At 37.6% G+C, this 144,179-nt stretch overlaps 1 protein-coding gene across 2 annotated transcripts; it reads left to right on the forward strand.

Moving 5' to 3' along the window:
• Nucleotides 1-1,841: 1,841 nt before the first annotated feature.
• Pdcd6ip (programmed cell death 6 interacting protein) lies at nucleotides 1,842-79,164 on the forward strand. Of its 2 annotated transcripts, none has more exons than XM_026405278.2 (18): nucleotides 1,842-2,175; nucleotides 15,309-15,363; nucleotides 17,091-17,160; nucleotides 24,876-25,003; nucleotides 26,311-26,464; nucleotides 27,571-27,671; nucleotides 29,903-30,034; nucleotides 39,652-39,874; nucleotides 41,563-41,686; nucleotides 46,973-47,150; nucleotides 55,433-55,544; nucleotides 56,531-56,700; nucleotides 64,126-64,374; nucleotides 65,170-65,304; nucleotides 66,730-66,824; nucleotides 72,655-72,778; nucleotides 73,914-74,107; nucleotides 75,563-79,164. In XM_026405278.2, the coding sequence occupies exons 1-18, from the start codon at nucleotides 1,967-1,969 to the stop codon at nucleotides 75,735-75,737; spliced, it is 2,628 nt and encodes an 875-aa protein (XP_026261063.2). In that variant the 5' UTR covers nucleotides 1,842-1,966; the 3' UTR covers nucleotides 75,738-79,164. The 2 variants fall into 2 exon arrangements, with proteins under 2 accessions (XP_026261063.2, XP_026261069.2); XM_026405284.2 differs by having other exon boundaries at nucleotides 29,918-30,034.
• The last annotated feature ends 65,015 nt before the right edge of the window (nucleotides 79,165-144,179 follow it).

Raw genomic sequence — 144,179 nt, forward strand, 5'->3', positions numbered from 1 at the left:
CTGATGTGCTTTACTAAAAGCTTTCTCCTACTCAAACTATCCATGGTTCATTTCTATTGTGTACAAGAACCCTGACATACAGAGATATGTTTCTTCATCAACATCTAGGGAAATAGAGATGACTTTCAAAAATTCTCTCAAAACAGCAAAAAGGCGAGTTTGATATCTTGGGCAAACCTATTGGCTCAATAGCCAAAATAGTGCTGTTTTTTTTAGGGGCTGGGATTGTGGCTCAGCGGTAGAGTGCTCGCCTAGAATGTGCAGGGGCCCTGGGTTCGATCTTCAGCACCACATTAAAAAAAATAAATAAAATAAAGGTATTGTGCTCAACAACTAAAAAATAAATATTAAAAAATAAAACTACTTGGGCTTGAGAATGCATTACACAATGATCTAAGGTCTGAGCCACATCCTTATCTCTTCAGCCTTAAGATACAAAACAAAGAGAGTTGAGGATGACAAGGTGAAGATCAGGGAAGGGTGAATGGATGAAGGTACATGGGAGGTAGGAGGACTGTAACATTACTAGACATACGAACTTACATTAAATCCCTTAGTTTTACACCTAAACTTGCTCCTCACTTGTGTGGTTCTCTAATCATACAGCTGCTGGTCACAACTTGGAACCTCTGGATAGAGTTCCTAGCATGTAGCTTCTTCCCATGGGATCAGCAGAGGTGGTCATTCACATTCTTTGTTGTTCTGTTCCTTTACTTTCCCTTTAATGAGGATTGGCCAACAAAGAAAATTACAATGACTTTCTCCTTACTTTAATGGAAAAGTTCTCAAGAAAGTCAATCCTCATTGGTCTATCCCATTCCTTACTTCTCTCCCTTTATTCTTAGGCAGTGATATCTCTCCAACAATGCTTTCTTCTTACTTCTCAAGACAAGCCTTCATTCATTCTTTGGAACAATTTACCATTTCCAAATGGATCAGACTATAACCCCAGCAGTATATTTCTCAAAATTTGGAACTTGTTCATAACAGTATGCTTTTCAAGAGACCCTCACCCTTGGTATTGATGTTTTAGGCCAGATAAGCTTTGTTGTGGGGACTATCCTGTGCATTATAGGATGTTTAGTAGCATCTCTGGACTCTACCTGTTAGTTGCTAGTTGCAACTAAAAATGTCTCTAATTATTGCTAAATGTCCCTTCAAGTGCACAATCACTTGTCTGAGAACCACTGGGCTACACTACTACAATGGGGGAGGGTGGGCTTAAGAAGGGCAGTGGAATTCTTTCATATCCCAAGTTAGGGTGGGAACTTTGCAAGAGTCTTTTTAAAGTTCACCTTTGTAAAGAAAGCCTTTTTTCTCATTTAAGTCTGGTTCTTCCAAGGGACCACATATCCTAAATTTCAAGCTCCCGCAACCAACTACCCTTTTATCTTTATGATATTTTACCTTACAGTCAGTGTCCTTACCTGACTGTAAACTGCAAAAAAGCAGGAATCTTATTTACTCAGGTTCCCTGTACACTCAAGAATATGTACACAGCAGACCGTCAACAGTGGCTGAATGAAATATCATTGGTCAAAATAACCTGGAGGCTGCAAGGTCTTGGGCAGGTAATGGAAAAGCCTCGCAGCTGTAAGTACAGCAGGCGTACTTCACCAGGGAGTGGAACAGTAGTTATTCTTACATGAAAGTGTCCAGTCCACCCGTCCAGACAGTAAAGAAAAAGGGGAGACCTCCATAAGTTAAGAAAGCCAGGACCCCACCGCTCAGCGGGAACCAGGTGAGTGACGCCGCGGCAACTCCTTCACGTGACCGCGTGCGGCGCGCGCGTCTCTCTGAGTGCGCCTGCGCCGGAGCTCCCGGAAGTGGACAGACTCGGAGCGCCGGCCGACCGAACGTCCGTCAGCCCGTCGGTCCGCTCGTCCGCCGCCCGGTGCCCGGCGCGCCTCGGCCCTCATCACTGTCCCGCCGTCTTTTTGGCCCGAACGGCGGCCCGGTGGTCATTATGGCAACGTTCATCTCGGTGCAGCTGAAAAAGACCTCGGAGGTGGACTTGGCCAAGCCGCTGGTGAAGTTCATCCAGCAGATGTACCCGAGTGGCGGAGAGGAGCAGGCCCAGTACTGCCGCGCCGCGGAGGAGCTCAGCAAGCTGCGCCGAGCCGCCCTCGGCCGCCCGCTGGACAAGCACGAGGGAGCGCTGGAAACGCTCCTGAGGTGGGCGCGGGGCCGGGGGCGGGGGCGGGTGTTGAAGTCAGGTTTTGAGTGTAGCCGCCTCCTTCCTTCCTCACTCTCCGGAGCCGGTGGCCCAGGCCGAGCCGCCCCGCCCCGGCTTGGGCAGGAGCGTAGGTGTGGTCTGCATTCCTTCCTGGTGAGCTCCACCGGCCCCGCGGCCCGGAGGTAACCCTGCCCTTTGGTTGCCAAGGCTGGATACTTGGGAGGAATAGTCTGCCACGTACTGATTTCTCTTGTCACCTTTACTCAACTAGTTTTCACTTTTTTTTTTGATGTCTCAGACTGAAGACTTCCTTCTCCCCCTGTTTTCCTGTCACTGTCTTATGACTTTTTGATCCACATTTAGGTTTCATAATAGTAGTTGAGGGAAGTGGGGGAATCCGGACACTTGGAGCAAGTGTCTGTTTATTACTCATTACGTGGTTCACTTGAAATGGGCAGTCTTAAATTCAAAGTTATTAAACGACGGATGAATAATTCTAGAAGTTAGGAGCTACAGTTATTTGAAGTAAAACTTGAGTGACACAATGGAACATTCAAAGTATGTTTTAAAATCTGTTTACAAACAGGTATGCACAGTAATGGAATAAGTTGTTATTTTAGCAAATGCATATTGACCTCATTCTGTATTTAATAAAGGTTCTTTTTTTTTTTTTTGTATTTTACGTTAACCATGACAGCATTTTTGTGGCACTTTATGACCTCATTTCCTCTAACATTCTCGTTTCACAGGAGAAGAGGAAGTATATTAGGGTGCAAGTAGTAGAATAGCAGAAATCCAGGTTTAACCAGCCTAAGTTAAGAAAAGACTCTGGTAATTGAAATGTCTAAGTGTATTCATTATGTTTAGACATCACTGGAGATCATCTGTCTCCATGATGCTGTTTTCCTAGAGAGAGATGGCCCAGTAGCAGCTCTTATAGTAAATGTAATAATCATAACACTCAGTAGACTTTCTCCTAGCTCTGTTGAAAGTCCATGGAGGCCGTTTATTTGTTCTGTTTGTACCCCTTTTTGGGAAATAGGTGGTGGGAAATAGGCTAATTTAATGACTTTTGGGTTAAACAGCTGGTTTAACTTTTCCATCCCTCATAGATCAAAGCAAAAGTTTGGACAGAGGAAGGGTTGGTTCCTCAAAGGAGGAGATATTAAACAGATTGCTCAGAGACTACTTGCTGTCAATTTTAGAGCCAAGACTGTTGGACTGTAAGGATCATTAGTCTGATACTTAGCATAAACACATTTTTTTGTTATGGGGATTGAACCTAGGGATGCTTCACCACTGAGCCACATCCCCAGCCCTTTTTTTATATTTTATTTTGAGGCAGGAATTTTGCTACATTGCTTAGGGCCTCCCAAAGTTGCTGAGGCTGGCCTGTAACTTGCCATCCTACTACCTCAGCCTCCCCAGTTGCTGGGATTACAGGGTGCACCAACGCACACAGCAACTTAAACAATTTTAAAGTTAACCTAGGAATACTTGGGCCATTTTTCTAGAATTAACCTATTTTAAAAAATCTTCAAAGTTGTTTTTACATGTAGATTTAATGAGGATTTTCAATTAGTATTTTTTTTAAATATATATATTTTTAGTTGTAGTTGGACACATTACCTTTATTTTCTTTATTTTTATGTGGTGCTGAGGATGGAACCCAGTGCCTAGAACATGCTAGGTGAGCACTCTACCGTTGAGCTACAACTCCAGCCCCAACTAGTATTATTAATAAAGCATACTTGTGGTATAATGAACCTGTAAAAACCTTGTTGACTAGGTTTGGTTCCAGTGGTGAAGGAACTTGGTGTCTTCAGGGGCAGTTGGCACAGGATTTTAAGACTGACAAAGGAGGATATTGGATAATGCTTCAGATAGGATGCTGGTAGGAACTTTAAAGAAAACATTTGTTCATTCCTTTTTTGGTACTAGGGATTGAACCCAGGGGTGTTTAATCACTTAGCCCCATCTGCGGCCCTTTTTATTTTTTGAGACAGGGTCTTGCTAACTTACTTAGGGCCTCTCTGAGTTGCTGAGGCTATCTTTGAACTTGGGATCCTTTGTTTTCCAACCAGGCATGTATGTGGAAACTGTTCTTAGGTAGTGGAGCTATTGCAGAGACTTTTTCCTTGAAACTGTGTTTCTTTAGTTACCTTTGTATGGTCCTGTCCTACTGCAGCTATTAAGGTTTTTAACTTTTTTTTTTTTTTTTTTGCCCTTTTTGCCCTTTTTTATGGAATTAGGGTAAGTTGATAAACTTACTCCAGGCTGCTAAAATATTTAATGGAGATGTGTACAAAAATTCTATGGGTATATACACTATAAAATAAGATAGTTTTGAATCAAACAGTTGTGAGATATTCAAATTAAGCAGAATATCTCATTTTTATGATTATTTTTGATAGTTGTGTAAACTGAACATTTATTTTTTAGCCTAATGAACTTTTAAACTAATGAACTTTTAAACAGAAGTTTTAAACTAATTCCTAAAGAGTAGAAGATAGCTTAATAAGGGCTGGTACACAGCTCCACATACAAAACTCCAATGATATACTTGACCTGTAGATGCTGGATTAAATGTTGTAAGATAAACATTTATTTGTACACTATTAATGAGCATGCTTACTTAAAAATCATTTATATTAAAGGAACTTTATCCTTTATAAAATGATTTTTATTAAAAATTGAGTAGAACAGCCTTGAAAATGTTGAACTGTATGGTGATCACATGGGAATGCTGCTCTTTTGCTTTACTTTTATTTTGGAAGCTGCACATTTTAGCATGATGCTGCTGTTTTGTTTTACTTTTATTTTGGAAGCTGCACATTTCAGCATTTCACCACAAACTTTGTGGTGATAAGTTTCTTTAGAAAGAAAGCTTCCTGTTTCCTTCCATGAAAAATCTGCCATCAGCTTTCTAAAATTTGATCAGTGTGAATGGAGGTTGGGAATCTGCAAATGGCACCTGTATAAGGTTTAGGTTCAACTTTATGTGGGGGATCCCAAATTACCAGTGAATTAAATTAAGATTTTATTCTTTTTTTAAAACTTTTTTTTTAGTTGTAAGTGTACACAATAACTTTATTTGATTTATTTATATGTGGTGCTGAGGATCGATCCCAGTGCCTCAACGAGCTAGGTGATCACTCTACTGCTGAGCCGCAACTCCAGCCCTAAGATTTTATTCTTGTCTAAAAAGTTGGCAGGTAGGTAGTTGTGGTAGTCAACAGGTGGTAGTTCTGTGGAGTTCAGTGGAGCTCAGACTCCTTCCAGCTTTCGGCTCTGTAAAAGCTAGAGTATGGTTCTGGTTCTTATAGTCCAAGATGACAAGCATACCCAAGTTCCAGACAGTAGAATGGAAGAAGAGAGCATCTGGAACCTGCCTCACAACATTCTACTTATATGTTACTGGCCATTATGTGTGTTCACATCTCATAGAAGAAATGCTAGGAAAAGGAGTTTTTATTATGAATGGCTTTATCCCCAGCTAAAAAAATCAGAGGTTTTGTTAATAAGGAAGAAGGGGAGAATTGCTAATAATGTAGGTAATTTGTACTCTAGCCCCAGCCTCTCCATCCCCACAGTCCCCACTACACAGTACATGATATTCCTAACATTTTTCTGAGAGTTAACCTACCCTCAGAGTTGAGGATCTGGGCCTGAAGGTTTCTTTCAGGGATTTTCAACCACATCTTTATCTTTTCAGCCTCAGATTGTCTTTAGGGGTATCTCATGTTTCTTAATTCAGATCTTTTCTGACTTCTCTGAAATGATTTGGCTTGTTGGTTCCCTTGCTTATGCAGTTAGATTTTAGTTTTCTGCTTCTTTTTTTCACTTTTCACCTTTTTGAGCATTTTGTTGAAACCTCTTGTATGTTGCTGTGCCCTTTCCCATTCTCTTTTTCTTTGTTCATTTACTTTTATTTTGGTACTGGAAATTAAACCTAGGGCCTTACACAGGCTAAATAATTGCTTTATATCTGAGCTACACCAAATCCTTTTAGATTTTTAAGTTTTTTTTTTTTTTTTTTTTTTAAATTAGTGAGGTTTCAGGAGAGAGACTAGAAGGGTTTTTAAAGATCTCTTTGTTTAACAGGAAGAGGTGGGTATCTGATTTCAGCTCTCTACAGTGGTTATATCAATTTATATTCCCAGTAACTAGTATATATGTTTTTTATTCTTCTACATTCTTCCTGGTACTCACTGATGAAAAATTTAAATCATTACTTTTTGCCAAAATGATGGGTGTGGGATGGTATCTTGTTTTAGTATGCATTGCCTTTATTTTGCTGAGATTAAACATTTATGTTTATTAGTCACTTTGTTTCTTTTTCTATGATTTTTTGGGTCCCATTTTCTGTCAAGTTGTTCGCTTTTTTTTTTTTTTAAACTGATTTGAAGAAGTTACTTACATTTTTTGGTTATTTATCTTTTTTTCCATTATGTATGTCTTAAAATTGTCTGGTCTGTTTCTTTTTTTAGTTTTAACATTTACTACTAAACTTTGTATTTGTGGTATCTTTTGTTATATATAAGTCTTTGCAAAAATGTTTTAGTCTCCTCATTATTATAGTAACAATTTTTTTCTTATTAATGTTGTGCATTTGTTATGTGTGATTCCTGTCCTCACCTTCACCAGCATATTTGCTAAAGATTTGGGGCCACCTTTTTCTTTGTTAAAATCAAATATATATATATATATATATATATATATATATATATATATATATATTTTGCTTATTTGTTTAATTTCTTTTTGTTTTGAATGATTAGTTGTTCATCTTTTTTGTTTTTCTAATACATTTTATTTATTTATTTATTGGTAAATGGGATTGAACCCAGGAGTGCTTAACCACTGAGTCACATCCCCAGTTCTTTATTTTTATTTAAGTTGCTTAAAGCCAAGCTTAATTGCTGAGGCTGGCCTTGAACTTGAAATCCTCATGCCTCAGCCTCTGAAGTAGTTGAGATTATAGGCATGTGTCACCATGCCCTGCAATACTTTTATTTTAGAAATTTGTTTTTTTCTCAGTCTGCATTGGCTGTATTTTACTGACTTTGAAGTATTGATATTTATTTTTAAATAGTTGATAATTTGTTTGTTTTTTTAAATATTTATTTTTTAGTTTTAGGTGAACACAATATCTTTATTTTGTTTCTATGTGGTGCTGAGAATCAAACCCAGTGCCTCACGCATGCTAGGTGAGCACGCTACCACTTGAGCCACATCCCCAGCCCTTGTTTTCTTTCTTTCTTTTTTTAAAGAGAGGGGAGAGAGAGAGAGAGAGAATTTTAATATTTATTTTTTAGTTCTTGGCGGACACAACATCTTTGTTTGTATGTGGTGCTGAGGATCGAACCCGGGCCGCATTCATGCCAGGCAAGCACGCTACCGCTTGAGCCACATCCCCAGCCCTTGTTTTCTTTTTTTTTTTAGTTGTAGCTGGACATAATACCATTTATTTATTTATTTATTTATTTTTATGTGGTACTGAGGATCAAAATCAGGGCCTCGCACGTGCTAGGCTCTACTTTATAGATCAGGAAAGAAAATATTGTTGTTTTATTTTCTTTCACAACTCTTGCTCACATTCTGATTCTTGATTTGGGGTGAAGATATTGAGATATATTATACTAATGACATTGTAACAACTTCTTTATAAAATCTTAATGGAGAGTCCTACGTGAGCCACATTGCCAGAGATAGTGTAGAGGATATAAAGATGTATTGTACTTGATCCTAATCTCAAGGAATATCTGAGGTTGCTATACCTTAATTTGGCCCAGTAATTTATTTTGCATAGATGAATAAACATGAAATTTTGAAGAAAGTTTTAAGATTTAAAGTCTGATTGTATTTTTCCCCCTTGAAGTCTGATATGTGTGTTTAATGTTTTTCTGAAAGCTGGTAAATAAAGTAGCCTATCAGGACTATCTTATCATTGTGTATAACCCTTTGATTTATCCAAAAGGTTTAAACTCTTATATTGACTTTAAGGTGGAAGCTGGCTAAGGACCTGACTCTCTGTTTGCTTTCTACTCATATTCTGCTGCAGCAGTGCTTCATTAATGATTTTTCAGATGATAAATTGGGTGAAGAATGAAGTATGAAAATAAGATTCAGGAAGGTTCTGTAAACTCTAGTTCATAACTCCATCTTAGTTTCTCTGGTCTCTTGTTTCTCCCTCTAGTTGCTGGTCAGAAGTACATAGTCCTAATACAGAGGTGAGCTGTATAGAGTTATAGGAATTTGGCTAATGTGGATTGGTGTTTCTTAATCCTTATATCTTTCTCTTAAAACTTTTGTTAAAACTAGAACTTCTGATGGTAATTTCAACTATTTCCATTTTTGTTACTTTCAAAGAAATGTATTTATTTCCTAGTTTTCTCCCCCCATGAGGGTTTTTTTTTTTTTTTTTTTTTGTGTTTGTGTGTGTGTTGCTGGGATTGAACCTAAGGCTCTTCCCATGCTGAGCATTACCATTAAGCCACATCCCCAGCCCTCCCTATGAGATTTGTAAATTAAGCTGTGATACATTTGCTTTGAAATGCATGAGTTTTATAGAATAGTGGATTGCATATAAAACTACTTTTACATAGTTATAATAACTTATAGCTGCATTTATAACATACATATTATTTACCCAGGCACTATTTCAACATTTTGTTTGTATTATTTTATTTGTTCCTCACATATAAGGGAGGTATTAATTATCTTTACTTTAGAGAGGTTGAATAACTTGTTCATGGTCATACCTCTAAGAAATGGAATTAAAACTCATGGTTGGAATTCAAACTCAGGGTTGTCAAGACTTCAAGACTTGAAGACTTGAGTTCTGCATATTGTGGCATCATACCATTTGTTTAGGTTTTTAAATTTTAAATAAGTGTTTCAAATTAAATTATTTCTGGGGCTGGGGTTTTGGCTCAGAGGTAGAGTGCTCGTCTTTAGCCTGTGTGAGGCACTGGGTTCAATCCTAAGCACCACATAAAAGTATTGGCACCACAATAAAGGTATTGTGTCCACCTACAACTAAAAAATAAACATTTAAAAAATTTTAGTTATTTCTAAAGTAAACTATAAAGATAAAATTCTTAGCATTATTTATTATTATTATTTATATCACATTTTCAATTATGTATTTTATATATATATATATATATTTTTTTTTTTTTTCTTTTTCTTTTTTTTTTTTTTTTGGTCACCTTCCTGGTTTAGCATACTGGTTTTCCACCTTCCTACTTAGGGACAACCTACAGCCTAGGTCTACTTTGTGAGATATGTATTCTAGGCTGGTAGGGAAAAGCCCATTAAAATGATAAGGAAAAGGATGTGGTAGATTTCTCTGGGTTCCCTTTCTAGAGACTCTGATACCTGAGATGTAGGCTGAGCCATGATGGGTTGATATATAGAGGAATTATATCAAAGAAGTAGCTTATTGTATTTGTTTCTCTAGGAGCAGTGTTTTGCCTGTAATAACCGCAGGTAGCAACCACTGTTTTCTTTTGCAAAGCCTTAGTTGATCTCTTTTGTTTTGTTGGGGTTTGCTCCATACTGGCTAGACAGTGTTGATTTCCAATAACTGTCCTTTCTGTTTCCTTCTTCTACTTCTTTTTCTTTTTCCTCTTTCTTCTCTTCTTCGCAGAGCAAATATCTTCATTTTCTGCTACTTCCCTCCCTGCTTACTTTATAGTAGTGGTCAGCAAAATAAGGCGTTTCCAGCTAGGCAACTTTTGTTGGGTTCCACTCCAGTGGTCTAACACTGAAAGCCTTAGAGACCTAGCTGGGGTTTTTGCTTGTGCTTCATTCTGTCCTTGATTGCTACCAAGCATTGCTGTAGTGCCACCCACACATTGAGTGCTCTGTTTGGCAGTGGCGTGGCATTGAATAGTGGAATTCTTTTTTTTTTTTAAGAATTTTTATTATTATTTATTTTTTAGTTGTAGTTGAACACAATAACTTTTATTTATTTATTTTTATGTGGTGCTGAGGATTGATCCCAGGGCCTTGCACATGCGAGGCAAGCGTTCTACTGCTGAGCCACAATCCCAGCCCTGAATAGTGGAATCTTAATCTGGGAATTGATAACTCAGAAAATTACCTTGCCTCCAGCCAGCTGTGTCAGGTAGCCAAGTTAAAATGTCTGTCTCTCTTGGAGGAGAGAAGAGAATGCTCAAATTTGGGTGCTGTTGGAGCAGAGAATGAAACTGATCATGTTGGCCACTCCTTCCTTTCCTCATAGTTCCCCTCTAACAGACTGGGCACTTTTCCTTTGGAGAATGTCTCTAGCTGATGGCAGTTGAACAGCTGCGTACCTAGAACACTTAGCATCTGAGGTAGCCCAACATAGGTAAAAAAGGTACTGCGCGGATACTGTCTAAAGTAAAAAAAAAAAAAAAAAATTGATTTGCCAGACCTTACTCTGTAGTCATGTTGGTCTCTTTGCTCTGCCAGGCACATTGTTAGGTACTTTCTTGACTCAGTCCATTGTTACCTGCTATTCTTTTTTTATGGGCTTATACTTTGGTAGCTCTTGTTCATTCTCAAAACAGAGAATCTTAATCCTAGGTTTATTTTTTTCAGGGACTTTGCATTTTATTAATTCATTTGCTTGGGACTAGCAACAAAACTGAGCAAATGTACCTGGCATCTGCTCTCATGGAATTTAGAATTGTTCAAGAGAAAAGATATAATAGTAATCCCACATAAACATAATCTCACAAATAATATAAACTGTGAGAAATCTATGAAGGAAATGTTTAGGGTTTAAGAGATTATAAATGGAAGGGGTACTAATTTATTAATTTTGTTTTTGTTTTTGTGGAGCTGGAAATTGAACCCAGAGCCTCTTGCATGCTAGGCAAGAGTTGTACCATTGAGCCACATTCCCGGTCTGTGGGAACTAGTTTTAAAAAGGGATTAGGTTGTGGCTGGGGTTGTGGCTCAGAGGTAGAGTGCTCACCTATCACATCTGAGGCCCTGGGTTCAATCCTCAGCACCATATAAAATTAAATAAAGGTATTGTGTCCATCTACAACCAAAAATTAAATATTTAAAAAAAGGGGGTTAGATTGCCACCGCCATGTTTTAGCATCATTTCTTGATTGGGTAGCTGCAGTAGCTTACTATCTGACCTCTCTACTGCTTTTGCGTACTAGCAGTCAGATTTCTCCATAATAGTCATGTTGACTCTTATGAAAATAAACTTGATCATGCTACTCTTTTGTCCAAACCCTCTAATGGTTCATCCTCTTACTGCATATAGTAAAAGCTAAAAGTTTTACAGTTGTACTCCAAACATCATTACTTCTTTTGAGTTCATCTATTATTTTCTTCCGTGCTTGCTCTATGGTGGCCCTCTTGGCCTTTTTATCATGCCAGGTACATTCTCAGGCACATTCTTGTCCCAGGGTCTTGGATTTGCTTTTCCTTAGACTTACTTTCTTATTTTCTTGACTCACTGTATCACTTTCTTCAGGCCTTTATTCATGCTGTTTTTTTTTTTTTTAAGTTATGTAGTCAGATGACTACTTTCTTAAAACAGTAGCTTTTTCACCTCACTCCATTACATATACTTTATACCTCTGTTTTAGTCAATTTTTTTTTTTTGTTGTTGTTGTTGTTGCTGTGACTAAATGACCTGACAAGAACAATTTTATAGGAGGAAAGATTTATTTGGGACTCATGGTTTCAGATCATGGTGGCCTGGCTCCATTGCTCTGGGCCCTCGATGAGGGAGAACATCAGAGCAGATGGGTGTGGTGGAAGAAGACATTTCAGGACAGATCCTGGCACCCTAGAAGGAGGGAGAGGGAGGGAGGGTGTTGGGGGAGAGGGTTGGGGGAGGGGGAGAGAATGAGGGACTGGAGGAGAGAGAGAAGGAGCGTTAGCTCCATTCTACAAGTACAAAATACTCCAAAGGCATTCCCCAAGGACCTACCTCCTCCAGCCACACTTGCCTGTCTACAGTTACCACCCAGTTGATCCTTATCTGGGGATTAATACATTGATTATTTAAAACTCTCATAATCATTCACCCATAAACTTTCTTGCATTTCTCACACAGGCACTTTTGAGGGACATCTAATATCTAAACCATAACACCCTCTTACCTCTTTATCTCTCCATAGCACTTAGCACTATACCACATAGATACACACACGTATATGTATGTATGTGTATATATATTTAACATATTTATCTTGTCTTTCCCTTTAAAACTTTCACAGAGGCAAAGATTTTTAAAATGTTTATTGCTGAATTCTCATGTCCTAGATGTGTTAGATACATGGAATGAATGCACGAAGTCTTCTTTTGAAGGCACATTAATCTAGACAGAAAAAGTGGGAAATGGGAAGAAGAATGTTTTCAGGTACAGATGAAAAAGTGTGTGAAGGTCCTGAGACAGGAGGGTGTATGATTTAGTGACTTGAATATGAAGCAAATATCCTGAGATAAGGCATGATAAGCATGATGGGCAGATAATTCAAGACCTTGTCAGAAACTTTGAATGCACTTTTAAGTATAAGGGATTCCATTAAAGGGTTTCAGTACTTAAAACTTTGAAGTTTATTTCCTAAGTATAAGGATACTATCCTACGTAACATAACTCTTTGAACTTTCAAAATCAGGAAATTGGCACTAGTTCAATATTACTATTTAAACTACAAATTTCATTCACAATTTGCTGATTTTCCCATTTTTTTTTTTATAGATACGGGAGCTAATCTAGGGTAGTCTCCTTCAATCTGGAATAGTTTCTTAGTTTTGTCTTTCATGACCTTGACATTTTGAAGAATATAGTTTTGTTGCTTTAGAATGTCCACAATAGGGATATGATGTCCACAATAGGGTCTTATGTCATATTTCTCGATGATATGTGATGTTGTTGTGTCCTCTTGATGGTAGTATTAGTTTTTATCACTTCAATAGGATGGTGTTTGCCAGATTCATTGACTTTATAGTTAATAATTATACTGTAATTAATAAGTATTTTGTAGAGAGCTACTTTGAGACTATATGCTACCCTATTTCTCATGAAACTTTCATTATTTTTAGTATCCATTGATGAATCTTACCAGAATCAGATATTGCTCTGAAAGATGCCAAATGGTGATTTTTTTCCCCTTAACTCCATCATTTTTTCTAGATTTATTAGTTGGCATTATACAGTAAGGTAGACCTCTATTCTGTATTCATCTATTTATTTACTTCAGAATAGTTTTCTTATTTTTTCAGTGGATTATGATTTGTTACTGTTACTTATTTTATTTAAACTATTCTAAACTTGACTATTAGGAGTCCCTTAAAATTGTGTTTTTTGAAAGATGTCCCCATCATTTTGTGAGTAATTCAGCACTTTTTGGCATAGCAAGTTTAGTTTTTTGACTCTTGAATTTTCTCAGTCTATGCTCTGGAATCAGTTATTTCTTTAATGAGCAGTGGCTCCTTTTAATGTGGGATATTATTTGGGTACTAGATTATTGCTATTGGGAGGTATAATTGCTTCTAGGTCCTCAGCATATATATTTTGGAAATACATAGACATTTTTATATGTTCTTGTATCTCAGTGATATTAAAAAATAAGTTCAAGTGGCCCGGGCTGTAACTTGGTGGCAGAGCGCTTGCCTAGTGTGCGTGAGGCACTGGGTTTGATCCTCAGGAGCACCACATAAACATAAGTAAATAAAATAAAAGTATTCTGTCTATGTACAACCAAAAAAAAAAATTAAAAAAAAAAAAAGCTCACAGCTGGGCGTGGTGGTGCATGCCTGTAATCCTAGTGACTCAGTTGCTGAGGCAGGAGGATTACAAGTTTGAGGGCAGCCTCAGCTAATTTAGCAAGGGCCTCAGCAACTTAAGACTCTAAAAATAAATAATAAAAAGGGCTAGGTATGTAGCTCAGTACCACAAAAAAAAAAAAAAAAAATTCTCGTTGGTATCTCCAATCCAGTTCAAACCCACAGAATTAATTTTAGCCTTCTCTCTTCACATATTTATAATTTTTTTTCTGACAGAAAGAAACCTGGCTCCAATCTTTAAATGTTTTTACTTAATTGCCCATTTTTTCCTGTTTGTAATCTAACTTGTGGCCATGCTAATCAAAAGCTTTGTCTTAGACATGTTGCTTGCCTCTCCTACTTGCTTACCTCCTGAAAATTCACCCCGAGAAATAACCACTGGAAAGATTGTGTCCATGAAGGCATGGAAAGATAGAAGAGAATAAATGAAGGAAGAAAGATTAGAGGCCATTTAGAAAGCTTGGGTTTAACTCTCTTTCTCCTCAGACTTGTTGGCTAAAAGCTCACTCTGTCAAGGGGAGAAGACTGCTTTATGTTTATTTATCATTCTTGATGCTGGAATAGTTAGGAAAAAATGAGAAAGGAAATGGGAGTTGTCTAGGAAACTTCTAGATAAGTTTACCTGAAAGAGATGAACTGTGTGAACTTTGATGAGCTGTATGGTAGTGGTGACATAACCTAAAGAAATGGACATACCTAAAACATTTTGAGAGTTTGTAAACCTATTTTTAATCACTTTGCCAGAGACTGTAATTTGTCCAATGGGTATAAACTTAAGTATCTTAATAAAAAAAGAGTATTTTAAGAAATACATAGTTTCTTGGGAAGATGTTAGTTAATTTCTAGGCAATAGTAATAGATAAATATTGTCTGTGGTGGTGGGTATCTTTTTTTCTCAAAGTTTTTCATTTTGTATATTTTAGCTCCTGGTTTACACATTGAGAGGATGTTCATGAAACTTAAAATAACTGATTGAATTGAATTTGTGGGCTACTAAAATCAGCATGAATCTTTTTCTTTCTTTCTTTCTTTCTTTTTTTTTTTTTTTTTGGTGGTACTGAGGATAAAACTTAGGGGTGTTTTACCACTGAGCTATATCCCTATTCCTTTTTAAAATTTAGAAACAGTCTCACTAAGTTGCTGAAGCTAGCCTCAAGCTTGTGATCCTCCTGCCTCAGCCTCCCAAGTTGCTAGAATTACAAGTGTGAGCCATCACGCCTGGCATAAACATGAATTTTTGTATACTTTTAAATCACTTGTGTTTATATAAATGTATGTCATGTTTACCTCCGCTAATTATTAACTTTGCTCTATTTTTTAGATATTATGATCAGATTTGTTCCATTGAACCCAAATTCCCATTTTCTGAAAATCAGGTAAGCCATTAATTTTGTTTTAAAGTTGTGTGGTAATGGCAAATTACCCATTTCCTTCCACCTATGATATCATTTTATTGAGATCATTGATACCTCCTTACTATGTTTAGCTGGTTTTATATAAACTAGAAATATTTAGCTTTGTCTGATCTGAACATATGTGCTTCTCAAGACTCCTGAAATTTGATTCATGTAGTTCCCCCGTCACTTCTGAGGCTCATGTAGAACAGTGGAGTTCATTTTATATAAAAAGAAGAAATGTTTATTGATTGATTTAATATTCTGTGTCCCTCCCCTTTTACAGGATTAAGAAGTAAGCTATATAATTCAGAAAGTATTGGTCTCAGTTCCTGAAAAATTATTAGTCCAAATTACAATTGCATATAAAAGTTGCAATGGCTGTTACGATTGATATTACATTACAAACATGTCAGCTTTATTTTCTCTTAAAGACTAGTTGTTGGAAATTTAAAATGTTTGTAATTTCTTATAGTTTTATAAAAGTTTTAAACTTTGTGGTACTTTTTTTTTTTTTTTTTTTTGGTGGTGTTGGGAATTGAACCCAGGCATATATGCCAGGCAAGTGGTATACCACTGAGCTATATTTCCTGTCCCTTTGGGATATTTCTGAGTTTTAAAACAGTATAAGAAAAGTACTTTAAACGTCCTTGTACTTAAGTTTTTACAGGTGAAATAATTAGGTATTGAGATTTTGTTTTAAAATATTCCAGGAAGAAAAGTGTGTGTGAATGGGTGGTGGTGGTAGGAGGAGGAGTTAGGGAGGAGATGAACTAAAAAGAGTAAAAAGCTAAAGCTGTTGATGGGTACTTGCAAATTCATTATGTTATTCTTTTTATTTTTCTGTATGTTTGAAGGTTTACCTAATCCAGAGTTAACTTTTTTATTAGGTTGTAATAAATAATTTAAATGAGACTAAGTTCTTTTTAACCTTCATAAGTGTTACACTTAGTTTAGAAGCAGAGATAGATGTAGTTTTCCACTAAGTAAAATTTTAGGTGTAGTACTCTACAGAGAAGAGGATGAATCATATGTATAGTTTGAATTTCACAAAGTGTGCATGCTTATTTAACAACCACTCAGATCAGAAAGTAAAATATCATCCCATCCTCTTGAGAAACCATTTTCCTACTTTTGTAATAGTTGTGTTTAATTTTGTCTCCTGGAAAACCTGTAGTACTTACTTTATTGCCTTTGTTTATCTTTGCTTGTTTGACAAACATGTAGTGCTTGTTCTGTCAACTCATTGTGTGTTTATGAAGATGAATGATAGTGTTTATGATTACTGATATAGAATGACCATTTTGAAATAACCTAGTGCCAGTACTTTACTTTAAAGAAAATTATTGTCCAGAGGGGGAAAAGAAATTGGGTTGGTTATAAGGAGATAATGTTTTAGACAGGTCGAACTTTTGTCCTTTTCTTCATTGTGGCTTTTTCTTCAAAAGATACTTAAGAGCTAGGTGGATGGTGCACATCTCTAATTCCAGCAACTCAGGAGGCTAAGGCAGTAGGATTGCAAGTTCAAAACCAACCTCAGCAACCTACCAACGCCCTAAGCAACTTAGACCCTGTCCCCAAAACTAAAAAGGACTGGGAATGTGGCTCAGTGGCCTCTGGGTTCAATCTCTGGTACCAAAAAAAAGACTTAATATTTAATGAAATCCATGATGACAAAATAATTTTCTATCTTTTCCCATTCTGTCCAGATCTGTTTAACATTTACCTGGAAGGATGCTTTCGATAAAGGTTCACTTTTTGGAGGATCTGTAAAATTGGGTATGTAGTTTTAATAGAAATGATAGGAAACTTGTCCTAAATATTTTTGTATTGTTTTAGGCTTTTAAAATTGTCTCTTAATGACTCTTTGTTAAATACTAAAGTTTTTTACATGTCATTTTCTTCTAAACTTCAAGTGCAATTTCATAATATTTGTAGAGCCTTTGCCTTGCCAGGCACTGTCCTAGTTATGAAAATGAATAAGATAGTTGCATTCAGTCTGATTGGGAAGATAGTTGATCATTCTGTATGTACTACCAATATATAATGTATATTGCATAGTGATATTTTTGTCCACGAAAGACTGTATGTGTGATGGTAGTCCCATAAGATTATGCCACCTAGTGATGTTGTAGCTGTCTTAGTGGGTGTAAGTATGATGCTCATACAACAGTGAAATCATTTAATGAGTCATTTTTCAGAATGTATCCTGTTGTTAAATGAGAAATGACTGTTTATCATCCTGTGCACAAATTGGGACCATAGATGAGGAAGAAGTTAATTTTACCTATTTAAAGCAACAATGTTTAAATTAGATCCTAAAGGATGAATTTGTTTTTCCAGGTAAAAAATAATATTACAAGTACAACATCATAACCAAAGGTCAGAAGGTGAAAGCTTTTTGATCTGCCAGCTCAGGCAAGGTTTTGTCTCTGTGTCTTAATTTCCTCATCAGTGAAGTGAGGCTAATATTATTTATCTCATTGAGTTCTTATGTGGCTTAAAAGAATGAAAACATGCAGAACCTTTGGGACAGTGCTCAATAAATATTAGCTGCAATGTGTAATAAAAGATGTAACACGATACATGCACACATCACATAATGTTTATATATATTTTGTACCACTGAGCTATATCTTTAGCTTCATCCCCAGAAAATGATATTTATAACCAAATATATATACCTAACATGGCATATGTATTTAAAGTGCTTTGATATATACTCATTGTATAAGATATAGTAAATACTAAGTATCTTAAAAGATATTATTATATATGCTCATATATTTACATATTGGATATTATATAACTATCTTAATGTTAGGTATCTATAAGGCATATACTTATATAGGTGAGGAGATGGAAATATATAAAATAATATATATTATATATAATACATACTATAATAATTAAGGCTATTGCTTAAAACCATAAGGTGAATTGGGGATTATGAAGGGTGATAATATTGGAAAATAAATTATGAAGAATTGCAAACATTATAGTCCTGAATTGGTGGTACTTTACCCTATTGTTTATGTATTTATATATGTATGTATTATTATGTATTGTATATTGTATATATTATGTGTTGTTTACATTCATATGTATATTTTAATAACTTAATTTTACTTATTTTTTATGTGGTGCTGATGATAGAACCATGTGCCTCACACATGCTAGGCAAGTGCTCTACCACTGAGCCACACTCCCAGCCCTCCCCTATTGTATATTAATAGCTCATGTTTATTGAGCATTTACTATACCCAGGCATTGTTGGAGGGGCTTACTTTATTATCTTACTGAATTCCCCAATAGCTCAATGAGGAAAAGCACTATTATTGCCAATTTAGTAATTACAAAGATTGGCTTTCTAAAGTCTTACTTGGTTGATGCTGAGATTTATAATTTGGTTTCACATATTGGTATTTATTCCTTTTATTAGACAGGTTGAATTTGAATTTTCTGTTATTTCTGGGTAGAAATTTCTCTTGCATTTGTAAACAATAGATTTAAAGCTCAAAAAGAGATGTAGATTTGGGAACAGTTGTCATTAGGTGCTAATAATTTATCCCCTCTGGCAGATAATAGAAAAGTATGAAAGCCAGTGCTAGGGAATTTGGTCTTCAGGGGAAATAAAGGAAGAGGTTCTGGGAATGAGGTTGAGAAAAAACTTTCAGATATTGGAGGAACCAGTAAAGAACAGAGACAAGAAAGGGAATTCTAGAAGCATTTCAAAGGTGAAATAGTTCAGTTGTTCCCAAACCTGACTGCATATTAGAATTGCTGGGGAATGTTAAAGAAACAAGGATATCTTGAAAGATGAAGAAACAGATTGCCGGATGTGGTAGGAGATTTTAAGTTGGTGCACTGGAATTAGAGTTTTTGAATATATCTTGAGGTGACTCTGATCATCAAGGTTGAAGCATTAAGTTATTGTGGCAGAAGTAAACAGGATTGGAGAAGTTACTGAATTTGGCAGAGAGGTGGATAAGAGGTGAGGAAGTGAATACAGCAAATATGAGTTGCTCAGTTATGAAAAGTTGAAGGAAAGATCTAGGGACCAAGGGAGCATTATGCGGTAAGGGAGGCAAAGTGAAGAAAAGAAAGTTAGTGCTGTTGTGATTTAAGCAAATTGTTAGACTGAGAATAAGAGCAGATGACAGGAGACTAGGAGATTCTTGAGTAAGATAAGTTGAGTGATGAATCAAATTCCTAGAAGTGAAAAGCAAAAAAATTAAGAGCATAAATACAGCAGGAAGTGGTTAATTAAGGCATTTCTAGTGGCAAGAATTGAAAATTAAATGTCTTTCAGTAATGTCTTGTTACCTATTATTAAAATCTTACACAATTTTAGGACTGGGGTAGTAGCTCAGTGGTAGCGTGCTTGCCTAATGTGTGGGTTTGATTACTGGGTTTGATCCTCAGCACCACATAAGAAAATAAATAAAGTTATTGTGTCCATCTACAACTAAAAGTATTAAAAAACATTGTGCAGTTTTAGAAGACTAAACACAATAATGCAAATGTATATATTTGTTGACATTTAAAGCCATGGAATATTAAATAAAAAGCCTGTTACAGATCAGAGTTGGTGCTTTGCACAACCTTGGATCCTCTGAGTTGGGCTGCTTGAGACATACTTCATATAGAATCCAGTGTGATTCCTTCTCTTTGGACTTGTGCATTCCAGGCAATTCAAGTATGGTGTAGTATCCAGTTTGTGAAAAGTTGCATGTGAACGTATGTGTACCTGTTTGTGAAAATACTCTAAAATTAACTGGTTAACTCTAGGAGGTGGGGTTTTAAATTTATTTTAAACAAGTGTTTAAATGTTAGAATATTTATAGGTAAGTTACTCATTTTGAAAAACTTAGTGAAAAAGGAGCAATCACGTGAAAAATAAGAGTTGAATATTAAGAAAAAAATTGCTCTTTGAAGAAAGAAGTGCTAAATATTTACAAGAATACCTGGTTTAAGTTTAGATGTGATAGAAGAAATCATAAAGGAAAATATAATTATAATAAAAATATAATTATAAGAACCAAAAAGTTCTCAAAATCTCTCAGACATGAGAAATTGTTAAAAAAAAAAAAAGAATTCAGCCTGGGATAATATGGGAATGTAGTAGATTGGCATATATATCTATATAAATAGTTTACTTTTATCTGTTGCTTGGAACATATTTCATTTATTTTTGAAGCCCTCCGATTTTCTGTCACATAGTAGACCAACCAGTTGCTTTTTATTTAAATCATGACTTTCATTATTGCTCTGTGTGACACTCTCACTCTCTCTCTCTTTCTCTCTCTCTCAGACACACACACACACACACACACACACACACACACACACACGGAACCTAAGGGTGACTTAACCACTGAGTTACATCTCTCTTCTTATTTTTTGTTTTGAGACAGGGTCTTGCTAAGTTGCAGAGCTGTTCTTGAACTTGGTGATCCTCCTGCCTTGTAGGAGGATCCAGTGTGGCTGAGATTAACAGGTGTGCACCTTCTTGCTCAGCTGCTTTGTGTGTGTGTGTGTGTGTGTGTGTGTGTGTGTGTGTGTGTGTTTTAGAGGTTTTAATTGCTCTTCCACTGCCACACATTCTATGCTTTTATCATATTCCCCAAATTTTCCAAAAATGTCCTAATGCTTTTTCCTATTTCTCCAGAGTTCCCTTTTCTTAAGAGATTCTTTTCATGGTCTTTTGTGTTTTCTTGCTTGAATTTGGACAGTTGGTTCTCCAAAGATATTGCATAGTTGTCTTCCTGAACTGTCACTGCTCCCCTAGGTTAAAACCATTGTTTTCTGCATATTATGTCTTCCTCTTTTGCTTGGATATATTCCTAAGTAACTTTCCAAGAAAAGGTCAACTTTCTGAATCTCTTCTGGAAAATGTCTATATTCTGTCATTACATGAATTTGGTTTGAAATTCTGGCACTTAGACGCTTAGGTAAAAACAAGTCATCTTTGACTATGTTTCGCTTCATTCTTCACATCTAATTGATTCATCAGGAAAGGCTCAGATTTTACTTTAAAGTGTATTCAAATTCCAGTCACTTCTTACCATCTTTTTTCCCCCCAAACATTTATTTATTTATTTTTTAGTTGTAAGTGGACACAATACCTTTTATTTTATATTTCTCTGGTGCTGAGGATTGAACCTAGTGCTTCACATGCTAGGCAAGTGCTCTTCCTCTGAGCCCCAGCCCAAGCCCACCCTTCTCACTATTATTGTTGCTGTTCTGGCCTGAGCCTCCATCAGCTCTCAGCATTTTGCTGTAGCAGCTCTTCTCTAGTCTGTTGAATCCCTGTGGTCTATTTCCCACATGTGGGCTGAGTGATTCTGTTAGAAACTGTCAACCTTTCACCTCACTCAGTAAAAGCTAAAGGTTTTATAGCATGAGTTTGCTCTTTTTTTTATCTTTTTTATGTCTTTGCTTTACCAAGTTGTTCCTTGTTCTCTCCTTTCTACCCATACTGAGCACAATATAAAGTAGTCAAATTAATTTAAGTTATATTTCTTTAGAACTTGAAGGCATTGTTCCTTGCTTTTTGTTATCCAGAGTTGTTGTTGAAAAGTTTTATAGGTGACCCGTTTCTTTTCTTTTGGGAAGATTTTTACAGTTTTCCTTTTGTTCTTTGTGTTTAGAATCTCATTAAAGTTTTGAGTGTGGCACTTATTGTTGGCTCTTTTAGTTGAAATACTAGTATTTTTCTTAAGCTCTGTGAAATTTTCTTTGATCATTTTCCCTTTTATTCACCCACTTTTCTCTTTGGAATGCTTTATTAGTTGTATGTTGGTTGTTTGAGTTATTCACTCATAATTCTTATATTCTTAATTTCTTTAATTTCTACTTTTTTGGAAACTCACCAGATATTACTTTCTAATATTTTTGAAAACATTTAAGTAATCAAGTTTTTAATTTCTAGGCACCTTTTATTAGTCACTGACTTTTAAAAAATAAGATCTTGCCACTGTGGTGCACACCTGTAATCCCAGCAGTTTAGGAGGCTGAGGTAGGAGGATTACAAATTCAAAACCAGCCTCAGCAATTTAGTGAGGCCCTAAGGAACTTGAGGGGACCCTGTCTCTATGTTTTATATATAAAAGGGCTGAGGATATGGCTCAGTGGTTACACATCCCTGGGTTCAATCCCAGGTACCAAAAAAAAAAAAAAAATCTTGTTTTATGGAAATACTGTTCTTTGGAACTCTTTAAGGATGTTAATTGCAGTCTTTAGAATATTACCTTTTATTACTAGAATTATCTTTGTTTATGCTGGGCTCAGTTTTTCAGTTACTTTAGTCTTCTATTTCTCTGTAGGCTTTCATATGATTCTATAGTCATGTTATACTAGATTTTTCATGTACCTATTTATGAAAGTACGTTGGAGTAGTTGGTATGTATGACTGCCAAATTTTTCAGTGAGGAGGATAGAATTGGTTTAGAATCAAGTTGAAAACTGGCCATTATTAAATGAGAGATACTAAGAGATTGTAACAAGAAGGGATTTACTGATTTACTTTATGACAACACTCTGTAGCATAAAAAAAACAACTGTAGTGTTGTTTGTTTGGGTTCTTCTAGATGTTTTGTCTAGTGATTTTTATAAGATGCTTTCTGATTATTTTGCCTGGCAGTCAATGCCTGGCATGTGATGCAAGACCTTAAATATGCTGTTAATGAATTCTACAGGTCATAGAGAGCTATTGCAGATTCTTTTTCTAAAAATTATTTTTAATTATGATAAAATACACATAATGTACCATCTAAACCATTTAAATAGGTGTAGTTATATTAAGGATATTCGCATTATTTTGCACTATTACCACCACCTATTTCTAGAACTTTTTCATCTTATAAACTGAAACTCTGTACCCATTAAATAATAAATTCCCATTCTTCCCTCCCAACTAGCCCCTGGTAATCACTATTCTGCTTTCTTCCTTTGTATTTTAGTACTGTAGGTACCTTTTAAAAGTAAAACCAAATGAAATTTATTATGCTGATCATTAAGTGTACAGTTCAGTAGTGTTAGATGTAGCCACATTGTTGTGAAACAGATCTTCAGAACCTTTTTATCTTGCAAATCTGAAATGCTGCACACATTTAAACAACAGCCTCCTATCCCCTCCCTGGTAACTACATCTGCTTTCTGTTTCTGTGCATTGACTACTCTGAGAACTTCATGTAAGTGGAGTTGTACAATATTTGTCTTTTTGTGAATGACTGATTTTACTTAGCATAATATAATGTCTTCCAGAGTCATCCATTTTGTGGTATTTGATTTCCTTATTTTAAAGGAATAATATTTAATTGCATGTGTATACTGCATTTTGTTCATTTGTCAGTCAGTGTACACTTGGGTTTCTTTTACTTTTTGACTTTGAACAAGGTTGTGCAAATATGTGTTTGAGACTCTGCTTTCAGTTCGTTTGAGCATGTACCTAAAAATGGAATTTCTGGATCAAATGGTAGTTCTATTAAGATTTTTTTTTTCTTTTTCTGGTATTTACAATTGAACCTAGGGGTATTTTACCACTGAGCTACATCCTCAACACTTTTTATTTTTCATTTTGAGACGGGTTTTACTAAATTGCCAAGGTTGACTTTCATTTTGTGATCATCCTCCTGCCTCAATTTCTGAATAGCGGGATTACAGGCATGCTTTAATCTGTCTGGCTTTAATTTTTTGAGGTCCCACCATACTGTTTTTCACAATAGCTACAGCATTTTGCATTCCCACCAGCAGTGTACAAGAGTTCCAATTTCTGTACCCGTAGCACTTGTTATTTTCTTTTTTTCTTTCTTTTTTTTTTCAAATAGCAGCTATGCTAATGGATAGGAGGTATATGGGTTCTTGATCAGAGTTGTATTTCAGCCAAAGGAATCTGCTAACCCTCTGAGAAATGTATTGACATAAAAGAGTGAGGAATGGAAGGCCAGCTAGGAGGTGCTTGCATTGACTCCACTTTGTAGGAATGAAGAACTGGTTTAAATGTGGTGGGAGGATATAATTTTGTGAGAGGATGGAAAAATGGAAGAAGCGGTTTGGATTTAAAAAGTTAGGTGAGAATTAGCATTGAGAATGATTCTTACATTTTGAACCTGACTATAATAAAAATGTGGAAGTAAAAGGAAGGAAAGAATAATTTATTGATCTTTTGATTTTTTTTTAATATTTATTTTTTAGTTGTAGGTAGACACAACCCCTTTATTTTTATGTGGTGCTGAGGATCGAACCCATGCCTCATGCATGCTAGGCTCTACCTCTGAGCCACAACCCCAGCCCACCTTTTGAGTTTTTGATGATGGGCGTATTTTTGTGGAAATAAGTGCTTAGCAGGTCAGCTTGAAATAGGTTAGAAAACAGGTCTGGAATTTTTTTCTTCTAGAGCTACTGGAATAGAGGTAATAGTATTTTGCTTTGAAACATTTATTTCCTTTAGAAAAAAAACTGATACATTTTTCTTTCTTAATTTTTTACAGCTCTTGCAAGCTTAGGATATGAAAAGAGCTGTGTGTTGTTCAATTGTGCAGCCTTAGCTAGCCAGATTGCAGCAGAACAGAACCTGGATAATGATGAAGGATTGAAAATCGCTGCTAAGCATTACCAGGTATGCAGAAAAGTAGTTACTACATAAAAGTTGCATTAAATTGAAAATAATTTACATTTAAATTTATAGATGCTTCTTTGTAAACAGATGTTTTCTTGAAAAGTACTGCACTTTTTAAATGATTTGATTCTTGTTATTGAAATTGTTAGTTAAAACATTATAGCCCAGTTTTATTTTTCCCCACCATTGTGTACCCAGGACCTAGCACAGTGCCTGGCACGTAATAGAGGCTCAGTAAATATTGACTGAACAGAAATGATTAAGTGTATGGAATGAAATCCATTAAATAAGTGACTTCATTTAAAACATTTGTACGTTAGTTTTGTATGTTTTCTTAGAGTGAAACACCTACATTTTCACTGGTGTCATGATAATTAGTTTTTGGCAAGAAAATAGAAGTTTAATTTTGAGACTTGTGGAGAGGTTATATTTAAATGTGGTCAGACATGGAATGGCTATACCTATATTTTAGGTTATAATCAATGATGGAAAAAGAACTTAGCTCCTTGTCTAGGCCACTTGCTAGCCAGAAGCCATTATGTGCCTGTAGGAGAGCTCTTTCACTATTCTAGACCTCTAGTTCCATAGAATGTGATTCTGTTGGTTTACTAAATAAGGCCAGCTGATTAATCCTTGTAGATATTCAATTTTTATAACACTTTATGACTAACTATAATGTGATATTCATTTTAATACAGTTAACTTTGAGTTATCTTTGGGAAGCCTACATATCTAACTTACTTTTAAATTCTAGACTGACTGGTTTCTTTTTCTCAGTATAATTTATTTTAGTATCAACCTCAACAAGATAGAATCAGGATAAAAATTTAAAAGGGGAACACCTCACTAGGGAGCTCTGAAGGCCAAACAAAGATGATTGATAGTGGATAGTAAAGCTATTCCTTATAGGACTAGACGTACGTGCTGGTTCTTACTTGAAAGATGAATTTGGGACCAAGAGAAGAGCATTACAATTCTGAAACATTTTAATAATGTTGTAGTCCCTCCTTCTTTTCTTAGGTTGTTTCAAAGAACTATATCTAAAAGTAAGCCTAATCAGTTTTTGTCAGTAATTTATTTTTTTCCTTGGAATTTACTTTTATTTTTTGTTAAATTATTTGTTACTCTAGAGTTTTGGAAATACATCTGTGTTGTCTTTGAGTCAGAAGTTTTAGATTAGTCTTGCACAGTATAGTAACTGTTCACTGAGTTAACATTTGGAATATGTTTTGTGTATCACAGTAGAAAATTACAGCTTGTTGATTTCCTATGGATTTGAAAGAAATTTGTTTTCCTTCCTTATCTAGTTTGCTAGTGGTGCCTTTTTACATATTAAAGAGACGGTTTTATCTGCCTTAAATCGAGAGCCCACCGTGGACATATCTCCAGATACTGTTGGGACCCTTAGCCTTATTATGCTGGCACAAGCCCAAGAAGTTTTTTTTTTAAAAGCTACAAGAGGTAATTGCAAATTTTCTTTCATTTTGTTGGCATGTGAAAAGAAGTGATAGGCTTTTAAATTTATAAGGTGATTAGAAGATGTTCTGTATAGGCTTTCTTTTTTTGAACTTGGTGCATGGATTATTAAAATTTTCATCTCTTCCTCCTTTGAACCTTTACTACAAGAGTGTAGGCAGCGTTTGAAGGCTATTATTTTAAAACACTAAATTTTGGAGTAATACATATGTTTATTTGTAATATGTCAAACATTCAAATGTTTTTTGGGTACTTGTTGTGTGCCATCATTGTCCTAATCTCTAGATTATTAGCAGACAAATAAGGCTTCTTTTTGTAAGAATCTTACATTTTAGTGTGTGGGGAGATAATAAGAAATTAAGTAGTCAAGGTAATTTCGGAGGAAATAAGAGTGGATGATGTGATAGTGGCACGTGGCCTGACTCTGTGATAGGGACGTAAAGGCAAGTCATGCTAATTTTAGATCTCTTCATCAAGAAGGGTGTCTTTGAGGAGGTCCTGTTTAAATTAGACTTAAGTGACAAGAAAAAGCCATCTAGGCAAAGTCCTTTGTGAATAAAAGAATAATTCTTGTAAGACATATGTATTTGGTATGAGAGATTGGTTCAATATTTAAGTGTAGAGAAATTGAAAATGAGAGCAATTATCATGTGGAAGAGATATGAACTAGAATAATTTTCTTTTTAGTAAAAGCTTATTCTGAGATAGAATTCATATATTCCAAACTCACCCTTTTGAGCTTTACAGTTCATTGTTTTTTAGTATATTCAAAGATTACTGAAACTTTGACACTATTTTACTTTAGATTATTATCACCCAAAAAAGAAACACTTCTTTTTCCCTTTGTTCCAGTTGTTGGCAATCATTAAACTGTTTTCAGTCTTTGGATTTGCCTATAGAATAATTAAGTTTCATGCAGAAGTCGTAATTTCATCAATGAGGATATATATATATATATATATATATATATAATATATATATATATATTATATATATATAATATGTATATATGTATAAACTAGGCACTGAGTCATCTATCAGATTCTCTCATTTATTGTAATTATAACTGTCAGTTTAATATTTTATTCCAGATAAAATGAAAGATGCCATCATAGCTAAATTGGCTAATCAGGCTGCAGATTATTTTGGTGATGCTTTCAAACAGTGTCAGTACAAAGATACTCTCCCTAAGGTCAGTTACTGTTTTTATAATCACTTGGTTATTTTGCATGTGGAAATAATTTTGTGTACAAGGAGCAAGTTGAAAATTACGTATTATAAAGAAATGAGAAATTTTAATAGGAGCATTTGAAGACTGTATTTATAGAAAAATTTTTTTTAAATTTAAGATGCATGAATAATTTTGTATTTAGGGGGTGCCTTTGTCTTTATTTTTTACTAAACTTGTTTTTCCAAGCTAAAACTCTTTCTGGAAAACTTTGACCATCTATCTTCAGTGATTTTTATCAACTCAAGGCATCGTGTCATTATGAATCATTGGTAATTTGGTGCTAGCATGAATACTTGAGCATGTTGATTATTCACATTTTTAATTATTGTCCTGTTTTCTTAGAGATGAGTCTTAAAGCGCAAAAACAGACATAAAGAAAAAAAAGGAAAAGAAAACATAACAAATTCATCTGATACTTTGATTAGAATTAAGTTTTGCCAGCAGGTATAGAAAATTGGGCTGCTAATGGACAGCTAAAGAAAAGCAACCATCTAAACCACATAACACAGGAAGTATTATGTTTTAATGTAAACTTTTTTGAAATGGCAGTTTAAAAGACTGTTCAGAGATGATCATTTGTAAATGATAAAGCTGATAATTAGAGTGTTAACAAAGTGTTGGAATAGTTAATTCACTCAATTTTTAAGTTTTCTTTTTTATGTTTCAACTACTTCATAAATATTCAAGGATTAGTTTCATCTCTGTGGTAGCAGATGATATTTGTTAATGAATTTTTAAGTCATATTCAGTATCTTAGTAAATTATATTAGAGAGCTTTGGGGTAAGCTTAAAATTCACATAAGTGTATCAACAGTACCCAGTAGTCAGAGAACAAGTAATAAGGAATTAAGATGAATATTCCTGGGAATTTAAAATACACCAAGAGCCTAGTAGAAATTTGCCCAGGACTCTTGGGTATTAGTAGATTAACTCTTAAAAGAGAATTGGGATCTCCTCTCACCTTCTTTTCATCTGAAAGACCTCATGTTCAGCTGCACAGTGTACCGTTACATCCTGTTGGGCCATTAGTTCAGTCCTGTCACGGAGAGAAGAATGTCACCTACAAAGACTTGGAAACTACTTCTGCAGCATTCCTGGTATTCCTTGAAAATCTCCTGTTTAAGTACCAAGTTTTACTCCAGCCTTACCTTGAGTACTGACTGGCATGAATACACTTTGAGATTTAGATGTCTTTAATTTTCACTTTTTCTAATAAAGCTCATAAGGTATTTTCATATTCTAGTTATAAAACTGGAATATCTGCAAGTAGTGATCCAGGAAGCTAGGAAATTATTCACTGGGAGACAGGAAAACATTCAAGGTAGTAATTCAGTTTTTGATTCTCTTATATTTTTGTCTAGACAGTGATTGTCTAGTATATTTCTTGGATTTTTTTATATCATGTACTTCCTAAAAGCAATATACAAGTTAGGATTTGGTTGTTTGGAGGAGCCTCTACCAATATCATGGCTTTTCTGGGTCATGTCTTTAGATTTTTTAAAATTGATTTTGACTGGAATTACTTTAAAAACAAGGGCAAAGTAACACCACTTTATCATTAGTCATTAACTTAGTGTATTTGTATGTCTGTGATGTGTTTTTTATATGGTACTGATATGTGTTTGTGTACCACTAAATCATTTTATATGTCTAAAATAATCTATTAAGAAGTCTCTTAGCATATGAATTTAAGTAAGAACTTACTTTACTGTCTTTTGTCTTTTAAACATGATGAAACAGTCAGCTATAGAGCAGTTTCATTAGTATATGTGAGTAATGGTGATTTAGTCAACTCCAAGGGCTGGGTAAGGGCTTATAAAAAAGCTTCTAAAGCCCTGTGCTTGGTATTCTTCTGTGACTATACATGCTACTTCTTTTTCTAATGCATGCTCTCCTTTCTTCCTTGTAAACACAATGCTGTCTTCATGGCTCAAAGAGAATTGTAAAAACCTAAATTGGCTTTGGTTAACACTTAAAATAAAGAACCAACAGTAATTTTAATTGGAAGAAAAAATTGAATTTATAGCCTTCAGTCCTTGCAAATTCATGTGGTCTTCTCTGTTTATACCTAATGACTAACCTATCTCTAAACCATTAATGGGGTGATGCTAATTTCTGTCTCCTTTTCCTTTTTCTTCCTGCATCCCATGTTGTCTGTGATGGTTTGTTTGGTTGGACTTTCCCCTGGTCAGTATTTTTATTTCCAGGAGGTGTTCCCTGTCTTGGCTGCAAAGCACTGTATCATGCAGGCCAATGCTGAGTACCACCAGTCTATCTTGGCGAAACAGCAGAAGAAATTTGGGGAAGAGATTGCAAGGTTACAGGTGAGTTTCTTGGTGATAGATAAAACTCCATTGTCCTTTTTTTTTTTTCCTAGTGAGACCCCCAGGTTTACTTATTAAACTTTCCCATTCATTGCCTCTATCAGCCGAGATAAGTGATTGTTTCTGTTGTCAGGCTTTACCTACTGCATGTTTTTTGATGTGGTCAGAATGTTTTTTGCATGTCATATTTTGCCCAAAAAATTCATATGAAATTTACCTTCAATTCTTTTATTTACCCATATTTCTTTCTTTCTTTCTTTCTTTTTTTTTTTTTTGAGAGAGAGAGAGAGAGAGAGAGAGAGGGAGGGAGGGAGGGAGGGAGGGAGGGAAATTTTTAAATATTTATTTAGTTATTGGTGGACACAACATCTTTGTTTTTGTATGTGGTGCTGAGGATTGAACCTGGGTCGCACGCATGCCAGGCGAGCGCGCTACCGCTAGAGCCACATCCCCAGCCCCTACCCATATTTCTTTTTTTTTTAAATTTTTTTTATTGGTTGTTCACAACATTACAAAGCTCTTGACATATCAATATTTCTTAATTATTTTTAAAAATATATGTATTTTGTCGATGGACCTTTAATTAATTAATATGCAGTGCTGAGAATTGAACTCATACCTCACACATACTAAGTGAGCACTTTACCATTGAGCCACAACCCTAGTCCCGCATGTTTATTTCAATGCAAAAATAGTCTAAATTGATTATAGTGCTTCAGGAAGATGTGTAGGACATAACTTGTGGCCTAGCCTTGGTCTAAACTGGAGCATGTAATTCCATAGCTTGAGAACAGTGTTATGCACACATATACAAATCTTGTAAACAGCAGAGTACCTTCATGGCAATTGTATCCATAGTGTTGGCATTAGAGTTGCCAGAAACTTGCAGTGACATCTGGGGCAACTTTGTAGCAGGGGCAAGAGCTATATAAATGAATTGTTTATGTTTCGTGTTTTTGTAAATGGAAAATATAGGATTGTTAGGGGAATTCTAATATTGATTGGATATTAGAAGATACTGTGGAACTGATGTTTAGATTACTCTTTTCGTAAGAAGATAAGCCCATACTGATAAAACCGATAAACCCAAATTTTTAAATGTGTCTGATTTGTTTAGGGATTCACTCTTATTATAATATAATTTATTATTATATAATTTCTTACATAAAACAGCTTCTGAGCAAAGAATTTCTGTTGGAAGGATTCCCCCAAAGGCTAGCATATTTAAGTTATTAGAAGTTTAATTTCTTTTTTTCCCTGAGAATTCTAGGATTATTAAATTTAAAGGGTTGAGGTTCTATAAACTAGTCAGAGAAGATGTGTTTTGAAATGTTAACCTAATTTTTAAATACTGTAAAAATGAAAATGTCAAATTTGTACAGTGAAATAAAATGAAGATATTTCTTGGTTGTAGATACAGAGTTTATAACTTAAGTTTTACAGCTTTAGTTATAGGTCAAATGTTAACACAGACTGTTAACACCAGTCCCTGGCAGTTCCTTATTCTACTAGGCATAGAATATTTAAAAAATCAATTTGAGGGCTGGGGTTGTGGCTCAGCGGTAGGGTACTCACCTACAACGTGGTAGGCCCTGAGTTCGATCCTCAGCACCACATAAAAATAAACAAAAGTATTGTGTCCAAGTACAACTAAAAATAAAATATTAAAAATAAATCAATTTGAACTCACAAATACGCAAACGGAACAAAGAAAGTTGAGCAACAAAACATATTTTTTGTATCTTCTTACTTTGTGGAGTACTGAATGATCCTGAGAGATTATTAGATGGTTAAACCATTAAACCAAGTTTCTAGTCATTGCTACTAACAAAGGGGAGTAACCTATTCATTGTGTACAAGCCAGAAACAAAAACAAAGCCACAGCCAGGAAAATCAAAATAATAAGTAAAGTGGTAGTAAAGGTAAAATTGCTGTTTTGAATTACTTCTTGAACCCAGAATGGTTGTATCTGGGCTTAATACAGCTCATGAATTGTACCCCTTAGATAATGCAGTTTATTTGGCATTATTTGAAGGTTCTCTTTCTTGGTAGAATTTTCAAACTACCAATGTATAATTTTCAAAAAGATATAAAAACATATAAAGATATATAAACAAGATTCCTTAAGATTATTTATATGTCGGATTTATTTAAGTCATTAATGAGGGATTTAGCAAGATGACAAATCTGATTTCATATAGATAATACTTTTTTATTAGTTAAAATAATAAACTACAGATATTAAGGAGATCTAGGCTGAGGTGTTTCGGGATGAGGGGTCATGACATCTGAACTTTAGTTTCATATGACTCTGCAGAAAAAGAAAAAAGTTCATGAATATGCACTTACATATGGGAAAGTAAGAGATAAGACAAATATGGCAAAATGGTAACAATATCTGAATCTAGATAAAGGACATATTGTTATTTGTTATTCTGTTCTTTAAATTTTTTATGGGCTTGACATTGTTTAAAATCAAAATTGAGAAAAACTAGGTATATACAAAGGCATCCACTTCAACCGTAGCCCTTTTCCTTTGTCCTGTTCCCTTTTTTACCACTACCCCGTGGGTAATTTTCATTAGTTTCTTATTTAATCTTTTCAGTATTTTTTGTTTGAAATAGAAGCAAATATTTCTGGCATCTCTTCTATATGAATTAGTATCCCATATGAAGGTCCCACTCTAATGACCTCATTTAGTTATAGCTCAAAGGCCCCATTTACAAATAGTGTACGTTAAAGATGGGACTTTTGATATAGGAATTTTGGGTCATGTAGTTCAGTCTATAGCAGCAGGTATATGTTAAATTCCTAGGAACAGGATTGCTGATATCAAAGTACAAATGCATCTGTAATATATATATTATGTTTGAATCATTGATTCACTGATGTTTATCCTCATGTATGATATATGAATTCAGTTTTTCTCTTTTTTATTAATGGCTACCTAATTGTCCTCAAACCATTTGTTATAATGACTTCCTTCACCTCATTGATTTTGAGATTCTCACTTTATCACATATTAAACCTACCACATATATTTAGATTTATTTCTGAATTTTTCATTCTGTTTCATTGACTCAGATTCATACCATTTTAGTTATTTATACTTATGTATAAATAGTATACATAAAATACTTAGGTATTTTCATCTTTCATTTTTTAAAATTTCCTGTTTTTGTTGCCTGAGTTTTTTGGAATTATTTTACCTTTTTATGTAAATTATTTATTGTGGGAAATTTCAAGCATATAAATATAAACCATTAAATATCCATTACATAGCTTCAATAACTGTCGGTATTTGCTGTTTTGTGTTTCATCTATTTCATCTCCCCACTCTTATTTTTTTGTGATATTTTATAGCTATGTCACATACATTTTACCTGTAAGCACCTTAATATGTATCTGTAATAGCTGAAGATCAAAAAAATTGAAACCACAGTACAATGCCATTTTCTAGCAAAATTAATGATGTCATGGAAGAAGAGGTGTTTCTGAAGTGGGGTCCCTGAATTCTCTGAGAGAAGGGGGAACTTGACATCAGGATTCTTGGCATTTAATTCAGCATTAAAGAATTTCAGCATGTGCCCATCAAAGGCATAGACAGAATTTTATTTAGGAAGTGAATACATATTCAAGGAAGAATGGAGGCAGTTTTAAGAGAGAAGTACTGGGCTGTGGTTGTGGCTCAGAGGTAGAGCACTCCCCTAGCATATGGGAGGCACTGGATTCGATCCTTAGCACCACATAAAAATAAAATGAAGATATTGTGTCCACCTAACTAAAGTAAATAAATAAATATTAAAAAAAGAGAGACGTACCATTAGGGATAAAGCAAGGAATATGTATTCAAGGGGAATGTAGGCCATCTTGAGAGTGAGAGACATGGTTTGGGGGTTCCTGGCTCTTCTTTTAAAGGAAACTTGGTGAGGGGTAGATAGGAAGGTATGTAGGAATGGTATCAGTCCAGTGATCTCAAGATAGTCTGTTTAATCTATCCTTATGCTTATATGGTCTTCTTCATCTGATCAGTAGATGGTGCTGGGAAATCCCTTAGATAATAAGTTCCTGAAGATATCATCTCTCTCTTTGCTTAATTTATTTATTTGGGAGTTAATTAACATTGTGCAGGTAGATTTACAGATTTTCCAGGAATCTTAGGAGTACTAGGCCTACAAAGGAGACTGGCTTAGGGAGTGACATGCTTGGAAAGGTATGTGAAACTTTTGAATTAAAATCTTATTTACTTTTCCTTCTTTTATGTCTTCTTTTTACCTATTTTTATTCTGTCCTACTTCAATGTTAATATATTAATTATATTCACAATTCGATATTATTCCAATCTAGTTTAGTGTTCCTTGATTGTTTTTTTTATGGGGTCTTGGCTTATTCAAATCAGGATTCATACAGAAGCCTCAGATTGCGTTTAATTGATACATCTCTTAGATCTAATTTGTAGTAGCCTTCTCTCAACTGCATGTTGATTTTTTTTTTTTTTTTTGTACTAGTGATTGAACTTGGGGCATTTACCACCTAGCCACATCCCCAGCCCTATTTTATCTGTCGATCTATCTGTGGTACTGGGGATTGAACCCAGGGATGCTTAACCACTAAGCCACATCCTTAGTCCCTTTTTATATTTTATTTAGAGACAGGGCCTCACTGAGTTGCTTGGGGCCTAAGTTGCTGAGGCTGACTTTGAACTCGCAATCCTCCTGCCTTTATCTCCTGAGGTGCTCGGGTGCCTGGCTTTATTTTTTATTTTGAGACAGGATCTCACTAAGTTGCTTAGTACCTGGCTAAGTTGCTGGGGGCTGGCTTCATATATTGGATCCTTCTGCCTCAGTCTCCGAAACTGCTGGGATTACAGGCATGTGCTTATGTATTTCTTATTATGATTTTTGTGATGTCTCTTCTGCCTTTTGCTCCTTATGTAAATGTTTTCAGTCTTTCTTTCTTTAAGGAATTTGTATTTTTGTTCACTTTCTTCCCTGATTTCTGTCAGTTCCCATTTCACATTTTCTTACTATCCATCACGCACTGTTGTCAGGGCCATATGGTCCTCTGTTCATACTTTGTGTTCTTTTAGTACTGTGATTGCATCCTTAAGTCCTTAAGCCTATTTTAGTTTTTTAGCATGCTGTTTTCATCTACTTTGTGGCAATGTTTGGTGAGTTTTCATTATGTATTTGAAAATTATGCTTTTCATGTTCATTCTTTTCTGTGGTTGGTTTTTGTGTTCAGGTAGATGAGTTAGTTACCTTTGTGTTTAAAGGATATTGATTTAGAGGAGGTTCCTGGGTTGGGAATGGACCTGAGTATTTTTTCAGGCATCATTGTGGAAAGGCTCTCTCTGTAGTCCTGCTTCTCTGGTCCTAAAAACCTGGCCTTTTACGTACCTGTGCTTCCTACTGCTTTTCAGTTTGATGCATCTACTTTTTTTTTTTTTTAAAGAGAGAGTGAGGGGGGGGGAGAGAGAGAGAGAGAGAGAGAGAGAGAGAGAGAGAGAGAGAGAGAGAGAGAGAGAATTTTCCAACATTTATTTTCTAGTTCTCGGCGGACACAACATCTTTGTTGGTATGTGGTGCTGAGGATCGAACCCGGGCCGCACGCACGCCAGGCGAGCGCACTACCGCTTGAGCCACATCCCCAGCCCTGTATCTACTTTTAAGTTTGTATTTTGCTGGCATTTTCTCAGTGCTCACTGCCTTTTCTTCTCCCTTCTTTGCTTTTCAGTCTTTTCTATTTTCTACTTTCCCTAGCAATCCTGTTCTTTTGATTAATCTGCCTTTTGCTCCTAGTAACTCTCTTGGCTTGATGTCCCTCAGCATCCCATTTTTTCCGTGACCTCCTGGTTGCTTTTCATAAGCTGGCAGTTGTTTTTTTATCTTCTCATTGTTTTCAGATTTGGTTAAAGTAATTTGTTCTTAGGTAGTGCAGATTTATAATATGATTTAAGTTTGTGCAATTTCCTATTTTTCAGTTACACTGATGATATAGATTTTATTTTGTTTATCTTTATTTCTTTACAGTTTCATATTGATCTTACATATGTCCAAAATTTGTTATTGTATATTTTGTATTTTTGTTGCTAGTGGCAGTGGATCTATTTCTTCTGCTACCTATTCAATTGATGATTATTTATGTGTATTTGTTATATTGATTTTAAAATATTTTTGTTTTCTTTTTTAGTTGTAGATGGAAACAATACATTTATTTATTTATTTGTTTATTTGTTTGTGTGTGTGTGTGTGTGTGTGTGTGTGTGTGTGTGGTGCTGGGGATTAAACCTAGTGCTTCACACATGATAGGCAAGTGCTCTACTACTGAACCACAACCCCAGCCCTGTTATATTAATTTTGTATCTAAGCTAACTTCCTCATTATTTAGAATTCAGTTGATTTTTAAAAGTTTTTTTTGTATATAAATATGTCACTTGTAAATAATATATTTTTTCATGTTCTAAATTATATACCTCTGATCACACTGTTGTTTTGACATGTTTGTGGTTGTAATGATACTGATAATCTTCATTTGCTCTAGGGATGTTATATTTTTCTACCAAGCATGATATCAACTTTGGGGTTAAGATTTTTATTATATTAAGGAACTGTATATTTCTATTTTACTGAGATTAAAAAATAATAAGGATATAGTGCTAGTCAGCTTTCTGTTAAAATATGTGAGAGAATCAGCTTTATAAACAGAAAAGTTTTACTTTGGCTTACAGTTTTGGAGGTTTCAGCATATGATTGGTGGGCCCTGTTGCAGCATATGAGGCAGCATATGGTGACAGCACACGGCAAAACCTTTGATTGGGATGTGAGTAGAGGAAGATAAAGGGGTCTGCATTCCATTATTCCCTTCAAAGACATGCTCCTAATGACTAGAAGATCTCCCGCTTTACCTCTTAAAGTTTCTACTACTTCCCAGTAGGATTATGGGCTGGGGATCAAGCCTTAACCCATGGGGACACTTATCCAAATTATAACAAATATTGAATATATGCAAACACTTTTTTCAACATCCTATGGAGATATTTGATTTTTAATTTAAGTTCATTGCTCTAGAGAATGGAATAAGTAGATTGCTAGTATGAAATCTGCTAGCCCATTTTTGTATTCTTGTGATTTTGGCATTTTAGATTTGCTCTGTCTCCTTTCTGATTGTTTTACGTAGCTGGTTTTTTTTTTAAAATGTGTTAAAGTATTATATATTCTCTGATTGTGGAGCCCAAGGTACTTCATGTCTGCAAAATCAAACTCATTAATTGTGTTGTTCAACTCTTGTATGATCTTAAATATTTTTTATGTACTTGGTCCAGCTGTTGTTGAGAAAGGAGTTTAGAATTTTACTTTGACATGGATAGATCTAGCAATGTCTTGTTATAATTACTAATGTAGTGCTGGGTGCTGTAGTGCATATGTGTAATCCCAGCAACCTGGGAGGCTGAGATAGGAGGATTGTAAGTTTGAGGTCAGCCTCAAAACAGACAAACAAAAAGCAAAGTAAAAAATGGAAAGGGCTGTTGTGAATTGTGCTGCTATAAACATTGATGTGGCTGTGTCCCTGTTGTATGCTGTTTTTAAGTCCTTTGGGTATAGACTGAGGAGAGGGACAGCTGGGTCCCATGGTGTTTCCATTCCCAATTTTCCAAGAAATCTCCATACTGCTTTCCATATTGGCTGCACCAATTTGCAGTCTCACCAACAGTGTATGAGTGTACCTTTTTCCTTACATCCTCACCAATACTTATTGTTTGTATGCATAGTAGCTGCTATTCTGACTGGAGTGAGATGAAATCATAGAGTGGTTTTAATTTGCATTTCTCTAATTGCTAGAGATGATGAACATTTTTTCATGTATTTGTTGATTGATTGTACATCATCTGAGAAATGTCTCTTCAGGTCCTTGGCCCATTTATTGATTGGGTTACTTATTTTTTTGGTGTTTAGCTTTTTGAGTTCTTTATATACCCTAGAGATTATTGCTCTGTCTCAGGTGTGAGGGATAAAGATTTGCTCCAAAAATGTGGGCTTTCTATTCACCTCACAGATTGTTTCTTTTGCTGAGAAGAAACCAACCTAGATGCCCTTCAATAGATGAATGGATATAAAAATGTGGCATATATACACAATGGAATATTACTCAGCAGTAAAAGAGAATAAAATCATATGATTTGTAGGTAAATGGATGGAGTTAGAGAAGATAATGCTAAGTGAAGTTAGCCAGTCCCAAAAAACCAAATGCTCAGCGTTTTCTTTGATATAAAGAGGCTGATTCATAGTGGTATAGGGAGAGGAATAGATGAACTCTAGATAGGGCAGAGAGGTTGGAAGGGAAGGGGCATGGGGCAATTAATGATGGTGGAATGTGATGATCATTATTATCCAAAGTACAGGTATGAAGAGACAAATTGGTATGAATATACTATGTATACAACCAGAGATATGAAAATTTGTGTTCTATATATGTAATAAGAATTGTAATGCATTCTGTTATCATATATAAATAAAAAAATAGAAAGGGCTGGTTATGTAGCTCAGTGGTAAAGCTTAAATCCCCTGTTACCCCCACCCTTAAAAAAATTGCTTATATAGTGAGAGGTTTTTACATGCAAAATATAAGAAGTTTTGTTTAAAACAATTGCTTATATAGTGAGAGGTCTTTACATGCAAAATTTAAGAAGTTTTGTATCTGTCTGGCAAATTGGCAAATATTAAAACATGTGCTGAATTTATCTCTTTGTGTTTTTGGCTTTACTGTCTATTTTACCTGACATTGCTGTATTTTTGCCACCTAAATAATATAATTTGAGCCTTAAATTTGTGTGAGACATTTATTCATCTTAAAAAGAAAAGGCCAAACCTTTTTTATTAAAAATATTTTTTATTGTATTTACTTATTTTTTTATGTGGTGTTGAGTATTGAATTCAGTTGCCTCATGTATGCAAGGCAAGCGCTGTACCACTGAGCTACAACCCCAACCCAAGGCCAAACCTTTTTTAAAAATTTTTTTCTTATTGATGTTGAAATGACAATAGTATTTTTCTGTGTTTCTGTTTAATTTTTTCCTAATTTCTCCTTTTACTGAGAGTTCCTTCCTTCATGTGAGGGGCTGTGATGGAGGTGAATCTCACACTTGTATGGTTTCAAGATTCATGTCTTAGGTTTCTGTGAGGGGTATTAGTACAATTTATGTGTGAATTCTTTGGGTTCATAGACATAATTCAATACTCAGCCTTTCTCAATGTCAGTTTATCTTGATTGACCATTGGATTTCTTTTACTGTCTTGGTAATTTACCCATGTGTGTAAAGGGGATTTTTAGTATATATTATTCTTAAATTTTTGGGTATTTGATGATGGGAGAATTTCCAGGTTATTCTGTTACCCATAATGCTGGAAATGTAAAGCCCTCAAATTAAAGTTTTTATTTTAAACCAGTGCTAGGCATGGTAATGGTTCAATTATTATGTTGTGTGCATTTAAGAATATGTAACCATGAATCCCACTATTAAAGTACAGTTAAAATGAACCAATTAAGAAATGGAAAAAATAAATCAATGCTACGTAGAGAAAGAAAATGTTTCTTTTTTTGGTCATTTTTCTTTTTAGCATGCAGCGGAATTGATTAAGACAGTGGCATCTCGCTATGATGAATATGTCAACGTAAAGGATTTTTCTGACAAAATCAGCCGTGCCCTTACTGCAGCAAAGAAGGATAATGACTTCATTTATCATGATCGTGTTCCAGACCTTAAAGATCTAGATCCTATTGGCAAAGCCACACTTGTGAAATCTACCCCAGTCAATGTACCCATCAGCCAGAAGTTTACTGGTATGTTTGATACTCATGATCACATTAATCTTTCTCATCTTTTCTCCAGTTTATAATCTGTATTATTTTTAACTAAAAATCACATAATTGCTCTAGTATTTTGATATATTTGCATGCATATTGTTTGAAGTTAATGTGAGAATAAAAATTAAGTATTGTATCTTTAGTGTTTTTTTTTTTTTCCCCCAGGTGGTACTAGAGTCGAACCCAGGGGAGCTCTTCTTACACTGAGCTACATCCTCAGTGGGCCCCCCTGTCCTTTAAAAATATTTTCTTAGTTGTATATGGACACAATACTTTTATTTTATTTTTATTTGGTGCTGAGAATCAAACCCAGTGCCTTCCACAAGCGAGGCAAGCACTCTACCACTGAGCTACACCCCCAAAACCTTCCCACCCCAGCCCTTTGTATTTTTCATTTTGAAACAGGGTCTTGGTAAGTTTCTGAGGCTGGCCTCAAACTTGTGATTCTTCTGCTTCAACCTCCAGAGTAGCTGGGATTGCAGGGTATGCTCCACTGTGCCTAGCTTAAATGGCATTTTAAGATGGAAAATAAATGTTAAAGCATACATAAAATATACAACAGTCAGAAAGCTTGAAACTGTTTGAATGATTAAGGTTTTAAACAAGCACTTAAAAAGTAAACAGATAAAAATAAACATGTAATTTTTTTTTTTAATGGTACTGGGAATTGAATCCAGGGACTCACACATGCTAGGCAAATGCTGTACTATTAAATTGCATCCCCAGCAGACATAGTTATTTCTTAAAATGTAGATTTATGGAGTCATATTTGTGTTAGATAAATAAATGTTATAATATCTTTGTTTATCATTAATATATGTAATATGTATTTGATGGATCTAGCTAAGATCCCAGAGATAATATTCTAAGTTTCTGAGAAAGAGTTATTATTTTAGCAAATACAAAATATTTGCCCTATGCCAGGGACTCAAGGATTTTTTAAAGATTAGTTCATTTATTTCTCAGAATAGACCCATGAGATGGGTACTATTAATATCTCCATTTTACCAGTGAGGATACTGATGGACAGAGTTTTCATTTCCCCAAGGTCATATGGCGAGGAAGTGGTGGAGCTGGAATTGAACCTGGCACTGTGGCTTGCACAATTTAATCCATAAATGAGCAATGTTAACCAAAGATCTTTCTTACTCAATGACAATGCATCTCAAAAGTTAAATAAAATAGAGTTCAAGAAGGAAAGCTTTGTGGGTTAGGGATGTAGCTCAGCATGTGTGAGGCCTGGAGTTTGATCTCCAGCAACATTAAAAAAAAAAAGAAACTTTCATTATTGCCACCGATCTTGTATATAGTGATCTAAAAATTCTCATCATGGGGTTGGGGTTGTGGCTCAGTGGCAGAGCGCTTGCCTTGCATATGTGAGGCACTGGGTTCGATCCTCAGCACCACATAAAAATGAATAAACAAAATAAAGATATTGCATCCATCTGTAACTAAAAGATATTAAAAAAATTCTCATCATTATACTTCTAGTATTTATTTACTTATTTATTTAACCACTGAGCTACATCTGCAATCCATGATTTAGTTTTGACCTTTAAATGTTTCTAAACTGTGTGAATATAAGAAAGAAGTTATGACCAGTTATCTCTAAAGTTTGAATTTTTGTGCTAAAATTTTGTTGAAATGTCCATTTATAATTTTAGATCTGTTTGAGAAGATGGTTCCTGTGTCAGTGCAACAGTCTTTGGCTGCGTTTAATCAGAGGAAAGCTGATTTAGTTAATAGATCAATTGCTCAAATGAGAGAAGCCACCACCTTGGCAAATGGGTAGGTAGAGCTTAACTTTTATAAATTAGCCTCTAAAGTTTCCCATGGTGGTTCTTTGAATAAATAGTTTATGAACATTTAGTTTTTCTGAACTTGGAACAAAATGTCAAAGTCTATATGATTCAGCAGATGTAGATAAACACATACTTATATACACACACACTCTCTCTCTCACTCTCTCTAACACATACACACACACACACAATCTATAAGACTTCTTGCAGACATTGTTTTAAGCCCTAGCAAATAAATTATAGTTAGAAGAAATTTAATTATAGATATGAGGTGAGAACATTTGACTCCTTGCTTGCATTTTAAGAAAGATTTATTTGAGGGTAATGGAAAGTAGCAGTTAACTCTGTGATATATGGTACATTAAGTATTCTAAACCAATTGTTGTTTCTGGTGGATTAAAGACAAAATAATTCATTTATTAAAAAAAGTTTAGGTATAAAATCAAGAAGATAATATACCATGATTAAGTGGGTTTCATCCCAGGGATGCAAGGTTGATTCAGCATGTGCAAATCAATAAATGTTATTCACCTCTTAAATATATCTAAGGACAAGAATCATTTGACCATCTCAACAGATGGATAAAAGACTTTTGCTAAAATCCAGCATCCATTTTTGTTTAAAATGGTGGAGAAGCTAGGGATAAAAGGAAATTACCTCAACTTTATAAAGGCTATATATGACAAACCCAGAGACAACATCATACTGAATGGAGACAAACTGAAAGCATTTCTCTAAAATGAGGAACAAAACAAAGATGTCCCCTCTCACCATTCTATTCAATATAGTTCTTGAAACACTAGCTATAGCAATCAGGCAAGAGAAGGAAACTAAAAGGATACCAATAGGAAAAGAAGTCAGACTATCTTTGTTTCCTGATGACATGATCCTATATCTAGAAGATCCAAAAAGCTACTCCAGAAAACTTCTAGAGCTCATCCACAAATTCAACAAATAGCAGGATATAAGATCGTCATTCATAAGTCAATAACTTTCTTGTCCTCCATCAGTGATTCTGATGAGAAGGAAATTTTGAAAACCATTTCATTCACAGTAACCTAAAAAACAGAACAAAACAAAATAAAAACTTAAAAAACCAAAACCAACAAAATAATTGAAGTTGATCTAACCAAGGAGGTTAAAGTTCTCTTCAATGAAAATTATAGAACACTTAAGAAAGAAATTGAAGAACTTAGAAGATGGAAAGACCTCCCATATTGTTGGATAGGCAGAATTAGCATTGTCAAAATGATCATATACCAAAAGCAATATGTGGATTCACTGTAGTCCCCATCAGATTACCGATAACATTCTTCACAGAATTAGGAAAAACAGTGCTTAAATTCATTCAGAAGAATAAGAAGACTCAGAATAGCCAAAGCAATATTGAACAAGAGGAGCAATGCAGGAGGCATTACAATACTTAATCTCAAATTATGCTGCAGAACTACAGTCACAAACACAGCATGGTATTGGCATCAAAACAGACACGAAGATCAAAGGAATAGAATAGAAAACACATAGACAAACTGATATACCTACAGCCATCTGATTTTGACAAAGATGCCAAAAATATGTGTTGGAGAGAAGATTGTCTTTTTAACAAATGGTTCTAGGAAGACTGGATATCCATATTAGAAGAATGAAACTAGATCCTATTTCTTACACTACACAAAAGTAAAATCAAAATGGATCAAAGACTTAGGTATTAGACCAGAAATCTTGCAACTGCTGGAAGAAAACATAGGGCCAATTCATCATAATATTGGTGCTGGCACTGTCTTCCTTACTTAACAAGACCCCTAAAATCTCAAGAAACAAAACCAAGTATCGATAAGTGGATGCCATTACATCAAAAAGCTTCTGCACAGCAAAGGAAATAATTAAGAGTGTGAAGAGAGTCTATACAATGGCAAAAATCTTTGCTAGCTGCTCATCTGACAGGAGATTAATAACTAGAGCATGTAAAGAACTAAAAACAACAACAATAAACTAAATAACCTAGTCAATAAGTGGGCAAAAACCCCAAATAGATACTTCTCAAAAGAAACACAAATGGCTAACAAATAAATGAAAAAATGTTCAACATCTCTAGCAATATAGGAGATGGAAATCAAAATTACACAAAGATTTAATCTCATTACAGTTAGAATGGCAGTTTTCAAGAATACAAATAATTATAAATGCTGGCAAGAATGTGGGGAAAAGGTATACTTGTATGTTGTTGATGGGACTGCAGATTAGTATAACCACTCTAAAAAGCAGCATGAGATTCCTCAAAAAACAAAACAAAACAAAACAAAACAAAACAAAAACTAGGAATAAAACCACCATATGACCCAGCTATCTCATTCCTTGTATTTTTTTCCAAAAGAACTAAAATCAGTATACTATAGTGATATGGCCACCTCAATGTATGTAGCAGCACAGTTCACAGTAGCCAAATATGGAATCAGCTCAGTTACCCATCAGTAGGTGAATGGATACAGAACATGTGGTTTATACACAATGGAGTTTTTCTCAGCTTATATAAAAAAGAATGAAATTATGCATTCTGGTAAATGGATGGAAATGGAGTACATTACGCTAAGTGAGGTAAGCTAGTCTCAGAAAACCAAGGGTTGAATGTTTTCTCTCCTATGTATAAAACGTAGAGAAAAGTAAGGGAAAGAAGGAGTGGAGGACCAGGGATCATAAAGTTGGAACATCAGTGGAGTAAAAGACAAAAAAGGAGGAGGGTTGAGAAAGGGGAGAATGAATTTTATAAAATCATGTGCACATAGAAATATGCCATGACATTTTACCTTTATGTATAAGTAGGAAGAACCAATCAAAAATAACTAAGTGAGTGGAAGAAAGATAAGTAGAGGAAGAATAATAGGGAGAGGAAGGATGACGAATGAGAACTGAAATAAAATTTCATGCATATATGATTTTGTCAGAATGAGCCCAGCTACTATGTGTAACATAATGCTCTAAGAAAAAGTCAGGTATAATTTGTACATAATAAAATACACCTATTTTTAAGTGTTTAGTTAAGTTAGTTTTGGTAAACCTTTGTGTCCGTGTAACTACCCCTAAGATTGAGACTGGAAATATTTCTATTACCCTAAAATTCTCTTATGCCTCTTCCCTTCCATCCCGCTTCCCCTGGTCCTGGGTCACTGATCATGTGCTCCCTGTAACTATAGGTTTTACTCTTTTATTTTTTTTTGTTTTACTCTTTATATAGTTTAATATGAATATAATTCATTACATTATGCACAGTATAGTATTGCTACAGTTGTACAATATGTAGTACTTTCAGTATGTACAGTATATTCTCTACTTGACTTCTTTCGTTCAGTTTGCTATTGAGATTCGTCTGTATTTTCATGTGTATCAGTTTGATTTTTTTTGTCTGAATAGTATTTTATAGTCATATAGTAGTTTGTTAATTTTTTTTTAGTTAATTTTTGCCTGTTGATAAAACATTTCAGTTGCTTCGCATTCTTACACAAATCTTCATGTGGACATGTTTTAGTTTTCTTTTGTAAGTACTGAGTAGAAGACTCTCCTTCCTTCCTGCCTTCTTTCCAGTGCTAGGGATTGAACTCAGGGTCTTGCACATGCTAGGAAAGTGCTCTACCACTGACCTACATCCCTAGCCCTAGAAGTGACATTTGAGTTGGAGTTTTAAAATTTTTTTAGTTGTAGATGGATACAATATCTTTATTTATTTATTTTTATGTGATGCTGAGGATCAAACCCAATGCCTCACAATTAAAATTCAAGTGCTGTACCACTGAGTTTCAGCCCCAGCCCCTTGAGTTGGAGTTTTATAGTTTGAATTTGTTTAACTTTATATGAGATTGCCAGATTGTTTTCCAAAGGGGGTTTTTCATTTTACATTCTACCTGCACCATTGTGAAAAATGTAGTTGCTCTGCATCCTCACCAACACTTAAACTTTTTAATATTAGCCATTCTAGTGTACATGTAGCCATATCTCATTGGAGTTTAATTTGCATTCTCTAATTACCAATGATGTTAAGCAACTTTTCATGTGTTCAGTAGCTATTTATATATCTTTTATGAAGTGGTCAGTTGAAACATCAGATTCCTTTTTATTTTTATGATGCTGGAGATGGAACCTAGGCCTTGTGCATCTAGCTTAAGTGCTCTTCTACTGAGCTCCACACCAGTCATTTGGCTCCTTTTTTAAATTCAGTTTTTCCTTCTTAATTATCTTTAAAGAGTTCTTTATATATTTTGGAGACAAGGCCTTTGGTAGATATATGTGATGGAGAGCATATTATCCTAGACTTGACCTAGTCTTGATTTATCATTTTGATGAATGCATAGAATTTGACATCATTTTTCTTTCTCTAGCAAGAATGCAACAATAATTTCCTCTTCCATATGATTAAGAGGCACCCTGAGTTTATACAGAACTTGTTTTCTGAGCAGTTTATTACATTATATCATGTTATTTGCTTTTTGTCTTTATGAATAGTAGGAAGGGGTAAGTCCCCCATCCCTATCATGTAAAGGAAGTAAGTGAAAAATTGTTATTGTACCACAAAGCTGAGAACAGGTGAATTAATTAATACTGTAATTAATACTTAGCTTTCCTATTGTTCTATTGATATTTTGCTTAAATAATATCAAATTTAGCTATTATTATTTCTGGTTTGTTAGTGACAGTGTTACCATCAAAAGTGTCATAAAAGACTGCTTTTTTAAAGAAAAAAAAAATTTTTTTTTTTGGTAGGGGTACCAGGGATTGTACCCAGGGTGCTTAACTAATGAGCCACATCCCTAACCCTTTTTTAAAATTTTTCATTTTGAGACAGGGTCTCTTGCTCAGTTGCTTAGGGCCTCTAAATTGCCGAAGCTGGTCTTGAACTTGAAATTCTCCTGCCTCAGCTTTCTGAGTTGCTGGGATTATATGCAGGTGCTACTGAAACAGAAGGATCTTTTGACTTTTAATTACTTAGACTAAGAGAAGTTAAGTTTGAGCTACAGGCCAAAGATATCTAGTATATTTTAATGCTGTCATAATTTTTCTTCTTGGCTTATACTTGTGAACTATGAACTTAAATAACTTAATTTTGTAATGATTTTGTCTTAAAACATCTGTCCTTTCCTTTATCTTTGCTTTATTTTTCTGTTAGTTGGGATTATCTGCATTTTTTAGATGCTAACTTTATTGCCATTGATTTGGATATAGGCAATTAAGATTTTAAAAGTGGTTTAGACTTAAACATGACATAATATTTTATTTTTTTCAGCGTGTTAGCTTCCCTTAATCTTCCAGCAGCAATTGAAGATGTGTCTGGAGATACTGTACCTCAATCTATATTAACTAAGTCCACATCAGTAATTGAACAGGGTGGTATCCAGACTGTTGATCAGTTGATCAAAGAACTACCTGAACTACTACAAAGAAATAGAGAAATTTTAGATGAGGTATGTTTTAAAAGATTTACTTTTCAAATAAAAACTTGATCTCTTGGTGTTCAACAGAAATGAGGCCTGGAAGGTTTCACAGAATAATACTCATTATCTTGGCCCCAGAATTTACTGTGGTGCCAAGGCTTGCTCCTAACTCTCAAGGGGAATCCTGGTTGAATGAGTTCATTCTTACCTTAAGAGCAAATAAATGCATGTTAATAAAACTCATATGACTATTGTGTAGTGTTAGTATGCTGTACAAAATCATTATCACACAAACTGAAGTCTTTGTAATTAATTATTTCATTTCTATGTAGGCAGATCAGGTTTCTTGAGGAATATGGAGTCAGACAAAGGAAGTTAGGCCATCAAATGTTTTATAAAACTTCTATGTTTATTTACCAGTAAAGATGGAATTTTATTAACAGGAATGAAACATTTTGTAAAGTTTTTTTTTAAACTAAAGCCTACTGTTTACCAATGTAAATTTTTTATGGTACCTTCATCTTTTTCCCTAATTGATACATTTTCTTTCTTTAGCTCTAGATACTTTGAAACTAATTATAAGGTCTGGCCAGTTTTGGAGTCCTCTCTTTAGGTGACCTCTCTTATCAGTTCTTGATATTTTGATTTTTTCATTTAACTTTCAGAGGATATTACATTTACATAATTTCCAAGTACATTGGGAGAGAGGCAGAGCATTTAAATACTTACGATACTTATAATAACAGTATGGATCTTGTAGATGAGACTATTTACCTCCCAGGATTACCTAAAAGATAAAATTAAAATGGTGAAATGCCTGCCCTCAGGGACACATAGAATGTGCTTAATAAATTATAGTTGTTATTACTATTCTGATGATAGTATTGCATTTATAACTGTTGATGGTAGTGACGGTTGTTATTCATTTTTCCAGTGCAAATCAACTTTTGAAAAAGCTTAGGATGGAAACTTACTGCATTATCAACTCTGGAAGGCTGCTATTCATGAGGGATTCTACATTAATTATTAAGTCATCACCCACCTTATCTATGTAGACAGAGTTAGTAATCTGAAAAACTCAAGTAAATTGAGTGTTTACATATTTTAGTATTAGATCATTGCTGTGTTGAGCTTGTTAGAAATATAGAATCTCAGGCCTCACTCCAGATTTACTGAATCAAAATCTTAATCAGGTTTCCAGTCATTTACATGTCCATTAAAAGAGGTTATAGACTTTATAATCATAATACCTTATAGTCCTTTCAGTACTGCTGATTTGTGGGCCAAGCAAGCTGTCATCTTGTGTTGCAGTTGAATGGACACTAGAAATAGCAGGTAGGCATAGGGAAAAGAAAGTGAAGAGTTGTTAGAAATCACATGTAAGTGATGGCATCAAGAAAAATTATTAGACTGTGTGTGGGGCAGACAAACCCTGAAAAATAGCAGACATGATGAGTCAAATAGAAAGCATTCCAGGAGCATTTAGTAAAGTTATAAGAATAAATTTTTATTTGATACTTCATAATTTACACATAGTTCAGTCAGTGGTTAAAGTCTTAGTGTGGAATTATATTTGGATTTGATTCTTACATCTAGCTGTGACTCTGGGCAAAGTGTTTAACATCTTCATGTATCAGCTGACTCACCCAGAAAATAGTAATAATAATAGTGTTTATTTAGCCTGTAGAGTTGTAAAGTGGGATAACACACATGTCTGCTACTTAGTAATTATATAAATATTAAATACTATTGTATTTCCTTGATTTTGAGATGTCATTTATTGGAAGATGTGTTTGATTCTGTAACAAGTTTTTTTTTTTTTTTAATAAGGACATTGCCTGATGAAATATATATTAGTTGTGAGAAGCATCTCCTTAAAAAATACTGTGTGAAAAAAAGTTTATCTTATACAGACATTGGTGTATATTGTATGTCTGTTGTCTATAAAAATGAAGTGCTTTTATTTATCTTGACATTTCTAACAGCCTTATGACTTAGGGTTACTATTTGCCATTTGTACTCCTAGAGTCTCAGTAAGCTATAAGTTGTGAAGTAAGTTGTAAAGCTGGTACTTGATTTGAGTTGTTTTTGTCAGTGGTAGCTTTTAATCATTTTGTTTAATCTTAATTTCAAAAATTTGAAGTGTTTACCTATTTTTTCTTTTGTAAATAATATATCATGTTTGGGACCTGTTGGGTTCTTTACACATTAGATTCCTGTTTGGGGGTTCTACTTCTTTAGATTCCTTTTTTCCCATCCCTTCCATTATTTCCTTATGAGTTCCTGGTAGACTGATGGTGATGGTTCTGGACCTTACTGTATATTTTATTTTTTCTCTTTGTGTTGTTCTTTCAGAGAGACTATCTCAGGTCATTCTTCTAATTCATTAAGGGACAAATCAGCTGTGTTTTTTGGTTCTTTAGCCATTGTCTTTGTGTGTGTGTGTGTGTGTTTATGTATGTGTTTGATTTATTTGATCTTTTATTTCCAAGATGCCTTATTGGTTCTGTTTAAAAAAAAAAAGCCTCTATTTTACATCCATATTCGTTTTTCTGTTTTACTTTTTAGTTTAAATTCATATAACATAAAATTCACTATTAAACTCTTTTAAAGTGTACAATTGAGTGGCTTTTAGTACATTCACAATGTTCTGTGAAAATTGATACCTAATTCCAGAACATTTTTCTTCCTCCCAGAGAATTTGCAGTCACCTCTCTTTTTCCCTTTCTCTCTGCCTTTGGCAAGCACACTAATTCCATTTCTGCCTGTGGATTTGCCTGTTTTGGACATTTCATATAAATGGAATCCTACAATATTTGGCCCTTTTTTTGAGTTTTGCTCTTTTTTACTTAGCATAATGTTTTCAAGGTTCATCCACATTATAGCATGTGTTAATATTTCATTTCTTTTTATGGCCTTATAATATTCCATTATGTGGATATACCATATTTTGTTAGTCCATTCCTCAATTGATGAATGTTTAAATTGTTGCCACTTTTTTATCTATTTTGAATAGTACTGTTATATGAAGATACGTTTTTATCTAACCACTACTTTTCATTTCTCTTGGGTATATATACCTGGGAGCAGAGTAGCTGCGTCATATGGTCTCATTTTTTGAGGAACTGCCAAACACTCTCCCAAATAGCTGCACCATTTTACATTTTTACCAGCAGTACGTAAAGGTTCCAGTTTGTCCACATCCTTGCCAATCATAATTTTCTTAAGAAAAAAAATTATAGTTGACCTAATGTGTATGAAGTATCTCATTGTGGCTTTTTTTAAAAATTATTTTTTAAAATTTGTTTTAATTAGTTACACATGACAGTACAATGACCTTGACATATCATACATTGAATCAGATGGGATATAATTTCTCATTTTTCTGAGTATACAGTATACAGGTTGCACAATCACATTGGTCATGCTTTCACATATTCATTGTGGCTTTGATTTGTGTTTTCCTAATGGCTAATGATATTGGTCATCTTTCCCTGTGATTATTTGCCCTTTGTATATCTTTGGAAAAATGTCTATTCACCTTTGACCTTTTTAAAAAATTGGGTTGTCTTTTTGTTGAATTGTAAGAATTCTTTAACATACTTTTAAATGTACTAAAAGCCACTCAATCATATACTTTATAGAAGTTAATAGTGAATTTTATATCCACATGTTTGGATGCTAGACCTTATCAGCTGTATGATTAACAGGTACCTTCTTTTATTCTGTGGATTGTCTTTTCTGTCTTTGGGTACTGTTCTTTGATGCGGAAAAGTTTTCAGTTTTGGTGAAGTACAGTTTATCTAGTGTCCCTTTGTTCCTTGTGTTTTTGGTGTCATATTTAGGATTCCATTGAAAAAAATTGAAGGTCATGAAGACTTACCATTAATGTGTCTTCTAAGAGTCTCATGGTTTTAGCTTTTCTGTTTAGGTGTTTGCTCAGTTTTGAAATAAATCTTGAATGGTGACGTGAGGTAAATGTCCAACATCATATTTTGCATATAGTTATTCTGTTCTAGCATCATTTATTGAAGAGAATGGCCTAGGCACCTTTGTGGAAAATCACTTGGTATGTCTAAGCCTGTGCCATATTGTTTTATTATTGTAGTTTTGTTGTATTTTTTGAAATGGGGGGAGAGAATCTTAAGTTGTACAACTTTGCTCTTTTTAAAGATTGTTTTCTCTATTTGGGTATTTCTGCAATTCCAAATGAATTTTAGGATCAGCTTGTTCTAAGGAAAATAAGATTGGAACTTTGATAAGGATTGCATTTAATCTTTTTATTTTATTTTTTGAACACAGGGGTGCTTAAATCGAGCCATGTTCTCATCTTTTTTTTTTTTTTTTTTTTTTTGAGACAGGGTCTTGCTGAGTTGCTTAGGGCCTTGCTGAGTTGCTGAGGCTGGCTTTGAACTTTGGATCCTCCTGCCTCAGCATTCTGAGTTGCTGGGATTACAGGTGTGTGCTATCACACCTGGCTGCATTGATTCTTTAAATCAATTTGGAGAGTAGTGCCAGTCTTAATATTAAATCTTGAAATTCATGAACATAGGATATTTTTCCATTTATAAAAATGTCGTTAATTTTTTCACCAGTGTTTTATAGTTTTCAGTGTACAAATGTTGCACCTCTTCGGTTAAATTTATTTCTAAATATTTTATTCCTTTTGATGTTATTAGTTTTAATTTCCTATTTTGATTGTTCATTGCTAGAAATACAAGAAATTTTCGTATGTGGAATTTATCTTTGAGTTTATTGGATTCATTTATTGTCTTTAATAATTATTTTGTGGAATCTTTGGGATTTTCTGTGTGTAAGGTTGAGTGAAGTGCAACTATAGAGTTTTACTTTTTTCTTAATAATTTGGATGCCTTTTATTTTTCTTGCCTAATTTCCCTGGCAAGTTATGAATATTGAGAATGAACATCCTGGTCTTGTTCCTGATCTTATGGGGAAAGCTTCTAGCGTTTGACTATTCAGTACAGTCATGTATCACTTTATATCAGGAATATGTTCTGAGAAATACTTGCTAGGTGAATCTGTTATCTTGCAAACATCATAGCATTTACTTACACAAACTTAAAATGGCTAGGACATCACTAGGTGAAATAACCTTCTGGTACTACCATTGTATATTGTAATTCTGTCATTGACCAAAATATGGGTATATGGAACATGACTGTGTGATGTTAGTTGTGGGTTTTTATCATAGATGGCCTTTATCAGGTTGAGAAAGTTCCTTTCTATTTGTAGTTTGTGGAATGTTTTTTTTATCATGAAAGAGTGATGGATTTTGTCAAATACTTTTTTCTGCATCTCTTAAGATGATCATAACGTTTTTGTCTTCATTCTACTAATATGATATATTACATTAATTGATTTTCAGATGTGAACCATCTTGCATTCCTGGGATATCCTTCTTGGTCATGGTATATAATCTTTGATGTGCTGCTGGATTTGGTTTGATAGTATATTGTTAAAGATTTTGCACTATATTGTGAGGGATGTTGGTCTTTAGTTTTTTTGTAGTGTCTTTGTCCGGCTTTTAACTTGTGTGTCCTTACACAGATTGAGTATCTCTTATCTGAAAGTGTTTTTATTTTTATTTTTTTTTTGGATTTAAGAATATTCACATATATAAAGAGATATTGTGGGGAGTGGACCAAAGTCTAAATGTGAAATTCATCTGTTTAATATGTAATGTGTACACATCCTGAAGGCAATTCAACACAATATTTTTAGTGTGACTGTGTTTTTATTTTGACCTGTCACATGAAATCAGCTATGGAATTTTCCATTTCTGGTATTATGTTGGTGCTCAAAAGTTTTGAATTTTGGAGCATTTCAGATTTGGGATTTTTGGATTAGGGATGCTCAACCTATAGTTATGTGTTTTGTAAATAGCACATAGCAGTATTTTTCTTTCTAATTTAGTTTTAAAATCTTTGTCTCTACCTGGAGGGTTAAGTCTATTTGTATTAACTGCTTATATCTATACATTCAGAATCATTCTACTATAGTTTGTATTTTATATTTGTCTCACTTAGAGTTCTGTGGTTTTCTTTGCTCTAGCCTCTTTTACCGTTCCATTCTCCTTTTTTTTTTTTTTTTGGTTTTATTGTTGCTCATTCCTTTTTTTTTTTTTAAGAGGCATTGAAGTTACACACTGTTATATCTTTTCTTTGAAATTTATTATAATGTGTCTGAGTTTCCTTTAAGTTGCTTGCTATTTCATTGGGTGCACTGAATTGAAGGAGTTATATCTTTTATCTATCCTGGAAAATGTTTAGTTTTAGTTTTCACTTCCTTGACTATTGCTTTTCCCCTATTCTCTCACTTTCTGGATCTCTGATTATTTGTATGTTGAATCTTTTCACTTAATTTTCCATATCTCTTAACCTCTCACTTTGTGCACTCTACTTCATTGTGCTTCTTTCATTCACAGTTGTTTTGGTCTAAGAATCTTCCAGTTGCTGCAGAGATATAACTGAAGAGAATGCATTTTTTAGGTACCCATTAATGTCCTAATTTTATTATGTTTTTCATCTCTAGAAATTCTATTTGGTTCTTTTTCAGTGTTTCCTAGTCTCTTTCTCCTATGTTATACCTTTATTTCTAATTTCTTAAAATATATTAAGTCTATTTTATGTTCTTTCATTTTATTATTCTAGTATCTCCAATCTTTATGAGTTTGACTCTGATTTGTTATTTTTTTTTAAATAGAGATTGTTTTCTCATTCAATTTCTTTTTGTCTATATTTTGTAATTTTAAAAACTATTTATTTTGTGATAGTGTTAGACTTACAGAAAAGTTAACAGATTTAGTGCAGAGTTCCTATATATTCTTCACCCAGTTCCTCCCACGTTAAAATCTTACGTAGTCATGGTACATTTGTTACAACTAATAAATTAAGCATTGGCATAATATTATTACTCAGATTTTACTGGGTTTTCACTGATGTTCTGTTCCATGATTCACTACAAAATACTACATTACATTTAGTGTTGAATGATTTTTATTTGTGAATTCACATTTGCTGTAACTGGTGGGAATTCTTTGAGGTCTGGGTTTAAAGTGAATTCTTTTAGATAGGATTTGTGTTTAATTTTGCTGTAAAAAAAAAAAGCAAAACACTGAAAAAGAGCCAAATAGAATTTCTAGAGATGAAAAACATAATAAAATTGGGACATTAATGGGTACCTAAAAGCTGCAGAGATATAACTGATATACCTGATTCCTCTTTAAACTTGTTTTTTTTGCCCCCTTCTTTCTGTGGCTAATGTTCTAATCAGAAGTTCCTATTAAGATGTGTGATTTCTAGTCTGATGGGCAGGTTTTTGATTAAGACTCTCAGGTGATATCACTTTTCTATTTAGAGCCAGAATCTGGTCAGTCAGGTTTCCTTCTGTTGGACTGTTTTGCTTTTTAGAAATTAATTTCCTGAGAGTTTAGAAGTGTCCTGATTTGATGGAGGAGAGTGCTTTTTATCTGACCTCTCACTTTTGTTGACTCCACCTATTCGTGTTTCTTCCTTTTGTGTTCAGTGCCTGTTTTACGTCGTGAAGAACTATATATCTGGCAAAGCATAGATCGTGGGCCAGTTTCGATTTTTGGCCCATTTTTGTTTGGTTCATTTTGATTTTATTTGGAGGATGATTTTTGCTGTTTTTCAGAGGATTGTAAAACAAGAATAAGTGACATATTGTATGTAACCTATGTAGTCCATAATATTTGCTTTCTGATGTGTGACAGAAAAGTTTGTTGTTCTCTGCCCTAAGCCATCAGGGATAGTGAGATACTACTGACTTTAGCATTTGTGTCCATTGATAAATTAGCACTTCCTTGTATTTCTTTTCAGCTAAACATTAAAAGAAAACTTTAAAAAATATGTTAAAAACACAGTGTTCAGTCTCTTATACTGGGATGGAAGTCTAAGTCTTTTATTTTCATGTAGTTAATCACTTTTCCCCTTTGCTTTATTTATGGCTTCTGAAATTGAAAGGTTTTTATTATGGCTTTGTTTCTTTATTTTAACCGTAAAACTTTCTTTAAAGTAGTCTTGTATTTGGATATAAATAATCTCTTGTTTTATTTTAATGAGAAAACGGCTAACAATCTTAAATTTTTGTTACTTTTTGTTAAACATATACCTTGGTTTTCTGCAACAACAAAAACTAGTTTATTTCTATTCAGAAGTATAGGAGTATTTCAGTCTCACTAAACTCATTTATAGTGGGGGTGATTATTTTAAAATTGCTTTAAAATTTCTATGCTGAAAATAATACCTTGATTTTTCCCCCCCTTTTTTAAGTCATTAAAATTTTTGGATGAAGAAGAAGCAACTGATAATGATTTAAGAGCAAAATTCACGGAACGCTGGCAAAGGACACCGTCTAATGAACTCTATAAGCCTTTAAGAGCAGGTAAAAATGGGTATAAATGACCTTTACTCAAACTCTGAATTTGGACCCACCTTTTTGCTTAAGTTAGACTCAGTTGCAAGCTCATATTTACTGACAGTTTGTAAAACCAGATTTTTTTTTCCCCTCAGTTTAGGATAAAGGTAAAAAGTAACAAATGTAATCCATGCCCACTGTTAAAAGGTTGGATTCTTTTTTTCTTTTTTTATAGTTATAGATGGACACAATATCTTTATTTTACTTATATGTGTTGCTGAGGATCAAACTCAGTGCCTCACACATGGTAGGCAAGCGCTCTACCACTGAGCTACAACCCCAGCCTATGTTCAGATTCTTAAGAAGGTATAAAGTGAAAATTAAAATGATCTATCAACTCTCCAAACTCTGTATCTTTTAAAATGGTGTGAACTCATATGTATGATGATTTTTTTTCCTCTTGGTAGTGAATCCTGGGTGCTGAAAAAATGAGTTTTAAGAATTACTTTGAAGTAAAAATTATACTTTATGAGACTTTGATTATTAAGATTTTGTGCTTGTTGAGTGGATGTCTTCATCCACTCAACAAGACTTGTTTTATTTCTCTCTGCAAAAGAGATGTTATATACTATTGAAATTTTTCCAAAAACGTGTTATTTTTTCTAGTCAGGTTGTTTCTTTGAGAGAATACTAGTTGAATAAGTTATACAAATATTTGGAGTGATTTGTTTTTGTTGATTTCTTTGTATGTTCTTGAGTTATATTTGGCAGACACTGATCACCAAATATATTTTAAAATGTAGCTGTGCCCTTGATTTTACAAATGATTTTGTCAGTTTTCCAAAGACAAAAATGCAAAGATTGATAGGAATTGAGTTTTTATTATCTAGTAAATTGGGGCCATAAAGGAGCATAAGTAAAGTTGAAGACCAGAACTAAAAGTACAGCCACCTCATAAACATTGCTGTTACAATCATTACTGAGCTCTGGAAATTTTTCCCCCTGCTTCCCAGAGGGAGCCAACTTCAGGACAGTTTTAGATAAAGCTGTGCAAGCAGATGGGCAAGTGAAAGAACGTTATCAGTCTCATCGTGACATCATTGCTCTTCTGTGTAAGCCGGAGCCTGAGCTGAATGCTGCCATCCCCTCTGCTAACCCAGCCAAGACCATGCAGGGCAGTGAGGTGAGAGGGTGCATTTTGTTGTGGGTGGTCATCTTCTTAAGAAAACTGTGTTTGAGCTATTATATACAATGAACTGATAATGTCTTATTGTCATAGTTTTAAAAATGCAGAAATTTGAGCTATAGCTCAGTGGCACAGTACTTGCTTAGCATAAATAAGGCCCTGGATTTGATTCCCAGCATCACAAAAAAAAAAAAAAAAAAAAAAAAAAAGAGAGACACACACAGAGGAGTTAGTTGGGGTCATTATATTTAAAGTTATACCCATATACACATTGTGTGACAGTTTATTGTTCTAATATTAATTTCCTGTAATATTTTTCATTTATCAAATGCCTTTTATAATCTAGGTACTGCATATGGTCACAGTATTTATTTCAGGTTTTATAAAAGGGAGAGACTTGGAAATATAGAAACGTGCCTGAAATGAAAACAAAATAAAAAAAAAAAAAAAAAACAAAAACAACTGAATTTGATTAGATACTTTTCTGACCAACAATTCTTTGTTTTTTGCATTATTTTATATTGTTTTATATCCTATTCCACTGGGATTAGCTCTGTGTGCATGTTAATAAGTGGATAACATTATCATTGTATTTCTAATGATAATAGGAAGGAGAAAAGCAATAGTAGAGTATCTGAGTTGAAAAGTCCTAAAAAGAGGAAAAAGTGCAGATGTAATTTAATGGCTGGTCACTATGAGATAGGGTAATATACTAGGATCAGATAGAGGCTCCAAAGTACGTAGGAAAATAAGTCAAAGGGCAAGAAATACTGCTCAAAACTTCTGTAAAAAGATGAGTTTCCTGGGTAGTAGATTTTAGAAGTTATCAAATTGGTCTTTATATAGAATAATTTCATATACTTATTTGAACAAGACTTATTCTGTAAGGTACTGTGATAATAGGTACTTTGAAAAATTAATGGACAAAACATACAAAACCTTTACTCTCAATTTATGGTTCAATGTAGAAAATTGTTCAGTGTACAAAGATAACTGTAGCAAAGAGTAGAAGTTTAAAAATACAACAGGAACAATATAGAAAGTATGCTACAAGGATTTCATTTTCAGCAATTTGGAAACACCCCTCTTGCAGGCTTCTTAAGAATTTGGCATATTATGACAACTGGGTGAATAAGCAGGAAAAGTGGACTTATATAGGATCTTGGAAGGACTGAGTTATTGGGTATGTTCTGAGTAGCTTCTAGAGGTATGGTAAAAATCAGCCAGGGTGCTGGGTAGCATCCTTAAGAGAAGAGAAAGCTACATATTCAAGGAACCTGAATCTAAGGGGGAAACCTGATAGACAGGGAATTAGATCCTTGGTTGACATGGGGGAGAAAAAAAGGAAATGACTAGAAGATTAATTTGTGAATAACAAAAAACCCCCAAAAGAGACTGTGGACCCAGGGAATAGCAATAAATTCTGATAACCTTTCTATTTCAGAAAAAGATCTGTAAGTATCCCTTCCTTGTTCTTTTTGGTGTCTCATATATGACCCAGAATATATCCAGCTTTTGTCCTTTGACTTTCCTACTTTTAATAGAAAAGCAAAAATGATTTGTGCTGAGCAAAATCAGAATTAATGTGCACTGATTTGTTTATATATTATTAAATTATAAAAATGGATGCTTTTGTTAATTTTTAGTGGTATTTCACAGGGGAGAAAACTTTTATAATTAGTATGAAGTTATTTTATTGAAGCTAGACTTTCCTGAAGTGATACAACATAAATGTTTTATTAAGAAATCGAAGCTTGTTGGTGAGGCTGTTTTATTATCTTACTATGAAGAAGCCTACTATTTATCTTAAATCTCTTTGGGCATCTAATTTTAAATATTGAGATACTCTGAAAAAAGTGCAGATTATTGGTAGTTTATATTTAAATGTTCTTACATTAAATACTTTGGACCACTGCTTGTGATTGTGGGTCTCTAATCCACTGGAGTCTGAAACCATCTATGTACAGCCTTGGCCCTACCATGGAGTTGAACCTTGCCAGAGTAAAGGGCATCTTTTATTTTACCCCCCTGCATAAGAATATTGGCCAGGAGTAATGGAGGGATGCATTTAAAAAAACCTTCATTTCATGAGAGGTATTGCATGAAGAGCACTGTCCAAAGCTGTGCACCTTCCCTGAGAGGATTTTTGTTTTTCCTAAATCACACAAAGGCATCTTGTAGATGAGTAGAGAATCTGTAGACATGGGTTTTAATCTTGATTTTTTTCATATCAGAAAGCTTATAGACAAGTGTTCAGAATGACTGGAATCCATTCATTTGATTCACTACACATTTGTGGAAGGCTTATTACATGCCAGCAACTATCTGAGCATGTGGTCTCTAATAAAGGGGTGTCTTTACCTCTTTGTTAGCTTTAGTGTCAGGAAACTGAATCAGGTTCCTGCTTTTCTGTTATTGTAGAGATATTCTCATGTTTGCCTTTTCTGAGAATAAAATGGAGAGGTCTAAAGGTAAAGTTGAACATTTCATTGAGAGCATTTCTTATGTCCTTAATTGTATTTGGTACTGTTAAATGCCATAAAGAGTTTTGTACAACAAACTAGAAAGAGGGCCAGATAAAGAAGGCCTCTTGGTTTTGTTTTTACATTTTTAAATGATTGAAAAAGATTAAAAGAAAAATATTTCATGATGTGGGCATTATATGAAATTCAGACTTTAGCATTCATAGATTAGTTTTTGTTGGAATGTAGCCAAGGCTCCTTAATTTGCATATCACCTATGGCTGTGTTCATATGTACAAATGCAAGAGTTGAATAGCTGCAACATTGAATGTGACCTGCTAAACTAAAAATATTTTGTTTGGCCCTTTCCCAAAAACGTTTTCCAGCCCCTCATTGGAAACAGAAGTATTGACACCCTAGGTGATCTTATTCCTGCTGTTCTGTTTGACCTTATCTCCCTCCAATCTGCCTTTTGTGTCTTTCTGTGCTTCAGACACAGTTGGCCCTTTTTTCTTTCCTTTGACCCTGTCAAGTTTGTTCTTGCCTCAAGGTGTTTATATTTATATTTTCTTGGGGTGGGGGTGGGGGAGCTTCCCTTTTCATGACTACCTCTTTTTCATTAATCTCAGATGGCTTATCTTCCCCATCTTTGTAACTGTCTACCACATTACTCTATTGTTGTGTATTTGTTTTAAATCCTTCCCCTCCATTTGTTTATTATTTTGCAGTGCTGGGAATCAAGCCAGGGACATACTCCTGCTAGGCAGATATCCTACCACTGAGCTACATCCCCAGCAGGACTGTTGGTAGCATCTAGAACAGTACTGAACACATAATCGTTCAGAAAGAATATAAGTGATACATTTAATTGAAGTTAAAAACTAATTGAAAGTGTTTATAAAACACAGAAATAGATACCATAGGTTTCCAATTATTTATATACTTTGATGTGGTAACATTTTAAGTCTCAAATTTGAGTTTATAAGAAAATTTAGGTGGCAGTTTTCTTGTTATCATGGTCATTTATTTGTGAAAGTAGTTTTATTCATTTTCTACATCATTCACTCTTAAAATTAGTCCAGAAGTCATACAACTTGAAATATATTTAAACTAGTGTAAATAAATGATTATTAAAAAGAAAAAGCGGATCTGTATATTAATATATTAATATAAGGGGTCTCTTGCTATCTTTGTGTAGCTGTCCAAAAAATTCATTTATAGATTAGTTGTTTAAAATGGCATTTCTTTTAGAGACGTTAAATCATAGCATTTTGAAATAGCACAGAACTTACTTAATAATACTGGTTTGTTCCTTACTGCTCTGGTAAGAAAATGGTGTAAGTTGGGAGGTTAGCTTTTCTTTGTAACTAGAGCTGGTAGGAGAACTTGTGGTTCTTAAATCCTTAGGGGTTCTAGTCCCTCATTTCTGTTGTCCTGTGTATAGTTAGTTCTTCACTGAAGAGGAAGTTGTATCTGCTTGAACCATTTTATCTTCTCATACTACTTATTGTGATTAGCTAACTTTGGGGTGTTACCACAGCAACTTTGGACCATCCTTTGATGAGAGAATCTTAGTTTCCATAATTCTAAGAGTATACCATCTGGGACTGGGATGGTGGCTCAGTGGTAGAGCCCCTGCCTAGCATATGTGAGGCATTGGTTTCAATTCTCAGCACCGCATATAAACATATAAAATAAAGGTCCATTGACAACTAAAAAAAATATTAAAATATTAAAAAAAGTATACCATCTGTTTAAAGATAGTAGTGTTCCAAATGTACAAAATTACAGGAGACCCACACCAAGACACATTATAATGAGAATGACTAACACAGAGAATAAAGATAAAATCTTTAAGGCTGTGAGAGGAAAAAAAAAATCAAATTATGTATAAGGGGAAACCAATTCAGATCTCAACTGATTTCTCAACCCAGACCCTCAAAGCTAGAAGGTCTTGGAATAATATATTTCAAGCTCTAAAAGAAAATGGATTTCAACTAAGAATTTTATATCCAGCAAAATTAAGTTTCAGATTTGAGGATGAAATTAAAACCTTCCATGATAAACAAAAATTAAAAGAGTTCACAACTAGAAAGCCTATCAGATCATTCTCAACAAAATATTCCATGAGGATGAAGTGAAAAGAAAAGAGTGAAAACCAGCAAAGGGAGGATCTCACTAAAGGAATAGTCAACCACAGGAGAAACTAAGTCAAATTAAAAACCATAAATAAATAAAAGTGACAGGGAATACAACATTTTTAAAATTTTTTAGTTGTAGATGGACAAAATACCTTTATTTCACTTATTTATTTTTATGTGGTGCTGAGGATCGAACCCAGGGTCTTGCACGTGTGAAGCGAGTGCTCTACTGCTGAGCCACAACCCCAGCCCCATAACAAATCTTTTATCCGTATCTGAATGCTTATATGTCTAAGCCCCTTTAGTCCATATGTTCCCAACATATATAGAATTAAATAATAAAACTCATTAATAAATTAAAAATTATATTAATATGGTTAAAAACTTACCCTATGTTAGAAATTATGTTGAACACTTTATATGGATTATCTTGGTCTTCACAGTGGTCCTGGAATAGGTACTAGGTACTATTCCTATTTTGTAAATGCAAAAAGGGAGTTTTCTAGGAAGCAAGCTGTCCTGGGTTACATAGTAATAACTAAGTCCATTGTATCCACTAAGGGAGTATAGTTGTAGTTGAAATATTTTTTTATATGTAACTACATTTCATTTTGATAGTCAGGTTCATTTGTTTCTGTATTGTTTTGGTTTAATTTTGTATTTTGGATATGTAAAAATGTTGATTCCAAGGTGCGTGCAAAGGAATCTTGTTTCTATTAATTCCTTCTATTTCATTCTCATATATTCCCTAGAAGTAACCGTATTTATTAATTTCTGATTTGTCCTTGTTGATTTTCTTTTTGCAAAAAATACATATATATGCACACACATGTGTGTATATTTATATCTTAATTTCCCTTTTATGTCACTCAAAATGAGTACACTGTATATATGCTTTTGCAGCCATCCTCTCTTCCCCTGGCCTCCTCTTTGCTCCCCTTTCTTCCCTTATGGTGCTGAGAATTGAACTTATTTTTTCTTCTTAAATACTTTTAAAATTAAGATTAGGATACTTAGGAGATATGGGTGGTAAACAGAGGTCCAAAAGAAGTTCATCTGCATTTAGAAGAAGACTTGGACTTTTCCTCAGGTCTTTGTCCTTTACAAAGGAATGTTACTCTGGATATTAGTGTCAGGGAGTTAGCTGGGACTATGGAAGGAAGAGGAGGACAGGAATTTCTCAGTAATAGGCAGTTGGAGAGATCCACTAGAGTTGGATTGTTGCTGGTGAGAAGAAAAGGGTGGAAATAGAGTTCATGGGCATTTTCCTTTTCTTTTCTTTATTTTTCTTTCTGTGAGCATTCTTGAGGTGAGCAGAATAGAGGGCTTGTGGTTGGTGTTCTTCCTTGGAGTCCTAGCAAAAAGAGCAAGATATGAGAAAAAGGGGAAGCTTGAAAGTGGTATTAGAACACAGTTAATACAGTGAATCATATGGATGCAAGTTAGAGGTTGCTTGGATTGAATAGAAGAGGTAAAACTCTTAATAATAGAAAGACATATGTAACCATCTTTCCCCTCCTCATATAAAATAAATATATGGTACATAGTCTCCGTGGTTGTGTGCTGTTTCCCAGCCTCAACCCCTTTATCCACCTTGCATACTTTTTTCATATCTCTGTTTCTGTCTTCATGTCTGTCTCTATATATTTCTCTCTCTCACTGTAGACAAAATAAGAGTATTTTACTTAATGAAGTCAGATCTTACCTTATCTCAAAGCCATTACAGGGAGGCTCTGTAGAATAGAGTGGTTAAGAGATGGGTTTTGCTGCTGATGTGTGGCATGCAGCAATAATCCTAGCTACTTGGGAGCTGAGGCAGGAGGAATGCAAGCTGGAGGCCAGCCTGGGCCATTAGTGAGATCCTGTCAAAAAGGAAGTGGGGTGGGGAAAAAAAAGGCTGGGATGTAGCTCAGTGGTAGAACATTTGCTTAGTACATGTGTGGCACTGGGTTCAATCTCCAGTACTCTGACGGAAGGGAGGATTGGTTTTGGAGTTAGGCATAGTTAGGTCTCAAATTTCACATAAAGTCCTTTCATGGGAGAAGAACTGTGTCTGGAGAAAGGTCCAAGGAGTTCCTGGAGGAGAGAGGGTACTCAGCTCAGGACCAGCAGCGTTCTTGGTATATGCGACAGAAAGGAATTTCAGCTTGAGTCAGACAAAGGTTTATTTAGGAAGGAAGATACACATTGAAGGGAGAATGTGGGCTAGAGGTTTGGGCTAGGGGTCCAATATTTATAGATGGGCTGTATCAGGCTGGACCAGAGGTGGAGCCAGGGTGGAGCTACACAATTTCCCTGTGCTTGTGTTTCCTTCATTTTACAAGGGCATGTTCCTCAAGATTTACAATTGTGCTTTCTGCATCTTAGTGGCTGGTGGGGGTGTTGCCTTTAAGATTCAGTATGTTATCTCTTGATCCTAATAATTTTTCTGAGCTTCAATTTCTTTACCTTCGGAATAGAGGTAATAAATATATACCCTATAGGCTATTATAAGAAATGTGTTACATTATATTTGTGAAACATTTAATAGTGTCTGGCACATAGTAGGTGTGGAGTACATTGTAGTGGTTGCTACTGTTGTTATCCCTGTTTCTGTAACTGGAGGCAACTGAAAGTATATAATGATTACATCTAAATAAACTTGATGCTCAATTTATATATACTTTACTCTCTGAGAAATCATCTTTCGCTGACCATGAATTAACCTTTGTATATTGTTTCTTTCCTGACATTGTCTGCTGCTTTTTTCTTTCTTTGGCAATTAATTAAAAATTAATTAAAAAATTAAATGAAGGTGTCTTTTTTTTTTAATCATTTAGGTTGTAAATGTCTTAAAATCCTTATTGACAAATCTTGATGAAGTAAAGAAAGAAAGAGAAAGTCTTGAGAATGACCTAAAGTCAGTGAATTTTGATATGACAAGCAAGTTTTTGACAGCTCTGGCTCAAGACGGTGTGATAAATGAAGAAGCTCTTTCTGTTACTGAACTGGATCGAATCTATGGAGGTCTTACATCTAAGGTTCAGGAATCCCTAAAGAAACAGGAGGGACTTCTAAAAAATATTCAGGTAAAATTTGTATATTTAATAAGATATATGTTTTAAAAATTACAGACAGGATACCCATGCACAATACCTGTATTCATTTAGGAAAAAGAAATTGGAAACAAATTTCAGAGTGGAATGTACTATATCTATATTTTGTAAAATTTAACGTGGCACAGTGATTTTAAAAAGCTATGAAACAAAGCCATTCTTCTGTTACTAAGATGGTACATGCTATTTAGAAATGCTGTGATGCATCAGATATTTTGGGTTTTTCCAAATTTTTAAAAGATGTGAGAAAAAATAAAAATTAGTTGGAATTATTGATTCCTGCAATTAAATGACTAATACATACAGACATTAGTCAGGCTTTGTAAATAATCCCAAACTAAATGTTAGAAGTTAGTCAGAATTTTTATTTATAAATAAGTAGTTTGCACTATTTAGTAAGATTTGAATATTTGCTCTTTTAGTAGTTAATATGCAACATTAAACTGTTTTTTCACTTTTGAATATTTATATATAATCTGAAAAGTTAAAAGTTTCATCTTAATAATTTTTTGTGATATGTATTAATAGAAATCTATAATCATTTTTGGTTATGTTTTGACATCCTTTGGATTTGTGGTATTTTTACCTAAGAAAAGATTTAAAGCATTTTACTATCTCAAAACCAAATATTATTAGGTATTTCAAGTAATTCTGCAAGCATATATTATCATATCTGCTTTTTATGGCTGAAAAAGGTATCTAAACATATTATAAAGTACATTAATTTTGTAAGCAATTATAAATTATATGTATCTTTCTTTTAACAAGGTCTCACACCAGGAATTTTCAAAAATGAAACAATCTAACAATGAAGCTAACTTAAGAGAAGAGGTTTTGAAGAATTTAGCTACTGCATATGACAACTTCGTTGAACTTGTAGCTAATTTGAAGGAAGGCACAAAGGTATGAAATAATACAAAAGAAACAATAGCTAACAAGTATAGATATGAAAGTATAGTTTGGGAAGTTAATTGGTATTTCTAGCTAGACCAAATTTCTTTGCTTTGAATTTGCTAGTTTGATGCTTTCATTGGAATTTGGAAGAATGGATTGTATATTTTACCTGGCAGAAAAAATGATATAATCATTCTAGGTAGCAGGAGTTAGTAGAGATGTCAAAATATCTTTTTAAGGGTTAGGATGTTGAGCATTTTGAGTGAATTATGAGGGAACAGAATAATGAAGTCTGGTCTATGGTGTGAAATGGAGACAAGGCTTTTATATTTTGTGATGGTGATTTGGTGAGGGTAGAGTTGTGATCTGCCTGACCATCAGAGTGCTCACTTAAAAAAAAAATACACACATACACACACACACACACACAAACGAGCATCAATGTGCTAAAATATGTATATGGTTCACGTGTGTGTGTGTGTGTGTGTGTGTGTGTGTGTGTGTGTATGTGTATGTTTTTTTGGTGCCAGGGATTGAACCTAGGGGTACTTAACCACTGAACCATATCCCCATTGCTGTTTTAATATTTTGTTTTGAGACAGGATCTTGCTACGTCCTTAGGGCCTTATTTAGTTGTTGAGGTTGGTCTCAAACTTGTAATCCTCATGACTCAGCCTCCCGATTTGCTGAGATTACAGGCATGCCACTGTGCTTGGCTTACTGAATATATTTTAAGTACTTCTTTGCCTTATATCTTAAGTTTAAGAAAGTGCCTTTTAAAAATTTTTTATTTTATTTTTTACCCCCAATAACTTATTTCTCATATGCATAAGAACCTTTGATACTCAACTCCATAAAGATCACATAATAAAGTGGTTTTGATGAGATACAGAAGGTATAATGTAAAATCCTCTGAATAGAGAGGGAAAATACTACATTGCCTTCCAAACAGAGGATAGTAAAATGCCATCTTAGTTTGACTTAAATACTTTGTTCAAATAGATAAGCAGAAAAAACTTAACAGAGAGCCTTCAGAAATTCTTTGAAGATTATCTGAAATGATCCCTACATTTCTCTAGTGAATGTATACATTTAATCCTTCCTCTTAACTAGTTTTAGTGTCATCATTATGTAGTAGTAGAATTTTCTCTAGGAATTGGGAACATGTTCATAATCATGAAATTTAACTTATTGCCACTTAAATTTCTATGATGGTGTTCTTTAAAAATGATTTTACTGTTTTTATATTTTAATGAAGTTTTAGGTTATATTTAAGATTAGGTTGTTGGGCTTAATAAGTGCTGTGAATATGTCTTGTACAGAGGATTCAGTTCTTCAGTTTGTACCATCATTGGCAAATTAGCTTTAGATGGTGCTATTCCCTAGATTAAAAAATTGTTATTGTTTATTACTTGTTTTCTTGTTTACTTATAGTTTTACAATGAGTTGACTGAAATCCTGGTCAGGTTCCAGAACAAATGCAGTGACATAGTGTTTGCACGGAAGACAGAAAGAGATGAACTCTTAAAGTAAGTTTGTTTTGTGTATCAAATTTATTTAAAATATTTTGTCTTAAAAATATTATAAAAACATTTAGGGTGAACTCGGTAGTGTGAAATAGGAATTTCCCTTCTTTTCTCCTTAGAAAGCACCAAGCCAATGGCTGCATAATCTGGGATGAAAGGATGAAAACCATCAGAAACTAAATGTAGGAATGTATAGTAAGGTCATAGAAGTGACAATAAAACAATTCAGTGTGGCAGATTTTAGGAAGTGCCAATGAATAGAAAGTTTATCATGAAGTGGCAAATAGGTTTCTTAATGTAGGACAGGAAGTATAGAACATGGAAAAGACAGGGTGAACAGCTCAGAAAATAACGGCAAAATACCCTTCTGAAGGAGACTACTGAGAAAGTGGGCTAATACATAGGACTTATTTTGTGCTGAATAATCAAATAGAGTTGACCCAGCATTGATACAAAGGTAAAAAGAAAAAAAAAATGAACAAAATTGAACATAACTTAATAGATGAAGATTCACCAAAAAATTGTCACAGGATATATGAAAATTTTGAACAAAGATATTATGGATTAAAACAACTATCCTGCAACTTGATAAGCAAAGACAAGATATAACTCTGGGGGAAAACAGTTTTGAAACTTATTCACAGTCAGTAAACAAATTTGCCTTATTTATAAAGAACTCCTAAATTAATGAGAAGAAAAAAAACCCAGGAAACTAGGAAAAGGATGTGAACATAAATTTTGCAAACCTGGGAATATATTTTACTCTTATAATTAAATATTTATCCAATATAAAATAAAAGTTAAAATTACTCTGGGGTAGCATTTTTTCTTGGCAAAAATCTGAGTTTGATAATGTGCTTTGTTGAAATAGATCTCATATATTGCTGTGAGAGTACAGAATAGCGCAATCTTTGTATAGGGTAATTTAATTGTAAAGGTCAGAATTATAGATTCAAACAATCTTTTAATCTTACTATTCTGGTTTTGAAGCTTCTGAGGCTATATGTACTAGAAATGATATATTTATGAGCTTATTTCTGCATTGCTTACAGCAAGTAAAGGAATAGAAATTAATCAAGTGTCTAGGGTTAGTGAAATAAATAAAACTATGATCTCTACAGCAAAATACTATGCAAATAATTTTAAAAAGGGGGATATCTTCAATTTACTGATATGGGAAGATCTCTGAGATAAATAGGTGGGAAGAAGTAATATACAGGATAAGAGTACAGAATATGCTCTTTGTGTAAGAAGGGAGAAAATAAAAATATTTAAGGGCCGGATGTGTAGCTCAGTGGTAGAGAGCTTGTCTAGCACATGCGAGGCACTGGGTTCAATTCTCAGTACCACATAAAAATAAATAAATAAAGGCACCGTGTTCATCTACAACTAAGTTATATTTTTTTAAAAAAGAAATAAATATTTAAATTGGTCTGTTTATGCACAAGGAAGCTTTGGGTATTCTTTGGAAGAAATATTTTCAAATATTTCTTTCTTTTTTTGGTACTTAAGATTGAACTCTGGGATGCTTTACCATCATGCTACATCCTCAGCCCTTTTTATTTTTTATTTTTAGACTAGGTCTTTCTATGTTGTTTGGGATCTTGCTGAATTGTAGAGGCTGTCCTTGAACTTTGTGATCAGTCTTCTGAGTTGAGATTACAGTGTATAATGTGCCTGGCTATTTTCAAGTATTTCTTATTTCAAATTTCTGGTTTGAAAACTAGGTTTGTTATTATATGCACGTGTATTTCTGTATTTGTACTGTAAACAAAATCAGTTCTGAGGTGGTCATAAACTTTTCAGGTGTTTTCGGCTCAGTGATTGAAAGATGAATGAATGATATAAAAGTATACCATATAATAACATAAGCTTTTAAAAAATCTGAGGGCTTATTTTGTTAAAATAATAATATTTTGTTGATACCCAAGACCTAAATTCGTTAAAAGTTTTTTTTTTTTTTTTATTGTTGGTAGTTCAAAACATTACATAGTTCTTAATACATCATATTTCACAGTTTGATTCAAGTGGGTTATGAACTCCCAATTTTACCCCATATACAGATTGCTGTATCACATCAGTTACCCTTCCATTGATTGACAAATTGCCTTTCTAGTGTCTGATGCATTCTGCTGTCTGTCCTATTCTCTACTATCCCCCCTCCCCTCTCCTCCCCTCCCCTTTTCTCTCACTACCCCTTCTACTGTAAATCATTTCTTCGATTTGTATTATCTTGTTTTACCCCTCCTTTCCTCTTATATGTCATTTTGTATAACCCTGAGGATCACCTTCCATTTCCATGCGGTTTCCCTTCTCACTCCCTTTCCCTCCCACCTCTCATCCCTGTTTAATGTAAATAAAAGTTTTTTTTTTTTATTGAATAAAATGTGTACACCAAAAAGGTACATGTAAGGTACATTTTACAAATTGATATTACCCAGGTAGCCAGCGATTACATTCATAACATAGGAAATTCTCAGCACCCCAAGAATAGATCACTCAGGCATTTATTCCATTGTTATCCTGTTTCTCCAGGACAACCTCTATTGCTTAGGAGAGCATGGATTACTTTTTCTTCTTTCTATACATTATGTAAATAGAATCATATGTACTCCTTTGTGATTGGCTTTTACTCAACATTGTATTTGTGAGATTCATCAGTTGTGTGTATTTGTAGATTGTTTTACCCTTATATCCATATATATATATATATATCTCGTGTGAATATACTTTAAATTATTCTATTGTTACCAGTATTTGAGTAGTTTTCTAGTTTTGAACTATTATAATAGTGTTGGCACGAGCATAGTAGAACACAGCTGTTTTACTATGAAACAAATGTCTGGGACTAGTTAATTAATTAAAGCTAGTTCAGAGCCAGATGCAGTGTCATATACCTGTAATCCCAGGTACTTAGGATTGCAAGCTGAAGGCCACTGGGGCAGTTTAGCAAGACCCTGTCTTTTTTTGTTTTTGTTTTTTTTTAAGTGCTGGGGATGTAGCTCAGTGGTATAGCGTTTACCTAGTATGTGTAAAGCTCTGGGTTCAATCTGTAGCACCCTCAAAAAAAGATAAATAAAATAAAGGTACATTTTTGTAGGGTAAAATACTTATCATGCAGTGACATGTGCAATTAAAATTGTAAAATTTCCTAGTAGCCACAGTAACAAAGTTTAAAGAAATAAGTAAAATTAATTTCAAAAATGTATTTAACTGAGTATATCCAATTTATAATTTAAATATATCATCAATGTAAAAATTATGAGTGTTTTATTTTTTCCCCCCACACTAAGTCTTTGAAAAGCAGTGTATAGTTCAGCTTAAACTTTAAGGACATTTTCAGTCAGGCTAGCCACATTTCAAATGTTTAATAGCCACATGTGCTAGACAGTTGCTATATTGGATGGTATGGGCTTTTGGTGAGCATGTGTATGCAGTGCTGTTGGATGCATATCTAGGAGTTGAATTGCTGAGTCATAGGGTATGTGTATGTTCAGCTTTAGTTGATGTTGCCTGTTTTCCAAAGTGGTTTTTCTAATTTATATTTCTGTTAGCAATATATAAGAGTTCTTGTTCATACAAAACTGATATATAGTTCTTAAACAAAAAACAAAACCTCAACAAAACACTACTTAATGCAAGTAAATAGTGGTTTAGAAGATAAATAATTTGCCATTAGCTATTCTGGTGGGTGTGTGGAGTTAATGCATTGTTGTTTTAATTTTTATTTCCCTGATGACTAATATGTCCTTTTTATATTTCTATTAGCTGGATACTTTGATTTTTTAATATGTCTTTTCATTGAAATCTTTTATCAGAAATTTAAAGAGTACAAAAAGAATGTTTTACTTTGAGCTATATTTTGTTTTCATTAAGGGTCTAAATACTAATGTCAGGAATAGAAATTCTGGTATCATTTTATTTTTACTTTTTTATTATTGATCTTATGATTTATTAGCTTTGATTTACATCATTAGTAAGTGGTTGGGCTCATTTGCTATATTGTATTGTTTGCTACAATCATCTCTGGTGTTTATTAAAGGAAAAGAAAGGTCTTGTGTTAGGGCTTTATATTTTATAAAATATACACATATTTCTTAGATATTTCAAAATCATCCAACCTTTCACAATTTTATTTTTTAAATTTTCATTAGTTCTAGATGGACATAATACCTTCATTTTATCTTTTATATGTGGTGCTGAGGATTGAACCCAGGGTCTCATACATGCTGGGCGTGCTCTACCACTGAGCCATAACCCCAGGCCCCTTTCACAATTTTAATATTGATGAAAAACTTTTATCTTCCAAGCAACTGTTCACTTATGTCAAGTAGTTTTTTTTTTTTTTTAAGGAATGTATATTAGTTTTCTTTGTGTTTGCAGTGTCAAATTTATCTTCCAAATGGGGCTCTTTCTGAGGGTGAAAGTGTGGGTGACAGATATGAAGGGTGGCTGTTAATTGTTATATCTGGGCAGCAGGTATTGTTGCAAACATTTTGGGACATGTATTTGCTTGTTTGTGTATGTTGATCAGTGCTGGGAGAGGTTGATTGATACCATGTATTACTAGAGTACTTTTTACCTTAGGTATTGTTTTAATGAGTTTTTTCAGGTAGATTTCAGGAGGAGATTTTGAAATTCTCTTCTAATTTTTCTTTTTTGGGGGAGGTACTGGGGATTTAACCCTGGGGTGCTTTACCCACTGGAATACATCCTCAACTGACTACCCTCAACCCCCTTTGTTTTGAGACAAGGTCTCACTGAATTGCTTAGGGCCTTGCTAAATTGTTGAGGAGGCTAGCCTCAAACTTTCATTCCTCCTGTATAAATCTTCTGGTTCTCTGGGATTACAGGTTTACGCCACTGCACCTGGCTCTTATAATATTTAAATGGTCTTTTCAACAATTTATCTTTTGTGAGTTCACTTTAGTGCCAGGATATGAGTTGTCATTTTTTTTTTTTTAAAGAAGAGACTTTTTTAATATTTATTTTTTAGTTTTCGGTGGACACAACATCTTTATTCTTTTATTTTTATGTGGTGCTGAGGATTGAACCCAGCGCCCCACGCATGCCAGGTGAATGCGTTACTGCTTGAGCCATATCCCCAGCCCATGAGTTGTCTTTTAATATAAAAATATCCCAGTGTCAAATTTCTTTGAATATCTTTAGAAATTGTTCATCTATAAATTTTCATCATTAGCTTTCCACACCTGTTGTTTTATTTTCTATATAAACATTGATATTATACACTGATTAAAATATTCATGAGAGCTCTGAATGGTTGTGGGTTTTTTTCCCTCCAATTTTTTTTTCTAGTTGTAGATGGACAATACCTTTATTTGTTTATTTTTATGTGGTGCTGAGGGTTGAACCTAGTGCCTCACACATGCTAGGGGAGCGCTCTGCCACTAAGCCCCAGCCCCAGCCCCTGGTTGTGGTTTTTGATAACTTTTGGATAGATTATGGTAGGAGTTTTCATTTCCTGAATAACTTATTAGAGAGTGGGCAGTCTTTTAGGACTGCTTGCCTGGTTTAATACATTCTTTACTGAGCCATGACTGTGTGATTTCTTAAAAAGTTTATATTTTTTCCTAGTCTTCAAAAATAGAATATGATTTAACTTAATTTTATTAAATAATAGGAAGTAGAAAGAAGATTTATGTTATAGTCAAGAATAGAAATGTCATATATTCTAAAATATCATCCCTGTTTGGGTACCATTTTTTGTTTTATATATGAAGAAAAGAAAAATGAGAAAATGCATGGTACTTTATTTGTGGGTTTTAAAAATTTCTTCTTTGTGTTAAATTATAATACTCTTGTCTTTAATAAGGGACTTGCAACAAAGCATTGCTAGAGAACCTAGTGCTCCTTCAATTCCTACACCTGCATATCAGTCCTCTCCAGCAGGAGGACATGCACCAGCTCCTCCAACTCCAGCTCCAAGAACCATGCCGGTTAGTAAGCCAAGTATATTCTTAAAGTAGAAGGTTTACATTAGTGACAACCTGTTTGCTCTAAATAATAAAACACACTTTGCTTTGGAGGGATTCTAGTGGTCACTACCTGTGTCAGGTGATTAAACTTCTGATGTTTTGCAGTGTGTAGAGCATGGCATCACTTGTGAGTTCTTGCCAAAAAAAATGTGTAAGCTAAGTCTAATCAAGTCTTTAGAACTAAATTTGTGTTGACAGTAAATACAGTGATTAAATAAGAAGCTAAAATGTGCCACTTAGAAAAAATGGACAATTGGAAGTATTTTATTATTCTACTAAGTTGGTCTTTTCTAAAATAGAAAAAAAGGGGAGGGTATATTCTAGATTAAAAGAGCTGAAAGATTCATTATAATCAGATGCAGTTCATGGACCTTGAATGATTTTGATTCCTAAAAACAGCTATAAGAGCTTTTCTGTGGTGAATAGTGACATCAGAATAATTATTGCACATTTTAGCCAACTTCTCACTTGAATCTAGAGTGGATATTTGTTGATATAGGGGAATAATTGTTAATATTTTTAGGGTGAAAATGTAATTGTGATTATGTAGGAAAATACCATTATTAGGATTGAGTGCTGAAATTTGTAGGGCTGGTATCATGAAGTTTGCAATTTATATTCAAATGGTTCTGCAGTTATGTAGGTAAATATTTGGATGCAGTTATGGATGAAGCAGATATGGTAATAGCTACTGAATTTCATTGGTAGATATATGATTGTTTTGAAATACTTTTGTTTTTTAAAGTTTTCAATGTTTCAAATTTTTCTAAAAAGAGTTTGGGGAGTGAAAGGAGTTTACAGTAATAAACCATACTTGTGCTGCTTTTTTTCTACCTCAAATGTCTAAACATTGTTGGGAATAGTAAATGATGAAATATTAGTTATCAAGAAAAGAGCAGTGGCTGTGGAGTTTTCACAAATTAGACAGTTATTCTTCTCCTATGGTACATTTCTAGAGTCAGTAAGTCAGGAGTGGAAGTTAGACATATATTTGGTTGGATGCTAGAATTTGTCATTTGCTCTCATTTATTTTAATTAATAACAGTTTAAGAAAAACAAGAAACATTTTGTAGTCGGTGCTTATTTTTTCTTATAGCCTGCTAAGCCCCAGCCACCAGCCCGGCCTCCACCTCCTGTGCTTCCAGCAAATCGAACTCCTTCTGCTACTGCTCCAGCTCCAGCTCCAGTGGGAACTGGGACTGCTGCCCCAGCTCCATCACCAGTCCCTGGCTCAGCTCCCCCTCCACAGGCCCAGGGACCACCCTACCCCACCTATCCTGGATATCCTGGGTAAGGTTGTAGCATCATGTATCACACTGAAGTGGCTAATGTTGTTTCTACCTCTGGTTAACCTTCCTAAATGGAGGTGTCATGAATGAATGAGCTACAATAGGCAGCTTATCCAAAAATTAAAATAACATCACAGATACTTATTTGAGTAGTTTTCAGTAATTTTCTAGGTTTTAAAAATTCATACTTTATTTTTTTTTGCATGTTACATTAAACATATCTCTTCTGTGTCAAATTCAGTATGTTGAATTGGCTGCCTTTATTTAGGTGCCTTTTCTGAGCAAGACTGATGAGGCCTTGTTATATCTGTATTTTGAAATCTTGGAATTTAATAAACTATTAGGTAGAAATTTACATAGTTAAGAATGTGCTTACTTAAAGGTTAGTCTTCTTTGTGGCAGTTTCTTTTCTTTCTTTGTTTTTTTTGGTCTGGGGAGGGTTGGAGATGGAACCCAGTACATGCCAGGCAAGCTGTCTACCACTGAGCTACATTGCTGCTGTCTTATGGTAATTTCTTAATCTTAAAAATCCAGACACTTGACTACTTTTTAAAAAATATGGTCTAAATTCTATTTAATAAGTACACTCTCTTCAAACTATAAAAACTATAAATAGTAAATATTTGTCCATTATAGTAAATATTGATTCTTGTTGAACAAGAATGTATATTTTCCTGGTACTGGGGACTGAGCCGAGGACCTTGTGTGTTCTAGGCAAGTGCTTCTACTGCTGAGCTACATCTCCATCCTCCAGAAATGTGTTTAGAGTATTAGTTTTGCCACATCAAAATGAAAGGACTCTGTTTTTATTCTTTTTATAATAGTTGAATATTTGATCTTATTTCCTTTAATGGTATTATTTTCTGAATAGTATTAAATATTTGATATTCTTGTATTTAATAACAGGATAAAAATGCTTTTCTTTTTTTTTAAATTTTATTTTATTTTAACTTTTTTACAAATACCTTTATTTTGTTTATTTTTATGTGGTGCTGAGGTTTGAACCCAGTTCCTCACACGTGCTAGGCAAGCACTCAACTGCTGAGCCACAACCCCAGCCCCGCTTTTATTTTTTAAAAATATTTTTTAGTTGTCAATGGATCCTTTATTTTTATGTATGTATGTATGTATGTATGTATGTATGTATGTATGTGCATGTATGCGGTGCTGAGGATTAAACCCAGGGCCTCACACATGCCAGGCAAGCACTCTTCCACTGAGCCACAACTCCAGCCCAAGAATGCTTTTCTTTAACATGTACCTTGAAACAATTCCTTTTTATTTCTGTTGTTCTCTAATATACAGGGGGAAAAAAAATAATAGAAAAAAATGGCTTTCTTTAAAAAAAAAAAAAAGGAAATGAAAAAAAAGTGGGCTTAGAATAATTATCGTGTGTTTCATTTTCTAGTGTTTTATTTACCAACCCATTTTTTTTTTTGTTTCCTCTCTCCATCAGGTATTGCCAAATGCCCATGCCCATGGGCTATAATCCTTACGCATACGGCCAGTATAATATGCCATATCCACCAGTGTATCACCAGAGCCCTGGACAGGCTCCATACCCAGGACCCCAGCAGCCTTCATACCCCTTCCCTCAGCCCCCACAGCAGTCTTACTATCCACAGCAGTAATGTCTGCTCAGAAGCTCAGCTGGTTCAGTTCAGAGGGAGAGAAATACCAACCCTGCAATAAGTATACTAAACTCTATGCTCCGGTTAATATAATGTTACTGTACTGAATGCAGTGTATAATTTCTGTCTGTGGCTGAAAGCTAAAAGCTGTGCCCCAGTTCCACATTTGATTGCACACGTGAGATTTTGCTGCTATTGCAGTATAAATAATAGGTATAATAGGATTTGAAATAAGTTACATTACAGTTCATAAAAGTTGAAAATGAGAAATTAAACCTGCAAATGAAACATTTGAAGTTAGTATACTTTCTACATAAGATGCGGTTGGGACATCAGATACTTATAAAGATGGTTTAAGTACTGATATTCAAGGAAATCTCCTTTCTCTTTTGGTTTGTTGATTTGGTTTAATTTCCATTATGATATTTTACGTAATCAAGGCATTGTAAATCTTATAATTTAAAAATAAATTACTTAAGAACAGTTGTCATTGTTATGTTTTGTCATTGATTCTTATTATTGTCTAATTTCTTTCTGGTATTAGTCTCTCATTTTGTATGTTCACAAGTTAAAACAGATGCTGTGTTTAAGTGCATAAGTAGTGCAGATTACTAGTCAGGTTCAAGGATGTTTTTATAGGAAGACTGAAAGAATAGTATCATAATTTATCTTTCATATGCTGATTATTAAATTACTTTTGACGTTTGTTTAAAAAGTCCTATAATGTGGAAGAAACACAATTGTTACCAAAGATTCTTCAAATAAATATACAAGTATTATATATAAAAATCTATTTAATGTTTTATTGTTAGCTTCTCCAAGAAATTGATGCAAATTCTTTTATTCTTTTATTTTTTTCTTTTAGTTTTATTCTTTTAGTTTTTTTCCTCAACATGGTTAAAATAAATACAAGTCATGGGCAGTTCTGTCAAATGTAATAGAATTGTTTGGAGAAAATTTACTGTACCCCTCTATTGCTTTTTTCCACCTTAGTGTCTTAACCTAATAATATTTAATGCACAGTGTGTATGGATATATTTTACTTAGCTCTTTCCTTTTTTTTTTCTCCTGAAGGATTAGACCATTTTATAATATGGAGGGAACACAAAACAATTGTTGGGAACATGTACCAGTTCTGAAATAGGCTATATATTTAGCATTAGCCTCTGCTGTTAGGATAGTCATTGTATAAACCTCAGTAAAATAATGAAGATGCACCATGGAAAGAGAAAAGAAGAAAGGTGTGAGTTGGGCAACATCACAGTGGGGGCTGTTCTGAACACATTAGGTTACAAACAGAATTCCAGCAAATTTGTGTTTATTTTCTGAATTTTAATGCTGACTTTTTCTTGCATTATTGTTTCATTTAATGATACTGTCACTTGGTCCACTGTTGTTTTCATTGACTATTTAGGTTTATATTTTGAATGTTAGACTGAAGGTATGATTGTAAAAGGGAGTATACTGGCTTAAAAATATATGTGTATTTTAAAGAATCTTTGTTGTATGTAGAAAACAGAAAGACATGTTAATTCAATGACCTTCAATTACATGGAATATTGAAATTGGGTTAAAGTCCAGTAGTTAAACATTGGCAAAAATAGCTTTTTTTTTTTTTTATAACGGATCTTTAAATTTTATGGGTTTGCCAAAGTGTGAGATGGGTTTTTTTTTACTCCTCTGTAAATGGCTTTTAAGTTCTACATTTTTACCACTTGAGGTATCTTATACTAACATAAGACACCCAGTGAGAGTTAGTGATATCCCAAATTGCTAGTTTATAATTCTTAATAATGTAGAAACAAGGAAAAAACAAAATTGGCCTGAATATTCTCTTGGGGAAAGAGGGCACTAAAGGAAAGGGTAAGTGCATCAGAGGGCCACAAGGATTATAAGGGCAGTTAGCCCATTCTGTATGCAAAGCTGGGCCTGCTCCCAGATAGCCACAGAAAGATGATGTAGGAACCCTAGGAAAGAAGCCTCCATGGCTCCTTGTGGCCACTTCTCTCTGCTCACCTGACTCCTCAGCTGTGTTAGTAAAGCCTCTTTTATATAGTGACCCAAACTCATTGTCTTGTCAGTTCACTCATCTTTTAGGTTTTTAAATATACTTTCTTTTTGTCACCCATGTTTAGGTTCAAAAAACTGTCTTTGTAGCCCTTGAGTGCTGGGTTTGTCTTCATAGGCTGATATAGTTGCATTGAAGTGACGTGAAAAGAAGCCTTCTCTTATATGTATTTTACATTCTAGCGAACATAAAGAAAGCCCTCACTCAGATTGGTTTTTGTTATGAAACTTTTAAATTTGCTGCTTAGCTTCCTGTGTTCCACAAAATACCCTAAAAAGCAATGGATAATGCTGTATATTTACAGGTAGGGGGGCTTCACTCTGTGGCTCAGGTATGTTGTTCCCATGTAAATAGTTTGGCTTTTTTGTTATATTCTTAAACTAAAGGAGTGATTCCCAAGCCATTTATGTTTGGCTTTGGGATTCTGTTTTAAAATGGATTATACTTGTAACAGTGAAGCTCTGCACAGAGAAACTAGTAGGGGTAAAACTGTCTTCCTTCTATTTCCTGTTCCTGGTTGGAGACAGATGGCCTGACTTTTCAGTCTGGTGCAAAACATTGGTTTAAAGAGAGCTAATTCTTATGCCCCTTGGTCTTTATACTCAGTCAAGAAAAATATCATTTATCACTGCAAAGCAGTCTTTTTGTAAGCTATCCCTGAACCCATGCCCCATCACCTTTGCAATTTATAATTGGCCCCACCCCTGACAAATCTGAGGAGTAACAACAACAAAAAAAGAACAGATTTCACAGAGCCTGGTGTCCCTAATGTTGTATCCCAGTCAGCAGCCTTTCTAATCAAAACCAATTTTAAAACACGTTTTCCATTAAAGCTTTACAGTTTGCAAAAGTGCTTTGTACACATTTTCTAATTTCATAAACAGGATAAAATATAATTTGTTAAGTAGGCTTCAGTTTGCTATGAGATTTTTTTTTTTTTTAAATGATCTGTATACCTTCAATAGTCTTGCTACAGCCCAGTGGCATCTCATTTTTTAGACTTCTGCAATTAGTTGATTCTCAGTATAAGGGAGGATACAAAGCAGGAAAAACCTGCTATAGTGTTACAATTGCTGGTTAAATATAGACTTTAGAACTAAGTGGTTGATTATAAGATTTACATGGAAAAGCAAAGAAGGAAATTATATTTTTCAAGAAAGAGAATATTCAGGCTTTATTTCTGGTATGAAGTTTATATTTTTTAAAAAATCCTATATTATCACACCAGAGATTTTAGATTCTTTTCTGGTTAAAAACATTGCTGGTGGTTGGATTATATTTTTATTGTATTCATTTCTCTTAGGGTGAAAATTGTAAAGAAACAAAAAGGTTCCAGATGAATGTATCGTAGAAATAAAAGTTGAAAGATTCTTACTTCCTTGGAGTATGAATTCTTATTTAAAGTGTTTATCCTTCAGCTTTATAGTTCCATAGTTTCTTTGATAAATGCTGGGCTGGGAAATAAAAAACACCCACTTTGACTAAAACTTGAGACTACAAAACAAAGACAATGTTGTTTAATTTTTTTTTTAACAGCTGTGAACTCTGTAATTTAACTGTCATGGGTGGACCATGTTTTTTATTACTTATAATTTACACCAGTTCTTTCAGATAGATATTTAAGAGCCATTTTTTAGTCTAATTTTTGGAAATGATCAGCAAAATTACCATAATATCCAGTTGATTGGAAGGGGTAAATAGTGAAATGTACTCATTTTAAAAAACATTTTCTTCCTTCTCCCATATCTTAACGTCATATTTGAAAATATATTATTATGTAGTTAAGTATACACAATTTTTATCAGAAAATGTGTTGATGATGTTTATCTTTAAAATCTGTTGAACAAGCTATCTCTAGGAATGAATCAATAGTCTGATGTTCCTATTATGTCTGTTCTAACATATAACAATTGAGCATTGTTAAATCAGTTTTTCTTTTAACTTGTTTAGCATATAGTTTGGACAATATAGAGAGTTCACACTGAGGGGTTTTGGAACTCGGAGTGAGGTGAAGGAATAGTGGGCACCCAAGGAACCTTCCCTGGAACTTGAGTTCTGCTGTGCCCCCAACTAAAGTGGCTAAGAAGCCTGCAAGGTGGGGCTGCTTTAGAATTTACCAGTGTTTACTACTGCAGGGCAGGATTGGTTTAGGAACTACCTATGAGCAGACCGAATTTAACTAGGGCCCTAGCGTGCTGCAGGCCATGAGCCACAGGACACGGGCTACTGCCTCCCAGTGTCCCTGCCTACTTGCCTGGTATTGCCTTTGTATGCAGTAATCCAAGGCAAATTCAAGTTGGCCACCTTTTCTGCTTGTTGGCACTCCTACCTGTAAGGGATCCTATTTCTATCAGTTCTGTAGCACCTAATATCCTTCCTTCTCATGCTGCTATCTTTCTATTTCTCCTTTTTCTTTCTCCTACTTAGAAGGAAACTTTTGATCACTTGGTCTCAGCTACATAATCAAAAACAATCTGCTTATTTTAAGGTCAGTTAATTTGCAATTTAAATTCTATTTGGAACCTTAATTTCCCTTTGCCATGTAACCATATTTACTCTCATTTTGCTCCCTGGGTTGTGCTGAATAGGATGTATCCTCTGGTTTCTCATCAACAGAAGTGTAGAGATTTACATTGCAGTGGTGACTCCCCGAAGGAAACACAGGCCCAACTATCAGCTTCATCATTCTCTTTAATGAAATGGTATTTGCTTCCTAAAGGAAGATTCACTTCCTTCATATTTTGTCTTCTCAAAGGAGGTTTTTATCCATTTCTTCACTATTGGAATTTTCAGAATGGAAATACCATGTAGAAATGAGGGGCTCTGCACAAGGCAGGTATTTTGTAGATCTGGTGTTGTATAAGAGTTGTCTGTTGCTAAATCTTTTTTTTCCCCCATATAGGTAATGAACAGAAATTTTAACCATTAACATTAATATTTTAATCTAGTAAAATTACCTGATGATATATGAACTTTTAAAACATCAACAGACTTTTTCTTAGAGCAATTGTAGGAAAATTGAGCAGAAAGCACAGAATTCCCATATATTCCTGCCACACCCCTTTACAGTTTTTCTTGTTAACATCTTGCATTAGTGTATTTCATTGATTACAACTAATAAACAAATACACAGTTAATTTTTATTAACTGGACTCTATAGTTCTCATTAAGATTCATTCTATAAGATGTACACTTTATGGAGTTTTGCCAAATATATAATATTTCAATATTATACAGAATAGTTTTATTGTTCTAAAAAACCCTGTGTTTACCTATTCATCCCTCCCTTCTCGTCCTCAACTCTTTCAACCTTTGATTTTTAAATTGTTTCTAGTTTTGAAGTTTCTTCCATGTCTTTTCATGGCTTGATATAGCCTGTTTCTTTTTTGATGCTAATATTTCATTTTATGGGTATATGGGGTATACCACAGTTTGATTATCCATTCATCTTGGTTGCTTCCAGTTTTTGACAATTGCTAACATTCTTGAGCGAGTTTGTGTGGACATAATTAATAACTTGTTAATGCTAGGTTTTCTCCTATTTTATCCTCTAGAAGTTTTATAATTTTGTGTTTTACATTCATGTCTATGATCCTCTTCTTCATTGTGAAGAATAATCTCACCAAATGCAGAATTCTGGGTTGTGTTTATTGTCTTTCAGCACCTTAAATATTTCACTCCACGTTGTTCTTGCTTGTATGGCTTGTGAAAAAAATTTCAATGTAATTCTTATTCTTGTTTCTCTATAGGGTGGGATTTTCTCTGCCTTCTTTCGTAATTTTCTCTTTAGGGCTGAGGCTGTAGCTCAGTGGTAGAGCACTTGCCTCACGTGTGGGGCGCTGGGTTCAATCCTCAGCACCATGTAAAAATAAAGATATTGTGTCCATCTGTAACTAAAAAACCTTAATTTTTTTTCTCTTTAGTTTTTTTGAAGTTTGATTATAAAACATTGAAACATAGATTTTTCTATATTTATTTTGATTATTTTGGTCTTGCTATGTTACCCAGTTTGGACTTGAACTCCTGGGCTCAAGTGGGCCTCCTGCCTCAGTCTCCTACATAGCTGGAACTACAGGTGTGCCACCCTGTCCAACTCTGTATTTATTTTTCTCTTTCCACATTTTTATTGGTGCATTATTATTATACATAATGATGGCATTTGTTACATATTCATACATGCACACAGCATACAGTACACTTTGGTCAATATCAATTTCTTTTTCTTTCCCACCTCCCACTCCTGTTCCCTTTCTTCTATTCATCTTCCTTTGATTCTGTATTTATTTTGATTAGTGTTCTCTGAGCTTCCTGAATCTATGATTTTATGTCTGCCATAAATTCTAATGCATTATTATTTAAAATATTTCTTCTTCTTTTTCTTTACCTTTGGTGTTTCATATTTTACTTGTTAATGCTGTTGTTTCATGGTTCTTAAACAATTTATTCCAATTTTTCATAGTTTTTCCTCTTTGTGTTTCAGTTTGGAAAGTTTCTATTGACTTATCGTAAAGCTCACTGAGTTTTCCTTATTCATATTTATTCTACTAGTGAGCCCATCAAAGACATTCTTCATTTCTATAATAGGGTTTTGATTTCTGGCATTTCCGTTTTATTTTTTTGGAATTTTGTCTCTCTGCTTACATTTGCTCATCTGTTCTTGCGTGTTCACTTTTACTTTTTTTTTAAATTTATTTTTTAGTTGTAGTTGGGCATAATATCCGTATTTTATTTATTTTTTATGTGATGCTGAGGGTCGAACCCAGGACCTCGAATGTGCTAGGCAAGCGCTCTACCGCTGAGCCACAAACCCAGCCCCGCATGTTCACTTTTATATTAGAACTTTTAGCACATTAATTACAGTTATTTGAAGTTCTGGGTTGATTATTTCTCCAGTCTCTGCTGTATGTGGGTTTGGTTCTGTTGCCTGCATTGTCTCTTCTTGCCTTTTGGCATGTCTTGTCATTATTTTTTGTTGAAAGACAGATATGATATATTGGGTAAAAGGAGCTCAGATAAGTCTTTAGGATCACGTACATAAATTCTGTGTTCCATGTTTACTGTTCTGTGTTCCATGTTTACTGTTCAGGGTCTGAGACTTCAGTTCCCTGTAGTGTCTTTGTTTCCCCTGGACACTCTGTAAGCACCTTGCAGTTATTCCAGATGTAGTCCTTCGTTTTCAGAAGCTCTGTTGTGGTAGTGAGGTGTGGGGTTGGCAGAAATGTTCTATAATCTTTTGACAAGGTCTTAGTCTTTAAAGGGGCTGTGACCTTCAAAAGTGCTTCCTAGCATTAAGTCTTCTGCTTAGGTTGACAGCAAGGCTGGAGAGGGCTGGAGTTGGATTTCCCTTCCCTGATGCTTGATTGAGGCTCTGGTAGTTTCCTTTGAGGCAGACAGCAGCAACTTAGGTGGTCACTTTCTCCTTCCCCTATTGGAAGCTCAGAGAATTTTTTTCAAATCTTCATCAGGAGAACCTGGTAAGCTGTCTGGGGGTAAATCTCATAAAAATGTGAGGGACTCCCTAAGATCCAGATGCTGGAGTTTTTTCACCCTTAAGATGGTCCACAGTGAATTTTTAGTAGTTCATCCATTATAGCCCCTCCGCCCCCCGAATTTTGGTTCCAGTAGCTCTTGCTCCCAGAATTCAGTAGTTCCATATTTTCTTGTTCCTTTAGTTTTGTGTCTGTTAACCTGTGACTTCAGTTTTCTGATGGATCTAAGAGTTGTTGATTTTCAATTTGTTTAACTTTTTTCCTTGTGAGAAAAATGGAGTGATGACATCCAAGCTTTTCACAGGTCAGTAAAATCAGAAGTCCAGATAAACGTTTTGATAGAAATACTGAAACTTTTTATTAAGCTTGGAGAATTTATTCCCGCTCTAATGTGTTCTTGATTCTGGAATCTCTATTGTTATAGATACTAGATCTTTCTAAGTTTTCTATGTAGAGACATAGATTATCTGGTAGATAGTGTATAATAATCATTCCATAATGTTAGCTATTCACCTATTATTTAAAAAAATTTTTAGTTGTAGATGGACACAATACCTTCATTTATTTATTTATGTGATGCTGAGAATTGAACCTAGTGCCTCACACGTGCCAGGCAAGTGCTCTGCCACCAAGCCACAACCCCAGCACCTTTACCTATTATTTTAATCTTTTTCTTGATTCTGAGGAGTATCTTGAAATAATCTTCTAATTCAGATTCATAGTCCTGCAGTGTTCAGTCTGCCACTCAATGTCTCTAGAGCATTTTTAAAATGTGACTGTAATATTTTGCAATCTTTACTGATCTCTAATTCCCCCCTGTAGTTAACTGCTGCTCTATTTCATTGATATCCTGGTAGCCACTGTGTTCATATGACTTGATAAACCTTGACCGTGCACTAATTGTCAGCACTGTGGCAAGTCTTTGAATAATAAAATGTTTAGGTTTGACAAGAACTTTACAAAGTTGGTATTACTTGTATTCATACTTATTTTAAAGAGAAGAGTCAACTATTGAGAAGTTGAGCTACTCCTTCAAGGTCACATGGCTGTCAAACAGTTGGGCTGGGGCTCAGGTTTCTGCATCCTGTTGCTTCTGACAGAAGGTCTCTAGATTGGTGAGGTTCAAGTCATGCCACCCATTGCATTTGGGCCATCTCTGGAATGGCAGAGATGTTTATGTTGTGCGAATATGCACTTGTGGTCTACTGCTGCTGCAGTTGCATTCATTCTGATGGATTCATACCCTGCTTGAGAACTGGTGAGTAGAAGTCACAGTCTCTCAGAAGCTTCTGTTGGTTGTGGAATGAGATTGAGTTTGAATGAATAGTCTGAATGTTTCCACCCACTGGTCAGATGGCAGGGTCACCATAATGAGAGGAGGTGAATCACTTATTCCACAATGCTGAAGCAATTCACTTTTTATTTCTATCAAAAAGTACCACATATTTGGGAGAGAAGTGCCTGAATTGTGGCATTCAAGAATATTGCTACAAAGGCCCTGGCCTGGTCATGCCGCATAAGACCTAGGTAAAAGGGTTGTCTCAGTTATTGGGAGGCAGTTGTATAGACCATCTTCAGTTGCTATTACTGAATACTACAGACTGGGTATTTATAAGGAATAGAGATTTATGTACCTCATGTTTTCAGAGTCTGGGAAGTCCAAAGGACTGAAAGCTTACTCATTAGATTGTAACGTGAGGGCATTAGATAGTGAGACAGAGCAAGTGTGCTAGATTGGGTGTCTCTCATTCTAAAGCTGTTAGTGCCATGTTGGAGGCTCCACCCTCATGACTTCATCTAATTCTAATTATGTCCCAAAGGCCCCACTTCCAAATACCATTAACATGCATTTGGGGATGATTTCCAACATGTAAACCTTTGGGGGAACACATTCAAGTCACAGCTATTTTTCACATGGTGGAAATGAACACACAAGAAACTGTTTTGATGGAAATGAAACTCTCACTTGATCCTTAGATAAGAGCATTTGAGTCTGTTGTGGCCTATCCTGGGATGCAGCAGATTGGTGGATGAGATATTGCAGAACTCAGTAACATCCTAAAGGTTAAGCCCAAGAGGTTTCAAGGTGCAAAGACAGAAGGAGGCATCTTAGCTGAGCCCAGCTCCTCAGTGCTCCAGGGCAGACTTTCAGGGAGCTGCGGCCACCATGAGCACACAGCGGGCTGCAGCAAGGTGTCTCCACTTAGCCTGCATGGAGAGAGATGCTCAGAGTTCTTCATCAGAGTGCTCTGGACTTCACAAGCAAGACCTGGGCTCCAGCACAGGTGTTGACAAGCCAGGTGGCTAGCTACACGACAAGCTCTGACAGACGCTTTCTCCTCCCTACAACTTCTAACCTGTCACTGTAAAGAATGGATACTAGAAGCTGAAGCTAGAAAACAGCTGATTTTTTTTTTTTTTTTTTTTTTTTTTTTTTGGGTAGCTCCAGCCTAGGTCTTGCCACTCAGGCCAACAACTGCAGACATTTCAACACACATGTCCTGAAGGAGTCTCCTAAACTCCTGGGAGGTGGGTTTATGGATCCTGGATCAGTAAAGGCCCACCCTCAGCTGCCCTTGGTGGAGCGACCTGCTTGGAGAGGCAGCTGGGTGAGCCAGGTGTACACCGCCTCAGAGGGGGGTGGTCCTGAGGAGGCCACTGTGAGCATGGGGGCGGGGGGAAACATGGGAGAGCTTCGCTAAGTTTTCAGTCATGGAAGAATCTGCAGTTGGTGATAATGGCTGAGGGGGTTTGGGGGTGGGATCTGGGGTGGGATAGCAGCGTACCTTCCCAGATTGACCCCTCGGATGAGGAGCCTGCCCCCTCCCGTGCCTGCCGTGGATGGGGTGTGCGCGTGCGCGCGTGAAGTGGGCAAGGTGGTGGGGGTGCTGGTTGGACGCTGAATGTTTCAGACAAATAAATACAGGGTATAGCAGAGGTGGGAAAGGAGTGCAGGTAGGAGACCTCAGTGCACAATAAAAAGACAAGAGCTTCTAAGCGGGGCAGCCATGTGGCGGGATGAGGCAGATTTCGCTCCTTAGGGAGCTGGGACACCTCTGGATTCGAGGCAGAACCGCGTGGCAGTTCAGAGCCTGTGGACAGGGGGCCAGGCCCTCCAGCCCAGGGTCCTGGGTTGTCACGCTGTGAAGGTCTTTGTCCGTGGCTGAGGAGCCTTTGGTGGCTCCCTCAGTCCTGCTCACACGCCTGTCACAGAGGCTGTGAGAGGACGGAGGTTTGCTCTGTGGACCGGCTTCTCCTTCAACTTGTCAGCGCCCATGCTGGCTGTCGGTGGCGTCTTCTGAGGTGGGACCCCTTAGAGTCAGTGTACTGGACTGGCTGTTTAATTCACCTTCTCCAGTTCCACACACCCTGCAGAGAACAAAGGTACTCCCCCGGTGAAATACTGTGAAGTTGATAACATCCTTGCCTCCTGAGGAGAGACGGCTCAATGCATAGATGAAGCTGGATTAGAATAGTTGGATTCCATGAACCCCAAGGGACCCACAGTGGAAACGATGAGTGCTTCACTTCTTTTTGGCACCAGGGATTGAACACAGGGGCACTTGACCACTGAGCCACATCCCCAGCCCTATATTGTATTTTATTTAGAGACAGGGTCTCACTGAGTTGTTTAATGTCTCGCTTTTGCTGAGGCTGGCTTTGAACTCGCGATCTTCCTGCCTCAGCCTCCCCAGCCGCAGGGAGCAACTGTACCTGGCTGATCGCTTCATTTCTAACTGAAACTTAGAATTTCCTTCAGTTATACATGGCACTGAACTAACCTTTATAGTATTACCAGAACCTGTGACTTTATCACTTCTAGGATTCCCAGCTATTTGCATATCACATTATAATTGACGCTCATTTCTTAAAATTTCATTTATGTTCCTCAATACATTGAATTTATGGTAATTAGACTTGCCTCTAGGTCTTGCTATTTGCTATATTAAAAAAGCAAACACTAGGGTGGAGGGTGTAGCTCAGTGGCAGAGCACTTGCCTAGCATGTGTGAGGCACTGGGTTTGCTCCTCAGCACCACATAAAAATAAATAAAGGTGTCATGTCCCTCAACAACAACAACAACAACAACAACAACAAAAGCAAACAGTGGGATGGGGGTGTGTGTAGCTCTGTGGTAGAGCACTTGCCTACCATGTGCAAGGTCCTTGCTTCCATTCCCAGCACTGCAAAAAAACAAAACAAAAAACAAAACCAAATCAAGAAAACAAAAACAAAAAACATCCCCTTCCACACTCTCACACCCACACCCATCACATATTTGTATGGCCCTCACTTAATAACTGGATACCCAAATTGAAATATAATTGACATTATTTATAATTCTATGTTTTACCTTATAAATATGGGAAAAGGTTCACATGCTTTTCCTTATTATCATTGTGGTACTTAAAATTTTTTTTTGTTGTCAGTGGACCTTTATTTATTTATATGTGGTGCTGAGAATTGAACCTGGTGCCTCACACATGTTAGGCAAGCGCTCTACCACCGAGCCACAACTCCAGCCCCTCAATATGGTTCTTTTTTTTTTATTGGTTGTTCAAAACATTACAAAGTTCTCGACATATCATATTTCATACATTAGATTCAAGTGGGTTGTGAACTCCCATTTTTACCCCAAATACAGATTGCAGAATCACATCGGTTACACATCCACATTTTTACATAATGCCATATTAGTAACTGTTGTATTCTGCTACCTTTCCTATCCTCTCTCAATATGGTTCTTGACCCAGAAACGATTATTAATCTCTGGACATTGGAAAGCCTACCATTAAGAACCGCAATTCCAATCTTAACCACAAGAGGGAAGTATTTCACAACTTATGTTTTAAAAGAGCACAGCAGCATTTTTGTTATTCTCTCTTAGCTCTTTTAAAATTCGTTGAAGTTTTCTTTACTGTTAGCAGTGTAATTGGGGCCAGTGATGAGGCTCTGTAGCTGATACCCAGCCAAGAGCTGAAATATCCTTGTCTTGTGAATCCAAAAAGGCGTGATATGAAAAAGGGAGTCTCCAGGCACTGGAGGAGAACACTGGGTTTACTGTCCACTGTTTGTTTGCTGTTGTTACCCCATCTTGTCCAAAACCTTGTAGAGCAGAAAGGTTATCTGCTCTGTAATTCTGATAGGAATAGATCTTCTGTCAAGATAGAAGCATAGCTGATATCTTGTGTTTGTGTGTGTGAATAGGGGGGTAGTGTGCAGAGGTACAGTGGGTGCAGGAAGGAGGGAGTTCAGAACTTTCTAGGTGGAGAGAAACTGTGATCATATCACAAAATTCTGAGGACCTAGCCAAGCCTTCCTCTTGGGTTATGGAGCCATTGCCCCTAGGGTTGATTTTAATGGGAATGACTTTATGCATTCTGTAGTCCTTTGGCCACATCAGCACTTAGGTCACTGGATATATTTCAGGGCACAAAATAGAGGTCTTAAGAGTGTCTAATTGCAAAGGGCAGCAGACACTTTTACAAGTCAGCATCATTTGTTTGGAGGAATAGCTCTGCACACCTTTACTTGCCCTGAAGTAGGTCAGGCTAGAGAAAATGCAGCAAAATGCTTATGGGGGCAGAGTCCCTATCACCAAATGCAGTTCTGGGTTCTACCTTACCATGGCTCTAAAATTAACATTTGTTACACTGTCCATTTCTCTGAACTTTAAGGATTTTTTTCCCCTCCAATTTTAATTATGAGCATTATTGTTTCATTCATTCATTGACTCACTCATTCAACAACTTGCTATTGACAGCTGCTCTTTTATAGACTCCATCCCGGATGCTGGGGCCCTAGGAGAGAAGCAGCTGTAAAGGCTGTGTATCTGTGCTGCTCAGGATGCAGGGCACGTGTAGGTAAATGTGATTCATCTGAGTGGGGTCCCTTCAGCCAAACCTACCAGGCACATTGTGGATTTTCTCTGAGCCTCTGTTCGCTCAGATGTGAAATGGGAACAATCTACCTCACAAGGTTATTGTGAGTTAAGAAAATAGACAGTATACATAGTTAGCAGGGTGACTAGCTTTTCTTATGAGAAAGAGCTTCTTTGTCCCTAGAGCCTGTGGTGTGCCTGGGCCAGGCAAATGCTAGCAGCCAAGAGCACGAGTTGCTGCTGCATCTGCTTCACTGCAGGCACCAGCACCTCAGTGGCTGCTGATCTTAATACATGCTCTTTATTAAGGTGCCCAGGATTGATTTTGTGAGATGACAGTTTGACAAATTGGTTAAGAGCATGGACTCTGGAGCTGAATGGCCTGGGCTCAGTCCCAGGGAGGACAGGTATTAGCTGCAAGGCCTTGAGCAAGTTACTTAGTTTCTCTGTGCTTCAGTTTCCAACTTTTAAAATAAGTGCAATAATGTCACTGCATCAAATTATTATGAGTTAGTACATAAGAAGCACTTTATCCCTGGTGTATTGTGGTGACTCAAAATTATGAGCTGTTATTATTGCTGTTATTGGCCTAGGCAACTTGTTAAGTGTTCTCTGATGACAAATTAGGGTTGCATGACTTTACTGGTCAGTGTAGGCTAGTGATCTTATGTCCAGGGAGACCGTGCTCAGGTGATGGGGTGAGGATGGGATAGTGGATGAACAGTTGTGGTGTGGTGGTAGGGGCGGTAGTGGAGTGCTGGTGGGATTGGGGGTGGACTGGGGATCAGGCATCTGGGGTGGGATACCAGCATACCTGAAGTTGTTGTGGGATATCGTGGGATGGTGGTGGGATGAAGGTGGAGTGATAGGCAGGGTGGTGGTGGTGGTGTTGATGGCCAGGGGTGGCAGTGGAGTTATGGTGTGCTGTTAGGGTTGGTTCTCATAGTGTTGGGAAGATGGGTGGTGATGGTGGTGGTGGTGGGCAGTGTTGTGGGTATGGTTGTTGTTGATGGAATGTTGTGGGGTGGTGGTGGAGAGTCGCTGCTGGGTTGATGGGGTGATGTGGGGTGGTGGGGTGGCTGTTGTTTGTTATGAAGTGATGGTCAGGTGAGGCTGGTGTGGTTGATGGAATGATAGTGGGTGTTGGTGGAGTGATAATGTGGCAGTGGTACAGTGGAGAGTGATAATGGAGTAGATGGTGGTACGTGATGGAGCTGTGGGGCAACACTGTGGGGTGTGGGTCCTGGCAGTGGCAGTGAGGTAGGAGGACTGGCCCTTTTCTGTACACCTTTTGTTTTTGTTTTCTTTTAAAGAGGCAGGTTTTTTTTTTTTTTTAGGAGTATCACAGAGCCAGGTATGGTGGTACACACTTGGAATCCTAGTGGCTCGGGAGGCTGAAGCAGGAGGATCATGAGTTCAAAGCCAGCCTCAGCAACTTAGTGAAGCCCTAAGTAACTTAGTGAGACCCTGTCTCAAAGTGAAAAATATAAAATGGCTGGGGATGTGGTTCAATGGTTAAGCACCAGGAGTGCTTAATCATTGAGCCACTGGTAAGTTGGAGCCACTGGTAAGTTGGAACCCAGAACTGCATCCTTAGTACAAAAAAAAAATTATAATTAGACATATATATATATACACTTTTTTTTGGTACTGGGGATTGAACTCAGGGGCACTCAACCACTGAGCCACATCCCCAGCCCTATTTTGTATTTTATTTAGAGACAGGGTCTCACTGAGTTGCTTAGTGCCTCACTTTTGCTGAGGCTGTCTTCTGCCTCAGCATCCCGAGTGGCTGGGATTACAGATGTACATTCCCAGCTCACCTGGTATATTTATACATGCAGTGAGTTATTTTATTAAAGTCATTCCACGTTTTCTCCCATTTCCAATCCCTCCTCCCTCCCTATCTCTTTCTTCTATTCTACTGATCATCCCTATATCTTTATAATAGTGTATCCCCCCTCTCTGCCTTATTCCCCTTATTTTATTCTAGCTTCCATATGTGAGAGAAAATATTAGACCCTTGATTTTCTGAGTTTGGCTTATTTTATTTAGCAATCGGTTCTCTATTTCCATCCAATTGCCAGCAAATGCCATAATTTCATTCTTTATGGCTGTGTAGAACTCCATCATGTATATGTATCACAATTTCTTAATCCATTCATCTGGGCTGGTTCTATAATTTGGCTGTTGTGAATTGTTCTGCTGTAAACATTGAAGTGGCTTTTATTACTTTAGTGTGCTGATTTTAGTTCTTTTAGTTAAATACTCAAGAGTTGGAGAGCTGGGCCATTCGGGAGTTCCATTCCTCGTTTTTGGAGGAAACTTGGAGGCCGTCCTTGCTGTGACTATCAAAGTAGGAAATTTCAGGCCTGGGTGAGTCCTTGGTTCCAACTCTTTTTTCAAATGGCCCCAGTGCTTCCTCAGCCAGGGTCAGTTCCGGCAGTGCTGGAATTCTAAGCAGCAAGACTGTTTTCTGCTTGTGGTCCTAGGATTTGCGTCATTCATTTATGGACGTGCCCGTACTTTATTTTATAGTTTCATCTCATGCCCCAGCTTTTTCTCTGAGAAACCACAGGCATTTTAAAAGATATTTTACAAATATTTCTTATAACATCCCTTTGATGTTGGGGTCAGCTAAAAGAACCTCACTTTACAGGTAACAAAATTGAGTTGATTCTCCAGGTCACATGTTCCTTAAACCATTGAGAGGTGGCATCTGGTTTTAAGACCCTTCCCGTGGCTGGCAGAATTAATTTTCGTTGGGAAAAAAGGACATTTTGTTACATTTCAACTTCCCCTCTACTATGGAGAGGCAGATGACAAGAAAGGCTGCCTCTTTTCTCTTTTTAGAGAGCCAGGTTGGGTGCCTTCCTCCCTATGCATGTGTCTGTGACCTTGTTTCCTTGCTGACAGGAGCAGGAGTCAGTGGGGTTGGCGCTGCAGAGCATGTGAGTGGAGTGTGAAGCTTTGGTGAGTGAGGGGCATTTGTATTGCCCTCACCACCCTTGGGAAGCATCTTGGAAAGTAGGGGAAAATCAAAACCCAAACCCAAACCAAAAAACTTCTATTTTTTATGACCACTCAAAAAAAAAAAAAAAAAAACCCAAACCCATTTGCTTCTCATTCAGTAAAGCTGAGAAAAAAACACATTTTCCTTGGTAAAAGCAGCTGCAGTTTCTTCTAGAATGCCTTTTGCATTTGCTGCCACCGTTCCTGTCCTAGACAGTGTTTTGTTGGTGCAGGAGCCAGGACAAATGGAGTGTGCCTTTGAGCCAATGTGTTTAAATTGAAAAATGAATAAAATGGTGCTCTTTAGGACATACTGATTTCCAAAAGGCTCCTTCCTAAAAAAATGCTAATTGTGCATGTTAAACAGCAACCACTGGCTCCCAGCAGCCTCACTGTGTCCTATTTGTAGATGTTTTATGGAGGTGATTTAAACCTTGGGGCTCTCCCTTTCTTCCCTCTGGTGAAGGATCTTGGTGTTATCAGCTCATTAACTCGTGTTCCCATTATTTGCCTGTAGTTGCAGTCCTCTGCTTTCAATAAAGGGACAGGGCACCATCAGGGGATGTCCAAGTCACAGAGGTGGCCTCAGTGGTTGATCAATGGTAATGGCAACTTTGCAAATTTAAGAACAGCACATAAGGCAAAACTAAGAAGCCATATGAAGTGCTGATGGAGGGCAACTTTCTAATGTTCCCATCCTGTAGCTGAGAATACATCCACATGAATGTCGGCTGTGGAGGAGGAAGAAGCATGAGCCATTTGGTGCTTGGCATTGAGATTCTCAAGAGACTGTCCATGCTGATTTGTGGTGTAGTATCTTGGGGTGTTTATTTAACAGAGACATCTTGTGGGCCTGCTCTGTGCCAATCCCTAGGCCAGATGCTGGAGCTACAAGGACAAGAGGACATGGACTCTGTCATCAGGGAGTAAACAGTTTTAGGGGAGAGAGGTGGAGACATATGTGTCCTAGGAAGTGCAATACGAGGGCCGAGCCTGGTGGCACCTGTCTGTAATCCCAGCAGCTTGGGAGGCTGAAGCAGGAGGATCACAAGGTCGAGGCCAGCTTCAGCAACTTAGTGAGGTTCTAAGCAACTTAATGAGACTCTGTCAAAATAAAAAATAAGAAGGGCTGGGGATGTGGCTCAGTGGTTAAGTGTGAAAGAAAGTGCAGGACGGAGTAGGAAGTGTTGCTGCAGAATTTTGTTCCAAAAATGTTTTGAGGAAGCTGGACCTCTGCACAAGTACTGTGGACATGTGTAAGAGGTAGATTGTGGTCTGCTGACTTGGAGGAGGAAGAGATTGTCAAGGACCACCCACCGGAGGCCACCGGGAATATATACCTGTAGTAAGGGTTGGGTTCTGGTTCTGAACTTGCTGCACCAAAGGATAATGCACCCCACTGAGAACCATGGAGCATCTGGGCAAGAGGGAATTGGGAGGAGCTTATCAGAAGATGGGGCACATGTTTGGTGGTTGGGGTGTATAATGAAGTGGGGCTCCTTCTGGATTGTGCTTCTTCATAAAGTAGGCAATTCAGTAAGTGAGCATCTTATATAGTCATAGTATTCAGTTGAACACTGTAGATCAGGGACTGGGAGGATGGAGTAGGGGAGAGATACCCCAGAAAGAGGCAATAGTGACTCACATGAGATGTGGAGGGGGAGGTTTGGTGCCTCTTGTTGTATAGTGTCTTTGTTTCGATCTCTCTTCAGATGTGCTCTGGAGTGTCCTTGTTTTTGACTTACAGGAGTTCTCAACTGATGTTGAAATTCTGTGAAATTCTTCCCGTCCATGAGGGGAGCATCACAGTTTAGCAGGAAGCCACTAGGCTGACTACCAATGGAAAGGTCTCAGGGTTGCTTTTTTTTTTTTTTTTTTTAACCCTGTGAAAATGCTTGGCTTGGGTACTGAGGAATGTGTAGGAGTTTTCAAGATCAAGCAGGGAAAGCATCTCAAACAGGCAGGGGATACAGCTGGAGTAGATCGAGGGAAGCATTGAGTATCCCAGGAGGTTGTGGCCACTGTGAGTGGCTCTGGATGCCGAGAGCAAGGGTGTGTGTGGGTAGTGTGTGTGGGCAGCCAGGGGGTGCAAGGCCAAGGAGCCAGCCAGGGCCAGATGTTGAAGGGCTTAGGAGTCTGGCTGAGGAGTTTTGGCTGAATTTCTTGGCTGCATTTATCCATGCTTATCTGAACACTAAACTCAGAGTAGCTGATCAACCAATATTTGTTGAATTAAAATACTGTTTATTGAATTGGATCTAATTTTCCTTGTACATTCCTCCCAATCAAAGTCAAAAGTAAAAGCTACGCAAGGGAGTGATATTCTTCTAGGAATCCAGATATCCTTCTCTTAACAGTAACTCTTGGAATACTGTAATCCTGGGGTTCTTACTGCTCATTTGGTTTGTCTCTTCTCTGTCCTTTCACAAAGGGGGCCTTGAAGCACTAAGTACCTGCTTCGTGTTCCACAGTAGATTGTGAAAGAATGAGCACTTGAACTCAGATGTCCTCCTTGTCTCTGCTCTTTGTACTACAGCAACCCCTGTACCCGTTCTTTCTACCTTTCCCAAATTAATTCTTACATGACCGTGGTATGTCTTGAGTCTCCACGAGGTTCAGTCTCTGTAGAGACCCCCATACTTGAGAGCAAAATCCAGCTGCTGGAAGTCATTGAGAATTCCATTCATTTCATGACTCTGTTAAACTGTAAGGGAATAGGACTCATGAACTGTAGTTAACACTTTTCAAAGACCTTTTCCTCTGCTCTACTCTCAGCCACTCGCAATATTCTCTCATGCGAATATCCAAGTGGCTTCTCTAACCACAATCTGGGGCCAAGTTTTCTCTGGCCTTTCTTTGCTCTCTTCTAGTTCTTCATTAAATAGATGGACCTGGTCTCTCTGCCCATACTCTCCCTACCTAATTCCTTGTTTCTCAGGACACATCTCCTGGCTAGGTCAATCACAGTAGTGTCTGGTTTCAATACAGAAGCCTCAATATGGTGATTAACACAAGTAAAAGGTTTATCTCCCCAAAGAAGAAGTCCATAGGAAAGTTCTCCATGGCCGGTCCAGCAGTTTCTCTGGTTTTGTGGTGGCTAACCTTTTTATTCCCGTAGTTGGCCATGGCACCATTAGGCATCTGCTTTCCTTAGGCCAAAAGAAGGGGAATGGACAAATGTAATAGGCACATGTCAGCTGATTGGTCTCTTTCTGTCAGAAAACCAATTGCTTTCCTGGAAGCCTCACCGAGTAGATTTCCACCTAGTAGATTTCCACTTATGTTTCATTGGCTGGAAATGAAATTACTAGCTGCAAGGAAGCCTGGGAAGGTAAATATAACTTATCATCTTGCAACCTTGAGAAAAAAAAGCCAGGGTCCTCTGACTAGAGAAGGGAAGAACAGATATTGGGTAGTTATCTATGTCTGCCATACTTGTCTGCTAGATTGTGCTTCAGAATCTAGCTGATTTGAAGGGGGCTGAGATAGCAAAAACAACAACAACAACAACAACAACAACAACAAAAAAAAACTCAAAACCAAAAAACCAAAAAAACAAAAACAGTACCCTTTTCCATGCTGGGGTGAGGGAGAAAAGCTGATTGAGCAAAATTATTCATAAGTGAATGAATATTAGCTTAAATGAGTAGGATCAATTCTAGAACACATCGGTTTGTTTTTACTCCGCAACTTTTTAGCCTTTAAAATAGAAATTTATATTGACATTTAGGACATATTGCCTATAGGAAATGGAACACTTTTTTTTTTTTTTTTTTTTTGTAATACCTTATACTCAAGATCAAGGCTTTACTCTGAGGTAATCTCAATTCCAAGAAGAAAAATTCCAACTACATTGTACTTGGGAAAAATTATAGTTATTTTTTCTTTTTTTTTGTGAATTAAAATAAAATAAATGCAAGAAAAAAATCCCACCAAGCTCTTGATATTATAATTTTAGTCCTCATCTTTGTCAATGTTCACATAGGCATTTCATTATAATAAGTGCTTATCATTTTGCAGGGATCTATTCTTTTCCCTTTAGCTTATTTTGTAGGCATGATTCTATGGACTGACAGTTCATATAATTATTTTTAGTATCCATATGATATATTTTTAAAAAATTTTTAGTTGTTGATGAACCTTTATTTATTTATTTATATGTGATGCTCAGAATCAAACCCAGTGCCTCACACATGCTAGGCAAGTGCTGTACGACTGAGCCACAACTTCAGCCCCTCATGATATTTTGATACACTATAATTGGCTTAGCCATATCCCTTTGGTCAGAGGTGATTTCAAAAATACTTAATAAGTGATATTTAACTGACATTTATCAATCAAAACAGGCTAGGCAACAGAAACAGAGCATGTCCTGGAGACCCCTGCCGGACCTGACAGTAACTTTCTTGTTGCTGAATTGTAGGGCAGATTATAGTGGTAAGGGTCTGGGGAGTGAATATTTTCTGATAAGGAGGAGGTATAACCACGTAATAGAATAAGTTTTATCAATTGGTTTTTGCTGTGTAACTTAGTGATTTAAAACCAAAACATAATAAAACCAATTCAATGTATTTAAACCATAATTCTGTGGGTTGGCAATTTGTACTGGGATCAGCTGGGTGATTCTTCTGTTTTTTTTTTTTTTTTTTTGTAGTCTGATGCTGGCCAGTTAAGCTGTAAGCTTCCTGCAGGGTCAACTGGAGAGTGGGAGTGCCTTGGTCATGTGTTTCCATTCTCTAGAAGGCTAGCTTGGACTTTTCACATGGTGGAATATAGTTCCAAGAAAACATAGAAGGATTCTTGAGGTATGGGCTTGAATTTGTCATAATCTCTCTCCGGCTACTCTTGTTTTCTTTTTCCTCCCCTGTGGTACTGAATTGAATCCAGGAATGGGTTCTCACTGAACTACATCTGCAGGAGATAAGGTCTCACTAAATTGCCCAGGCTGACCTCAAATTTGAGATTCTCCTGCCTCAGTCTCCTGAGTAACTGGGCTTACCAGTGTGTACTTCCCCACGTGGCTTCTTTTGCTACTCTTATGGATAAAGAAAGTCCTAAAGGCATATCCAAGGGTCAGAGCATGGACTCCACTTCTGGTTGGGAGGAGCTGCAAAGTCACATTGAAAACAAGTATGCATACAGGGAGGATAATAATTTGAACTCCATTTTGGTAAGAAATCTGCCATGCCGTGGCATACCAGAATGGCTGGCTGAATATAAGCTCTGTTGCAAATTAAGCATTTATAACTTGCATTTTTCTTTTTTTTGGACATTGCATTTAGCACTGCTATGAACATCACATTCTTCTTGGGGACTTTACCATTCTTGGCATTAGAAAAGTACTAACGGAGAAGGGTTGGAGTTCTTCACTTACTCAGGAATCATTCATGCAACGCCCCTCTGCTCTAAGTGGAGGGATAGCAGAAGCATCAGGCACATGTGTTCGTAGACTAGCAGGGAAATTATACAAAAGTGAATTACATAATGTGGAGTGTGGTTCCTGCTTTGGTGGTATAATGTGTGAAAAAGGGGTCTGGGAACATGCATAAATGTATAGTAGTGTGTGTGTATGTGTGTGTGTGTGTGTCTTGTGTAAGGCAAGCTTTCTAGGGCTAATAGAAAGGTTTAGTTTTGAAAAATGAGTAATACATGCAAAAATCTGGTAAAAAGTGAATTTCAGTAACCATAAGGCATTTTATCCTTATTATTAGTATGCTCTGGGGTCCCAGCCAGACTGGGATGAAAATCAGGGCAGGGATCTTCAGTCTGCTTTGGGCCTTTATCTTTTTTTTTTTTTAAATTTTTTTAGATGTTGATGGACATTTATTTTATTCATTTATTTATATGTGGTACTGAGAATCGAACCCAGTGCCTCACACATGCTAGGCAAGTGCTCTACCACTGAGCCACAACCCCAGCCCCATGCTTTGGGCCTTTATCTTAAATGCAGTGGGAGAAGCACTGAGACTCACAGTTTGTGTGTAGGTTCTCAAGGTTGGTACTGAAGAGAGGGGTACTGACCAGTGTGGACTGTTTGTTTCTTGTAGTCAGGAGCAGGTTCTTGTCTTAGAATCAGAGGTGGGGGTTGCTTTTTTTTTCTTCTGAACACAACTCTGGTTCACTTATTTCACAGTAAACAAGAAGTAAACTTGGTTGTATTTCTTTTCTTTCACCAAAATAATTTCCAGATAGACCAAAGATTTAAGTGTTAAAAATGTAACTGATGTGATTCTGCAAGCTGTATACGGGGTAAAATGGGAGTTCATAACCCGCTTGAATCAAAATGTGAAATATGATATATCAAGAACTATGTAATGTTTTGAACAACCAACATTAAAAAAATAAATTAAAAAAACGTAGAAAATGAGGGAATTACTTTAATCTCAAATTGGGCAAGACTTTTTGTTTTTTGAATATTTTTCTATTTTTTTTATTGGTGCACTATAGTTGTACATAATATTGAGATTCCTTATGTATTCACATGGGCACACAAGATAACGATGTAATTTGTATAATAGCATTCCCGAATATTTTTTCTTTCTCTCTCTTCCTCCTTTCTCCTGGTCCCTTTCCTTAACTGTTCTGATATCCTTTTGATTTTCATAGGACCTGCCCCCTCACATTTCTTTACTTTTTTATCTTTAGCTTCCACATATGAGAGAAAACATATCACCCTTGACCTTCTGAGTTTGTCTTATTTTGCTAAACATAATGCTCTCAAGTTCTACCCATTTCTCTGAAAATGACATAATTTCATTTATCTTTATGGCTGAATAAAGCTTCATTTTGTATACATATCACATTTTCTTTATCTGTTCATCCATTGATGAACAACTAGGCTAGTTCCATAGTTTGACTATTATAAATTGTGCTGCTATAAATATGGGTATGCATGTATCACTGTAGTCAGATGTCTTTAATTCTTTAGGATAAATACTGAGGAGCAGTATATTACTGGGTCAAATGGTGGTTCCATGCCTGGTCTTTTGAGGAACGTCCACTCTGATTTCCACAGCAGTTGTACTAACTTACAACTCAACAGTGTAAAAGTGTGCTTTTTTTCCTCCATATTCTCTCCAACAAGAATACAAACCATCTTGCTTCTTTGTGGCTACTCTCTTTAAAATTAATTTTAAACAATTAATTTCAGTCATTTTGACTGAAGTAAGATGAAATCTCAGTGTAATTTTGATTTACATTTTCCTACTTGCAAATTATGTTGAACAGTTTTTAATATATTTGTTGGCCATTTATATTTTTTCTTTTGAGAAGTGTCTGTTTAGTTCATGTGCTCATTTATTAATTTGGTTATTTTGTGTATGTGTGTGTGTGGGGGGGTGGTGGTGTTAAGTTTTTTGAGTTCTTTATATATTTTGGATATTACTCCTGTGTCAAAAGAGTAGCCGGCAAATATTTTTTTCCATCCTGTAGGTTCTCTACTCATATTCTTAATTGTTTCCTTTGCTGTGCAGAAGCTTTTTATTTTGATGCCAACCCATTTATTAACTTTTGGGCAAGACTTTTCTAAGAATTATATAAACCCAGATGACATAGTAAATGAGATTGATGCATTTGACCACATAAAGCAAAAACAAATTAAAAACACCCACATTGCAGAAACAACCATATGTAAACTGAACCCCCCCCCCCAAAAAAAAACAGAGGGTTCTATGAACAGCTGAAGAGAAAATGAATTCAGCTGTTATTCGATGAAAATATTCTATATTCCATTTCATTTAATATTAGTTTTTTTAGGCCTGAAGAGTCTTTGTTGATTTTATGTCTGGATGACCTATCTAATGGTGAGAGAGGTGTGTTGAAATCACCAGGTATTATTGTACTGGAGTCTCTCTGAGTCTTTATGTTGAGTAGGGTTTGTTTTATGTAAATATGTGCACCAACTTTTGAGACACAAATATTTACTATTGTTATATCTTCTTGTTGGATTGTTCTCTTTACTAGTATGAAGTGATTTTTGTCTCTTCTGGTTAATTTTTACTGAAGTCTGCTTTGTCAGATATGAGAGTTGTTACTCCTACTTGCTTTCAGACTCATTTGAATAGAATATCAGTCTTTTTTTATTATTAGTTGTTCAAAACATTACAAAGTTCTTGACATATCATATTTCATACATTTGATTCAAGCGGATTATGAACTCCCATTTTTACTCTATATACAGAATATCAGTCTTTATCCTTTTACTTTCAGCTTGTGGTTGTCTTTCCTTGATTATATGCCACCTGTGTGTAAGTTTCACAGGAACAAACAGGGACCAGATCTGATTTGTTCACCACTGTGGATCTACCACTTATAAGCACTTCACATAGTGGATGGCTCAGTAAATTTTTAAACAATAAGTGAATAAATGATAAATTACTGTTTTGTGTAAGTTTTTTAAAAAGAAAACAGAGAACACCTTTCTGCCCTTTCCTGCATGGCCTACCCATCACTTCTACACAGCAGTTTTGCCTGAGAGACAGTTAATAGGACAGGCCTACCCCCTGTGGTCTGTGTGGACAGGAGGAACTTTGAATGAATGGTTGAGGAGAGCCCTAAGAGCATGTGTGGGCAGCACTGGGTAAAGTGCATAAAGCTGTTGGTACTGCCAGGCTGTGAGGATATTAGCACAAGGGACAGGGCTTGGAGAATCTTGGCCAATTACCATGAGAGCAAGTGACAGCAAGGTACACCCAGGTTCACACAAATCCCAGCTTGCTGAAGTGTTATCTAACACAGCAGGCCCAGCGTGACCCTCCTTCCCTTTGGAGCAGAGAGATGCCATTTAGCATTTTTTGATTCAGGCTGGAGCTGCAAGCTGGGATGAGAAATTTTTTCTTGCCAACTCATTAAGGATTGGTCTGGAGTCTCAGAAAACCTGCAAACACAGGCCACTTAGTTGGAAAGGCCTGAAGACATTTCCTCATCTTGCTTCTTTGTGGCTTCCCTCTTGCTCTCTTTGGGTAGTGGTACAGAGGAGGCTTGTCGCTTCCATGACTAAACACTAAGGTCACTCCAGGTGAACAGGGCTGGCATGAAATAATCACACAGAGACAGAGAAATACCTTTTTTCTTTGGGTCCTGTGATGGCTCCTCTGACTTTAGAGGTCCATGGAAAGAGAGCGAGGAGCACGTGCTGAACCCTTTTATTGGGAAGAAGCCATTCAAATGAGGCAAGGGGTAGGATTACAAAGGAATAGGTGAGTGTAGCTCAACCCCTCTGGGTGCTGCCTACTCCTAGGGCCACGCCTTGTTATCTGAATGAGGGAAAAGCCCGAGTCACCAGTCATGACACTCCCACGCCAGTCTACAGTGATCTTTCAGATCCCAGTGGTGTATTAGGACTAACAGGTGCATGTATTTGGAGTGGCTCCCCAAAGAGGCTCAAGGAAAGAGGGTAGGTGGGCTGGAGGGGAGAAGACAATGGCACAAGTACTACCTCCTGAAGTCTCAGGGTCTCCTCCCTTTTTCAGGGACCCTTGTCTGAGGAGCTGTATACTCTGCAGCTGTAGCCCTTTTATGAATCAAGAATGTGCTCTTGCCGGATTGGTTCAGCCTTATATTTACTGATCTCTACTGTGTTTCAGGCTATGTGCTGGGCTCTGGGAGCCCAGATGTGTCTATTATTAGCCTGAACTGTGAAATAAGTTGATAATAGTTCTTATATCTTAAGCCTGGTTATGAGAATGCAAAGAATCAAGGCAGAGAAAACAGAATATTCCCTGGCCTATGGTAAATGAACAATAAAATGCATAAGATAGCAGTGGAAACTGGTTACACTGAAATTTAGTCATCCAAATTAAAATTAATTTTTGATATAAAAGTACATATGATTCTTTCTTAATTCATTAAATACCCAGCGGCAGTTCTAATAATTACATTCAAAATAGGGTGAAAGCATATTTTTAGACCTCTGCTACAACTCTTGTGTGGAATGAAGATACCATGCATTTTTGTTGGGGACAAAGTCATACTTCCTGCTAATACCTATGTGCTTTTTTTTTGGTCTTCATTCATAATTGAAGAAATTGCTAAATTTCACTAAAGGGTAAATGAAAATGCAGATATAGCTTGTTTTTCATCCAAGTTCATTAAGGCTCCTCCCTCTGAGAATCCTACCCCAGGGTCAGACCCCTGGACTAGAGGGAGAGCAAGAAAGAATGTAAGATGCTAGCATGGAGTTTTGGACCCAAAAGAGGAGAACAAGGTTGCAACAGGGCAGAAGAGAGGCCCAAGAGGTAGGTAGAAAACGAGGAGAGCTTTGTCTGTAGAAGCCTTGGGATATGATCCAAGAAGAGGGTGGTCAATTGTCAAATGCTGAAAAGTTCTTAACCTGAAGACTGGTAAATGTCTGTAGCTTGAAGGCATGCATTTGTCTTGCTTACTGATCAACTCCTGTTGCATTTCATGGTACATGGTAGGCATTCAATATCTATTGAAGGAAGGAATGATGAGTTGCCCTCTTTCCTCATCAGACCCATTGGAAGACTATCTGCCTGATGGAAAGGGTGATGGAATACTTCAGGCACTTCCTCAAATTAATTTTTTAGCTGTAGGTATGGAAGCTGTAAAGACTCTTTGGGATTAAGAAATCTCCAGAGTTTGGAAGGCTGTCCTACATGCATCTTGCCTTTAGGATGGAAATTAAAGTGGCCTCTCCCCATCCAGGACCATTGAGTTTGAAGTCCCAGCCTCCCTGCTCTGCCACTGGGGTTACTTAAACTCAACTGAATGTCTTCCAGGGGATGGTGAATTCCCCTGAGGATTCATCTTGCTCTTTGCCTTCTCTTGCAGTGACTATCATCAATAGATAGACAAGGAATGGACCCATATGTTTAAGAACTGCTCTGCTGGGTGCTGGGCGATCTAGATTATCACATTGCCCCAGTGCCTTCCTGAGTGATTTGTTCAATTTCCTCACTCTACTGTGTCTTCCTAGTACGTGGAGTCATTTCTGTTGTTCATCTCTTACTCAAGCTGTGGTGCTGTGGGTGGGGGAACTGGCTCGTGTGTTGTTAACCCAAGTGAAGTGTCCATTACTATCAGGAAGATTTCTCTTTTGTAGGTTTAGAACTGTTTTAAACAGCAGGGTATCCCAGAATGAGGGTTGGGCTGATGGAGCTAAGAACTTGGCAATGAGAATAACAGAACTTGGGACTTGGTGAAGATTTAAAACTCATTCAGTTCAAGAAGTCTCAGTCTGTGATTCAGGGACTCCTGAGGGTTCCATGGGAGGCCCTGGGGCATCCAAGATGGGGAGAAAGGAGGACAAACAGGTAGGGCTCAGGTCCTGCAGGGCCCATGGGGCATATCCCTTATATATTGGAGCATTTACTCTGTAATAATGTTCAAAAAATTAATTCTGGTGCTTAAATTTTTGAAAATCACTGATTTCATTCCACTCTCTTATACAAAAGGCAGCTTGGGCCCAAAGACATAGAAATCTGTACTCAAGGTCAGATAGATAGTTGGTTGCACAGCTGAAATTAGAACTCAAATGAAGTATAAAGTAAATACTTATAAAACATAGAACCATTTTTGTAGGTATATAAGATACCATGCATTTTCACAAATCATGGATAATGTCTTCTAGTTGAGTTTTGTTTGCTCCAAAAGGTATCTGGGGAAGGATGCTTGGGATTCTTATACTTTGGAAACTCTTTGTTACTCTTTTGGTCTGAGAACTGCAAGGTAAATTGAGCAGGACTATCAAGACATTGAGAATTTTTCACATATAGAGAATTGAACTCCAAAAGAAAGTGGCCTAATGGGGTTAATAAAGGCCAGCATTCCTCAGGGAACTAGGAAATTAATCTGACAGTTAAAACCTCTGAGGGGTTAATGAAAATTGTAAAGCAACAGCTCTGCATATTGAAAACTCTATAAATAGCTCAAAGTCCTGAACTGCCTCCCGAAGCTGTGATATCTTCCATATTAACTTTGGCAGCATTGTGCTAGGCTAAGCTACAACTTGAATTTATTCCAGCTGCATCCAGAAGACCCCTGCAATATCTTTCAGCCATTACCAAAAAAGTGACAGAGGGGGGGGGTTTGGAAAGGATGAAAGGTTAACTGATTATGAATTATGTGCCAGGTCCCCATTTGAGTGAGTGTTGAGGGAGCTGTGTGTGTGTGTGTGTGTGTGTGTGTGTGAGAGAGAGAGAGAGAGAGAGAGAGTCCTGTCTGGGAGGAGGGTGGGGAGAGGAACTTTGTGTGTGGTATCTCAACTCAACTAGAGCAGGTAGGCAGGCCTCCTGAAGCTTAGAACCATCCCGCCTACCCCCTGCCCTGAAACTTTTTTTGGTAACAGGATTTTGAGTAATAGGACTTAAGAACCTTAGAGATTGTTGACTTCCAGCTCCTCATTTTTCATGGGCTCCTCTGAAGCCCAAAGAGGGAAAGAAGTAACTGGCCTGAGTCCATGCCTTTATGCCTCTGTCAGCCAAGGACCTGGGCTCAGGGTTCCTGATCAACCCCTATGGAGATAACTACCTTTCCTCTATGTTTTTGAAGCTCCCTGTCCCACTTAATTATATCTCATCTCACCAGGTATTTGTCTGTCTCTCCTGCTAACTTCTGACCTATGTAGCAGCACTATACTACTTCATTTTTGGTGCCTAGTAACTAGCAGAGGATCTTGTTTTGCTGCAAGTGCTCAGAGAATATTTGTCAGTGGATTGACTGACTGACTGACTGAATGAGTTTTCTTGGAGAAAATTGTCTGAGAGTCAAATTTTCCTATAAGGAGAGTCAGGAGGTCGTGAGAAAAAGGTTTGATCAGAGGTCACAGACTGCCCTTCTTCTCCAGATTAAGAAATGATAATTGTTAGAGTCTGTAAACAAGTCAGGATGGCACCTGGCATTTTGCCAGAGAAATGTTAGAGTCTGTAAACAAGTCTGGATGGCGCCTGGCATTTTGCCAGAGGGAGTGGTTTGTGAGGTAACGCCAGCGAGCCATTAAGTGTGGAGATTTCTTATTGGTTGACTGCTGTATCTAGTTTATGTTAATTAAGATAAGCTGTGTGGAATGTATAAATACCCCTCCTGTCATACAATAAACGGCTCCCACTCCTGCTGTATCAATGTACACAAGTTGTTCGTCACCCCCCGGTTATTTTGCTGCAGCCAGACTGCTGCAGATAATGCCTTTCATTTCTGTACAATTTATTGATACCAAAAATATGTTCATGTGGGTTGTGGTTGTAGCTCAGTGGTAGCGTGTGTGAGGCACTGGGTTCAATTCTCAGCACCACATATAAATAAATAACTAAAATAAAGATCCATCAACAACTGAAAAAATATTTTAAAAATGTCCTCCTATTCACTTCTGAGAAAGACTGGGGAGATGTTTGTTATCCCTACTTTATGGATGAGGAACTGAGGCTGTGGGACTAGTTTAAGGCCACAGAGGTGCTAAGAGGCTAAGTCTTAAGTACTCTAGGGCTCAGTCAGGGCCCTCTTCCTTACTCTGGGGGCAGGTGTCCTGTTGCACTGCTTTAGGAAAACCTTACAGAATATTTCTGTGTGAGAGATGTTGTGGTCAAGAATTTGGAGAAAGAAAATCAGAGTTGGCATCTATTTAGCACTTTCCAGACCCTTCCTGGTGTCTTCTCACAAATCGTCTCAGCGGTCCCCATGACAGCCCTGGGATGTGGCTCTGATCATCACTCACACTGCACAGGCCAGGCAATGAGTGATTTGCTTTTATCATTTAATTGATAAATGAAGGTGTTGAAGCTAAGCTCAGGTCTTCAGTCACCTGAGCCCCAGCTCCAAAGATTATCCTATAAGAGCATCAGCACAGAGACAAGTCCGATCTGAAAGCAGAGAGGAAGACTCCATCATCTGAAGAAACTGGGTCCTGAGTATAAGATGATGGGCATTCCTAGGCCAAAGGCTATGCCCAGGATGGGGCTGCTGGGGAGACCAAAGAGCAGGTCAGAGGAGGCAAGAGGGAAGCTGAGAGAGGAAAAGTACTGCAGAAGATCGGGAAGCTAGCAGGGGAAAAAAAAAGAGGGATTAGAAAGAAATCAGTGATTTATCAACAGGACATGGAAGGAAAGGAATGATGTAAGCCAAACAAATGCAGAGAAACAGAACATATAGCTCTCCCTGGGAAGTGCTTTTAAGCTGCAAAGTGTAAAGAGAAGCTATTTTTGTATTTGTGACATTTTAGGCTTTAGCTACTTGCAATTTAAAATGAAAAAAGAAAATCCCAAATCAACCTAACTTATTCCTTACCAAGTTAAGGAAAATGACAGAGGAAGGGCGCAACACTTAGCTGCTAATTGCTGTTCTTTGACAAGCCATGAAGAAGACTATCCTCAGCTTTATTTAAAATAAGCATGTTCTCACCTCCTTAGTTTTTGTCACTGACATCACTGCAGAGGGGAAGGTGGCGAGACTAGGAAAACACATTGGAACCCAGAATCCCAGCAAGTTTACACAGATGAATACCATCATGAAGGGAAGGCCCTGGGACAGAAAGGGCAGCCCAGGACACCCCTGCAGAGAGCTGGACATCACCTGGCCAGGTTCCTGGCCTCCGAGTCTCATCTGTCCCATGTCTTCCTCCCAGAGGGACAGCAAGCAGGGCTCTTTGTGAGGTCTTTGTCCTGCATTCTGGCTCCTCTCTTTGTTTGAGGTTTTGATTGATTTAAGATTTAATTTTGTCTTCTGGGTTTTCCTGATACAGCTCTAAGCAGGAAACAATATTATTGTTCTTTTCTTCTCAGTGAAAAAAAAAAGGCAGGACCTTACAATAATTTTCCTTTGTGAGAAAGGATAAATTGAGATGTTTTCAGGGTGGGAAGGAATAAAAAAGACAGAAAATAACTGGAGCTCAATAGGACCCAAAGAGTGAATCCCAAATTATAAGTAGCTGCCACAACCAAAGTTAACACCCAACACCCCTCCCCATGACCCAGCTAAGCATTTCTGCTACATCATCATCACTGCCCCTGCTCCCAGCCCCACCTAACCTTCAAGTGAAAGGATTCAAATCCAAAGAAAACGTAGTTCTCCTACAAATATAAGATGAAAATGCATCAGAGATGTATTTAACTCATCAGGTAATGAGAGAGCAAGAGGGTGATGATGACCCCCAGGATATTCCTAGAGGGGGATGGTGACTCTCAGGCCTAACTCTCCCACTGCTTTGTCTTCTGCTGTCTTACTCCTTGGACAGCTCGGGGGCAGCTGGGTGGAGGTGGAATCTACCGCCTGCAGGGTCAAAGAGCTGTCACAGGCATAGCTTTTCAGTTGGATTTAAAAGGAACATTCTCTCCCCTCCCAGCTCTGTGTTGTCATATATAGGTTATGATAGAGTCTTGCAAGGGGCCAATAAGGCTGCTCTCTTTGGATACTGAGTTGAGTAGGATTGATTTTTAGGTGGCAGCTCTTTCTTAGACAAGTTTGAAAATGAAAACAGCCAGAGATGAGATTGTAGGGAGGAATTTGGAACTCAGACCTCAGGGTCCCTGACAAAGACTTGAACTCTTATGGGTCTGATGCTCTCTTGATTCATTCTAGCTCGAAGTCAGGCACATTAGTAAGTACTCAGAAAATATCTGCCAAATGAATCTCAAGAACTTCCCTCAGGGCTGCAAGGACCCAGGAGGGGGCGTTAGGGAGGGAGGAGGGCTGTCATGTTCTGCTGAGTGATCTTCATTGCTGAGAGCGATTTCTTGCTCTTTCACCCCCATTTCATGTTCTGATTCCTTTTTTGAAGGAGAAGATGAATTTGAGACTATTTCCTCTTTCCCCCTCATTTTTTCCCCCCTCTTTGAATGTGATGATATCATTGTCATAATCTTCCAGGTTGGCATTTGTCAGTGACTCACCGCTTTGCTATTTTGGTGGTTGTACATTTCAGTAGATAATTGTCTCCTCCTCTCCCTTGAGTATGACACCTGCTCACATCTGTAGGCTTCCAACACAACAAAACCTCGCCAAGCAGTGACTGCTTGAGCCTGTTAGTGAGGGTGGGAGCTACTTACGGATGACAGATGGTAAGTGAAGCTGTGGGTGAAAGTCAGGCATTAGTCCTAAAAGTCACCCTGAGGCTTTGCATTTCTTAGGTGCAAGGACAAGAGGGAAGTCTCCCAGGAAACGAAGCATCTCCTTGACACCAACCACAGCATTGGTGTTCCAAGTGGATTGTAATTTACAGATGTGTTATCAAGGCACTTCTGAGAGAGGCAGGTACTTTCGAGGGTCAAACCTTCAGAGCATGGTGTTCTGTAGTCTAGTGAAGTCCTTGGTGATCAGAGGGTTCCTTCCCTCTCTGTGAAATCCCTCCATTTCTTCCAAAAGAGAGCATGCAGGTTTCTTCATGGCAGCATTCAAGTTGGCTTGGAAAACTGAGTCTCTGGCTCAAATAGGCTTCCTCTCTGACCTGTCCTGCTTTTAGTGACTCTAAATGACCTCTGCTTCCTTTGGCTCCTTTGGTAATAACCTTCTCTAGAATCCACATGGTTACTAATATAATGTACTTAACTCATGGCGTTTCTTTTATGCTGATTTTAAATTCTCACTGAACACATCCTAGACGGTACTATTGGGGTATTTTCCTTTGTTTTGGCAGCTTGACTGATGCATTAGTCCTGTCATGTGAAAGTGCCTCATGTACTCATTAAGAGGTTTTTGACATTTTGTGAGAAGTGAGAGTAGAGGACTCTTCAGTGGGTAGCAAATCTCTAGGAGTTCAGCATCCTAGGCCATAAGAACCTTGTCTCAGATCATAAAGTTCAGATGGGGCATAAAGGGATAAATCTTTTGTTACTACTTAGCTTTTCCTGACACTTATGATTTATTTTCCAAGTAAAACTGGGCATTTTGGAATAGGGACTGTGCATTCCTCACAGCACCCAGCACTTCGATTGATGTGATTTGAGGGTTTGGGCTTGGTCTTGAATCTGGCTCACTCACGCATTCATTCAATCCACACAAATTTATTAAGCATCTGCCGTGTGCTTGGCACCTCTGTGACTTCTTTTTCTTTTCCTCTTCAGAAAGGCCTTGAGGTGGAGAGGGGTCTCCTCTTATCTTCATTGTCAGGAGCCTGAGTTTTGTTTTGTCCCTCAGGTCACAAGACGGACACTGGGGAGGGACAAATGGCAGTGTCTTCCAGTGTAGTATCTTCAGAAGGTTCTCAGTGGTGGTAAGGATGGGGAAAGATGTCTTATAGTTGTCAGAAGTATAGTTTAAACAGGGTGGGTGGGTGGGGGGGGGGCTCTAGGTGACTCAGAAGCTCCCAGGCAGGAGACTGCTCTATGACATTTCTAGGAAGCAAGGTGACAGCGTCCTTCTCGGAGATGACCTCTACTGCAAGTTCTGACACCAGCTCTTTAAAACACTTCCCTCAGGGTTTCCATCTGAGACCCCCAAAGTCATTTTTTTCCCCCCAAGGTTTTTCTGGAGATTTGTTGTAAAATATTCCCAACCCTTCAAAGTTTTGCTGCCTCTTAAAATGTTTAAAAAATAAGATCATTTTTTCCCTCCCCTAGAATTGCCATTCAAATGTAGAAAAATAGAACAGAATAGGCCTTGGGACGTTAGAGCAATTCAAATGTATTCAGCTCTTGGTGCTTCTAAAGCTTTAGCTTATGGCTGCTTCTCGAGGCTGATTATGGCTTCACATAACAAAGGGATTTAGCAGGCAGGAAACACTTTTTAGCTATCAGATTGAGGAAGTTAGAATTAGGAATAAACTTTATTAGAAAATGTTTATAATTTTCATTCCTCTATGTGGGAACTTTAGTACAGAATTAGACTGGGTAAAACCACCATCTTGGGTAAATAAAATAATCCTTCTCCTCACATTGTCATCTGTTTGGGGACTTAGTTTGGGAACCCATCAGAATTGTCCATCATCAACCTGTGTCCCAAATGACACTCATCCCTTTGTTGCCACCTGAGGGCACAAAGCCCCCAGGACCAGGACCAATGACCATCTGCTCATGCTCAGGGGATGGGTACAAGGAAGGTCTTGCAGAAATAAAAACCACTGCCATCAAGTAAAGAGATGGGGAGGGGTTGTGTGTGCATGGCCCGATGACAGCCCCAGACTGGGATGTCAGTTGTTACGTTCCCTAGGAGAGCAATTTACAGCAGACAAGCAGGTTTCAGAGGCTTCAGCAGAGATCAAAAGGCAGCAGAAGTTATTACCTTGTCTGCTCTGTGCATTCTTCCTTTCCACCTTCCAGCTTTTCTTAGCATAAGGGTCTGCTCTGGTGGCCTCAGGAAGCCCTTGTCTATCCTAATATTCATCATCTCTCATAGAATAAAGTAACAGTCAAGGGGCACTTTGTGCTTTCCTATCAGCAAATGGTAACAGTGAGCCACTCAGCACTGGCTACAGGGCAGATTGTTTTTAGTGGGTCATATCACTGTCTCCATTTTATAGAGGAGAAAGACGAGGATGAGAGAGTTTCAATGTCTTTCCCAAGGTCACACTGTAAGTGGTAGGGTCAGACTTTAAACCTCAAGCCCTTAACCTGTTCCTGTCCTGCTTATGGAGTGGGCTTGCCACATACTTGAAGCAGGAGCAAGCTGTTGCAGGGTTGACTTATGGACTGTGCAGGGTCCTTGTGCTGGTTAGAGGCCAAGCTTGGGATCCTTCTGATTACTTATTTGCTAATTAAAGCTTGGTGAGTCTCTGCTGCTCCTCTAGCTCTTTGCTCCTCAAGTGTGGCCTTGGAACTTTGGTGCTGCCTGGGAGCTTATTAGAAATAAGACTCCAGCCTCCTTCTCCCCCCCACTGCCAGACCAGAACCTGCATTTTAACAAGACCCTCTTATGATTTGAAGGCACAGAAAAATATGAGAGGCATTGCTTTAGAGAGGTCTTTCCTAGCAGAAAAGCTTGAGAAAGCTGGTTGAAAGGGGCTTCTTTTAGAACTCCTGGGACAGAAATAACAGCAAGAACCTCCATGTTAGTATGTCCCCAGGATCAGAAAGAGAGATTTCCCTGCAAGGGCGGACAGAGCCAAACCCACTCCTAGTTTATATTTCCAGGGCAATGAATAAAATAGCTCCAAGACAGGCTCTCAGCAGCTCCCTGAGAGTTAGGCAGATGTGACAGCGTGCAAACGCTAGATGGCAATGGATGGACAGGTATCGGCAGAGAGCATGTGAAGCTCTGTCACTGTCAAGGGGCAAGACAAAATGATAAAGGCGTGGGGCGGGGGCGGCTGAGCACAGTTGGGCTGTGAAAGGAGATTGTTGAGATGATATTAAAGAAACTGAGACTTCACCAGCCAAGTCTGGGAAGGCTATTTTGTGGAATGAGAGATTTGGGCAGTTGTAATTGCTTCTTTTTTGCCTCTAGCTATGTTAAACACACACAGTCTCCCCACAGGAGAGGGATGTCAGCAGCTGGGAATGGTGAAGCTACAGGGAATTAAGTGTGGATAAAAAGTTCCCAATCCACTTGGTTCTGCTCCCTGAGGTCAGGGGAGGCAGCAGCCGCCAGTTGCAGCACTGGTTAGTCAAAGCAGGTCTGTGGGAATGAGAGCATCCGTTCCCACCGTGCATGGGGCCTCCACATGTGCCTAGACACTGCTCAGATGCTCATTGGTAATACCCTCTTGCCTCTGAAAGACTTGAAGAATTGTTCAGATAATAATCCTCTTGTGTCCAGGCTAGGAAAAGAATATGTGGGATTATTTTTTTCCCCCAAGATTCTCTCTTCTTTATCCTGGGACTGACTTGTGGGGTGGAGTCCCATAACACCGATGTTGGAGAGGGTGGAGTGTGTCTTTGGACTGGAGGAACTTAGCTTAAGAACATGCAAAGGAAGTTTTCATGAAATTCCCCAAATTGTGAGACCACCTTTATAAAGCCTAGCCTCTTTTGTTCTATAGTGGTTGGTTCCAGCAGGATCTTCTCATTAAGCCAATGGAATTAAAAAGTTGTAAAAAATTTGTTGGAAATCCGATCAAGAAAGAGTACAATTTCCTGACTCTTTGGGGGTAGTGCTAACTGAAATAACTTGGGGTCATGACATGTGGGAGAAGATACCTTATTCTTAGAGATTTCAGTGTTTAAGTTTAGCATCTGAACTTTTTCAAGCTGTTGTTTTTCTTTAATCAAAATTTAAGCTTGGCTGGACAGCTGACCCTGCAGCGGATTGATAATTCGGGTTGCAGAATTATAGAATGGATGTTAGAGAACATCCTGTCCCTCTCTTGTTGGAAGCCCAGAGAGATCTGGTTGATGTATTTCAGTAAACCTTAGGCAAAGGCCCATTCTGTGTCAGGCACTGTGTTGGGAACTGAGGCCATACTAAGCTATGAGGCCCACTTTCAGTATTGGATCAGCAATCAGCTTATCTATCTAGTTTATGGATCAGCTTGTGGCCCAGGTCACTGACAAACTTGCTTGTAAGTGGTGAATGTGGACATAGGATTACAAGTTTCCTTCCTTCTTCCCTCCATGTCTCCCTCTCTCTCCTACCTCTCCTTTTTTTTTTCTTCCTCCCCCGACCTTTCTTTTTGAATTCTGATGATATTTTGAGCCTCTAGGGGGGACTTGCATTTACCAGGTAGAAATAAGTAAGCAGCAATATTAGGGATTCCAAGGTCATGTTTGATCACATTTGTCCTTCCCCAAAGGCCTCAATACAAGATGTAGTGCTTTCAGATGTGAGAATGAAATTTTATTTATTTTTTTATTTATAGGAACTTGCCTTGTATTCTGAGAGGGGAAAAAAATAAACCAAGCTAGCTAACTCAAAGGTTAATTTTCTCTCTCTTTCTCTCTCTCTCTCTTTTTTTTTGGCCTAAGGAAATATACTTTCTGTGATATATAAGCTCAAAAATACCCTCAGGAGGACACTGTCCAAACTGAAACCCAACCACTATTTATGATAGGTTGCCCTAATTCTCCAGGTTTTCACATCTCCTTTCTCTGTTGAGGTATGTTACTTGAATGTGTTTTGTAGGAAGAAAGAAATGGCAAATTAAAAATAAAGATATTATCATCTTTACTGGAACATTGCTGAAAAAATGTACATGTATATTACACAGTGATATACAGTGACATGAATTTCTTATGTAAATTGGCCCCTTGCCGTCCTCACTGGGGCCAGATTTGCTAAAGGCTGGCACCCAGGCCTTGATATCTGTACTGACCAAAAAGAATTAGAGGCCTGAACATCAGGCACCTGAAGTTTGCATATAATAGAGCTTCCAGACCTCTAAAAATCTTACATTTTATTCACAAACACAGGCATCTGCTACTAATTAAAGTATCAGGGTATAATTATACCCTTTCTTATTAGTAGATATGGAATCTGACAGTTGCTTAGATACAAAATAAGCAAGTGCAGATTGCGTTCTGCGCCCTTCACAGGCTGGGGAGACAGAACAACAGAATTTTCGAATGCTCTACGTAAATGAGTCTTGTTACCCAGAAAATGTAAAGTTCTGAATTATTATTGGTAAATTTGCCTGGGAACAGATGTTAATCCCATCTCAACTCTATGATTTGAGCTTTCATATCATTCAATTATTTCCCTTGCTTTGTCCCCTCACCCCCACATTACACCCTAACCACAAAACAAAAAGCACCCCTCTTTCCCACATACACTCAGTTAAAGCCTGTAATTTAACAGCATTGCAGGAAGAGAGAAGATGAGACTTCCTCGGGAATTGTGGAGTCAGAAGATATACCTGCTTGGTGCCTGGAATGGCAGGGCTGTGTTGTGGCTGGCTTGGCCTTTGGGCTCAGGGGTGTAGATTCTGCATCCTGGGGAGCCTTCTGATCATTCTAAGATATCTTCTTCCCCTTCTCAGATATGTATGTGTGTGTGTGTGTGTACACACAGCTCTCTCTCTCTCTCTCTCTCTCTCTCTCTCTCTCTCTATATATATATATATATATATATATAATTCTTTTTTTTTTTTTGTGACGCCACGGATCAAATCCAGGGCCTCATGCCTGCTAGGCAAATGCTGTACTGCTAAGCCACACCTAGTCCATCACATAATACAATCAGTGAACTTCCCTGCCTGTTAACCCTTCAGCTCTGGGAGTTCAAGGAAGAGGTCTACTTAGAGTCTAGTCAGATGCGGGACATGAAGAGGCTGCTCAATAACTAGTAACTGAAAAAAAAAAAAAAGAACTCTGCTGATATCCTTACTTGCAAGTTAACCTGGAAAAGGCAACTATTTCAACCTTAGTTCTGGCCATTTATTCCTCGGAATGTATGAATGGTTAAATGAGGATTTGGCAAACTATAGCCTCAGAGCTAAGTTCTGCCTGCCAACCTGTTTTTGTGTGGCATGTGAACTAAGAATGATTTTTAAATGGCTGGGGGAAAAAATCAAAAGAAGAGTATTTCATGATGTGTGAAAAATATATGAAATTCAGATTTCTATGTCTATAAATAAAGTTTTATTGAAACACAGCTATGCCTACCAATTTACATATCATCTGTGACTATTGGGGATGAGTTGAGTGGTAATAACAGAGACTACGTGGTCTGTAGAACCTACAATATTTACCATCTGGCCTGGTCCTGAAAAAAAAAATTGCTGGCCTCTGGATTAATTGGCTCATTCCCCAGGGTTTGCTTTATATGTTGGGGGAATGTGATGGAAGAAGGAGAGAGGGTGAGGCGTAAGATGTGGGTCCGTCTAGGCAGAAGAGAACAGCTAGCATTCTGGAAGAGTTCTGCAGCCCTATTTACCTGGGTGTCAGTCCTGGACCTTCCAGAGTGGAAGTTTCCAGTTCCTCATTGTAATTCTGATGAATGCCCTCAAGAAATGCAGCAATAATCATTTCTCAGATTGCTGTACTGCTCCGATGCAAAGGACTGTGTCTTTCTTGGTTGTTGTAAATCCTTAGTCCAAAATGGGCTTCCTTTGTCAAAGACATAAAATTTTGTTTCTCAGGCAGTGTTTGGGTAATAAATCTGTATGTGTGAGTGAGAGTGAGCTGGAGCTTGTCTTTGCAAAGCAAATGTCTTTAGTCTTCAGCTGCTCAGCAGTCCCTGGGGAAGCTGCCCCATATTTTAGCTTCCTGGGCTGTGTTGACCCCCACTGGTTGCATGCCATAAGCTTTCTGCTTCTCCAGGGTGGAGCCCGACCCTTCCAGTGAAGTGCCTTTGTGATTAAGCTGGCAAGGATGCAATCAGCCTAGTTAAAGCCTTGATAATCCACTTGATCCATCCCAGTTATCCACCCAAATCCCACGAGGCATCTTGTAGACCTGAGCCTCATTTCTTTGGGGTTTACAGGAGCACCTTCCGGAACAGACAGCATCATATCGTTCTCTTATTAGCCATCTAAATTCTGAATTATTGTCTAATTTTCTCCAAGCAACCTCTACTTTATTTGGAAAGAGGTTATTTCTCTCTGGGTTGGCCCAGCCTCTGGGTTCCTGGAGGCCTGCCTCATTTGTATGTATAAAAAATGCCCAGGATCTTTTGATGGTATATTTAAGGAACTGGGGATGGGTTTGCTTTCTGAGTGACAGTGATTAATGTTGGCATTGTTTACCTTAAATAGACCTGGGTTTTGAAAATCATAAGCAATAAGAAGATTTTCATGGCTTTTTCAAGGGTTGACTAGCAGGGCTTCCTGTGGGAGTGTTAGTGATCTGATCTGAAAGGTTTATGTTTAATGTTATATAGGAAATGGTTGGTGGAAAGAAATGCAAGTTTTAACTTTCTAAATAATGCCATTTGTTGCCGCGATAAGTGCTAGATACTTTAGGTAGTCTGTGTGTATTCTCTCTAATCCTTACCTGAATCTTGCAGGATAAATATTATTTCATCCATTTTGCAGAGGAGGAAACAAACTTAAATGGGATGAATCACAGACAGGAAATGGCATAACAAGAGCTCAACCTCGTGGGAGTGTGACCTCAGAGTACAAGTGCATAACATCATATGATGCTGGCCTTCTGGAATGATAACTTCAGCCACCTCCTGCTTTGAGGACAGAGAGAATTTTAGAAAGAACCAAAAGACAAAAAAGTTAGTGAACTAGATGGTCGCATGTGCAGCCCACCCAATGCATGGTTATTCATTACATAAAGGTGTCACGAGGTCCCACATTTTCTTTCACCAGAAGACATCTCCTTTCTTACGCGACATTACAAAGTAACTTAAAAAGAAGGTTTAAAATGATTTAGTTTAAAGTATTTATTTAATGGATTTTAAAAAATGCAAAAGTGATAAGAAGTCATGTAAAGGAAACAGGGTATCTATCACCCCTGTGAGACTTCTCATCGGGCTCCTCATAGGACAGCATGGTAGACTATAAAATGGCCACAGTTCCTCTTCTTCCTTGTAGTCACACTTCTTTAAAGGCTCTCTGGGTTTGAAGCTTGTCCCACCAAATCTTGTTCCCCATCCCTTGAATCAGGGCTGCTTCTGTGCCTGGCTGTGGTCAGTGGAATGTGATGGCCTCGTGCCAGTTCCCAGCCCGGGTTTTGTGTGTCTCCTTTCTTTTCCTCTGAAATGTGTAGAGCTACCTACCATGTAAGCAGGCCCAGCTTAGCCTGCTGGAGGATGAGAGATCACATAGAACAGACAGATTATCCCAGCCAGTGCAAAGGCAAAGAAAACCGAGGATGCCTGATGTGTAGGATGAGCAGTCAGGAAGCTGGGGAGGGTTGTAAGATATGAGGTTGGAGAAGTGGCCAGGATCCTTGTAAGCCATGACGAGGACTTTCAGTTTTATTCAAGTGATCATAGCGACGAATGAACAAATGTGCAAACTAACAAATAAATGCAGGCATGAATGATCAACCTGGGAACAGGAAAGTGTGCACAGTTAATAACAGGTGAAGAGAACAACTGGCCATAGCTTAGCATAGAAAAGTTCTCTGGGGTTTGAATTTCACAATAAACAGAATAGGAGAAGACAAAGTGTTGAAGCCATTGGTTCCATGAAACCTGATTTCTATTGCTTTCTTTCCAGGTTTGGGATCCTCAGTGGACATTATATTAGTTCTTGTATTGATTATTGACTGCTAATATCCACATTGAGGGTTCAACCACAGTGAAGTAGTGGTGATCATCAAATCCATGAGAACAAATGAGAGGCCCTACAACACTTGGGCTGATGTGGAAGGAAACTCAAAGCAATAATGTTCAGTCCTAGATTCAAGTCTCTTCTGACCCAATCAACCACATTTTTTTTCTTTCTTCGACAAAGTGAGAGAGATTTCTAATGTCATTGAACTTCAAGAAGAGGAAGATACCTGTAATGCTGGAGAATGAATCAGTCAGCCTTTGCTGCATAACAAATCAACCTTAAACTTAGTGACCCATGATACTGTGGACCAAGGCTAGTAGGTCTCCTGGGTTGGGATGACTTGAATGATCTCAGCTGGACTTTTATATAGTCTGAGGGCAGTGAGTGTGTTGGCTTGTGACTGTTCTAGAATGACCTCACTTACATGAGCTGGTGGTTGTCAGGCTGTTGCCTGGGGCACTTCCATTCTCTTCGACTTGGAGTCTCATCTTCCAAGAGGGTAGCTTGTGCTTGTTCATGTGTTGACAGTGTTCATATGATTCCTTCTTTAGTAAGAGAGAGCAAGCCTCCATGTGAAATTGCCCTTCTATCCTCTGTTTATCTTATGCTTCTTGTTAATGTCTCACTGGCTAAAAGAAGTCTCTTGAGGTGAACTCAGATTCAAAGGGTGGGGAAAATAGCCTCCATCTCTGGATGACAGAATTCGTGGATCACATAGCAAAGAACTTATAACTTTTTTTTTCTTTTATATAGTCTGTCCTACAGAATGAGGGAATGTATTTTTTTTTAACTCAAACACTCTCAAGAGACTAATTAAAAAAAAACTCAATTTCTTTCTGACAGGGTACTTATGTTAATTCATATGGTAGACATAGACTTTATGATTTTGTGTGTATAATGCATATAATTGAATTATAGGTAGATTTTTTTGGAAATAATTTTCCTTGGAAATATGTCATATGATGATCATCTCTAAGTTGCCAAATAATTATCCTACTCTTTTAACATTCTTAGCAGATTATTATTCACCTAAGGATAGGAATGTTATCATTTAGATTCATATTTACATGTCACACACAGACAGTTCTTATGGTACAGAAGTGCCCAAAACTCCCCATGAGAGGTTGAGGGGATTGTTTAAAACTGAGAACATCATGCCTGTGGGGAGAGCTAAAGGTATTTTCCTCTAAGGAAACATGCCTTCTAGTTTCCATCTGTTGTAAAGCAGATGCATGACCTTGGGAAAGTCCTTTTTAACTTTTCTGGCTTTGAATTTCTTAATCTACACAGTAGAATTTTCTCCCAGCACTCAAATCTACAATGGTTCCTCCAAGTTTCTTGGAGAGGACCACTTCTGCCTGGGAGGGCAACTGCTTGTACCAGGACCATCCAGGAATTGTTTTGTTCCATTGGGATTCTGGATAATTTGATTACTAAAAAGAGATGGAAGTGCCAGGGCCTTCCTGGGCAAGAGGGACTCTACTTGGGATGGGGAGGATTTGACAGGCTTCCTGTCCCCTGGAAGTCTTGTGTAGTGGAGTCTCCTTTGGAGCAAACAGAAGGAGAATGGTCAGCAGAAGCCAAACCTTTCAGCTACGCTCTCACCCAGAGATGTTCTGCCCTTGATGAGAAAGCACAGGCAGGAGCAGAGTCTGTGGAGGAGAGTGTGGCCCTCCACCAATGACAGTTCCTCATCTAGGTGATGGCTCTGATAGCCCCTGCTCCTTCTTTCTCTGGTTTGGGAGCTTGCCACACATGCTGCTGTTTCTCCCCAGTTTGACTTTAAGAATTTTCTTCTCTTCTCTTCTCTTCTCTTCTCTTCTCTTCTCTTCTCTTCTCTTCTCTTCTCTTCTCTTCTCTTCTCTTCTCTTCTCTCTCTCTCTCTCTCTCTCTCTCTCTCTCTCTCTCTCTTTCTTAATGCTTATTGATCTGTGAATACCTGGTGGATACATGGCTTATCTCAATCCTTGGATTTGGCATGAGGTTGTGGGCCAGTCCACACCTTCCTATTCAGAGATCACTTAGGAAAAAAATCAAAGTGGCACATATTGTAGGGTATGCTTCCCGGAGCTTTCTGTAGTCACCGATGTTCAAGTGATGGGGTGTGTGTATGAAAAATAAAGTGCCTTGAGGGTTCAGAAGGTTGCAGAGGTACATCTCATACTGTGAAGGCACAGGGTATCTGGGGAGAAATGGGGATGGCATGTTCTAACTAAAGTCCTCTAAGTTCAATTTTGAAAAATTCCATGAACAAAACCTACTCTTGGTTAGGTTGGCTTCCTCTTTGAGTACCGCAGGAGTTAGAATTTCTGAGTTTCACATAGAGCTATCTGGCTGAACTTTTACCCCTACAACCCCATGCCAAATTCTTTTGTTTTTAGGAGGGGGTAGTACTGGGGATTGAACTCAGTGGCACTCGACTGCTGAGCCACATCCCCAGCCCTGTTTTATATTTTATTTAGAGACAGGGTCTCACTGAGATGCTTAGTGCCTTGCCATTGCTGAGGCTGGTTTTGAACTTGCGATCCTCCTGCCTCAGCCTCCCGAGCTACTGGGATTACAGGCATGTGCCACCACACCCAGCTGCATGCCCTATTCTTAATTGGCTTCCTCAACTCCCTTTACATTCTCCTTGGGATCAAACTTTTGATTTTCTGCTCCATGCCTTGAATAGCTCTCAGGGATATCACTCAAGAAAACATCCCTAATGGATTCTGAGGCTGACCTGCTGCACATTTGGGAGATGGATTGAGCTGGATGCTGTGACACAGGAAGGATTCGACATTCTTCAATGCCACCCTGTCCCCTGCAGGCATGGCACATCTGTCTTCTGGGGCATAGAGGTGCTTCCTCTCTTCCTTGGCCTCATTTGAACTTTCTCATGGATATCAATAAAGTGAAGGAAGTTAAAGTGAATGAGGGTGTGCAGTGGAAATGGAGAGTTGGGATGGATTTGAGAGATACACAGGGAATTAAAATGGACTGCATTGAGGGTGGGGTGGTGGAGAGGATAGTTGCTTGGTTGGTGCCCAAGTTTGTTTTGAGTAATGAGAGAACAGAAGGTGCTGGTTTTTGAGTTGGGAACTACTGTAAAAGGAATAGATGGTCACTAGGATCTTGAATGGCTGTCCATAAATATTAACCATCCTGATGCATCATTTCCTCAAGAATAATCACTGAGGCCTCCCTGAAATAGTCCTTGACAGGAGCATATAGAGAAGGTTGGCAGCTCTAAGTATTCACAAACAGTAAATAATCTGCTGCCTGCAAAACCCCACCCTGGAATGCCAAGGCTGGCTGCTTCCCTGGCCCTGGACTGTTGAGACATCATTGTTGGGAATAAATGAAGAACAAATTAATCTGCTTTGGAATGAATGATTGGATTCTGCACAGACTTGATGGCTTGTGTTTCCTGCAAAGTCAATTTGTTTTTGATCCGAGACTGCATTGTTTTACAGAACTACTCTTTTCTAATGGCCAATATTTTTTCTAAGAGTGAAGTGAAACCCTTCAAGTTCCCCCCAGGAGTAGGGTAGTGGCGATGCATGTATACTGAGTCTAAATCTCAGAACCTGAATTCAACTGGGCTCTCACCAGGCTGCCCAGGCAGCTAACAGTAAATAGAAATCCTGATTGCGGATATTTGATGGTGGTTAAGAGGGCATCTCTGCTCAAAGAGGATCTGACAGAAAGCCCCACATCTCCACCACTTATGGTCATGGAAATCCCTTGAGTTGCACATTTTAAGGATGACTGGTCTAGGTGGGGGGAGACATCACTAATGCACAAATAATACATTGGATGTGGGCCTGGCAGAGAAACATATTGCGTGTGGCTTTTTTTTTGGGGGGGGAGGAGGGTAACAGGAATTAAACTCAGGGGTATTTCATCACTGAGCCACATCCCCAGCCCTATTTTGTATTTTTTTAAATTTAGAGACAGTGTCTCACGGAGTTGCTTAGTGTCTCACTTTTACTGAGGCTGGCTTTGAACTCATGATCCTCCTGCTTTAGCCTCCCGAGCTGCTGGGATTATAGGTGTGCACCACTGTGCCTGGCAAAGATATTATTTTAGTCAGCTTTTTCGCTCCTGTGACCAAAAGACCTGACAAGAACAACATAGAGGAGGAAAAGTTTATTTTGAGGCTTATAGTTTCGGAGGTGTCAGTCTATAGATGGCCAACTCTGTTGCTTTGGGCTGCAGGTGAAGCAGAAGATCCCGGCAGAAAGGTATGAAAGAAGAAAGCAGGTCAGGACATGGAACCAGGAAGGAAAGGGGGGGCACTCCTCTCACCACAGACAAAATAGAAACCCCAAAGGCATGCCCCCAATGACCCATGTCCTCCAGCCACACCCTGCCTGCTTATAGTTAATCCCTATCAGGGGGTTAATGCACTGATTTGATTAAAACTCTCATAACCCAATCATTCACCTCTAATTTCTCTTGCATTGTCCCACACATGAGCTTTTGGGGGACACCTAATATCTAAACCACCATAGACATATATATGTGTGTGTGGATACACACACACACACACACACACACACACACACACATATCTCAGAGAGAGAAAAGACAGCAATATCTACATACACATAATCCCTTAACCCACATTAAGAAATTACTAACAAGATATGAGTTATTTTTATATAAGTGTGCATTTTCTAGAGTATATCCTTTAAAGTAGCTTCAGTTGGATTATTTTAGAAAGAGTTTTAAAATGCACGATGTTATTTCTACCTCTTTAAAACAAAATGCTCTAAAATCAATTCAACCTTAAAATATTTTGTTTTGCATTAGGGGAAATTTCAAGGATATACAAAAGTGAGAGCATCATATAATAAACCCCAGGCACCAACATCGAGGCTCAACCATTCATGGCCAATTTTGTTTCATCTATATTCCCCACTTCCCTCCACTCCAGATTATGAAAATTCATAACGTACTCATGCAGTACCACTTTCCCTTTGGGTGTATTCCTCATATCTGCATTCTTGCCTTTACCAGGATTTTCCTAGGCTCATCTCCTAGATAGGTGAGCTAGTCTAGAAAGGTGTGTAACTAAGATAGGTAAACTTCTGTGGCAGGTAAGAGCATATAGAGTGTGACAGAGACTTTTCTATCTGGATTCCTACCTGGGCATATAGAGGGCATTCACAGGCTGTTTCTAGAAGACTAAAGTTTAGGACTTTTCATCTCTTGAAAGTGGAGGTGTTTTGTTGTATTGTGCTATAGTAGCACTTTTTCCCCCTTTGAAAAGGAGACTATTATTCACAGATGCAAATAAATGGGAAAAAATTATTTTTGATAAAGGTTTGAGACATAAATGAGGGATTCTGGATATACTGAATGCACCACTTGTCAGTACCGTCTCTGTGCCTTAGCTCAGGGGCCTTTTTGGGGAATTGCACTCAGTGGTATACCAAATGCCACCAGACTGTTAGGTTTTCCTCCTATCCCTTTCTCTCTGTTTTTGTTTTTTTGTCCTTTTAGATTACTTGGTTCTTCACTGTCTCTGCTTTTTGAAGTGTTTCTGCATTTATAACAGAGAGAGGAACTGTTAGTTGCGGGGTCAACCAGATAACCATGCCTATTTTACACCATAACCTATGAGTGTGTGTGAAATTGAGTCCCTAAGCTGCATTTTCCAGGCAAACAGATGAGAACTTCCTTTGTTCCCAGTGACAGGCTCTGAGGATGAAGATGCAGACAAGGGCCATGCAGCTGGGGGTGCAAGGGAGTAGTGGGATCTTGGAATCTTGCAGTCACAGCGGCTCCCCCAACCTTCCAGCAGCTCCCAGAACTTTTGGCTTGGGATGTTACTTCTGGGAATCTATGGAGAGTGAGCACGTGGACCAAGCATTGTGAGCATTTGGGAGGACATTTCATTCATCTAAACGTAAATTGAAGAAACTAGGATGCAGAAGCTATTTTACTTACCTTTTCTTTCTCCATTATTCCCTCTTAATCGCTGCTTTAAGCATTTTCCCTTTTCATATTACCCGCCTTTCCAAAGTGCTAAAAAATAGTTCTTTCAGGATGAAAACCTGAAGGTGCAGCGTCAGTCTTAAACACAGGGTGCTGGAAATGGTTTTCTCTTAGGGAAACAAAATCCAAAGGGGCAAGTTGAGGAGGAAGCTGGGAAAAGGTGGAGTTAGTATTACAACAGACATGGAATGGCATTTTTTTTAAAAAATTATCTTTTGTAGTTGTAGATGGACAGCATGGCTTTATTTTATTTGTTTATTTTTGTGTAGTGCTGAGGATCTAGCCCAGTGCCTCACATGTGCAAAGCAAGCACTCTGCCACTAAGCTACATCACCAGCTCACAGAATGGCATATTTTTGAAGTGCTTTCCATCAAGACTGGAGTGGGGACAGAGGTTGACACCCGATTTTGAGATGTAGGAATGTGAGCTGAGATTTTTGCCTCTTAGCGTTTACCTATGTCTTCCTTCCATGGACCCCTACCTACACTTCTTATCCTCCCTGCTGACCCCCTGATTTTTACCATCACTACCCAGGCTCAACTTCCCACACCAGATTCAGCTTCCTATCCCGAGTGTGCCACAGCCACATGCAGCTGTTTCTCTTTCTTTTTCCATCCTGTCCAAATCTCTTTAGGCTCATACATTTGCACGTTCTACCACTGTGTTTTTTCAGGGTGAGAACAAACATTATTTATTTTATTCTATTATTTTTTTAAGATATGAGCCTTGTGCAGGAGAAAGGTGGGCTGCCATATTTTTTGGCTCCTTCATCTCCATCTTGACTTAAAATAGTGTCAGTCTCATCAAAAGGTGATGACTAAGGGCCTGAAAACCACCAAGTGTCCTGACTACAGAGGCGTCCACTTTCACAGACCCCAAGGGTAGGCATAGGCTGGTGGTGGGTGGGCAGAGAATGTCACTGCAGGAGCTGATCCCGTGAGTGAGAGCAGGCTTGCACTCTGGGTTCTCTGTAGGAAAGTGAGTCTTGGACTTAGAATGTCAGGCCAGGGATGCTTCCAAGTGAGCATGTGGTACCCTCCCCATTCCCTAAGGAGATAGAGGCCAAAGTGGCATAGGTAGGGTGGTCATAGCAGTTCTTCCCTTTTGTCCTTCCTTCTTGTTCTTCATCCTCTTACCTGGAGGAAAGTGGATATTAAAAATGATCATCTAGGGAACATCATGGTCCATCCCAAGAGTGAGGAGGGTCCCTCTGACCTACCTGAGAAGGTGATAACCAAAGAGCTATGAATGGGAATGATGTCTTTTCTTCTGGAGGTAACATTAGTGGTGGTGGTTCTGGGTTAAGAGCAGCCCTCCAAGTGCTGTTGAACTCCTTATTTACCTTGTGTCAATCTACAATGTGCTTTTGAGTACTTATTATGTGCTAGGCATGAATACTCTGGGTTATACATACATTGTCCATTTAATCCTTAACCAACAGTTACAGATGGGTAAACTGAGGCCTAGAGCTGTGAGGTATCCTCTGTGTTACCCAGCTGGTGAGTGCCACAACGGATAAGCTTTAGGGTCCATAATCAGAATCAGCTGTCACCACCACTCCTTGTTTGAAGTCTAGGCTAGATCTAGGACAGGCTGGAAGCTGGGATTAAAGCTGAAGGTCAAGACTGCCTGACATCGTGGTGACTGCTTGTTTTCCCCTCTTTCCTATTGTCCCTGGTATGTGGGGTTCACTTTTCCTGTGGTCTATTGAGTCCTCAGTTGATTCTAGAAGTGAGAAATTCCCCACAAATCTTCTCTGACTAGATTGGCTATCCTCAAATTTCAGATTGACTTTGTCCCTTGTACAAGCCTATTTGTGATGGCATTAGCCACAAGTTGTGGATAACATCCTGACATCCCTTATGAGTGTGGGTTTATTTATTTATTTATTTATTTATTTATTTATTTATTTATTTATTATAGGAGACAAGTGTGCAAGCATGCTGTGCAGGTGTTCTGCAGCTGTGTGTGTCAAGGACTTGTGGAATACCAGGATAGGAGCGTGGATAGTCCCATAATGCTGGCAGCCATCCTCCTATGGACAGCTCCATGTGTGATTAGGACAAACAAGATGTAGGGCTTCTCTAGATTCAAGGGGGAAATCTTTTTGGAAAATGGGTTTGCAGATTGGAGTGTGGGATGCATATCTAGACCAGCAGGGCCTGCTTGAGGTAGGCGCTTTCTGTTCCTTGTGATGGGATGATGGCTGGACTGGGATGGTATGTGTGGGAGAGTGAGTGAACAAGTGTCTGTGAGACAGTGAGTGGCTACATGCATACACTTACCTTTATGTAAGAGGGATTAGCAAAACTAGTCACTTGATTGACTGGTGCCTGCAGAATATGGGCTCCCAGCTGTTTGAGGACAGTACTCTGTCTATAGAAGTTTTATAAATGACAGGTGTTGGCTCACCAGGGTCAAGGTTTTGGAGACTGTATAATCTATTACAACTGTGTGCTTTCTTGGTTGAGAAGAACAAAATCATTTTCATTTTTGAAAAGGCAACCAATTCTATCTTGAATATTACAGATCCATGACATAGAGATACAGGGTGGCAAATTTGGTTCAAGTTTTTATCTTAAAAAAATCAATGTCCTATATAATTTCTGCACTATCCACATTTAACTATAAATCTTTCAACATTTTTACACCTATAATCTTTGTTCCTGTGCAAATATTTTCATCAATTCCACCCCCAAATTGTAAGATAACCCCCTTTCAAGAAAAGCAATACTGCTCTTCTTTTTGTATCTTCCCTTGGGGTCTGAGGACTCTTTCTTTCTCTCTCTGTAAAGAAATTGAGAATGCATTTTATGGCCAAGATGTCTTTTCTTGTCTCTCTAAGGAAAAATTCTGTGCATAAGTTGAGTTAAAAGGATAAAGACTAAAGTCTGGTACAGTGCAGAAACATGGATCTCCTGACGTGGACAAGTTTTCGGTCTAAAGAAAATATTCCCAGTAAAAGAGAACAAAGATTAACTGCTTTTGCTTTGGAAATAGATTATTAAAACTTAATTGCCTGTAAAAGTTTTTTCCCCAGCCTACCATTTTCTTAGCTAATTTGGTGTACTTCGTGCCCATTGTGGCCATTCAACAAGGAACAAAATCTTGATCTAAATAATTAGGAATCAATAGCAACTGTAAAGACCCTTAGTCTTAGTTCATTTTTTTTGGGGGGGATACTAGGGATTGAATTCAGAGACATTTGACCACTGAGCCACATCTCCAGCCCTATTTTGTATTTTATTTAGAGAGACAGGATCTCACTGAGTTGCTTAGTGCCTTGCTTTTGCTGAGCTGGCTTTGAACTCTCGACCCTCCTACCTTTGCCTCCCAAGCAGCTGGGATTACAGCAGCTGTGCCACCATACTGAGTTCAGTTTTGTCTTAAATTTGAATTATGCTTTCCTTCATTACAACTGATAAACATGGTCATTGCCTGTTGAGTGGGTACAGATTCAGCCCCTGTTCTGGGAAAGCAATTTGACATTGTAAACCACGTCTGTAAGTCAGAGGGCATGATGGGCACATTCATCCACCCATCCATTCACCATCCAGCAGACATTTGAGGGCCCCATAATGAACCAGGAGTTCACAGACTACTGAAGAAACCATCAGTCCTAAAGAATTGAAAGCTTATTTTGAGCAGATTGGTGAAGGCTTGGGACAGTCTGGTAATTTGAAGGGAAGGATAGAATTTAAGTGAAATGATGTCATGAGTAAAATTTAGAAGCTCTTTATTGAGGTGTAATTTACATACAGTGAAATGAACAAATCTTAAATATGCATCTTGGTGACTTCTTATAAGTGTATATACTCATGTGACCACCAGACAGATCATGATATAAAAATTTCCATTATCTCAGAAAATACCCTTCCAGTCAGTCCCCTTCTGGAGATAACCACTGTTCTGAACTGTCACCATAAATCCGTTTGCCTGATTGTGTGCTTCAAATGCCACCGTACAATTTGTACTTTTTTGGGTCAGATTTTCGTTCAGCATCTTGTCTGTGAGAGTCATCTATGTTGGCGCACATGTCAGGGGCTTGTCCAGTTTCATTTGCCCTGTTTTATTGATGGGTAGTATTCCATTGTACAAATATGCCACCGTTTGTCTCTTGCTGGACATTCGGGTTGTTTCTAGTTTTTGGCTATTTTGAATAAAATAGCCAAAATGTGGTGAACATTTATGCACAAATCTTTTTGTGGATGTATACTCATTTTAAAGTGAATTAAACATAGAAGATAGGGAGAGTCAACAGATATTCAGTTATTCAATGTGATTAAAACTCTTTAGAATGGTGTGTGTGTGTGTGTGTGTGTGTGTGTGTGTGTGTGTGTATGGGGAAAGCCAAGGATGATCAGATTTTGAGACAGGCTCAAAGCATGTGAGGTTTTGTGGAGATGTCAATCAATCTTGGTGCCTTCAGCTTAGTCAGTCAGGTTTTCTTGCAGTAAGAGAGGCTTATAAATGGACCCCACTGTCACTGGGGAACCAGAGATCCTTGGAAATAAAGCTACGTCTCATCTCTTGTATTAGAGAGAGGACCTCAGGCTTCCCTGTGTGCCAGGGGAACCCCAAATCTTCATATTGTTCTTGATTCCTGTGTCCAAGCAATAGTTAAAGCAGAGCAGTGCTGGCGCTCCCTGCTCCCAGGGAGTTCTGGGTCAGCAGATCTCCAGAGCCCAAGGATCTCATCTCCCCTGCTATGTGTATGTAGCAACATGGAAGGCCAGCGCCTGTGACAGACAGTTTAATCTTACCTGCCTGCTGTGAGGTACACTCACCATCCCAGAGAATTGCAAAGTATAAATTGTCTCTTAACACTGATAAACACTAAGGAGGAGGAAAAAGCCCTGACAAAATATTACAGCTTAATTGTATTTCTCAGCTGGGCTCAGGAAACCTGCTTCCTCCTCAGGCAAATGCTATTTACCAAGTCTCCCAGCCCCACAATAATTATTTCTTTAACCCTTGGTGGAATAGCACCTTAGCATGGGATGGACTGCACTGCCAGGGAGCTTCATGAGGTGATCTCAGGTGCTCCGGAGGGGTGGTTTGCCTTTAAGAGGTGCTGAATTGCTGTGACTTCTGGATTCCTGCTGCAGGGGTGGCAGGAGGACAGGCGGCCCCTGAGAATAGAAGCTGTTGGGGATGGGGGTAGGGACAAGGAGGCACAACTTTCTGCTGGCCTGGTTTTCTAGTACACAGGTGTTTGCAATTCTAAATAAATGTGCAGTGTCAGTACTCGGCAGCCCATCACTGAGACTTATAATGAGGGCTGAGCAGGGAAATAAGATTGGCTCTCTCTGGGCACTTGTCATTATGCTGGATGGACCCGAATTCAGGCCTAATTATGAAAAACTATAGCCTGGGAGAATTGAGTTTGGGAATATGAAAGGCAAGGGGGGTGGCCACCTGTCAGAACTATTGTGTGTTCTGAAAATCCCCCTCCACGGTTTCTGGAAGCTCACTGCTATAAGTCTTTGTTGCCTTTTCACTTTCAGAGGTGTCTATATGTCTTTTAGAGAGTTTTGAAAATCACTGTGTTGAATATCTATTCAGAAAGTGGGTCCAGTGGTGAAAGCCTTTCCCCTTCACAGAACAATATACGTTGGTGACCCACAAAGGCCCATCTGTTGGTCTTGGCAACTGATGGCTGCTTGTTTCACCCCAATGACTGCTCACTCCTTGTGTTGTCTGTTTGCTCATTTGATCATCCCTTGCTGTCACATGCTTAGCAGAAAACCCCAAGTCCTCATTATACTGGTTTGAATAGTATCCTCCAAAATTCATGCTCTTCCCTGAGCCTCAGAATGTGAACTTGTTTGGAAATAGGGTCATTGCAGATGTAATTAGGAAAGTTCAGATGTGGTCAGTCTAGAGTATGGAGGATCCTTAATCCAATATGACTGTTGTCCTTGTGAGAAGAGAAAGAGAGAGACACAGGTACAGAGGAAAGAAAACCACGTGACCACGGAGACAGGGATTGGAGCACCAAGGATTGCTGGCAACCACCAGAAGCAAGAAGAGACATGGGAACAGATTTTCCTTCTGAGTTCCCAAGAAGGAAGCAACCTGCTGATACCCTGGGTTTAGACTATGAAAGGAAAACTTTTCTTATTTTAAGCCACCCCGTTTGTGGTACTTTGTTATAGTAACTCTAGGGAACTAAGATACTCACCGTGGCTTACAGGCTCCTGGCTACTTCTCCATCCTCATTTCGTACCAATCTCCCCTTGACTCGGCCTGGATTCCTGTATGCTTGTCATGCATGTTGAACATACTCTGTTCTCAGGGATTTTGCACTTGTCCACCCTCTGCCTGGAATATTCTTCCCCAGATGGTTCCACGACTTGTTCCACGACTTTACTTGGGTCTCTGCTCAAATGTCATCTCTTCAGAGAGACCTGCTCTGGGCATCTTATCTAAAATAACATCTCCTCTGTCACTCTCTACCCCTTTACTCTGCTTTAATTGTCTTCCTAGAACTAATCACCAGCAAATATTAGAGTGTGCATATGTGTATTTGAGTCTATAAGCTCCACTTACATAGGGACTCTGTCTCATTTACTGCTATATCTGCGACGTGTATTTGGCAAATAGTAAGTGTTCAATAAATATTTATTATCAATATCGCCTATCCTGTGCTAGGTGACCAGAACTAGGCCAGTTCCTGCACTCATGAGCTCTGTTCTAGTAACTGATACACATAGAACTATTGGGTTCAGTTGAAGGAAGGAGAGTTCACTTGGCTTTGGAGTCTGGCTAAGGATTTCTCGAGCAAGTGATGCTTGAGATTTGATTGTGGAGTTGGGAGTTGACCAGGTGGAAAGTAAGCAAAGGCCTTGGGGTGGGAGGAAGCTTAGTCACATCTGAGAGAGTGAACAAGGCTGGTGTGGCTGGAGGGCTGAGTTCCAGAGAGAGAGTGACTGAAAGGCAGAGGGAAACCAGAACATCAGGGCTCTATTGGAAACTACCCTGGTCCTTATTTTAAGGGAAATGGGGAGACTTTGCAGGGGTTAAGAGTGGAAGTGAGGCAGAAAAGCACGATGCAATCTGATTCTAGTTTGTGAAGTTCACCCAGGTTACACAATGTGGTGAATGCCTTTTGGGTGAATAATTAGGGTGAATATTAATGATTCAAAATGGACAGGATTTGGAAATGGATTGGAGACAGAGTGTGAGGGAAGGAGCTGGTGGCATCAGTGGGGAATCTCAGGTGTCATTCACAATGGAATAGAACATGGTACTATCCACAGAGTAAAGGAACACTGGAAGACAGTGTGTGTGACAGTGTGTGTGTAGGGTCTGGGAGGAGATCTCTAATTTATGACAGCTTCTGAAAAATTGCTGTTAGATGCCTTCCACCAACTTCAATGGAAATAAGAAATAAAGTCTCTGAAGAGCTTTGATTCTGACAAGACTTGGTCCCTTGTGATAGCTTGTTAGATTGGTGTTCTCTAATGAACCATAGATTTTTTTTTTTTTTTAATCTGCGCCCTTGGGTAGACCCTCCTACTCTGAGTCTGGGCCTGGCCATGTGACTCACTTTGTCCCATGGGATATGGGTTAACATGAAGCAAGCAGAGGCTAGATATGTGGATGCATATTGGAGCATATCCTCTTGAAATCTTTTCTCAGAAGCTGCTGCCATGTTGTAAAGAAGCTCAGGTAGATCCCTGAATGATGAGAAGTCACTTAGGGAGACACCCTGGAGGAAGAGATGCCATCTTAGAAGTTGCAGCTCCGGCAAAGCTGCCACCTTCATGCCACCACCCAAATGAGCACACTGAGAAGAAACCAGCCACCTTGCAGAATCATGGAAAATAATGCACCCCTGCTGTTTGAATCCACTAAGCTTTGGGTGGCTTCCGATGCTGCAAGAGATCACTGAAGCAGACCTCTGAAGAGGTCAGGTTAAAATGAAGGAGCCTGGCTATTGTTGGGCTTCCCTGGGTACAGTCTTACTAACAGGTATCCTTTAGGTCCCTTGACTAGGGTTCCTTTTTCCCCCCATTTTCCTTCATTTTGTTGTTCTGGAGGGCAGTCAATCTCAGGTGTTTAGGTGGCATCAGAGGGCAATTACCAATGGTCCTTTCCTTCCTGGGTCCCTTCTTTCTCATTTTTCCCTTAATCATCCCTTCCATGGCCTTTATCTGTGTCTGGTTTTCCTCACTTCCTTCCTGATTCTTCTATAGCTGTGGGGAGCCCTCAAGGCTACAGAAACTTCTGAAACCTGGTTTAAGATATGCATCATTGCCTCCCCACCTCCCCCTCCATTTCTTTTGTCCTTGTCCTAGCACTGGAGCAAAATTAGGTCTCTTTTGTCTTTTTTTTTTTTTTAATGAACAGGTTTAGCTACTGTTAGCTGGCTATTATATTGGACTGAAAATGCTATTTGTGAGCCATTGTCAACCAAGAACCAGGACCAATACTGACACCTCCTTAATTATGTGCCATTAATGATGTACACACCGCAGTTAGGCGGAACATTGCAGATCCATTTCCCACTTTAATTCTGTGCTGTGTTGTATGAAACGCTAATGAGTCCAGAATTCTCAAAGGTCATAATCTGAATACATTTCCTTTTCTTCTTTTTAGGGCAATGGGGATAAGATTCAAAACAATTAAAATGAAATTTACTTCATCATTTGGCTAACAACGTCCTCGACTGTACTAATTACACTGAGATATGTATTCATTTGCTGGTCATTTGGACAGATCTGAATGTGCCTGATTTTTTTTTTTTTTGTAAGGCCCCCCATCTCTGAATTCCATGCAGGGTATTTTTTTTTAAGTTGCTTATCCCATTGATTATGAGAAATAACTGGGGGAAAAAAAGTCTATCCAAACCCTTACAATATGGAAAGTGCAAATTTAGCAGAACCAGCATTGAATTTTCTAGGGAGTCATTTATCATCCTTAGAAAGTTTTGGTTCTTTGCAAATAAAAAAAGAGAAAGGAATGGTAATTGCTCTACTCAGCTAATTGACAGAATTGTGTCAGAAAAAGGAGGCATTTCAACACTGCCTCGGATGATGACATATGAAGGTTGTTCCCATTCTCTTTTCACTGCTAAATTAGGTAATCATTATTTCCCTGTGAATCTTATTAATCTAATGGTTGTTTCTCTCCCAAGCCCCTCAGTTAGATTTGAGATTCAGGCAGAAATGTGAAAATGAAATGCCAAAGGTCAGAAAATAGTGTGTGTGGTCAGTTGGAGTTGTACTTACTCCCTAGTTTTGAGGTTCAGTTCATAAGAAGGAGAGAACAAGAGGAATAAGTTTAAATTGCAGTCAGGGGAATTCAAGACATCTGTTAAAAAGGACCTTCTCATTATATGAAGGGAACGCAGAAGTTTTGAAATATCTGCTGTGGATTTTAAGAATGGGTCAGCCCGCTGATGTGCTGAGGTAGTAGAGGCTAAGACATTAGAAAAAGCCCAGAATAGGGATTCTCAAGCTTTTTCTCTTTTTGCATGGCTTCTGTAGGGGCAAGAGGCTCCATTGGGGTATTAAGGGTTAATGACAATTCCCCATTTTTGCTGTGAAAATGAGGGCCTATCCAGATGTAGGGCTTAAGATATGGCTTCTGATGAGATATTAATGACATAATGGTTGATTTAAAAAATTGATGCTTAGTTTTTATTAGACATTATAACCCAAATGCCAATTTATGATGGAAACAGGTCATATAGACAAGTCTGTAGGCGAAACCAGGAAGAGAGACCAACAGCAATCCTCCATGATGCACGGAAAACAACTGGATGCCTTGAGATGATAAAACAAAATGAGGAGGAGATTCCAGCGGATGGCAGTTGTCAGCCTATTACAGAATACTACAGGCTAAGAAATTTATAATGAACAGAAATTTATTGGCTGACAGTTCTGGAGACTGGGAAGTCCAAGGTTGAGGAGCTGGCATCTGGTGATAGCAAGAGGGGGAAAGAGAGAGAGAATGAGAGAGGGGTTTGAATTTGTTCTTTTATAAAGAACTTACTCCCATGATATTGGCATTATTCACAAGGGCTGAGCAGACAGATGTGAGTGGGGACAGACAAATGTGAGAGGTGGAAACACAGGGTTAAGGGATTAATTCTATAATGTGAACCCACTGTGCTGACTCCCACATGCTTTCTTTTCCAAGAAGCAATTTACCCACAGCCCTGCCTGGCTTAAGTGGACAGAATATATCACAGTCCTTAGCAAACTTACCTGTTATTGCAGGAGAAATGCAGGCCTGAAATAATGTTGCTAAGAGGAACTCAAGTTACCCTGAAGGGAAAGACTTTTGTGTGTCTTTTCACAAACCAGATCTCCAAACTCAGGGAGATAAGGACATTTCTCCCTAACCATAACAGCCGTAAGAACTTATAGTTAAGAATCCAATTAGAACCAGTCAGCACGAGCCAAAGTGACCTAGAGTTGTCATGGCAGAGGGGACTTGAAAGTCTGATCCTGCTATCATCAAAAGTCAAGAGAGGGACCTGGGAAGGACTCTGGAAATTTCTCTGTCATCCTCAATAAAACTGGAGTGCAGGAGAGGCATGCTGTCAGTTTCTTCTGAGAGGACTCATCCTTTCCCTTGAGAGTTCCCACTCTCTCCCTTGAGAGTGTCCCCTTTCCCTTTTCCTACCCTTTCAATAAACTCTTTGAGTGCCATGTCAAAATCTTTCTGACTTGATTGTAAAAATTGGGGTTTTGAAAGGGGGTCTTTGGGCTGCCTCAGTTTCCTGGAAGAACTTAAGCCAGGCAGGGCTATGGGTAAATTGCTTCTTGGAAAAGAAAGCATGTGGGGGTCAGCACAGTGGGTTCATTTTATAGAATTATTCCCTTAACCTTGTGTTCCCACCTCCCGCATCTGTCTGTCCCAGCCCTGTATCACTTCCTCTTAATATTGTTGCAGCGGTAATTCAAACATGAATCTGGGAGGGGACAGACATTCAAACCATAGCATGGCATATCGGTCAATCTCTCTCTGTAGTCTCTGAGTGGGCTTGGACAAGATCTCCTCAGTCCTTCTGCCCTGGGAGTGACCTTGTGTCATCCCTGTCCTCATGTCCTCTTTCCTCCCCTGCTTTGTCAGTCAGTCTCCTTGGAGCAGTAGGAAGTCAGATCCTCCCACTGAGATGAAGAGGCTGAATGTATGACAAAGGACATTTCCTGCTTCCTGTTCATTCCGGCTCCCCAAATACCACATAGCAAATAGGAATTGAGTAGCTTGAGAATGGATCTCAGCCGAATACAAATAAATCTGAAAAATATCGTTTAAAACTAGATTACCTAGAACAACTTTTTAGGTATCTTGATTTTTTTGGGTCAATGGTTTTGGAAAATAAATATTTCTTTTAATAATCATCTCAATCAATTTAATTAATAGTAGTAAATATTTTAAACAAAAGCCTTTATAAAAGAGAGTCTAGCCTTTTTCCCTTGGACCCACAGAGATAAAAAATTTTATGTTTTCCTCTGGCAAGTCAGTCAAAATCAAATCTTCCATCAATGAACAGATTTTGGAGCCTCTGATTTCCACTTCTAGGCAAAGCAATCTTTAGCAAGTGTCCTTGTTCAGAAACAAGGTAAAATGATTCATGTTTACATGAAACAATGTACTAAATTGTATGGACTCTTTCTTCATTCTGTTTTATGATGGAATTAAGTCAATTTTTTTCTCCTTCATGAGAGTTTTTCCTTAGTAACTTCAGTCAGCAGAGTGAAGTTCAATAAATGACACATGAAAAAAATCATTTGAAAATGTTCATTAGTCGACCTATTGTTTCAAGAAGGCAGATTTAACTCTATCTATCCTTTCTTTTTTTCCTCCCTCTACAAATTACCTTTGCATTTCTTAAGTGTAAAACCCATCACCTTCTAAAGTTATCATGAAATGCAAGGCTATAAGGATGTGTAAGTTCCAACCATCAGGTGGTGGCTCCAATTATATTTTCCTTGGTCCAGAGTTACTGGATCCTTTGCCATCCTGCAGCTGGGGAGTCTCACCTTGGATGTTGATGGGTTTGCAGCAAAAAGTGGAGGAAAGTTCTTGATTTCTACTTTTATTCCTTCAGTTTTCCTGGTACTGTAACTTTTACATTTATGGACCATGTGTGCTAGGGACCTTGTACACATTAATCACAGAGTGAGTCTCTTGTGGTCACATCTGTATGTGTGACTGCCCCGAAAAAAAAAAAAAAAAAAGAACCAAATTTCATCTCCATGTCTAGTTTTGGTAGCATATGACTTATTTTCATGGCCTTAGAATGAAAATGTGATAGTTAAAACAGTAAAGTGATATTTATAGGGTAATTTTGATCAAGCCTGTCATAATTTTCTTTCCTGGGTAAGTCTGTATGTCCTTTGTTATAGCTCTAATTACATTGACAGCTTTTCAGAGGGAATGGTAGGGTAGAGGTTATTTAAATATGAAACCGAAGGTTTGACACCAGTTAAGAGCGAATGATTTTCATTTCCTAACATATATTTTAATGTAACATCAACTTATGGGCTTATTTTCCTCCTTGAATACTATCATTATTTTTATTTTATTTTACCTTTTATTTTATAGTCGAAGCAGAAAGAAAATTGTGCTGGTCTCCTTTTCTCCTACCCAGACACTGAGCAGCCTTCCACAGTATTCCTCAGTTAAAATAGGAAACAATGGGGCTGGGGGTATAGATCAGTGATGCAAAGCCCTGGGTTCAACCACCAGTACTGCAAAAACAAACAAACAAACAAACAAACAAACAAACAAAAAACCCCAAACCTAACAATTACAACAACTACACAATGAAACAATGATGCTCTTGTTCATGATGAACCCTGGACGGTCCCTTTCATGAAACCCTGCAGGCCTCTGTCAGATTAGGAATTTAGCAGAGGTCCTCCAGTGACTTGGCTCTTTCCACTTCACTCCAGGGATCTCTATTAACTTAACATACTAAAAATAACACTGTAGAACTGCTGAACGGGCGAGGGAGACCGTTAGGGCCTGGGGAAGGCTAAATATTGCTCACATTGATCAGAAACTTGGGCCCTGTTCCCATGACGCTTGCTGTTTGACACTGAAGCTCATTAAGAATGTTTGTGTATCTGCAGTCTTGAGAGGCCAGGGGAGTGCGTTAGGCCCAGGGGCTTGAGGAAGTTTGGCTGCTGTTGCTAGTCGCAGAGGTCTTTTCCTACCAACCCAGGGCTCCCTCTTCTTCTGAATTAATGTAGCTCTTGTGTGAGGCTGGAATGAACCAATCTTGCCCCCTGGCAAGGGTTCTTTGCTGAGAATAAAGTCAACTCTTACCTTGACTTTAACCTCAGCTGCAGTTGTACGATTTTGTTCTTGCACGGAGTGTAATGGTCTCAAATAGTAGATGCTAACATGTTGTACTTGCTTAGGGCTGAGCAGCCACGAGGAAGAATTCAGGATCTGAATCCTTAAGTTTTGTGCTTGAGCCCTGGATCTGTCTCAGGTTAGCTGTGCTGCTTTTGGCTAATTATTGAAACTCCTCCAGCTTAGTTGCCTGATTTATAAAATAAGCATATTAACTGAAATTAAGCCCTCTCTACAGGATGCCTGTGAATTCAGAGGGGGAAAGAATTGAAAAAGTTTAGGGAAATGTAAAGAACCATAGTTAGCATTTATAAATATCTGTAGCATTAGGTGGAGACCAATGAAAATAACAATAATAACACATTTTGTCCTATAAAGATGGCAATTCCATATGATTTAACTTAGCACATTTATGTGAGGTTTTGGAAAGCCTTTTTCTTATCACTTCTCTGAATTACCCAGGTGAGACAGAAAGATTATAAACAACCTTATTTTAGCCCCTTGGGAAACCGAAGTTTCAAAGGTTACTTGTACCAAGTTATATAAAAATCCATGAGTGAACCTGACCTCCCATTACTCAGTCTGTGGTTTCTTGCCCTTGGCGTGCTCTTTAAAGGGCCTAAGCTGCAAATGAGAAGCTGGAGAAAGATTGTGACAGAAAGTCACTCTCCCCAAGAGTTGAGCACCAGTGCACAGTGAGAGGTCCTGGCCTCTACAAACACTACCCATAGCAGCTTTTCTCCTGTTAAGGCACCTTCTTCAGCAGGCACCAGCTCTCCTGAGCTAGGGGCTTTTTTGGGGGTCTGTCTGAACTTGGGTTGCTGCATACTGGTTATTTGTGTTTCTTGTCCCTCAGCATCACCAATATGTGCAGCTCAGGGTGACCTGAAGGTCTGAAGTTCTCTCCAGGGAGGGGCCTTAGCTGGGCTGTTATCAGAGTGTGTTCCTGCTCTGGGCTTGTCTTTGGCCCAGTCAGGGCTTTCTCAACATCAGCACTGTTGCTATTTTAGGCCAGAGATTCCTTGTGAGGGAAACTGCCCTATGCATCATAGGATCAGTAGATGTTGAGTAGCCTCCCTGGCCTCTGCCTACTCCATATCTGTGGCACTGTCTCCAGTTGTGATACCTCAAATGTCTCTAGATGTATGCCAGAGGGACAAAAGTCACTCCTGGTTGAGGACCACTTGGCCCAGGGGACCTGAGAGGAGGGGGCGAGGGGCTGGTCTGGCCTACATATTTTAGGACATTTACCAACTTGTCTGATGAGCTTCAACATACTCGAAGGAGTGCTTGTCTCTCATCTGCCTATGAAAAGTGGTGTGGATTGGATAGAAGGTGAGTCATATTTGGGGATCTTGTTTGCCAGTTGCATAAGAACAGGAAGGGTATAGAATGGCTAGGACCTTAGATAGGCAAAAAAGCAGTCTAACCAAAGACCAGGTTCTCTTCGTTTCCTGGCAAAAACATCTGTCTTCTTGTTTTTCTAGTTAATTATGGATTTTCATGCGCTCACTCAGCTAATCGAATTTAATGACACTAGACCCAAATCACATTATTGTTATTTTTCAAGGCTGTGTTGGAACTGTGCCGCATTAACCCGCCAGCAGCCTGGAGACAACTACAGTCACTCAAACGCTGGAGAGGCAACGCTTTTATTAGCAGCGCAAACAGCCCTTTCATAACATGTCACCACTGAGATTATGAAGACAAAATAAAAGCAACAGAAAAAGGAAATTTTCCATAAAGAACACTTTAGGAGCTTTATGACAAAGAAGAAACTTTATTGCAAGATGGGCAATGAGACATGTGTCCTATATTTGCTCCCATTTCCAATATAACTTGGTTTGGAGAGACATGGGAAAAGATACACATAAAGCTGATACTGCTCCTTCATTTCCATGTCACTGATGACAGCTTGATGCAAGGACAGGCTGGTTGTGACCTACCTTTGATCTTGATTCTGTTTATGACTCTGTTCTTATCTTCTTTCCTTGACCCAAGGAATTCCAGGTGGGATGGACACAGCTTGCCAGTCTGGCCACTGCCTCCCGACTGTACTCTTGCCTCAGATGAATAAAAAAACATTGTGTAGTTGGTAAAAAGTTGGGTTCCTTGCCTTAGGACTTTATATTACCTGGAGAAAGATTCACGATAGTTTTTCATTTAGCATTTCATTTGGTTTGACTCATAAGCCAATAGTATTTTTTTTTTTTAAGGTGATGTGCTGTGGTGTGAGGAGAAGCATTTTAAAAAGTAAGGAAAAGAATTTTCTTAATTCTGATGCTCAAATGTCCTGGTTAGATGGATTACTAGGTCATCTTGAGACTGGTATAAATGCCAGTTTGGATCTGTCTCTTGCATGCATACCTCTAGCCTTGTGGGACTGTGCAGAGTCCTTACCAGTAGGAGTGTGCTCTTGCCAGGCGCAGCCCTTTGACCTTGGATCTCTCCAACCCTAGAACTGACAAAAACTTTATTCTTTACAAATTACCTGGTACTCAGATACACAACAGAAAATGGACTAAAACAACAGCCCCTAAAGTTGCCTTTAGGACTCTTGTCCCTAATAAACCAAACAGAAATTATCCCTTTTCTCTATAAATGAGAGCCTTGTACTTGTTAGAATACAATGGCACATAGATTTGCACAAGATTCCTGAATGCCATTATGAAAAGATCAGGCTATTTGGGCACACATAACAGCTATGGGCTGCAGGACTTGATTTTTGAAGTCAGATGATCTGAATTTGAATTTTGAGCCCAACACTTATTAGCTGTGTGGCACAGGGCAAATTACTTTATCTTTTGGAGTTTGTTTTCTTATCTATAAAATTGATATACTACTACTAATAAAGCACAACCTTTTCGTGAGGACAGAATGAAGTATTGCATGTAAAATACGAAGTAGGATGCCTAGACATAGTAAGTGCTCATTTGAAATTAGGGTATGGGGGTGAAATTATTTCCAATTGGGATTAGTCCCGTATTAGTAAAATTTAGAAAATTAAGCTGCCCTTCTCAAATAGTCCCTCAGTATAACCGCTGTGATCTCTTTTTCAAATCATAGTTCTTAGGACCCCCTGAATATATATTGAGATATTTTATGGCCAAAAGACCTTCCACAGTAACTCTGGTGTGCATTCCTTAGGAAAGAAGAAGATTATAAATAACAAGCAATAAAGACAGCAAATTTATGCTGCAGAAGTGAGGAAAAAGAATCAGTCCTGGGGAAGTCATCTGAACTTTATTGCAAAAGATAGGAGAGTCAATTGGAAATGTGGGAATAATGGTAGTGCTTAGAAAAACCATTGTGACTGCAGAACTACTGGACTTTGCAGTAAAAATGGATTCCTGATTGTATTTGTTTAATGATGGTAAGCAGGATCAATAAGAAAGGTCAAGTATTTTAAATTTTTCTTTTTAACTGGCATATAATAATTGTACATATTTATGGGGGATAGTATGATATTTCAGTACATGTATATAATATATAATGGTCACATGAGGACATTTGGCATATTCATCACCCCAAGCATATACCATTTCTTTTTGTTGGAAACATCCAAAATACTCTGTACTGGCTATTTTGAAATATATACCCATTTTACCCATTAACCATCTTCTGTCTATATTCCTCACCCCTTCACCCTTTCCAGTTTCTGATAACTACCTATTCTGTTTTCCATTTCTCTTAGATTAACTTTTTTAGCCTCCCAATGTAAGTAAGAACATGCAGTATTTGTCTTTCTGTGCCTGACATTTCACTTAATATATCCTCAGGGTGACCCATATAGCCACAAATGATAGGATTTCAATCTTTTTTTTATTGCTGAATAATACCCCATTGTGTATATATACCATATTTTATTTATCTGTTCATCCATTGATGGAGACCCAAGTTGATGCCATATCTTGATTATTGGGAATAATGCTGTAATAAACATGGAAGTGCAGGTGTCTCTTTGACATACTGATTTCCTTTCCTTTGGCTAATGCCTAGTAGTGGGATTGCTAAATTCTGGTTGTTGGAGGACCCTCCATACTGTTTTCCATAATGGTTTACTAGTTTATATTTCCATTGACAGTGTCTGAGGGTTCTGTTCTCTACATGCTCGACAGCATTTGCTTGTTTTTTTTTTTTTTTGTCTTTTTGATAATAGCCTTTTTAACAGGGGTGAGATAATTTCTCATTGTGGTTTGGTTTGCATTTCTGTGATTTCTGGGCTTATTAGTGATGTTCAGCATTTTTTCCCCATATTCTTTTGGACCATTTGTATATCTACCTTCTTTTGAGAAATGTCTGTTAAGATTTTTTGCCTGTAGTCAGATTATTACTTTTTGCTGCTGAATTGTTTTGAGTATAATACCTTATTAAATAAATAGTTTGCAAATATTTTCTCCCATTTTGTAGGTTGTCTCCCAACTTGATTGCTTCTTTGCTGTACAGAAACTTCAGATGTATTTTTTTTTTTTAATTGGGGACTTAACCCAGGGGTGCTTAACCACTGAGTCACATCCTCAGCCCTTTTAATTTTGAGACAGGGTCTTGCTAAGTTGCTCAGGACCTCACTAAATTGCTGAGACTGGCCCTGAACTTGTGATCCTTCTGTCTCAGCCTTCTGAGCTGCTGGGATTATAGGTGTGTACCACTGTGCCCGGACAGAAGTATTTTTTGGTAAGGAATCAAAGACCTTGAAAATTCTGAAAATAGGACAAAACAATACAAAGACTCAAACAAGTAGGATTCATTCATGAATAATGATTTTTTACAGTAATGATTCAAGGACCCAAACAAATTGATTAGGGAACTAAAGAGCCAAGAAGACAAAAGCAAGGATTTTTGAGGGAAATTCTTTAAAAAAAAAAAATTTGTGGGCCGGGGATATGGCTCAAGCGGTAGCGCACTAGCCTGGCATGCGGGGGGCTCTGGGTTCGATCCTCAACACCACATAAAAATAAAATAAAGAAGTTGTGTCCATCGAAAAACTAAAAAATAAACATTAAAAAATTCTCTCTCTTTCTCTCTAAAAAAAATATTTTTTAGTTGTTGTTGGACACAATACCTTTATTTTATTTATTTATATGTAGTGCTGAGGATCGAACTCAGGGCCTTGCACTTGTTAGGCAAGCTCTCTACCCCTGAGCCACAACCCCAGCGAGGGAAATTCTTGTGTCATTTTTTTTTTCTTCCCCACCCTCCTTGTTTGCAGCCAAGTTCTGCAACCAGTATGGTCACTGTGAAAAATCTGGCCCCCAGTGAGGTGTCAGGTCCCGTTTTAGCATCGTTTGGGTGACAGGAGAGCTGGTGGCTAAGTAGAGGTTATCTGACAGTTGATAGAGGGATTTTTTTTTTGCTTTCTTGGATGGGGTTTTAGGATGAGGCAGAGGTGTATATAGTTGAGGGAACAAAACATGGAATAAGATTAAGGGAAGATATTATACACCTACTACATTCTAAGGGTTTTCCCTTAGACGAATTCTTCTAGTCTTACCACAGTCCTGAAGGGACCATGATGGTGCTTTTCCTGTTTTATAGATGAGTGTGATGCTTTGAGAGGGCTAGTAAATTCCCAGAGATTACTTAGCTAGCAAGTGGTAGAGAGATTTGAACTCAGCTCTGTGTGATTCCAATACCCATGAAGAACAGAGTTCTGGTAAGTTCTATTCTTCTTCTTCCTTATGGAAAAGTTATTGAAAAAAATTGAAATAGAGGAATAAGTGTGTTAGGATGTCCAATCATCAAGCTTCATCCTGTTCTGTCAAAGGTGAAGTAAAGAAGTAATTGGAACAACTTATCAAATTCTCCTTCCCTTAAGAACAACAGAAAACAATAAAACAGAATCACAACAAAAACAACAAAACATTGTCCTCAAATTCTGTGCATAGAACTGAGGAAGTCCATTGAGTCCATTTTGACCATTTTTGTTTTTTCTGAGTCTGGCCCATCAACTCCTACAATCATAGTGGACACATTTATGAAATGAAGGAGGTGCTTCAGGATGGAATCATGGTAGATATAATGACTGTTTTGAAAAATGCAAAAGATATTGAACACTGAAATGGAAAAGAGTTTAATTTCCTTGTAAAATAATGGAGCAAATACCAGGAGAAATCTATAGTCAGATGGAGTATAATAGAATCAAGAGCATTGAATAGTTCAGATCTGTAAACAAAGAATCAGGCCAAAAAACTTGATAGCTTCTCACTGATGGAATTATAAAATTAGTGGATGAAGGGAGAAATAAATTTAATACATTTGGATTTTTGGGAACACACAAGAGACAGGTGTGAAAACCCAGATTAATTGAAGATAACATTTTAGCAAAGTATTTGACATTAGGTGGACTGGATTTTTCTTTTAAAAAGTTAATTTAGTTAAACTAGATTTTGCTAGAATTGCTTTGAGCATGCTTGAAGACGGGATTTCCAACATATTGTAATTATAGTAGAGGTTCATGATATGAAACAAGAATGAACAAACAAACAAACAACAATCAACATCAACAGCAACAACAACAACAAAACTACTTTGGGATTATTGTAAACTAAAAATAAGACACCTCCTGTTTGGTTTAATCCCAAATGGATGTTTTCCTGCTTAAAGGAGCACTTATGAAAGACATCATCTTTTAACTCTGCTCCTGTAGTATGATAATACATCACTTATCCCCTTTTCCTGAGAAACACTCAAGGGTTCTAATGGTCTACAAAATGTCACAAGAAGAGATTCATGGAGGTCTTGGAGGTGCATTTAGAACTCAGACTGAAGTACTGAAATGAAATGGTGATCGATAGTATTCAAAAGTAATTTTTAAAAATATTTATTTTTTAGTTGCAGTTGGACACAATACCTTTATTTTATTTATTTATTTTTATGTAGTCTGAGGAGTTGTTGAATGGTTCAGGTGAAAAGTCAAACCATCAGCCAGGCCTTCTGCCCTCAGATGCACACCCAGCAGATACTGTTGGAGTGCCCCAAACCCAAGGCCCAGCCTGATGGGTGAGCATGGATGCAGCATGACTGTGTTCTCCCGTCCCAGCGCCTGCTACTGCGGCCTGGCATCTCCTCAGGAGGTGTTGATGCCACTAGATTGTGTGTTCATGGAACTGGCCTTAACCACATTGGAGAGGCTTGCATCCTGTTTATCTCATGGGGCGTGGGGGTGGGCAGTCCTCTGGGAAAGTGTTGTGTCTCCATTTGGGTAAAAGAATCCTACCTCAAAGCAATACCATCACTGGAATTTCCCATCGCATTTGTGAGCCACATTGTATGACCTTAGTAAACTTTGTACCAATTAAAAAATAATAAAGAGTCTCACTATTTTGACATGTGGGTAAAGGTGACAGAAATGAGTTGGGTAGGAAAAAATTTGCCCTGTTTTCATTGTAAAACAGAATTGGTTTTGTAGGATTGGCTTATTTCGCTTAGCATGATATTCTCTGACTCCAACCATCTACTGGCAAATGCCATAATTTCACTCTTCTTTAAAGCCGAGTAATAGCTGAGTATATATACCACATTTTCTTTATCCATTCATCTATTGATGGATACCTAGGTTGATTTCATAGTCTAGCTATTGTGAATTGAGTTGGTATAAACATCACTATAGTATGCTGATTTGAAGTCCTTTGGGTATAAACCAAGGATAGCTGGGTTAAATGGTGGTTCCATTCCTACTTTTCAATTTTCTCCATA

The sequence above is a fragment of the Urocitellus parryii genome, chromosome 3 (genome assembly GCF_045843805.1).
Source record: "Urocitellus parryii isolate mUroPar1 chromosome 3, mUroPar1.hap1, whole genome shotgun sequence".
NCBI lineage: Eukaryota > Metazoa > Chordata > Mammalia > Rodentia > Sciuridae > Urocitellus > Urocitellus parryii.

Bases quoted from the DNA above. Each gene is read 5' to 3' on its own strand.
- Pdcd6ip (XM_026405278.2), top strand. From the start codon at position 1,967: ATGGCAACGTTCATCTCGGTGCAGCTGAAAAAGACCTCGGAGGTGGAC. The intron at 56,701-64,125 runs GTGAGAGGGTGC...TTAATCATTTAG, and splicing joins AGACCATGCAGGGCAGTGAG to GTTGTAAATGTCTTAAAATC. The intron at 72,779-73,913 runs GTTAGTAAGCCA...TTTTTCTTATAG, and splicing joins CAGCTCCAAGAACCATGCCG to CCTGCTAAGCCCCAGCCACC.